Genomic DNA, 144,179 nt, shown 5'->3' with positions numbered 1-144,179 from the left:
CGTTTGAGAGCATTGAGGAATAAACACCAGATAAAATGGAGAATTTTGATTATTTTTTTACGCAAATTTGTAACGTAAAATTTTTATTTTTGCCAATCTTCGGCTAATTGTATTGTTAATAAAGACAATAGGATAACCGTTTCCAAAAAGTATGTCTCTAATAAAATTTAGTTCATCTGTGATGTAAAAATCAGAGCAAATGTTTAGGGCATGATCTACAAGAGATGTAACAACACCTCTTTAAAAAAAAAAAATTTTTTGGGGGGGGGGTATTGGATTTTAAATGTAAATATCTGTTATTTTGTGTGAGTTTTCTGTAAATTGTAAAATCCAGTTTATCAATGCTACGAATAATTAATACATCCAGAAACGGTAATTTATTTGCATTTTCAGTTTCACGTGTAAATTATAGAACTTGGTCATATGCGTTAAGGTGATCTAGAAAACCCCTAAGTTCATTTTCCCCATAATTCCAGAGCGATATTACATCATCCATATAACGCCCCCAATAGACAGGTTTAAACAAATACGAATTTAAGGCCCAATTTTCAAAGTGTTCTACATAAATGTTCGCTAATAACTGGATAGCGGTGCTCCCATAGGGAGACCATATTTTTTTGTTGATAAAAATAATTACGGAACTGAAAATACATTGAATGCTTATTACAAATTTTCACTAGGGACATTAAAACCTCGCTATCTATTCCTGTTGTTGAATCTTCAATTAAATGATAGTTTTCTTCTATTTTATTTTTTAACAACTGCTCAGATATTGCTACATCAATATTTCTGTACATAGAAACTATGTTAAAACTACTTACTGTTGTATTTTCGGAAATGCTTGCATTTTAAGTTTTTCCACCAAATCTACCGAATTACATATGTACGATTTTTGGGAATAAAGAAAAGGTTTGAAGGCTGTACATAACCACTTTCCAATATTGGAAGCATTGGGCTTTTGTACATACTACTATTGGCCATAAGGGAATATCTTCCTTATGTAATTTCGGTAAACCGCAAAACTTTGGGCAAAAGCTACCTCGGGGGAAGAAATTTATTATACAATTGTGGGGTGATTATGCCGTTTTGTTTTAGATTCTTTAATTCGGTTATAATTTTATTCGCAAACTTATCAGTATGGTCGTGGGTCATGGAAATATATGTATTTGTGTCTTTTAAGTGTGAATAAATTTTGTTGTCGTAGTCTAACGTATCCATGACTACAAGTGAAATTCCCTTGGCTGCTTTTGTAATTATAAGTGAAGGGTCTTTGTGAATATTAGACAAATTTTTATGTCGTGCGAAATTTCTGGCGTCAAATTAGTATGAGATGTAACTTTTTTTGGATGTCGTAAAGTGTATTAATAAAACAGGACCTCACTTCATCTGGGTTAAAATGGATGTGTAGTGTTTGTGCAAAGAATATTCTAAGGAGGAAACTACATCTGCCACAGGAACTTGTTTTGGTGGAAATGAGAATTTTGGACCTTTTTCAAGAGTTTCAATTTCCATAGGTTCAAGGGCTCTAAAGAAGAGATTAACGATAGCGGGTCCAGGAGTAAACCTCTTGGATATAAGTACGATAATTCATAGAAGATTCGTACCTCAGACATTCGAATTTCTCATAAAGACGTTCTCTAGACAAACGAAAAACATGACTAAATAAATTCCTTTTCAATCTTACCACCTGAGAATAATCAACCGTGGACAGAATTTCACATAAAAAATGTTCAAGAGATTTTCTTGCTGAGGAAATGATATGTCGTTTTTATTTTTCGTCCTTAATAATGTGAACTAGAGTTTTTATATGCAATGTGTGCGCGAATTGCGCTTCTTTCCGGGTATTTAAATGCAATTTATATCTTAATGACTTAGGAATAAGATTTTCAATTCTGCAAGATTCTAAAAAAAATTTTTGATTGATAATGTTAGTGTTTTTTTTGCCTAAGCTAGTAAAATAAAAGATATCATAGGTCAACTGCTCCCCAAAAGCAAGCGATGAAGTGAATAGCGATGAAGACCACACTGCCTTTCCATCATAAACAATAAGTAGAAACAATGAGGAAATTGTTTACACAAGTTGCATTAATATAGAAGATGGAGCGGGGCTGTGTAAAGGGGGGGGAGTTTAAAAAAAAAACAAAAAAAACTATAATTTAATTTCTTTTTAAGGATAATTTTGAAGAATGCGTCACCCCCCCCTCGCCCCAAAAAGAAGAAGGCCCAAATTGAGGATCACGCACGTCCTTAGTAATTTGCTACGCCGGACCCTCGACGTCATATATACAAGACAAGAATACTATTGCTGTCAATACAAGGGCCAATATGCAAGAAGGTGAATTGACTAAGGACATGATGATCTCGCAAAAAGTGATTAATGTGAGTTTTAAATTTTACGATATTTCTTGTAAATAGACTAGCATTCAACAACGGCAAAATTCTCCCTTTTTGGCACTATTGACAACTGAATAACATCAAATAGAAGATGTTATATTGTCATTTTTTCTTTCTAGTAGATAATTTGCTAAGAAAACTAAGAAGGTATAATGAATATGGCCAATTTATGAGTATTATAATTTAGTATGGACAACAGCAGAACAGTATGCGCTGCTATATTTATTATTTTTCATTCCACTAGATAATTTGCTAAGAAAACTAAGATACTATATTGAATATTACAAATTTAGGACTATTATATATATTAAAAGTGCTCCAATTAAGTATGTTGCATGATTAAGATAAAACTATGGTGCATGATTTTTATTGTTATAGTATGGGCAGCAGCACATTATGCGCTGCTATATTTGTAATTTTTTTCTTTCTAGCAGATAATTTGCTAAGAAAACTAAGAATGTATAATGAATATGGCAAATTTATGAGTATTATAATTTAGTACAGACAGCATCAGCACATTATGCGATGCTGTATTTATTATTTTTTCTTTCTCCTTGATTGTGATTATTAAACAACAATTATTTGGGAGACAGTGAATTAACCAAATGTCACCATACGCACACAGATAGTGTTATTGCTACTGCTTCTGCTACTACTACAATGAGTGTGTTTTTTTTTATTTATTTTAATGCATATGTTTTAAATGATTAGAAAACATAGGTTACTTTTAATCCAATTTTAAAATTTTTTGAAAATTAGGGTTATTTATACACTTTGAAAATAAGTGTCTATTTTCTTTATAGGTTAGAACGGATTCATCCGTACCTTCTCCCCCACCTGAAGAAACAAGTCATGAACTATGTGATCGCATTGACAAAACGGTTTCCATTGAAGCACCAATGCAATTTCGTGATATTCAGGTCCCCGTTGAAACACCACCACATATCAGTGAACGGTACGGTAAATTTTTACGGGAGTGTTATGGTGGTGATAATTTAGATGGTATACCTGCTGGCATTATTGACGACACGGAATGGGCAGATAATTTATTAGTAAAATATTTCAGTGTTGATAATAATTCTTTATATGTAGACAATAGTACAGTTGATCAATGCAATGAAGTTAGCTCAGGACATGATTTACCAGAGAATGATTTACCTTGGCTGAGTCCTAACACCATTCAAATTTTAGATAATTTTAGTCGTGAGTTAAAAGAGATCTCTTCCCCCACATATTTAATGAATATAACCCCATTTCAACCGAAATTAATTGAACAAGAAAATAAATTCGCTTGCATTGATTCGCCTAGTCCTAACGCATTAGAGGCTATGTTAAGCAAACTGGGGGATTTCACTCCACACATCAGCCCTATTGTTGAACAAAGTGGGGGAAGGGGTGCAGGTAGTGAGGATATACAGTTCTCACCGCTACCCGAATTTCAGCAAACAAATTCAATTCTTAATACAATACAGGTCTTTACTGCAACTTTTGATGATCCGTTTAATACACTGATGGCTGGGAATATTATAAGCGACCCTATAAATACCATCCATACACATGCGGATAAGATTCGAGCACTTCTTGAACACCAAATTCAACTGTGGAGAGGGTGAGACAGAATTAAGGCCTCAATTGTTTTTAAAGTATTCTATTTGAATCAAAATCACGCTGAGGCCTATGATCATTATATTCACACTGAAATGTTGGTTCTGTACCCTCATTTGGAGAATTATGAGAATGTTTTCATGCAATGGGTTGACAATGTTGTCACGCATCTCGACAATTATAATGAGAATGGTAGTGGTTCAGTGGTTTTATTTGTTGAAAATTTAAGTGTAAATAAATGTAAATTTAAAAAAGATTTTATTTTAAGGGGGGAGTGGGCCAAGGAGTATTGAATTAAAATATAATCCTGATTTAGAAGGATGCAGGGGTGTCCAGCGAAACTATTTTGAAACAGGCCAAAAGGGTTTCATATACGTATTTCTTATATCGGCTTTCCGACCTCTACAAGATAACGCCACAAAGAGAAATTTGGATCAGTGGGCCCTACTCGGGAAAGAAGGGTCTGATTTCCCCAGAGTAGATTTCACTTGCTTAAAAGATAAATTTCCTGTAACACTCAAAGGAATGGATATTTTTGAACGGGAAAACGCGCATTTAAAGATTGATGTTACAGTGCTACAGTACGAAACGGAATTTGAAGAGGGGACGCATTCTAATAAAAAGGGAGTAATATTTCCAGTAAGGGCCCCATCGATTGAGTCTGTGAAACCTTGGGTTTGGCTGTTGTACATGCCGACTATTGAACCTAATTCAATTTGACATTTCAACCCAATAACTGATATTAGAGTTGTGGGGGGACACATGGGGTATGTTACTATTGCCCAATGTGTTTGTCTAGATTTTGGACTTAATTAAAGCTATAAAATCAAATAAAAAATTGCAAAAGACACGGCTATCAATCTGTGGAGACAGTTGGTGGTGACCAGGCAATTTTACGATTTAGAAATTTCTAGAATACACTTATGCAAAGTGATAAAATAAGTGAGAATTGTGACGCTAGTCTCACAAATGTGAACAACCCCCAATTTCCAAATCACATCAAACAACATCAAGCTATTGCGGTTTCCTTTTCCCATGCCCAAAGAGACAGCAGTAACGCTATGCGTCTCTTAGAAATAGTTGAGACATTGGACGAGGAAGATTTCATGATCAAAGCATTGACTAGATTAATTGTCACCGCGAATGGTGCAATCTCCCGTTTGAGACACACACACTACCCAATCATACTAGCAACAGAAGATCACCTGGCCATTAGAAATAGGAGAATATGTTGGGTATGTAAGGGGGAATTTGAAGAGGGGACTAAGGGAAAAAGGACTAGGAGAAAAAAGACTAAGGGGGAAGGGGAAAGTTAGGGATCATGATCATTTATGGCAGGATATATCATCAGGGGGTAGTAATTTTCGTGGCGTAGCACATCAATCGTACAATTTGAATGTGAGCCAGCAGTATTTTATAGCAGTTTTCATTCACGATTCAAATACGATTTGGAATTTGTTTTACCGGCTTTGGCACGTATGCAGAGGGAGGGGTTGCAGATAGCCCATGGGTAGGTAACTCATTTACCTACAATATTATATCCAAATCAGCTGAGAAGTTGTTGCTTTTATAATTCAAATGACAAACACTGGATAATGAGCATACGTGTTGGAATTAAATCCTTTTTTAGATTCTTATAGTTTTTTCCCCAAGGCTCTCAGCCAAATTATTTAAGTGCAGAAAAGTGACAATTTCGATAGTTTCCCTCTGCTTAAACAGCGCTGTCCCGACAATGAAATATATGACTTACTAACTTGTAAGGACATATATGCATATGCCTATTACAACTGTGGCGCAAAGTTAAGTGAGGAGAAACTCCCTCCCATTGAATCCTTCTATAATTCACTTACCGATAGTAAATGCACTGCCGATGACTACAAATTTGCCAAGAGGGTATGGGCTAAGAGGGGCTGTAAAAAGGGTTGGGACTATTGTAGAATGTACTTGGCAAGCGATGTATTAACTCTTTTAGATATGTCTGCAAGAACAAAGACCAAATTTATTCAAAATTTGGGCTAGACATTGGCTATTATTTTTCAACAACACACCTCGTGATGGACGTAATTCTAAAAATCAGTAGGGAGGAAGTAGGTTTGATGACCGATGTGGATCAACACTTATTTGTAGAAAGATCTATGAGGGGGGATATATTTTTCATGGGGATCGCGTCTTAACAGCTGATCCAACTGGCAGAACTCTGATGATGGTGTGAAGTCCAATGCTGTTTTTCTGGACATGAATTCACTCTAACCCTTGGCAATGTATCACTATAGTTTACCGTGTGGCAATTACAAATGGCTTGTAAATCCTTGTGAATTAGATTTCCCTGACATTCATACTGTCGAGGAAAATGGCCCCCAAGGATGTTTATTTTAAATTGACGCTCACATACCAATGGAGCTCCACGACTCTGTCAAAGATTTTGTTTTTCTCTATCTACATAGACCGGTGACCAAGGACTCCTTAACTCAACACAGTCGGTCTTTGGTCGAGGATATGGATGTGCATTGGACCCCCTCCAAGCAAAAACTAATTGCAGATCTGGACCTGAAGCCTAATATTGTTGTTCACCATGTGCTATTGCGATGGATAGTGACCAATAGTTTCAGGGTTACAAAGATACACAGATCCCTGCAATTTGATCAGAAACCGTACTCGAAATCGTTTTTTGACACGTTTGTCAGTAAATGTTCACAGGCAAAAAGTAAAGTTAAAAAAGAAATGTATAAACTTATTTTAAATTCAGCTTTTGGGAAAATGTGTGAAAGCGTACGAAAAATATCTCGTTGTGACGTCGTAACCTGCCCCCGAGAATGTGCACGAACCGTCGCTGATCCTAACTTCACAATATTCATGGTCATAGACCCGAATATGGTTCTTCTACACAGCAAAAAGGGAAATGTCGTTCTGAATAAGAATATTGCGGGGGAAGCTCAGTAGTGGAAATTTCCAAGAAACTCATGATATCATTCTTTTACAATGTGGTTAAGGTACAATGGCCAAGGGAGGGGGAAGTTCATTTGTACTGTGGAGACACAGATTCTCTATTGTTAAAAGTTGAAGCCAAGAATCTATTGAGAGATTTGGAAAATGGTGCCCATATCAGCTCACGGATAGATTAAACGAATTGGAATGAGAGCATCTACCCCGAGTTGGTAAAACGTCAGGCCCCAATCAATTATTAACATTAAAATTTGAGACGGGGAGCGATTTAATATCCAGAAAAGTATTCCTCGTCCCAAAAGTATACTCAGCGGAAACACATAATGAGGATATAAAACAAGTGTGCAAAAGGGGTGCATACACTCTTTTTAAAGAATAATTTTAACATAAGTGACTAAAGAAACTGTGCAGAGAGTACTTTCGCGCCAAGAACAATAGTATTGGCGATTTCCTTATAAAGGTTTAAAACTTATTCTGTTAGAGTGGAAAAAATGCTTTTTCTTGCAAATCCGACAAGGTGAATGTACTCTAGGATGGTTTGAAAGTGCTCCCCCATGGACACTATCGTATTTCAGATCGAGTTGAATGTATGGACTATCGAAAACAACTCGGTCTGGATAAATTAACTTAAATTCTAAAAAATAGTACTACTTGATGGGTGGTTTTTTTGGAGGACAGCAATTTCCCATATAATCTACATTCTATTTTCGTTGCCAAAATCATCATCATCGTCAACATCATTTAACTTTTACTGCTATTATATACAGATTTTTTTCCCACCGCAACGGGCCGCGCTTTCCGGCCCGGCCCTGGGGGAGGGGGTGCCAGCCCTTGGCCCCTGAGGGGGGATTCTCATCTCTTAAATGTTGTAACTAGTGTCTTTTCTAAGTCTACAAATGTGTTCAACTGTGCTGCTGCTCTTGCTATTGCTGCATGCATTATTTAAAATACATGTTGTTTTTGTAATTGTTCTTGTTGTCATTGTTGTCAATAAATGAAAAATATTAAATTGTTCTTTTGCTATTTTTGTTGTACAAGAAGTGTTGGTAATAAAGGAAAAAAATATGTTTTTTTGTTCTTGTTGCTATTGAATATCGTACTAGGTGGATGCTGGTCTAGGGGAAAATTATTATTATTTATTCATTAGAAAAGTATGGTTTACAGTTAGTTGTAGTCCAACTGCTGTCAACAGCAGTATGTATCAATTTAAAACACCATTCATATCGTTTCTTTGTGGTCCGTCAATGTCGGGGAAAATGACACTTTTAGCTAAAATAATTAAAAATTGTAATAAAAAGTTTTTGGAAAAACCAAAAAAAATTTACTTTTGCTGTTATATTTGTCAAGAGGCTTATGACTAAATAAAAACTATTGCCACTGCCACATCCATGCCAACACAATCCAGACGAGGACTCAATGTTGTCAAAAGTATTGATCCAAACTCATGGATGATTATTGATAATTTCGCTGAATCCATTGAACAGTTCTCACAGGAAATTCTACAACTGTTTACTGTTCACCCTCATCATGAAAACATTTCCATAGCCCTAGTTCTACACTATCTGTTTCATCTGAGCAAGTGTATGAGGATCCTTGCTTTGAACTGCACCGTCTATATTATCTACCGAGTTGTTCGTGATTCAAGTTCTCTATTAACTCTCAATAGACAAATACATCCCGGTGCCCCCAAATTTCTACTTTCAGCGTACAGTCAGGCAACAAATAAGCCCTATGGGTACATTTTTCTCGATCTTAATCAGAATAAACCCCGGTATTTGCGTGTAGTCACAGATATTTTCGACAAAAAAATTACCGCATATCTACCGGTGAACAGTAGAAAGGGCTATTAGTTTCCACTGTGACACAGAAGAAATTACAGAACAAGAGACTTTATTTCCATTCTAATCACTTCAGAACCCTCACTCAGGAAGGTCATACTCAAACATGGTGTTGCCAAAGAATTTATTAATCTAATATCTGAACTTTGTTTAGATTTAACCGAGGGCAATGTACAGTTGCCAGAAGGTGTTAGACTAAAGACAAAGCAACATCATTCCACTGTAGGCCTACCTGCCTTGGCTTGGAAAAACAAAGGAAAAGATTTTAAAAGAAAACGTCTCCTTCAAGTGGGTGGTAGCTTTTATACACTTTTACTGCCAATAATCGAAGGACTTGTAAACAGTTTTCTCTAGATGGCTAAACCCTGCAAATTGACTTCCATAGAACTTGTACTTTCACCAATTGAACTTTTTGAGGGCAATCTAAGCAAATTCATTGATGATAAAAATATTCCGACGATAAAAAGCTAGTTTTACTTCTAGATGCACATCGTCGCGTGGACAAACATAGACCGTATCGTGAGAGACCCACCGTTGATGTCACTGATTCCTAGCCCCCAAAAAAGGAAACATCTCCTCAAGAGCCTATAGCAGCAACGACAGTACAATCAAAGGGAAAGGAATTGAATTCAATAGTAACATCAATTTGAAACCTATTCCCAAAAACCTATTAAGAAAACAGTAAAATAATGTTAACATATCTCGTGTTGGAAGATGATGACGATTATCAAGTTCAAGTTGATAGCACCGGGAAACGAATCATAAATCAGGGAAAAAGTTATAATCTACTCGATCTAATTTGTGATACGGCTACAAATCGTAAAGGACTTTTATCATTTGACAATAATCTATACAGATTTCTAAATACTTCAAACTTCTCCAAAAGTCTTATTTGCAATAATCAAACTTTAAAGAAATTAAGGGAATAATAGTAGAGGTGTCAGCCCTCTAACAACAACACTGCCATTTAAAAAAGTAGAAAAAGAAGATTTTAAATCAGTCTTGGAAAATACTAGCACTCCTATTAGCAGCAGCAGCAATGATTTTATAACACCGACGACGATGATGATGGATAGACAAAAGTGAGGACGTATTGATATCAACTCCGGATCACAATTACCACCTTCCAGTGTGCAAAAGGGTATTGGGCATTACACTACGTGTTTGCGTTCAAAATGTATGAAGTTTTAAAACATGTCTATGAAAATATTGGTGAAGTGGGAACTCTAAGTTCCCCCACAACACTTTCTAAAGTTGCCTCTCACGTCGGTTGGAACAGGAGCAGCAGAACTTTAAAAAATGTAAAAGAGTATCTAGAAAATGAACCGAGCTGCACTCTACATCGAAATAGCAGGCTTCGTGGCAAACAATATCGACAAACTAAAGCGTTTTTCTAGCTGCATATAATGCAAACAGATCTTTTGAGTCTAGATGAGATTCAAAGACGTCACATTACACCCTACAAATATATTCTAGTGGCAATCAGTGTCTTTAGTCGCTATGCATATGCTATTCCATGTGTGTTGAAGTTGCTCAGGCTTTAAAAAGTATTCTTGAGCAAGATAACTATAGAAAAATTCAAAATGTTCGCGGTAGCGAATTTGTTAATCAACATGTGCAAAAGGTTCTATTGAAATATAATACAAAGCTCTATCATGGGCACAGTCCGATAAAGGCTGCATTGGCTGAACGATTGATAAGAACGATTCGCCTATTAATTTCGAGATATTGTACACTGAAAAACACTGCTGCTTTTCTTCGTGATTTAGATAAAATCATGCAAATATATAACCAACGACATCATCGATCTCTGTCCTATGTTATCCCTCAGGAAGTTCATTGTAGTGAAAATACATTTGACACTTTTTTTAAACAATATTCCAGTGAAAAAAATTGCGATGAAAAAATTCGATGTTGGCGATACTGTTCGAATTAGTAGAACAAGCAATATTTTTGAAAAGGAGAATTGTTTATGGCCCACTGAACTTTTTAAAGTATCCAAAATCCTAGACACGGAACCCCCGACATATCGGCTGCGAGACACCAAAGATGATGAGATCCTCGGCGGTTTTTATAAATATGAACTACAAAAAGTTAGAAACAGTAGTGAAATTGAAAAGATATTAAAGAGCCGTACTAGCAGGGGCAAGGGACAGTTGCTTGTTCGTTGGCTAGGATACAACTCTGATTTTGATTCTTGGGTTGCAGTTGAAAACATTAACAATGCCTAATGATTTCTATGTGACATTCATGTCAATTGTCTCTGACCCTCTCTAAAAGGATTTGAATAAAACAAGTGATTTTTGGACGAAACTCTCTTCCACTATCAAATTCGATGGCGCATATCAAGTGGCTCTTGTCGACTGTACAGTTAAAAAAACCTTTGATATCAATAGCAAGAATTGTAAACATGACATAAAAACTAGACCTCTTGAATGGCCGCCAGCCGTTAGCGAACAACCCAAAATTCAAATGATTACTTGGTTGGATTATCCATATGTTGAATTACCTTACGAGGAACTCACTTGTATCAATGATTTATGTCGTTCTATGAATAAAAGAGTTTCCGCTCGTAAGAAAGAAGCATTTCATTTCAACTATTGAAAGGAAGAGGGCAAGATCTACATTAGTTCACCCATTGCCAGTGAAAAGGTTATTCTCAGTGATAATCTAAAAGATGTTCTTGGCTTTAAACTTAATATAATCAATGATAAAAGTGCCGGAAACACTAATGTTATTTTTGCTCACTGCCCGCTAGCCTTCTCCACGGACACTTGTATATTTCTTTATGCTTCATTTGTTGAACCATCCAGAGTTTGCAATATCAATGTTCCCCTCCTACGAGCTCTTGAACGAAAAACCAATCAAGATCATATTCGTCATTACAATATAAAGCATCTTCAGTATATCCCTGCAAACCTTCCTATTTGGGACTCTGCCAGTTAACATTAAGAACTGAACTAGGAGATCCTCTAGCAATATCAAAAGGTTTGGCTGTGATTACATACCATTTTCGACCCATCGTTGTCGGTGTTCAAAAACAAGATGTTTAATAGAAAAGTGGTATTCATTTGTCCTGATATTGACTTCTATGTTAATACACTTGGCCCAAAACAACTGGGCAATGGAATGGACTATTACAAAGGTCGTTCATGAGAGTCTTAGCAGTTGGTTTGCTAAGCTGTTTCGCTTTGCACTACTTCTGGCTAAAAAATATATTCTACCGGCTGCGACAGATTTTGCATCCTCTACACTATACGATTGGGGCTCTGGCAAGGATTTTAAAAAAAGTGCTTCGGACAATCTTAGGTCCTGTGTGCAAACCCTTGGCGAGCAATTGAAATCTAGACAAAATGGAAAAGGTTTTAAAAGGTCGAAAAACAGTGCACCACTCATCAGTTTCTACTCTGGTCATAAACGAACGACATCACTCCTGTCTAAGAAAAGAAGGAAAAAACGACAAGAACAATAAGCACTAGAAGAAAAAGAAGCCCTAGAAAGAAAATTGTTAGATCGAAACTGGATTTTTTTTCATAGACTGAATAATGGCATATCTACCTCATAAGGATTCTCATCCTTCAATCACTTCATCCTTAAATCTATTCAATGCAGAAAATGTCGATACGAGTGTAAAACATGGATACTATGAACAATTTTATCCACAACAACCGCTCTCCGATAATATCCACTTTCAAATTTATTCCAATGAGGACTACTTTATGGACATGTCTTCGACATTTATAGATTTACATATGATAGTCAAGAAATCCGACAATGGAATGCCAATTCGTGCTGATGGAATATACTATGAAAATTGTATATTACATAATTTATTTCGTCAAATCATAAATGAAAATGGTGTATACATAAATGGAACATTGGTGAGCACAAGCAACATTCTCTCAAATTATACAAGCTATATGCAGTTCATGTTGATGACACCCAAGTCATACAAAGAATTGAGAGGCACCTCCAATGGATATGAACATATTACAGATACTGATAGTTCAGATGCACTTAAAAATGCTACAACTAGTGAATTACATCTAGTTGGAAAAATATATGATGAGGTATTTAATATAACCCAATGGCTACCACCAAATATTAAAGTGGATATAAAATTGACGCTTGCTCCATCCATTTTCATTTTACGAAAGGAACTTCCTGCCAATCCTGATATAACTCTCTCCCTTACCTCGGCAATGCTACATGTACGAAAGCAGCAGATTATGAGTTCTGTTGCTTTGGCAGTGGAAAAACTGAGAGCCAGTGGAAATAATATTAAACTTCTTGTTCCTCATACAATTACCAATCAACGTCATATTGAGACAGGCTCGGGCACATTCACCTACTCTTCCTTTATCAAAGGTGCAATTCCCTCAAAATTAGCATTGACATTTGTAAAAAGCGCTAGCGCAATAGGTTCGTGGACTGGCTGCCCACTTAAATTCAAGATGTTTGGGCTTTCATCTCTTGTCTGCAAAGTAAATGGAATCCCACTCTACAATCTATCTTTTGATAAATCCTACAGGACATTGTATGAGTCGACAATGCAAACCCTAGATCATGATTCACAACTATTTGAGAATGGTAGAACCGAAGAAATGTTCGCTAAAACACATGGTATCATTGTAATAGACTTGTCTGGCACTCAAGATATGATTATAGTACGAACAGGGAGTGTGCGTTTAGAGTTTACATTTGCTGACCCTTTATCTGAGAATATCACACTAATCTCGTTAAATCAATTCAAAACCTGTTGGGAAATCACTCCCGAAGGCAGTGTTCTACTAGACCTTGCACCATGAACACTAGTCAAATAATCATTGTATTTAATATGGACTCCTACATGTCCAAACTCAGATCCTACTGTCTACCATCGGATTTCCTTGGAAAAATTCAAAGTGCAAACAATACCCTAATCTTTGTTAATAGCAGTCCATCGACTGTGAATACCGACCATTGACTGTGCATCTTTCAAACAATGAAGACTATTGAATTTTGTGATCCTCTCGGCCTACCCTATACATTCTACACTCCACACATCAACAACTATATTGAAATCAGTGGGAAAACTATTATTCAAAACCAGAAGAGAATGCAGGATCTGACGACTAAAAGTTGCGGTTTTCATGCGCTACTATATTTCGTCATCAGATGTCGCGGTTATACTTACAAGCAGTTTCTCAACATTTGAGTAGACAATCCACGTCTGAACGACTTTATGGTGGAAAATATCCTGTCAGACCTGTATAATATTGATTTTAGTGCCCCACAAGTAAAGTGTTTTAAAAATGTATGTAAATTTGTTTATTATTAAAAAATGTATAGGCTATACACAACAACAATGTCTTTATTCTTCACTTTAGATTTCTTCTTCTTCGGTATATAGGCTACTGTCGAGAACCACTAATGCTGGTAGATCATTTGAATTCGTTGTATATTGATCTTGATTGGCTGCAAAGTCACGGTCACATTTTCTACAGTACAATGTAACTTCACTCTTATCATATCTCTTTGTATAGTCAATGATACTATTTGCATTCATATTGTGAAATTCACGTCTTTCAATTTGTCTATTTGAAGCAATATCGCATACAGTGCTTTCAAGTGGTGAATCACATTCTGTAGCAGCCAAATAAAAATCACTAGGTTTATAGTCATAATGGGCAGTGTCGTCACAACGATGACGTAGAAACCAAATTGTCTTGTTACCCCAACAGTTGAATCGTAGACCTGATTCTTCCCCCCAAAATAACTGAAAACCACGAGGATACCAATCTCGTAGAAATAAACTAAAATCTCGTTTAGGGTTCTTTCCAATCACACCTGGATAAGTGTTCTCCCACTGACCACATTTGTCATAGTGACAATTGGAGCATAGTTGTCCTCTAGGGTGAGAGTCAACAATCTCTTCAAGACATGAATTACAGCCTTTAATTTGTAAAGCTTATCCTCTATGTAATTTACACGGGTTGCATAATTTGCACTTTTCATTATACTCATCAATAATTATACAATTCTCACATGATGACCAACTGCCAAGATTATACATTCATAGTGGACATGTATAAAACATTTTTTGGTTTCGGATGTCAACTCTCTCACAGCTAAATAGAAACTGATCTACGTTCAATAAATTCTGAGGGGGTAGAGAGAAGAGTGACTCTGTGACGTTACATAACCTATTTTGAAGAAAGTGAGTCATCTACATAGAATCTACGGCAATGTTTTCAAAAGTATATCCACGATATTATTCTGCTTTGTTTCAATTAATATGTCAATAAATTGAGTAAAAGCATTTGAGTCACGTCGTAAAAGCTTCATAAAATTGTCCAACGTCCGAGAATCATTCCCCATTATATTGTCAAGTGTTCTTTGAGAAAATATCTTCCGTTGAAGAGATAACTCGAGAAAATCGTCATCTAGAATCAAACATTTTTCCATAATCACAAGATTCGACTTAATTGTCTGTTTCTCAAATTCATTTATTTTTCAATCCTAACACACTCACTGCAGACTCTAGACTAACCATGATTCGCTCTACATCAAGAATATTCGATAACCTACTTTAAAAAATCTAACTAAAAGAAAGGGAACATTTTCGATTTCGAAACAATTTTATTGTGTGTGTGAGCATAATGACAACAATAATATATTACACATATACAATTATCGACATAACTTATTGTCCTCAATATACTTTACTATTGCATTTGAAGCACTTTGAAGTCTATGTATATGTACTATATCGACTTTCGAAGCGAAGCATAATTGGTCCTTCAATTAAAATTTGCTCAAAGATATCACGTATCTTGCATATACTTCTTCCCGCTTGAGACAATGTGGACATCCTCTTGTGATTTCTACCGCAATGTTTGGTGCTCTTGTATCATTGCTGCTACTGCCAACTCAACTATCAACTTCTAATAGTGTAAACATACCACTCATTATTGCAAATATATATATCTTGCCAAATAAATAAATGAGTATTGTCAAACTGCTCTCACTCCTTAAATTTTATTCTCACACTAATATCAGCTATACAAACCCTTTCTTATATTAGTTGCGTCACTACCGTCAGTATTTCTAACTCTCTGATTGGTCTAGAAATGGTCACGTGATCTTGTACTGGTAGTATTCTAGCCCTCTGATTGGCTGTGATCTTGTACTGGTTGGAAGTCGACCCCCCATACTCTACTGTCATACATGATACCCGAAGAACCACAGAGAACTAAGTTTTTCAGTCCCCATGGTCTTGGCTTTGACTTCATGTATTGCTTCATCCTCGTAGGGCCTTTGAAGGGGGTCATCTGCTCGTCTACACATAGGTTTTCCTCCCTTTCAAGGTCCAAACACCGTGCTCTAACAAGGGATAACACAGGTCTGACTTTACATAACGCATCATTTTCGTTCCTGTCCTCTTCGGACGCAAAGTGGAGATGATTCCGTAATTCATGGTATCGATCTGTTGGAAGTGTTCTTGCGACTATGGGAAGAAAGTACTTTTTGTTCCAGTAAAGTCGTATCCCTACCATTTGGCGGATCTCTTGGGCCAGACTTTTGCCTCTGACTGCTATAGTTTTACCGTGTTCCTTCATATGGTACAACTCTGTCTTTTCAGCCATAGTCTCAAAAAGTTCAAGCGGAATGTACTTGTAGAAGTATTCGGCAGGAGTGAGCCCCTCATTCTGAGAGTCCCAGTCTTGTTATTTGACGTACACTGACTTGTGAAAATTCTGACAGCCCACTAGATGGCACTAGTCTCTAAATAGAACTCTTATTGATTAGTTTCGGCTATCTAGTTTTAAATGATATTACAAAAGTAGACAAATAAATGATATACCTACTTTAAATTCCAACTACAAATTAGCCACTTCTAACAGACTTTTCCCCACTTTTTTTCTAATTAAATTTTTGTCAACTGCAATGTTCCGAACAACACAAGTGATACATCAATAGATTTGTAGATGTCTCAAGAATACAAAGAGCGTGGCTTTCGTTACTACGTTTCACACTAGATAGCATCTGGTGAGCAAAAATTAGCCACCCTCCATTTGACGGGCTCCGGGGCGAAAGGGTTAAACAAGATGGCTATCTCAAAATTTTGATTGGATGTGTTTGGGGAAATAGTGGGCGTGAGAGAGGCGGTAGTCGCTCTCCAATCACTTTCAACTATTAAAAATGTCCATGGCCCTTTCAATTTCCAATCAAATGAGCCCTTTTGAAGTTTCTACGACAAAACTTTCAATAAAAATTTTATATACCCCCAGGGCATAACTTACAACCCTTGCCCTGAGGAATGCCGAGGGGGGGTCATTCGCAAAGACCTAATTTCCAGAACTTTCTACTACGTTGAACGAAATGGCTATCTGAAAATTTTGATTGGATATGTTTGGAGGAATGGTGGGCGTGAGAGGGGGGTTATTTACCCTCCAATTACTTTTGACTAGTACAAAGGGCACTAGCCCTCTCAATTTCCAATTGAATGAGCCATTTTTGAAGTTTTACGACAACTCTATCTATAAAAACCTTATATGCCCCCTGGACAGAACTTAAAACATTTGCCCTGGGGGCTCTGGGGGATTTGTCATCCTTGAATACATAATTTCCAGAACTTTCAACTATGTTTAACAAAATGGCTATCTCTAAACTTTGATTGAATGTTTTTGAGGAAATGGTGGGCCTAAGAGGGGAGTTAATTACTCTCCACTCACTTCAGACTATTAAAAGGGTCAATTTCAATTTCCAATCAAATGAGCCCTTTTTGAAATTTCTATAACAACTTTCAATATAAACTTTATATGCCCCCAGGACATAACTTACAACCCTTGCACTGAGAGCTCTGGGGGGCTATCATCCTAAAAGACCTAATTTCAAGAACTTTCAACTACGTTGAAAAAAATGGATATCTCAAAATTTTGATTGGATATGTTTGGGAGAATGGTGGGCGTGAGGCGTTAGTCACTCTCCAATCACTTTCAACTATTAAAAAAGGCACTAGCCCTTTCAATCTCCAATTGAATGAGCCCTTTTGAAGTTTCTACGCTTTCAATAAAAACCTTATATACCCCCAGGGCATAACTTAAAACCCCTGCTCTGAGGGCTGTGGGGGGGGGGGTGTCATTCTTAAAGACCTAATTTCCAAAACTTTCAACTACGTTGAATAAGATGGCTATCTAAAATATTGATTGGATGTGTTTGGGAAAAAGATGGGCGTGAGAGGGGGGTTAGTTGCCCTTAAATAACTTTCGACTAATAAAAAAGGCACTAGCCCTTTGAATTTCCAATCGAATAAGCCCTTTTTCAAGTTTCTGTGACAAAGATTTCAATAAAAAACTTATATACCCTCAGGGCATAACTTATAACCCTTGCCCTGAAGACTGTGGGGGGAGTGCCCTGCTCAAAGGTATAATTTCCTGAACTCTGAACTGCATGGAACAAAATAGCAAATAAAATCTCAAAATCTTTATGTGGTAAAGCTTTCTAATTTAGTTAATTATTAATTTAGTAAAAATATATAAGACGCAAATACGAAGTTTAGAAATACCACTTTTTTATTAAGATAAGGAATATATCCTGCCAAGTTTCTGCTTAACGGGAAATTGAGAAATACCACTTCGTAGCTAATTGCGTCGGTTGGTTAAAGGAAGGTGTGGTTGATAAAAATGTATAAAAGATATATTTTATGGGAAGGGGCGGAATGTTAATAACTAGTTTTAGATCTGATACTAACTTTATGCAGGACTGACCTTTGGTCCGATGTTTTTAGAAATATCTTGGAATCTTGTCTTATCATTGTAAGTGCCTAAGTATCTTATTATATATTATTGTAGTTTCTGAGACTTGTGGTCTACTTGGGAAAGTCAGTTCCAGTAGAATATCTATATCTGGAATTATTATATGTTAATTGAATAAAAGTATTGTATTTACAACCTTTCTACAATCTACCTTTAGCCCCTCGAACATATCCAGTCGGTACGCCTCATTAGTTTGGTCATAGCCTAAGGCACGCTACCAAAGTTTAATTACCTTCGGGCCAGAGTTTATCTCCCCTATAAAGGGAGAATAAAGGCTTCTACGACTACACCACTCAAATACCATAAAATACGCTTCACAACATTTATTGGATGTGTTTGGGGAAATGATGGGCGTGGAAGGGGTGTTAGTTGGTTTCCAATAACTTTCGACTATTAAAAAGGGCACTAGCCATTTCAATTTCCAATCAAATGAGCCCTTTTTAAAGTTTCTACGACCACGCGTTCTATAAAAACCTCATATGCCCCCTGGGCATAATTTACAGCCCTTGCCCTGAGGGCTGTGGGGGTTGTCATCCTCAAAGACCTAATTTCCAGAACTTAAAACTACGTTCCATAAAATGGCATAAAATCTCAAAGTTTTGATTAGATGTGTTTGGGGAAAAGGTGGGCGTGACAGGCGGGTTAGTTGCCCTCAAATCACTTTCGACTATTAAAAAGGGCACTATCCCTTTGACTTTCCAATCGAATGTTTCGATTGTTTGAAGTTTCTTCGACAACACCTTCTATAAAAAAAAACTTATTGGAAGTTTTGCCCCCAGGGCATAACTTACAACCCTTGCCTTGAGGGTTGTGGAGGAATTTTCCCCCTCAAAAATATATTTCCTATCTAGAAATCAACGACGCTGAACAAAATGACTATCTCAAAATTTTGATTGGATGTGTGTGGGGGAATGATGGACGTGGGGGGGGGGGGTAGTTGCCCTCCAATGACTTTCGACTATTAAAAAGGCACTAGCCCTTTGAATTTCCAATCGAATGAGCGTTTTTTGAAGTTTCTACGACAACCCCTTCTATATAAACCTTATATGCCCCCAGGGCACAACTTACAACCCTTGCCCTAAGTGCTGTGGGGGATCGTCCTCCCCAAAAAATAATTTCTGCGGGGAAATTAACTATGCTGAACAAAATAGTTATCTCAAAATTTTTATTTGGTGTTTTTCGGGAGATCTTGACGGTGTACGGCATGTTATTTGCCTTCAGACCACTTTTGACTATTAAAAAGGGCGCTGACCACTCCAATTTCCAATCGAATGAGCACTTTTCGAAGTTTCTACGACAACTTCTTCGATACGAAGTGCCCTGCTCTAAAGAAAAAAAAAAATAATAAATAATACATTGTGCCAACATCGTTCTTATATGCCCTCAGGGCATCACTTAAAACCTTTGCCCCAACGGCTGTGGGGGAGTGTCCTCCTCAAAAATATATTGTCTATCTGGAAATCAACTACGCTGAACAAAATGGCTATCTCAAAATTTTGATTGGATATAATTGGAGGAATGATGGGCTTGGGGGGGGGGGTAGTTGCCCTCCAATAACTTTCGACTATTAAAAAGGGCACTAACCACTCCATTTTCCAATCGAATGAGTCCTTTTCGAAGTTTCTACGACAACTCCTTCGATACGAGGTTCCCGGGTATGGAGAAAAAAAAAATAATACATTGTGCCAACATCGTTCTGTACTTAGGCAGCGCTATTGTGCTGCCTATGATGATTATTATTAAAATTTTTCCCAGAGGCACTTTATATAGAAGGAGTCGTCGTAGAAACCTCAAAGGGGGCTCATTCGAATGGAAATCGAGAGTTCTAGTGCCCTTTTTAAGGTCAAAAGTGATTGGAGGGCAACTCGCCCCCCGCCCACCCATCATGCCCCCAAACAAATCCAATCAAAATTTTGAGATAGCCAATTTGTTCAGCGTAGTTGATTTCCAAATAGAAAATATATTTCTGAGGAGGACACTCCCCCACAACCCTCAGGGAACGGGTTTTAAGTTATGCCCGGGGGTCATATAAGAACGATGTTAACACAATGTATTATTTATTATTTTTTTCCTTTAGAGCAGGGCACTTCGTATCAAAGAAGTTGTCATAGAAACCTCGAAAAGGGCTCATTCAATTGGAAATTTGAGTGGCTTGTGTCCTTTTTAATAGTCGAAAGCGATTGGAAGGCGACTAAAACCCCTTCCACGCCCACTATTTCCCGAAACACGTCCAATCAAAATTTTGAGATAGCCATTTTGTTCAGGGTAATTCATTTCCAAATAGAAATTATGTTTTTGAGGAGGACACTCCCCCACAGCCTTCAGGGCAAGGGTTGTAAGTTATGCCCTGGGGGCATATAAGGTTTTTATAGAAGGCGTTGTCGTTGAAACTTCAAAAAAAAGCTCATTAGATTGGAAACTCAAAGAGCTAGTACCCTTTTTAATAGTCGAAAGTGATTGGAGGGCAACTAACCCCTCTCTCACGCCCACCTTTTCTCCAAACACATCAAATCAAAATTTTGATATAGCCATGTAATACAACGTAGTTTTAAGTTCTGAAAATTAGGTCTTTGAGGATGACAACCCCCACAGCCCTCAGGGCAAGGGTTGTAAGTTATGCCCTGGGGGCATATAAGGTTTTGTATAGACAGCGTTGTATTCAAAACTTCAGAAAGGGCTCATTCGATTGGAAATTTTAATGGCTAGTTCCTTTTTTAATAGTCGAAAGTGATTGTTAGGCAACTTACACCCCTTCCCCGCCCACCATTTCCCCAAACACATCCAATAAAAATTTTGATATGGCCATTTTATTCAACGTAGTTGAAAGTTCTGGAAATTACATGCTTGAGCAGGACACTCGCCCCACAGTCTTCAGGGGCAAGGGTTATAAGTTATGCCCTGGGGGCGTATATGGTTCTTATGGTAGGAACCATATGGTTCTATTAGCCAGTCCCCCCCCCTCGAACCTCTTTTTCCCAAATGCATCCAATAAATGTTTTAAGATTACTATTTTGTTAAAAATAGTTCAAAGATCCTATAAAAAAATTCCAGTGTTGACACAACCCACCAGTGCACTGGGACTGGTGTTATAAGTTATACCCTGGGGGCATATATGGGTGTTATGGGAGGGAAGCTCATATTAACTTCAAAGACAGCTCATTTGATTGGAAATTGAATGTTCTAGTTCACTTTTAAGAGACAAAAGAGGTTGGAGGGCACCTAGCCCCCCCTCCACGCCCTTTTTTCGTCAATCCCATCCGATAAGAGCTTTGAGATAGATTTATCTTAAAAATAGTTCAAAGACCATATAACGAAAACTCTGGGGTCGACACAGCCCCCCAGGGCCCGAGGGCGGGTGTTGCGAGTTATGCCCTGGGGGAATATATGGTTCTTATTGAAGGGATGCTCGTAAAACTTCAGAGGTGGCTCATTTGATAGGAAATTAAAAGTTCTAGTTCAGTTTTTTAGAGTCAAAAGAGATCGGAGGGCAACTAGCCCCCCCCCCTCCACGCCTCTTTTTCCCCAAATGCATCCAATAGAAATTTTGAAATAGCCATTAAGTTAAAAAATTCTAAAAAGTCAGATAACAAAAACTCAGGTGTCGTCACAACCCCCCAGGGCCCGGGGGCAGGCGTTGTAAGCTATGTCCTTGGGCATATATGAATCGTATGAAAGGGATGTTCATATAAACTTCAGAGAGGGCTCATTTGATTGGAAAATAAAAGTTCGAGCTCGCTTTTTAATAGTCAAAAGAGATCTGAGTGCAACTGCCCCCCCCCCATGCCTTCTATTTCCAAACCCATCTGATGAAAATTTTGAGGCAGACATTTTGTTAAAAATAGTTCAAAGGTAGGATAAGAAATAATCCAGTGTCAATACAACCTCCCAGGTCCCAGGGGAAGAGGTTCTAAGTTATGCCCTAAGGGCATGTATGGTTCTTATGAAAGGGATGCTCGTATAAACTTCATAGAGCGCTCATTTGATTGGCAATTGATAGTTCTAGTTCACTTTTTATGAGTCAAGAGGGTTAAGGGCAACTAGCCCCCCACGCTCTTTTTTCCCCAAACCCAAGTAAGAAAGCCCCAATGCATTGAAAATATACATGCACTTTCACAAGCCTGAGGCATGGATATGTGTGTATATTTTCAAGTAATTGGGTTACCAGGGGCATTTGCCTATTACTATGAACGATACATGGGTTGGCAGACAGGTTTTCTACTGTGACACCCATTTTTTGGAGGTCAAACTCATGGATACATTTTTTTTTTATTTTTTTTTTTAACTGGTATTTTTTCAATGAAGCCCATAACACTTTGCAGAAACCCGTGAATGTAGGACTGAAAGTCCATTCGCACTATATCTGAATCTAATTACTAATCAAGTTAGTGTGACCGCCATTTTTTGATCTGGTTAGGTGGGTATAATCTGGTTTGGTTCGTTATTGCGAGATGGTTACTCAATTTACATCTTAGTGTTAACTGAGCGATGACTTAGTCTAATTGCGTAGGTACTAAAGGAACATTTGAAGGTGTAGAAAAAAAGGGGCTAATTAGCGATTGGATCATTTTAACAAGAAATGACCTAAAAGCGTTTTGGAGGAGATGGAATGAATGTGTAGTGTATAATACACAAGTAATGATTTGCACAGTGTTGTCAATTTTAAATAGTTTAGAAATAAAAAAATTAACAAGAAATGGCTGAAAAGTGTTTTGAGGGAGTTGAGTTGCACGAGGGTTGACTTGCACGTGGGTTCAGTTACATGGGGATTCAGTTACACGGGGATTAGTTAAATGGGGTCGAGTTGTACGAGGATTCAGTAGCACGGAGGTTCAGTTGTACGGGGTTTCGGTTATACAGGGGTTCAGTTACACGGGGGGTTCAGTTATTTTTTCTGATTTTGTGTGTTTTCGCAAGAAAATAACTGGTCTTTTAGCAAACTTAGCCATAGCTACTTGAAACTCTGCATAAATATCTTCATTTTAATCTAATTGCATAGGTACTAAAGGAACATTGAACATTTTTTCTGATTTTGTGTGACCACCCGGGGCCCCCAAAGACTCCTGAGCCTCCATTATAATACTTTTTAAGGCTTTATTATATCTTTTCAGAAGAAATTATTATTTTAGGGAATTATTTCGGTGAAACAGTTAGAGACATTTTGAAAGATGATTTTAGAAGAGGATTTGAGGGTGAAACTCTTTGGTCGTTATAATACACAAGTTCCATTTGAACAGTGTTGCGAGTTCCCTTACCACAACCCCAACGGGCTCCCATCCCCCCAACCCAACCCCGAAGGAAATCCCCGGTCCTCAAAGGTTCTCTGGGCTCCTTAAGGGCCCCCGGCGCCCCAAAGACTCCTGAGCCTCCATTATAATACTTTTTAAGACTGTATTATATCATTTCAGAACAAATTATTATTTTAGGGAATTATTTCGGTGAAACAGTTAGAGACATTTTGAATGATGATTTTAGAAGAGGATTTGAGGGTGAAACTCTGTGGTCGTTATAATACACAAGTTCCATTTGAATAGTGTTGTGAGGTCCCTTACCACAACCCCAAAGGGTTGCGATACCCCCCCCCCCAACCCCCAGGCACCCCCCCGGCCTCAAACGGTAGCAGGGGTCCCCAAGGGCCCCCCGCGCCCCAATGGCTCCTGAGTCCACCATTATAATACTTTTTAAGGCTTTATTATATCTTTTCAGAACAAATTATTATTTTAGGGAATTATTTCGGTGAAACAGTTCTGAGGGAGGAGGGGTGAAACTCTGTGATCGTTATAATACACAAGTTATATTTGAACAGTGTTTTGAGGTCCCTTACCACAACCCCAAAGGGCTCCGATCCCCCCAGACCAACCCCGAAGGAAGCCCCCGGTCCTCCAAGGTTCTCTGGGATCCCAAAGGTCCCCCGGTGCCCCAAAGACTCCTGAGCCTCCATTATAATACTTTTTAAGACTTTATTATATCATTTCAGAACAAATTATTATTTTAGGGAATTATTTCGGTGAAACAGTTAAAGACATTTTGAAAGATGATGTTAGAAGAGGACTAGAGGGTAAAACTATTTGATCTTTATAGTAAACATGTTGAAGTTGAACGGTGTTGTAAGGTCCACTACGAAACCTTCAATCGGATCTGTTCCCCCACCCCAACCCCGAATGAAGCCCCTCGTCCTAAAACGGTCTCTGGACTCGCCAAGGGCCCTCGGGGCCCCAATTGGTCCTGAGTCCCCCATTATAATACTTTTTAAGGCTTTATTATATCTTTTCAGAACAAATTATTATTTTAGGGAATTATTTCGGTGAAACAGTTAGAGACATTTTGAAAGATGATTTTAGAAAAGGATTTGAGGGTGAAACTCTGTGGTCGTTATAATACACAAGTTTCATTTGAACAGTGTTGTGAGGTCCCTTACCACAACCCCAAAGGGCTCCGATCCCCCCACCCCAACCCCGAAGGAAACCCCCTCCGTCATCAAAGGTTCTCTGAGCTCCCAAAGGGCCCTCGGCGCCCCAATGGCTCCTGAGTCCACCATTATAATACTTTTTAAGGCTTTATTATATCTTTTCAGAACAAATTATTATTTTAGGGAATTATTTCGGTGAAACAGTTAGGGACATTTTAAAAGATGATTTTAGAAGAGGATTTGAGGGTGAAACTCTGTGGTCGTTATAATAAACAAGTTCCATTTGAACAGTGTTGTGAGGTCCCTTACCACAACCCCAAAGGGCTCCGATCCCCCCACCCCAACCCCGAAGGAAGCCCCCCGTCCTCAAAGGTTCTCTGGGCTCCCAAAGGGCCCTCGGCTCCCCAATGGCTCCTGAATCCACCATTATAATACTTTTTAAGGCTTTATTATATCTTTTCAGAACAAATTATTATTTTAGGGAATTATTTCGGTGAAACAGTTCTGAGGGAGGAGGACGGGGTAACTATTTAGTTTAAGAAATTAGTTTAGGAGTAGAAAAATGCTTCACGTATTTTTACGTTAAAACAATTTCAACCGTGCTCAGCCCCCCCCCCCCCCCGCGATCAGAAATTAAATTATAAAAAAAGTTTCTTCAAGTGAAAGTAAGGAGCAACATCAAAACTTAAAAACGGACAGAAAATAGATTTTTACGTGAAAACAACTTCAACCATGCCCAACCCCCCGCGATCAGAAATTAAACTATAAAAAAGTTTCTTCACCTCTTGAATACACAATACCGAAATTTCATTCAACTTTCATGTAAGGAAATCATGGAAAATACAATTCTCTAGTTCAAATGTGAAACTTAAGTCTAGTTTTGGATACTCATAATGATGAGGACTGATGATTCTAATTCAATATTTTTTTTTTCATAAAAACATACTTTTTTTTTAAACTTCGAAATTATTCAACTTTATTTTTTTTTATTTTATTATTATTTTTTTTGTATGTATCTTAAAATGAAAAAATATGCTTACGGTTCTAACAATTGCACTGCGCATAAATTCTTGATTTTCATTCTAACTTAACTTCTAGGAATAGGACTTCATTCAAACAAGTAAATCAGCTTTATTTAATGTATAATAGCGCACAAAAAAAAGACTATTATTTTTCCTCGTTCTTCCCTCCATGACCAGGTGCTAACGCCTCTATCTCGCTTTCACTTAGTTTCCTTCTTAGTATACGGTAGTAATTATGATTACCCCATCGCCATACTTCATAATACCCATCATGCGTTATGTAATGATCATCATCCAATCTGGGCTCCCGATCTAAAAAAAATAGCACATTACCAATTCTACTTTAGGTACTTTTGGCTATCTTGGAAAGGGGTTAGGTTAGGAAAATGAAACTTTCTGGAATGGGTCTACAGGGCAAACAGTACATGATAAAAATGACCGTCAGTTATTGTTATTTTAAAAGTTACGCTTTTGCTTCAACCGAGTTTTTTTAACAAAAAAAAACAAAGGAATCATGTAATTACAGCCAGTTGTTATTTTTTTTAAAGTACCGATGTCATTTATTCAAATCTTGGTTAACAAAAAAAAACAATGGAAACACTAAATTACATTATGGGGGGTTTTTTTTCGGATTTATACTTTATTTTAAGTCCCTCGTTTATACCTCCCAAAAAATATTTTTCAGGAATTCAACTTCAGACTAACCAGAATTTTTTTTTAACTTAAGTGTAAAATTTTGATATTATTTTTGGAAAATAGAATTGATAAATAATTTATTTCATATTAATTAAGAAAATTCAGAATCGAAGTTGAACTTTTATTCTTCCGGGAAAATATTTGGAACAGAACTTTAAATTTTTTCATCTCTTTGAGAAAAATCTGAATTGAAGTGGAAAATTTTATATTATTAAGTTTTGCTTAACACTAACAAACATTCTCATCAAAGTAACGATATTTTACTTTAATACTAACATACTTTTACTGAACACACACAAATTTTTCTTAGAAATAATATTTTTCGTCAATGATAACACTTTTTCTGTTCGAACTACCAAGTTTTCTAGCAAAGATACAAATTTGTTTCTTAGAAGTAACATTTTTTTATTGTGATAACAACTTTTCTGTCAGAAGTAGCAAGTTTTGCTTAACACTAACAAACCTTCTCATCAAAGTAATGATATTTTACCTTAATACTAACATACTTTTACTGAACAAACAAAAATTTCTCTAACTTGCTTAACACTAACAAACCTTCTCATCAAAGTAACAACATTTTCCCCTAATACTAACATACTTTTACGGAACAAACAAAAACTTTCTCTTATAAATAATATTTTTCATCACTGATTACTATTTTTCTGTTCTAACTAGCAAGTTTTATATCAAATATAACTAATTTTTTCATAGAATAATCATTTTATTTTATTGTAATAAAAACTTTTATGTCAGAATCTGCAACTTTTGCTTAAAACTAACAAACATTCTCACTAAAGTCGCGATATTTTACGTACATACCAATATACTTGTACTAAAAAAACACAAATGTTTCTTATATATAATTTTTTTCGTAAGTAATAACACTTTTTCTATTCGAAATAGTAGGTTTTTTACCAAAAACGCCAAAGTTTTTTTTAGACGTACCATTTTTCGATTGTGATAACAATTTTCTATCATAAGTAGCAAGTTTTGCTTAAATCTAATAATCCTTCTCATCGAGTTAATGATATTTTAACTTAATGCTAACAAACTTTTACTGAACAAACAAAAATTTCTCGTATAAGTAATGTGTTTCGTCAGTGATAACACTTTTTCTATCCGAACTAGCAAGTTTTCTGCATAAGTTACCAAATTTGTTCTTAGAAGTAAAATTTTTTATTGTAATAGCAAATTTTTGTTTCAGAAATAGCAAATTTTTCTTAACACTAACGAACATTCTCATCAAAGTAATGATATTTTACCTTAATACTAACATACTTCTAGTGAACACACACAAATTTATCTTAGAAATTATATTTTTCATCAGTGATAACACTTTTTCTGTTCGAATTACCAAATTGTTTAACAAAGATACAAATTTTTTTTGTAGAAGTAACATTTTTTTATTATGATAACAACTTTTCTGTCAGAAGTAGCAAGTTTTGCTTAACACTAACAAACCTTCTCATCAAAGTAACGACATTTGACCTTAATGCTAACATACTATTACTGAACACGCACACAAAGTTCTCTTATTAACAATATTTGTTACTTCTATGTCTGAATCTTTGTGTTTAAATGTCTGGGTTGGTTTTTGGTTTGGTTAGGTTAGGTTAGCTAATTTAGGTTAGGTTAGATAAGTTAGGTTAGGTTAGCTAGTAAAAATATATTCTAGTTTAAGTTAGGTTAGGTTAGGTTAACTCATCATGTGAACTCATGATAAGTTAACCTAGCCTAACTAAAGCATGGTACAAAGTTGACCTGGGTGGATTTTCCGACGAGTATGGTTAGGTTAGGTTGGATCAAGTTAGGTTAGGTTAGATTAAGTTAACCTACGTACGCGCGCGTACGTAGGCTAACCTAATCTAACCTAACTTAACCTAACCTAACGGGAAGAACGAGGAAAAATAATAGTCTTTTTTGTGCGCTATTATACATTAAATAAAGCTGATTTACTTGTTTGAATGAAGTCCTATTCCTAGAAGTTAAGTTAGAATGAAAATCAAGAATTTATGCGCAGTGCAATTGTTAGAACCGTAAGTATATTTTTTCATTTTAAGATACATACAAAAAAAAAAAAAAAATAAAAAAATAAAGTTGAATAATTTCGAAGTTTAAAAAAAAAGTATGTTATTATGAAAAAAAAAATATTGAATTAGAATCATCAGTCCTCATCATTATGAGTATCCAAAACTGGACTTAAGTTTCACATTTGAACTAGAGAATTGTATTTTCCATGATTTCCTAACATGAAAGTTGAATGAAATTTCGGTATTGTGTATTCAAGAGGTGAAGAAACTTTTTTATAGTTTAATTTCTGATCGCGGGGGGTTGGGCATGGTTGAAGTTGTTTTCACGTAAAAATCTATTTTCTGTCCGTTTTTAAGTTTTGATGTTGCTCCTTACTTTCACTTGAAGAAACTTTTTTTATAATTTAATTTCTGATCGCGGGGGGGGGGGGGCTGGGCACGGTTGAAGTTTTTTTCATGTAAAAATACGTGAAGCATTTTTCTACTCGTAAACTAATTTCTTAAACTAAATAGTTACCTCGTCCTCCTCCCTCAGAACTGTTTCACCGAAATAATTCCCTAAAATAATAATTTGTTCTGAAAAGATATAATAAAGCCTTAAAAAGTATTATAATGATGGACTCAGGAGCCATTGGGGAGCCGAGGGCCCTTTGGGAGCCCAGAGAACCTTTGAGGATGGGGGGTTTCCTTCGGGGTCGGGGTGGAGGGATCGGAGCCCTTTGGGGTTGTGGTAAGGGACCTCACAACACTGTTCAAGTGGAACTTGTGTATTATAACGATCAAAGAGTTTCACCCTCAAATCCTCTTCTAAAATTATCTTTAAAAATATCTCTAACTCTTTCACCGAAATAATTCCCTAAAATAATAATTTGTTCTGAAAAGATATAATAAAGCCTTAAAAAGTATTAGAATGGGGGACTCAGGAGCCATTGGGGCGCCGGGGGCCCTTGGGAGCCCAGAGAACCTTTGATGACGGGGGGGTTTCCTTCGGGGTTGGGGGGGGGGGATCGGAGCCCTTTGGGGTTGTGGTAGGGGACCTCACAACACTGTTCAAATGGAACTTGTGTATTATAACGACCACAGAGTTTCACCCTCAAATCCTCTTCCAAAATCATCTTTCAAAATGTCTCTAACTGTTTCACCGAAATAATTCCCTGAAATAATAATTTGTTCTGAAATGATATAATAAAGCCTTAAAAAGAATTATAATGGAGGACTCAGGAGCCATTGGGGAGCCGAGGGCCCTTTGAAAGCCCAGAGAACCTTGGCGGACGGGGGGGTTCCTGCGGGTTTGGGGTGGGGGGATCGGAGCCCTTTGGGGTTGTGGTAAGGGACCTCACAACACCGTTCAAATGGAACTTGTGTATTATAACGACCACAGAGTTTCACCCTCAAATCCTCTTCTAAAATCATCATTCAAAATGTCTCTAACTGTTTCACCGAAATAATTCCCTAAAATAATAATTTATTCTGAAAAGATATAATAACGCCTTAAAAAGTATTATAATGGAGGCTCAGGAGCCATTGGGGCGCGGGGGGTCCTGTGGGAGCCCAGAGACCCTTTGAGGACGGGGGGCTTCTTTCGGGGTTGGTATGGAGGGATCGGAGCCCCTTGGGGTTGTGGTAATGGACCACACAACACAGTTCAAATAGAACTTGTGTATTATAACGATCACAGAGTTTCACCCCTCCTCCCTCAGAACTGTTTCACCGAAATAATTCCCTAAAATAATAATTTGTTCTGAAATGATATAATAAAGTCTTAAAAAGTATTATAATGGAGGCTCAGGAGTCTTTGGGGCGCTGGGGGCCCTTTGGGAGCCCAGACAACCTTGGCGGCCCGGGGGTTGCCTTCGGGGTTGGTGTGGAGGGATCGGAGCCCTTTGGGGTTGTTGTAGGGGACCTCACAACGCTGTTCAATTAGAACTTGTGTATTATAACGACCAAAGAGTTTCACCCTCAAATGCTCTTCTAAAATCCTCATTTAAAATGTCTCTAACTGTTTCACCGAAATAATTCCCTAAAATAATAATTTATCCTGAAAAGATATAATAAAGCCTTAAAAAGTATTATAATGGAGGCTCAGGAGTCTTTGGGGGCGCCGGGTGGTCACACAAAATCAGGAAAAATGCTCAATGTTCCTTTAGTACCTACGCAATTAGATTAAAAATGAAGATATTTATGCAGAGTTTCAAGTAGCTATGGCTAAGTTTGCTAAAAGACCAGTTATTTTCTTGCGAAAACACACAAAATCAGAAAAAATAACTGAACCCCCCATGTAACTGAACCCCTGTATAACCGAAACCCTGTACAACTGAACCTCCGTGCTACTGAATCCTCGTGCAACTCGACCCCATTTAACTAATCCCCGTGTAACTGAATCCCCATGTAACTGAACCCACGTGCAAGTCAACCCTCGTGCAACTCAACTCCCTCAAAACACTTTTCAGCCATTTCTTGTTAATTTTTTTATTTCTAAACTATTTAAAATTGACAACACTTTGCAAATCATCACTTGTGTATTATACACTACACATTCATTCCATCTCCTCCAAAACACTTTTCAGTCATTTCTTGTTAAAATTATCCAATCACTAATTACCCTTTTTTTTCTCCACCTTCAAATGTTCCTTTATTACCTACGCAATTAGACTAAGTCATCGCACAGTTAACACTAAGATGCAAATTGAGTAACCATCTCGCAATAACGAACCAAACCAGATTATACCCACCTAACCAGATCAAAAAATGGCGGTCACACTAACTTGATTAGTAATTAAATTCAGATATAGTCCGAATGGACTTTCAGTCCTACATTCACGGGTTTCTGCAAAGTGTTATTGGCTTCATTTAAAAAATACCAGTTTAAAAAAAAAAAAAATAAATAAACATGTACCCATGAGTTTGACCACCGAAAAATGGGTGTCACAATAGAAAACCTGTCTGCCAAGCCATGTATCGTTCATAGTAATAGGTAAATGACCCTGGTAACCCAATTACTTGAAAATATACACACATATCCATGCCTCAGGCTTGTGAAAGTGCATGTATATTTTCAATGCATTGGGGCTTTACTACTAACCCATCCGCTACAAATTTTTAGATACCTAGTTGTTTAGAAATGGTCCAAAAATCAGATAACAAAAACTCCCCCCAGGGCCCGGAGGATAGGCATTGTAAGTGTTGTCCTTGGGGCATATATGGTTCTTATGAAAGAGATACTCATATAAACTTCAGGAGAGGGGGGGCTCATTTGATTGGAAATTGAAAGTTCTAGTTCAATTTTCAAGAGTCAAAAGATATCCGTGGGCAACTAGCCCCCCCCCCACACACCCGTTTTTCCCCGAGCCCATCCTATAAAAATTTTATAACAGCCATTTCATTAAAAATAGTTGACAGGTCAGATAAGAAAAATTCCTGTGTCGGCGCAACCCGCCAGGGCCCAGAGGCACGCGTCATTAGTAATGCTCTATGGGGATATATAGTTCTTATGGAATGGAGGCTCGTATAAACTTCGGAGAGGGCTAATTTGATTGGAAATTGAAAGTTCTTGTTCATTTTTTAAGAGTCAAAAGATCAGAGGGCAAATAGCCCCCCCCCTCCCCCACGCCCTAAATACATCAGATGAAAATTTTGAGATAGACATTTTGTTAAAAATAGTTGAAAGTTCTGATAACAAAAACCTCCAGTGTCGACACAGCCCCCTAGGGCCCAGGGGTAGGCATTGTAAGTTATGCCCTGGGGGCATATATGGTTGTTATGGAAGGGAGGCTCGTATAAACCTCCTAGAGGGCTCATTTGATTGAAAATTGAAAGTAGTAATTCACTTTTTAAGAGTCAAGAGTGATTGGAGGGCAGCTAGCCTCCCCCCACACTCCTTTTATTTTTTTCCCAGAGGCCCTTTATTTAGAAGGAGTCGTCGTATAAACTTCAAAGGGGGCTCATTCAATTGGAAATCGAGAGTTCTAGTGCCCTTTTTAGGAGTCAAAAGTGATCGGAGGGCAACTGCCCCCCCAGCCCTTTTTCCCCAAATATATCTGATAAAAAATTTGAGCTAGACATATTGTTAAAAATAGTTCAAAGATCATAAAACAAAAACTCCTTTACGTATGGCCATTTCGTTAAAAATAGTTCAAAGGTCAGATAAGAAAAACTCCTGTGTCAACACAACCTCCCCAGGGCCCAGGGAAGACGTTGTAAGTATTTCTCTGGGGGTATATATGGTTTATATGGAAGGTATGCTGGTATAAACTTCGCAGAGGGCTAATATGATTGGAAATTGAAAGTTCTCGTTCACTTTTTAAGATTCAAAAGAAATCGGGGGGCATCTAGCCCCCCTCTCAACGCCCTATTTTCCTCAAACCCATTCGATAAGAACTTTGAGAGAGCCTTTTTTTCAAAATAGTTCAAAGGTCAGATAACAAAAACTCCGGTGCCAACATATCCCCCCAGGGCCCGGGGGCAGGCATTGTAAGCTATGTCCTGAGGCTGTATGTGGTTCTTATAAAAGGGATGCTCGTATAAACTTCAGAGAGGGTTCATTTGAATGGAAATTAAAAGTTGTAGTTCATTTTCTCAGACTAAAAAAAGAACAGAGGGAAACGAGCCCCTCCCGCCCTCAACGTTGTTCAATTTATCAAGGGAATAAACCCATCCGATAATTATTTGAGGTGGGCATTGTGTTAAAAAATAGGTCGTACTCCATGTTTTACAACATCGGTGTCGGATAGACCCCCAAGGGCTAGGGGCTTGATACTGAAAGATACGGACTGGGTATGTGTATGGTTCTTATAGAAGGGATGCTCGTATAAACTTCAGAGGCTCATTTGAATAAAAATAGAAAGTTCTAATTCACTTTTAAAGAGACCGAAGCATAATTAGTCCCCGCACGCCCTTTTTCCCCAAACCCATCTGATAAAAATTTTGAGATAGCCATTTTGTTAAAAATAGTTCAAATATCAGATAATAAAAATTCTGAGCTTGACACAAACCCGTTTTTTCACTTTGATATTGTTATTTTGATGCCAGTTTTGATACTTCGATGAATATTTGATTTTTTTTTTCGAAGTTTGATTTTGAAATAAGGAATTTTTAAAAACTTGAAATTTTTTGCAATCAAAAACGAACAAAAATTAATTAAGAAAAACTCCTAAAAATACGTTTTTCAAAGAAAATTAAAGGTCATTTTAAACGTAAGCTCAGCAGATAAAAATACCTTTTAAAATTCAAACTCAAAACGACCAGAAATTACTATTAGAGAATAGATGAAACCCAAAACGAACAGAAATTAAATAAACAATCATAGCAAAAACGTACAACAAGTAATAATATAAATGAACAAATAGATCTTAAAGCGAATAATGCTTAGATTGAATTTGACAAACAAGCTCAAAACAAAAAAAATATTTTCCGATTGAAGTATAAATGAAACTTAAAACGAAGAGAAATCAAATAAACAATCAATGCAAACAAACATACAATAGATATTAATGTAGATTAATAAATAAATCTTAAAAAGAGTGAAACTTAAATTGAATATGCAAATCAAGCTTGAAACGAACAAAAATCACTACAAACAAGATTTTGGGTATGACCTCCTTCTCTCGCTGTAAAAGTCTAAAATCTACTGCGTCATTGGCGCTTTGCTGAAAACTATATGCGTCTTGAACAGTCTTAGAAAGTATAAACAAGATCAAATTGAATATTTGATATATAATGATATTAAATGTTGAAATATCCATCATTTCAAGAATTTATTTCACTGTAATTATATTTTTATTTTCAATGCTGTAAGAAATGGAAAAGATTATATTTGTAACATAATTCGTTTTCAGTTAAGCGCCAATGTCGCAGTAGGCTCTTGGTTTTTATTTGCAGTTAGGAAAGGAGGCAGTATCCAAACACTTGTTTGTACTGAAACTATATTCGTCTTTAACAACTTTAAAAAGAGCTAATAAATTAAACTGAATATTTGATGTATAATGATATTAATTGCTGAAAGCTCATCAGTTCAAAATGTTACTATAATTTTAATGTTTATTTTCAATATTAAGTACAAAAGAAAATATTTGTCACAAAATTGGTTTTCAGCAAAGCGGCAATGACGCAGTAGGTTTTAACCTTTTACATTGAGAGAAGGAGGTCATACCCAAAATCTTGTTTGTAGTGATTTTTGTTCGTTTCAAGCTTGATTTGCATATTCAATTTAAGTTTCACTCTTTTTAAGATTTATTTGTTAATTTACATTAATATCTATTGTATGTTTGTTTGCATTGATTGTTTATTTAATTTCTGTTTGTTTCAAATTTAGTTTATACTTCAATAGGAAAATATTTTTGTTTTGTTTTAAGCTTGATTATATTCAATGTAAGCATTACTTGCTTTAAGATCTATTTGTTCATGTATATCATTATTTGTTTTATGTTTTTGATATGATGTTTATTTAATTTCTTTTCGTTTTGGATTTCATTTATTCTTAAATAGTAATTTCTGGTCATTTTTAGTTTGAATTTTAAAAGGTATTTGTATCTGTTGAGCTTAAGTTTAAAATGGCCTTTACTTTTCTTTGAAAAACTTATTTTTCAGAAGGTTTTTTTTTAATTAATAAGCAGGAAAGGACCCATCATTTCTTGGGTCGTTCTTTCAAACTGACCTTGCAGGCTGGTGGTTGATGGCCTGGGAGAAGGACTTGGGTAAATCGATCGTCCAGGAGTAGAAACATCATCGTTGGCTTAAAACTGGCAAATTTTGTCAAGTTCCAAGGCTGCTGAATTTGCCTGATTTGAACTTACTTGACCTTGAATAAGTCAGTCCGTCACTTTGGACGGGAGAAATCCACCCCACTGAACACATTTCTGTAGAAAGGCCAGATTCTAGCCTTTTTAAAAGATGAAGTGATATTGACAGGTGAAAACTTCTCTAGGTAAAGCGTAAGACAAAGCTCAGCCACATGGTGAATAGACACAATTTGTCCGGGGTTTAACTGGAGCCATTCATTTAACTTTTGCTTGAGACCGCTCTTGAAAGGATCAAGAACACCAATATCTAAGTCTTGGAGTCGGTGGGAGCAATGAAGTGGGAAAGTCAGAAAAAAAAAATTTCGTTTTCCTTGCAGAAAAAAATACATCTTAGATCAAGGTGACTTTCGTGATTATCAAGCAAAAGGAGATGAGGATTGCCTTTCTAAGAGCGGCAATGCCACCAAAAGCGTTGTAAAGTCAACGAAAAATCTCGCCATTCACCCACCCGACGAGTGTGCGAGTTCAAAGGAGCCAGGAGGACCTCTTTGTAACATTTCAGGCTTCAATTGTTTTCGTGGGAAAATCAGAAATGGTGGAATCTGTCCGTTATTTGCATTGATGAAGCTTGTTAATGTTCTATTTTCTTCTCGCTCAGTAGAGATGGTCTGTTTTACCTGTGTAACTCCTGTTGGTGCCACAGCTCTTGGCGGTCCGAGAACCATACGGACTCCAGTCTCATCGATATTCCACATGTACTCAGCTGTCAATTGATGCCTGCCATAGACATAAAGTAGATTATCAAAAAACTGAAACAACTAATTTGTTGAAGACACTTGCCCTGGCTTGGCTCAGGTACACGAAGCAAGTTTCTTTTCAATAAATTAGTAAGCCAGTCTTTTGAAGTACTGTTTCATTCACTCCAAGATGGTGGGGTTTCAGTTTCATTCGCAAAAGCATATTGCAAGGCCAGCTTTTTAACATCATTTGAGGTGAGACTGTGATTCCTTCTTGATGCAGTGACAAGTTAGTCGCATATGACCCTTTCTTGTTTGTCAGAAAAGATATGCCGTTACTGCTCTATACCACTCTCTGCTTTTCTGATTGCCACATAAATATTCAATACTGACTTATCTTCATTATACTTTAAACCATCTTTTGCCTTTTTCAGACAATTGTAAAGCTTTTTTCTTATTTTAAAGCGCGCTGCAGCTGCTATGACTGCCATCCTCCTTTCTAAAAGTGCTAGACCGCATCTCTTAGATTTTCCTGATGTGGTCCACAGTCCCTATCCATTTTTCTTGCGTTACCTTCTGCGCATTCTTAAAAAAATACAGTCGTATAGAGAGAACTAAAAAAGAATCAGAGAGATAGAGAGAAAGAGAACATGATGATGAAGAAGAGGAAATAAGAAAAGATTAACCATCCTGCTGAAACTCGCTATATTTTGCCTCTTATTTTATTTGGGTAGACGTTGTTTTGGTAAATTTGGAAGTAGCCAAGTAGGTATTTTTCACAATCAGTCTTTTTACTTACTGAATATGGGAACTAATTCATGAATCGAGATTTAAGATTAAATCACCTAAAATTTAAGATTCATGGTCATAGGCAAAGAAATAAACAATTATCTACTCTTGCCCATGTAGGGTAGAACCGGACACTGTCTGGTTCAATTCGAAAAAATGTATCCGGATTAGCTCGCCCCCCTTCACAATCTGACAGAGAGACCATCTGGACTAAAAGCAATAAAGACAAAGTAGATAGTGCGACTTCTCAAGATTCTAGAATGACAAAAGAATTTAGAGCAAAAAGGGAAGAAATTTCTAGTATTAGACTTAAAGCTTAGCACAACAATTTGCAAGGTGTCAGAAAAAAAGTTGACCTACCTAGAACAGTTTTTGCAGTTTGACTTTTGAAAGGATCAATCAACCAAATTAGGAGCTCTTCCCTGAGACATGAAAGTTAAATGGCACCCTTATAATTTTTGTAGAATATTTCACCAATTGGTGTCTGAGCAATTAAGGGTGTCCGGTTCAACTCCGACCTCCCCTACTACTACTAACAACTCACCACAGTATCATGTCGCCTGATGCATGCCAACGCAACTGCGCACGCTCCTCCTTCATCCCAACTTGTTCAAAGCCTCCCTCTTCACTTTAGCATCCAATATTCCAATCTTGGTTTGCATATTTATCTTCCTGTTCTTCCGAACTTTTTTTCAACTGTGAAAAAACACCTTTGGCCTTGGCTGTTTTACTTGTAACATCTTCACTGCACCCACCGTCTTTACTTATAATAATACCAAGGTTAGTAAAGCTGTCCACTTGATCAATCTTTTCGTTATCCTACGTCATTTTTTCATCTTTTCTTATTCCTAGCCTTAACGACTTAGTCTTCTTAACACTAGTTTTCAAGCCTGTTCTAGCAACCTGAACACGCAAAACCTCTAAAAGTTCATTCAATTTGCTCACACTTCCATCTAGGGTGTTTAAATCATCAGATTAATCTAAGTTCACGAAAGTTTTACCTCCCCATTTGATTCTGTGTTCTCCTATTGCCTTTCGTGTGCTCCTTAAAACAAAGTCCATGAAAATTATTCATATAAATGTGTATAGAACAGATCCAACCTTAACTCCTGATTTAATACAAAACCAGCTACTAACTTCATTTCCTACCTTTACCGCAGCAGTGTTATTGTCGTACATAGCACTAATCACTTTAATGTATTTGTCTGGTATACCACACACGCATTAGACCTTCGCTAAGACTCTTCTATTAGCTGAATCAAACGCTTGCTCATAATTTATAACACTGACTACCAAAGGCACCTGATGATACATGCACTTCTCAATTATTAACCTAAAAGTGACAATGTGGTTGACACACCCTCTGTCCTTCCTAAAACAGCACTGTTCTTCTCTTAAACTGTCTTCAGCATCTGTAAGTCTAAAAAGCATCATTATACTAAGTAATTTGCTACCTACAGAAACCAGGCCAATGCCTCTAAAATTACCACAGTCACTTTTCTTGTACGGGGGTTCTCCCAAAATCACTAGGTACTTCCCCTTTTTTCAAAAAGTGTATTCATACCCGTCTTCCCTGCACTTTGATTGATTGACTTGCTTCCCATTTGGTCTAAAAAATGCTTTGTATCGGCCTTGAGGTTCCAGACCTTTGTGATGTAATAGAAATGCATTAAGAGGCACAGGGAGTTTACCATCGCCTCTGTAGCACACACCATTTTGATGATGCTGATGAAAAATAATATGGGATTCTTAAGTTACGAGCATCAAACTTTCGTCAGACATGCTGTTTTAAACGTCACTATTTTAACTATTTTTAACGTTTATTTTTAGCGTTTGCTATTTTGAAGTCTGAAAATTCTCTAGCAATGCGCAAGAGTCATCTGTGATATTGATCATCTCTTCTTTGGGTCTGCAGATTATGTCATTGATATATGATATTTCCTATCGTCGAACGTCCAATGTTTGGTTTTAATTTACAATTCCGAAGCCAATGCCTGAATAACTGTTTTAGATAACTAGCTTTAGATTACAAGCTATTACTATACTGCTATTATTCGACGTAGTTCTTTCATTTCACTAGAAGCAATACTTTCTCTGGTTATTTTCCTTCCATAAGTCAAAGGTGATTCCTTCTTTGTATTTAGGCCTAGACATATTATGCAATAGCCCAGACACAATCTTCCGTAAATTTTTACCAAATCATATTATTGACTTACGAATAAAGTGAATATACCACTCGATGTCTTTTTTCATGCTCTTTCCAAATATAATAATCATTTTTGTCAGAAATGAATTTTACCCCCACCCCTATATATCAGTTCAGGGTATATAGGCCTATTTGCACATTAGGGGGGTGGGGGTAAAGTTTAACCTTACCTCCCATTTACATCAGAAATCCTGTTTGGTGCCAACTTCTTGCCACTCTTTGTAAGCATAGCAAGTGCAGAAACAACAAAAATGAGCTAATGGATAGATAGGGAAACAGAAAGATCCTGAAATAGAATTTTTTATTGTTCACTTTGGGATATTTAATTAGTTAGAGTCTGGTTAAGCTCTTTTTTTTTATCATTGATCTGGAAATTAAAGAACTCTGAAAACTTTGGCTGCTTTAAGTAAAATAGCCTAAAGGTAAAATAAAGAAGTAGAGTAGGCAAATCTTAAAATTGCCTCTCATAACATTATGTAAAGGCATGATTGATCCAAAATAAGATTGCAATCCAATTTAAAAAAAGGTAATAAAATTACAATGAGCAAATCCAAAAATAGCTATCTCAGTTAATCCCTTAGAGGTCATGGGTGCTAAAGGGTGAACATGTGTCTTTCCACCCTAGAAAAAATTTCCATTCATTTTTCCAACTCAGGACACAATTAATGCATACAATGGAGAAGAAAATTAAGAATAGCAAAGCTCTCAGGTAGAAAAACAAAAATGTGAGGAGAGGCAACAACAAAGGTGTCTATACTAGTAAGTATGCTTTGTTAAGCACAAATACAATCTTTGAAAAATATAAAAAAATAGGTATTAAAGTAAACCTTCATAGCCTGCTTAGTCTGTCCATGTGAAATTTGTAAGTGCCTGAACTCAAACATAGAAACACATGATTTTGGTTTTGCTTCATTACTAATAACACATGTTGTTAGTGAAGGGGGAAGGGACATAAAATTGATTGCAAAATGCCAATAATAATATTGAAAAGTTAATGATAGAGTATTGTAATTTTACTGTATATAATTTTTGTAACTATGTAGAGTGAGTAAGGATGTATATAGTTTGGGAGTCTGAATTGCTACCAGATTAGAGTACTCAAGATAAGAAAAAGAATATTGAAAGATAGACTTTGTAATTATCTAGTTTATGAGTTGTAGAATTTCTCACAAATTGCTGTATTAAATATGAAAAGCTGACATATTCCTAAGAAATGTAACTTCTAGTATTGACTTGAATAGCATAATTTTCACCTCCAACCATTTCAACAAATTATGCTACTGTTTAGTTGAGCAAAGCTTTACAAAGAATTTAACACTAGTGTGAAATATGACAGATGAAAATTGATTCTAAGATTTACCAATGTGAATAGTGTTCAACATTTAATGTTTGAATATTTGAACATAGTTTAATGATATATTGCATACACTTTTGCACTTCAAGTGATGATAAATTGTACCATAAAAAGTAAAGCCCACTAAGTGTGCTTTTGTCAGAAATGAAAAAAAAAAATACTATTGTTGATTAGGATGAAAGATTTTACATACAGAATTTTTGTGTTTCTACTATTTCTTTTACTGCACAATGAAAGGCAAGACCTAAAAAGTTAAGAATGTCTTACTTATTTATAGCCTATAGCATTGAAAGAGATAGACTGGATGAAATGACTCCAGGAGTAGCCAACTGCAAAAAAAGATGATTTTTTTGCAAAAAAAATTTTTGTTATTTTTATTATATATTGACAAGTCTCTCATCAAAAGTCATGATCTTTAATTTGGTCTAAGACTTATGAACAAATAGCACACAATATTTCTTCATAACTTTTGAAGTAATAAATTATCTTTCTTTTTTTTTGTCTTTTTAAAAGCCAACAGATTTTCAGTGATTGATAAGATTAGTAGCCTATTTATTAAGCTCAAATATGTTCATTCACCGTATTTCACTGGTGTCAAAGAAGACAAATTCAAGCTCTGTTTATCTTATTTCCCAATTCTATGCTTGGCAGCATTAACTGATTGTACATGTTTGGTATAGTGAAAGAATTTTGTTTTCTCTTTCATCAATAGTCTTGATTGGGTTTCCCAGGATGTCATACCCTTATTGGGTGTTTAAGTACTTTAGAAGTAGCATTTCTGATAAATTGCAACTTTAAGAAGTTAAACTTCCTGAAAATTAAGGAAAAAACTTCTAATTGTTGTTTTTGGTTTCAGATTTGTCATGGCGCCCCAATTAAAGAATGAAGAATGTACTGTCAGACACACTGGATGGACAGGTTTGTTATATTTTGTTTACTATTTTACATTCCTTTTGCCTTTAATAATCTGCATTTGAAAATATCAACCTTGTCTTTTATTTACTTAGGGCTCTGCTGTAATTTTATGTCCATGTTTACCAGCTGCTCCAAAAAGTTGACAAAGAGATGTTGAGCCAAATAAAGCAAAACTGATATTGCATAGAAGCTAAAATTCATCTAATAATTAAATTAAAGAATGTCTAATATGCTATATTACTGAGTTAGGATTTCTTCTACCAATTGTCATTGGGGATCAGAATTTTTGAGAGATGTCAAACTGTTGCTTCTATGTAATCACTTAATGATTAAGGAATTCCCTGGTGATACTGTACATTCAAATAAAAAAAATAAAAAAAATACTTGTATGTTCCTCTTAGTCAAACACTCTTCTAAAATAAGAATAGAAAACCAGGTTTATTTACGTAGATAATTATAGAGTTGACAATTTCTTTGCCCCCCCCTCCAGCCCCCAATCGATGCCCCTGAATCCAGAGGTGCAATAATACCTACCTTCTCTCCCAATTGACGTCACTACTGGTCCGATTACTTCTGTATAGTCGCCAAAATAAATATTGAAAAAACATTTGAAATGACTGACATTATTTGTTTTTAATCTTTATGGTTTAGAGCTAGGATATAATAGGTTAAATGTTGAAATAATAAAGAGTCTTTGATCAGGTAAAGCTGAGATAATTTAAAACTAATTGGCTACATCCCTATGTTTGGGAAACTTTTAGTTCAGATTATGTTTTTCTTGAAAGGTAAAGCCAAGAACTTGGAGAATGCACTGTCTGAGCGGATTCTTGTGATTGATGGTGCTATGGGCACAATGATTCAGCAATATAGATTAGAAGAGGCTGATTACAGAGGTGAAGAGTTTAAGGACCATAATAAAAACCTACAAGGCAATAATGATCTTCTGTCTATTACTAAGCCAAAAATAATTGCAGAAATTCACGAAGTAAGTTCTTTTTTATTCATTACATCACAGAAAAGCTATTATTTTGTAGGGTTGGATTGTATTGGTCTAGCCTTTTTTTCTATAATTGGAATGAATTGGATAACATTAGATATAAAAACTTCTAACAACTTCTCCTGTTTTCAGTATTTTTATTTTGTTTTAACTATAGATGAAAGAGGAATGGGGTTCTAAGAAATTATAAACTCTTTTCCGGCTTTGTAGTCATCCAGGACCTATTTGAAGATGATCTAAACTTATCTGTGTACTTCATTAAGCTTGAAGACATTCTAAAATTGCACTTGAGCCATTTCTCATCCAATAGGTTATACAGGATTTATAACAAAAGGTCCAGGACTTGGCCCATGGGAATGGAACTCTGGGTCTATCTGGTGTGAATCGTCTTAAATAGTTACAATAGGATGCCAAGACTTCTTGAGATTCTGATTCCAACCTGATTTTGTTGAGATACCCAATTCAGAGTCAGTCCTGATTGGGTATGCTAAATGATCAATTTATCAGAAGGAGGAGGAGGGTACACAGGTAGGAGGAAAAAGATTCGGAAGCAAGTAGAACAGAGTAGGAGATGTAGGAGCAGGAGAAAGTGAAAACTATCCAATTATCACTGACTGGGGTGGAATTTCGTGTAATTGAAATATTATTGTGAAAATTTAGCCAGGACTGACCTTCCCTTATTTATAAAGGTGCTATTAACATTGTATGAAAATTAACATATTTTGAGTATGAGCCACATCCAAAGTTCAAGTGATGGGTACATTCCTATTATGCATAGAAATGTAAGATGCAATTTTATTTTATTAAAATAAAAAAAAAATATTCATGGTGGAATTATTTTAAGAATCAGAAATTTTTATCAATTCTGATGTACATTATTTGAGAATCATGACTCCCCATTCCGATTAATTGTCTCTTCACCAGTTTTAAGTTCAGGGGGCAAGATATTAGAACAAACTTTCTAGGCTATGTCTAGTGTCTCTTACGTTGAATCTTTCTTGGTTTCAGACTGTTTGCCGAAACATATCTTGTTTAAAATCTCTTTACTTTTGGTGCGTAAACCAGGTTGTAGGATTCCTAGAGACCCATTTGAGAAATGCTGCCAAACGTTGTGCGACCTCATTTCATTTTTGTTTTGTTTTGTTTTTGAAAACTCATGCTATAAGACTTGTAAGACTTACTTACATGCTTACTTGTCGCGGGAATTAGGCGTTTCCACCTTGCCCGGTATCAAGGATCTTTGAGACCTGTTTGAACCACGTAGTGTGGTCTTCTGTCAGCTGCTTTGCAAATGGGAGCCATTGAGTTGTCCATCTGTGACCAAACTTTCTGAACCCCCCTCCAATAGGTTCAAGGTCTGATCTAACCAACTTCCATCAGATTTCCGCTGTCCTCCTTGGCGTCTCTTCCATGAGCCAAGTGGCTCAGCTAGAAGGATTGGGCGAGTCGAGTACTCTGTTGGCCTCCGTAAGACATGGCCCAACCATTTCAGTCGACGCTCCTTGATCATGATGGCAACGCATCTCTTGATACCACAGATTCGCCGCATATCCACGTTTGATATGCGATCATTCAGATCGCATTCAGATTTAACCTGAGGATGCTACGCAGACATGTATGCTCAAACACCTTCAGTGCATATTCATGTAGTCGCTTCACTGACCATGTTTTGCATCCATAATGAACGATTGTTCGAACGAAAGCCAGGTAAACTCGAACTTTAGTTCTTATACACTAATTTCACGCCGGTTCCACAATGGTTTTTTGAGGGAAGCAAAAACCGCACGTGCTTTCTGCAATCGCTGTTGAATATCGGCGTCTGAAGATCCATCAGTACAAATCTGGGACCAAGGCATGTGAAGCTCTTGACCTGACCCAACTGTACTTGATTTACAGTTAACGAATTAGGATCAGTGTGATTTATTTTCATAAGTTTTGTCTTCCCTGTACTGACTTAAGCCAATGCGATCTGCCCAAGTAACAACCTCATCGAGCATAGTTTGAGCTTTCTCTGGGTTTGAGAGGATTGCGATATCATCAGCGCATTCAAGGCATCCAAGTAAAAGGTTCTGTCCAATCTGAACTCCTGGATGAGAAGATGGTGTATTTTCAAGCACCCAATCAATACAGTAGTTAAACGGAGTCGGAGACAGGACGCAGCATTTTTTTTTACTCCAAACTCAACCAGAAATTCTTCAGTTTCTTCTCCATAAACTCGAACTCGGCTCACTGACCCCTTGTAGTATGCTTTAAGCAGTTCTACAAATCTCAGTGGCATTCCGTCATTTTCTAGAATTTTCCAAAGTTTTTGGCGAGTGGTCGAGTCGAAAGCGGAAACGAAGTCCAGAAACATCCGAGTCAGGGAAAAATTATACCTTTCAAGCTGCTGGATAATGAGGCGGAGGGCAAAAATATTATCAGTGCAGCCTCTACCAGGATGGAAACTCTACCAGCCTCTACCAGGACGAGTTCTTCTCTCCCTTGCCTCCTTGAAGCGGTTAAGGGGGATAATCCCAAAATTTTGTGCTGCAATGTCAATTAGACTTATTCCCCGGTAATTTTTGCACTCTGTTCTTTAGTCCACTGTCTCACATTCTCTTTTTATTGTTATGATAAGGATAATACAATACGAATACTTTGATTCTACATTTTTGTATATGATTATTTTGTCATCTACAATTACGATTAATATTGCCAATGCTCCCTTGAAAAAAGGAGGATTGGCATAGTGCAAACAGGCCAGAGCGTGTCTAGAATTTTTGTTCGAGGAGGGGGGATACAGAAAAACTTCAAAAAAACATATTGTTTATATACATGCATTTTTGCTGCGTTTTTACGAGTCAGACAAAAATTTCGTGGGAGGTAGGTTCAAGCCCGGTAATCTCCCTCTGGATACGGCTTTGTAAACAGGGATTGTTATTTTCAGGAAACCCGGGGGAAATTCGAACTTCAACATTGTACTCACTTAGAAGCACAAAGCCCAAAATTACTTGCTGAGTTAGGTTCATAAATTTTAATTAAAATTTAACCACCATATCAAAATAATTCATTTTTTTCCATTGTTTGTAAAGGGGAATAAATTCCTGACATTCTGGTGTAAATAGGTCAATGACGTGAAAGATGACTTGTCATTAGCTTGAGTATTTATAGTAACATAAATTATGTATAGATGAACGTTCTGAAATGTTTGGCTTAACTCATTCTGCCAACTGAGATAACCAGCTTAAATTTATTCTAGATAATTACCCTAATAGAAATAGAAAAGGTACAGAGTTTAGTGAATGTATCAGATTTAGGCTTTTTTTTAATGTACCGAGTACAGAAGCAGCCAAAGTGAGCCATATCTGTGCACTCGCAAAGGCTCTGGCAGCACTGAGAGATGCTATTCCGACCTTTTTCCTACCATATATATTCCTACATATATAAGTTAGGTTAGATTATGTTAGTTTAGATTAGGTTAAGTTAAAATTGGCTATAAATATCAGGAATGGGTTAAAAACCTAACCAAACCTGTAATCATCAAACTTTGCATTAAACTGACACAGTTGACTTGCAATGCTTACGAATTCCAAGGAGAAAAAAAAATGTTATTTCGGAGCCCTTTGTAGGGTAGCTAACCCCGGAGTGGGGTTTTAAAGTTAACTTTACGTTTATTCACATTCATATTTGATATTATTATCGAACTTAAATATATGCATTTTTCTTTTATAGAAATACTTGGAGGGTGGTGCAGATATTATCGAAACAAATACATTTTCAGCTACGTGGGTAGCTCAATCTGACTATGGCTTAGAAAGCCTCGCATACCGCTTGAATTATGATTCTGCGAAAATAGCAAAGAAAGTTGCGGACGATTTTGAGAAAAGGACTGGGAAGACAAAATGGGTTGCAGGAGCCTTAGGACCAACCAATAGAACCCTCTCAATCTCGCCATCTGTTGAACGCCCGGATTTTAGGAATATAAGTAAGTACTTTTTAGTCTGAAAAACTGAACCTAAGCTCTAAAGTACAAGTAATCTCTGACAATTATACCTACACATATGGGAACGGTTATTGCTCGCTAAGATTTATTCAGAGAACGGCCTTGCCTTTTGAATAATATTCTGACCCTAGCTTCCCCGCCCATCGTATGACTCAGACCTATTTGTGTCTATTTTTAACGCTATCAAAATCCTATTCATTATGTCAATCTTTGAATCTTAACAAAAATTATGTTCAGGGCTATTATGGTGTAATTGACAATAGATTACATCAAATCTCGCCATAAGCACACACCTGCTATATTTCTTTGACTTCCAAGTAGTTGGCCAGTGTTTATTTCTTACGTTGAGAGTCATTTTAGTTCATGCTAAGCATCGTTAACTAAATCTAGAATCATAATCAGTAGCTAACATTAAGCAGCCTTATGAATTTTGTTGCTAAATGTTATACTCGCTTGATGCATGATTTTGAAAGTTAATAACATTTTTATTTATAAGCCAGTGTGACTAACTTTTGGTATATCTTTCTGCCTAGCTCTGTGCAAGTTATACCATTCCATCAAAACTCTACTGTAGAAAAAAGGGAGGTATCATGCCTTAAAAAAAATCTTCTTCCAGAAAGCTTTAGCCTACTTTTAGCCACATAGGTGTCTATATGTCCAACATGTGGGGAGGGGGGGTATCCAGAGTTTGTTTCTTGGAAAGGTGGCGTGAAAATTGTGAATTTATGCTACAGCTTTTGATTTGTTTTTTTTCCTGGATTTATCCTACCAGCTTTTTTTTGCTTATTACGGGTAAAAAAAATGAGATTAAGGATGCAGCCAATATTTCTACCAATTCAAACTTTCGAAACATTCAATTTTTCAGCATTAAAAAATAACGGCTCCAAATTTTATTATATCGTCATTAAAACTGTTGAGCTAGTGTAAGACTTATTTCGAACGAGTTTCAAGTCCAGATTTGCTAACTCCAGAATTCTGCTGCATCTTCATTTACGCACCATTTTGAGAAATTAATATTTAAAATGTTTTATAACATGTTTTTCTATCATAGATCACACAGTCCAGGCTGTTAATGTCTCAAAGAGGCCAGTTTTAGGTCCACATGTCGTTTTTTTTCAATGGGTTGGAGCTCTTGCGAGGAATATCTCCTTTTCGATACCGCCAACTTACGAAAACATTTAGGGGGGGGGGGGCGGGGTAAAAAACATAAGGTGGCACCTGCCCCCCTTTATGCTAGTGTTCTTACTATCAACATTAATATGGGCCTTTTACAATTTGTTCTTTTTTTCTAGCATTTGATGAGCTGGTTTCTGCCTACAGAGAACAAACGAAGGGGCTTTTAGATGGAGGAGTTGATTTGCTATTGGTAGAAACCATTTTTGATACAGCCAATGCTAAAGCTGCTCTGTTTGCTATACAAAGTCTTTTTGAAGGGGAATACCAACCAGTTCCTTTATTCGTAAGTCTGTAAATATATTTGAACGTCTTGACCCATTGTTTCAAAATTGGTGGCACCCAGTCAGTATTGATTAGTCTAGGCTGATGGTTACTCTGAGATAAGATGAGATATACATTTATTAAAAAAGAAAACACACACTATTCGCCTTTCGCCTGCCAAGAAAGGCAATAAGCTTGAAAGGGCAAGCGAATATATTGTGATGAAGGAATATTTTACTATTTTTCTTCAAATTAAAATAATCCGTGCTGTTAAAGAAAAGGAATTGCAAAGGGGTCCAGAGTGCTGAAAGGCTTTTCTTCCTATTATTTTTTTTTCTTATTATTGTTTTTTTTTATTATGTTTTCCACTTTTTGAATCGAATTAGATTGAATCTATTTTTGGTCTGTTGTAAACGCAATAACAAACGGAGTATAAACGAAGAAAAAGAAATGAAAAAGACGGAAAATGAAAAATAAGAGATTTTTTAAGTTCGGGTCATTTAATCTCTTTCATTTCATGATTCAGTTCGGGTCATTTCATCATTTAATCTCTTTTAGAGATTTTGTAAGTTCGGTGCAAGAATAGGTTTGGAAATTAATGTCAGGAAGACTAAGTCGCTAAGACTAGGAATAAGTGAAGGTGAAGAGGTGATTTTGGAGAAGATCGATCAAGTAGACAGCTTCACTTACCTAATTAGTATTATTAGTAAAGACTGTGGGTGCAGTGAAGATGTTAAAAGTAGAATAACAAAGGTCCAGAGGGTTTTTTTCATTGTGTAAAAAAGTTTGGAAGAATAGGAAGATGAGTCCGCGAATCTAGGATTAACTAAAATGATGACAATGGTCAAGTACAGATATGAAGCGGTGGGTGCTCCGAAAAACAGAGGAGGATTTGTTAGATGTTTTCCATAAAAACCTACCGGTTGTTTTGGGTACCCGACTAACTGACCGTATCTCAAACAGTAGGCTGTACGAAAAATTTGGTTCAATCCTGAGAAAGGATGAGATGGCTTGGACACGTTCTATGGATGATGAATGACAGATTGCCAAAGATTGTTCTTGTTGGCCAACTGCCTAGGGCCAAACGAAAAGTTGGCCGTCCAGAATAGGTCGAGAGGATGTCATAAGGAAAGATTTAGGGGAAACGGGATTTTCTTGAGAGGGTGTAAAGAGGGAGGCTTTGAAGAGATTGGAATGGAGGAAGAACATGCATAGCTGTGTTGGCCTCAGGCAGCTTAGTGTTGCAGTGAGGTAGCAGTAGTTTTAGAATTAATGAATGTCCTTTAAAAAAATATTTGCCGCAATTTTGCCCCAATTTTCCTTACATGATTTATTTTATTTGATATAATGTTTTAGAGGTAATTACTGCAAAAAAAAAAAAGATATGAGAGAGAGAGAGATATATGTTCTCTCTCTCTGTATTAGCGCGTCTGTAGTTGGCATTTTAACTGAAGTACATATCTCATACGGTCGTGTGTTCTACTGTATACTGGTGGTAAGATTATAAATAATTTCTGCAATACTTAAAACCCCCTCTTTTCCAAATCGTTAAATCAGCTCTAGGATTAGTGAGTTTCTGTTTCTGAAGTAAGCTTGATCCAAATCGCATTGTCTAGACCTTTTACGAGATTTTCAACGTAATTTTATAGGAGAAAAAGCTATATGCAAAGGGAGACATAACTAGAATATTAATAAAACACCTTTGTGTTTTAACATTATTCTTAGTTTTTGCTAGTTTTTAGACCTTGCAGTTGTAAAAGCTATGAACGTTAGAAAATTGAACATAATGCATAATTATGGGCTGTATTTAGGAAAAGAAAAACAGGAATAAATCAAAATACCCACGGCAAAAACCAATAAAAAAAACATATCAACAGAATGAATTAATTTTACTGGTAGGAAACGTCGATGGCTTTCTCCTTGGACGTACTAACAAAACCACTAGTTGATTGTCTGATGTTTGGAATAAAATCAGATCAATATCTTTAAAAATCCTCCATAAATTCAGTTGATTGCAACCCCTTTCATGTTCCTATTAATATCTGAATTAAAAAAGACGTTTTTTTTGTTGTAAAACCTTAATTTGTTCTTACTAGGGACTGAAGATAGAAGGTAAATATGGTCCGAAGTATCTATAAACATCTTTCTTTTTTTTTTGTTACTGGTTTATTTTGTTTTAATCTGAACCATAACACAACTTTATTCGAGACTGTGATCCTTTTTTATTATTAACTTTCTAACTTTAAAATATTCAATAACTTCTATTTAAGCTTAAATGAAGTAAAAATTGCCTGAAATTAAATGACACCCATGCCGACGGTTTGGGTTATAATTGTCTCCAACGGCCTATAGCTTTAGCTCCTTCTCTGCACCATTCGATCTCTTTGCTTAATTTTCCTGAAAGTAGACATTTCCTTACTTACGACTTTTCCGCACCACGTCCTAGAACCTTTCCCATAACTTTTGAGGATGGCAGTACTCTTGGCACAGCCGGTAGAACTGAGTCCAATCTCCGTTCAAACATGATTGACCTTTTTGAAAGATTTACTCTGTGTTTTGATGTTAATTATCTTGCCTTAAATTTTGGAAAGTCGGGTTTTCTTATTTCAGTTTAAAGGGCTTGTTCTGGTTTAAATGAAATACATGTATCCAGGGGCTCCCTTAATAGGCCTAAGGATCGTTGCGTTCGATTCCTAGGCATCTTGCTTGATGAAAATCTCTCCTTCAAGCCTCATATTGACCTTATTAAAATGAAAGTCTCCAGAAGCCTGCATCCTTAAAAAATTGAAACACATTTTTACATGGTCAGTTCTTACACTCCTATTCTACAGTCTTTTTCATCCTTATGTTTCACACTGTTCTATTATTTGAAGGTCAACTTCTCCCTCATCACTTAAGTCACTTTCAAAATTATATGATAAAGCAAGGAGTCTTATACAGAATACTAAGATTTCCGTATTTAAACCCTTGCTTGACTTGAGATCTCTCTATTTTCTGTCTTGTGCTTCTTTAAATTTTTTTGAGGTTACATGGCCAGCTTCCTGCTGCCCTATGTAATAATATATTTTTTAATTTCTGGGCAATCGACTTATTATTTCTACAATTTCAATAATATATAGATACCTTATACTCCGTCAATACGGTCTGACTTTAACCCTCCGATAGCTTGCAGTATGATCTGGAACGCTCTTCCGGAGTCTACACGGTGCTGCCACTCATTTGGTATCTTCAAAAAGTATGTCAGAGATTTTCTTGCAAATAATAAATTTTTTTCCCGGTTCTCCGATGAGTTGATGTCTCCGGATTGGTTCTGCACTTTTTTTGCGTGGGTGGAATCATGTATTACTCCCTTACCTAGCTTGGATTTTTTTTTTTTTGGGGTGGGGGGGGGTATTGTTTGGTTTAGTGATGTGAGTTTATTATTTAAAGATGTTTGATGAATGTATGAGTTTAATTTTTTTTAGTTTTGTTTCTCCCCTGTTTTTCCCTGGCCATAGAGCCTTACGGGGGAGACTCTGTTGAAGTTGTTTTTGCGTGTAATTTACGGTTGATCTTGGTATTCAGTGATATGTTTCTTGTTTATTTTCAATAAATTCAAATTCATTTCAAAATTAAATTCAATTAACTTTAAGTTTTTAATTTTTGTAATGGTTTTTACTTTATTTAGACTCAGATGCAAGCAATAGCTGTTAAATTCTAAATTACACCCATGCCAGGAGAGGTGGGCATTTGTATTATGATTGCCTCAAATCCCCTGCGCGTTTTGTTCCTTCCCTGCTATATTCGATCTTTTCATTTTAATTTTCTTGAAAGTAGACATTATCTTGTTTAATTTATTTTTCACACGACCCTGTGAAACCATTCTCAGTAGCATAACTTAAAACTTAACCTTAAGCATAATATTATGGGACAAATTTGTTCAGTAACATAAGACTCGAGCTCTTGCGCTACGTAAATTTATGTTACGTTTCGGGAAAGTCAACATAATAGCAACAGAGTGAGGTGACTCGATGACAAGCTAATATAGTTTCCCTAGAAAGCCTTTTGCGTAGGCGGTGAAGAGTTTGAATCTCCATCTCTGTTCCAGATTTTTAATTTTTCAACAGTTTACTTATTATGATTGTGATGATTTTTGGCGTTAATTATGATGGCTATCAAATTTTACGTTAGCTTAGTGGGAAAGGACTTTTGTAAGTGTAAAAGGTTAAACGTAAAGTAACTTAACTACTTAGCACATAAAATAACGTACGTATCGTGAAAGCCGCTTTATTCTTTTTAAATAGATTTCTGGAACAATTGTTGACAGAAGTGGTCGAACCCTTTCTGGACAAACTGGTGAAGCCTTTGTAGTAAGTGTTAGTCATGCAAATCCGATGTGCATTGGGCTAAATTGTGCTCTTGGGGCTGTTGAAATGAGACCGTTCATTGAAGCCATTGGGAAAGCAACAACTGCGAAAGTAATCTGTTATCCCAATGCTGGTAAGTGCGTTTAAATTATTTTCTTTTTTTTTATCAAACCAAAAAGAAAGTCTCTTTCTAATAAATGAGCATTAGCTTGTTAAATCTGGGAAAAATTTAGTTTGTGCGTGAAAAGCCTATTATAGGAACTGCTTTGAACAGCTCCTAGGCTAGGCTAGGTTTAATGCAGTTTGTCTTGAAAATTGTAAACAGACCAAGTATCAGAATACATTACTAATGTAGTTCATCTACCCAAAAAACTTTTTTAGAATATACAGCCCAGGTATGGGAAACCCATGTTGCCAAAAATATACTGCCTACCCTAGAAGATTCTCATGGCACGATACACTGTAAAATTAGTATTTCAACCAAGTTGCCAGGAAAGCTGCAAGTTTTTGTTTTTTATTTATGTACAATTTATTTTCATTTTTTTCTTTATTTTGGTGATAAATAGCTTTGGCAATATCATTGCGTTTTGTTTTACTAAATTCTATGTAAATGATAAAAATTTCAAGCTCTTCACGGGGTTCAAATATTATGTGTTTCAGGTTTCTAGACACTGACTTTAAGATTTGCTGAAAACTTCTAGTACATTCTTCCTTCTAAACTAGGCCTAGCTTTATCAATGTGTTCAGCATACTGAGGTTCACGCCTGAACTTCATTTTAGTGTCTCTGCTTTGTTTTGACTTTGTGTTTATTTTTTATTGAAGCTTCAGCTACTTTCTAACCGAATAGGTTAAAAAGCTAATAAAATATATACAGAGGATATTTACCATAAGAAACATGATGGTTTGGTTTTAAAATCTGTATATCTCCTACTCATCACAAGCAACAATTATATAATGTACAAAAAAAATTCAAAACAATTAGTCATTGTTAGAGCAAAGAAAAAATATGTTAGATAACGACTTTTATGAATTATATTTCTATCTTGTACCACCCCCTCCATCCCTGTTTCTCCTATTAAATATAGTTGGTAATAGTCTAGTAGAAATCTTCGGCCTTTATGGATTGCCACACATTTTTTTCTTCATATTGTTTTTTTTAAGTTTTATGTATACCGAGTTTATGTAAGTAACGGTATAAAAACCAAACCTGCCATTTTGGAATACTTATAAGAAAGCAGGTAGGTTCAAAACGTTTTTTTTTTCACCTCTGTTGTGTTAGAACCTTTAATTATTTCTTTTGGCTGCCTTAAATTTATTTTGCTACCTGTAAATATGAATATTTTTTAATAACTCTATGACATATGACTAACAAGTTTTTCATTTGAATGTACGTTTTAAGCATTCATAGATTGACTATCATAGGCTCCCACGCAAGGTAGGGGTAGCAGGGCTTTTACGCTTTGTTCTCCCTACTGTATTATTTTTATGTAATTTATCCTTTTTTGGCTATTTTGATGGATTTGCATTCCATGTGAACCCCCTGTGCACTCAAACGAATTTTTAATTTACTGTCTATGATGCTTTTTCTTGCAGGCCTTCCCAATACATTTGGAGGGTACGATGAAACACCAGAGATAACCGGCGAAAATTTACGTGGTTTTGCTGAAGATTGTCTTGTAAATGTTGTCGGTGGGTGTTGTGGGACAACACCAGATCATATTAGACAAATAGCCCATGTCGTAAGTCAGTACAGACCGCGTGTACCCCCCGAAAGCCCTTTTGGAGATGCCACACTTCTGTCAGGATTGGAACCGTTTAGGATAGGTGAGTTAAGTTTGAAAATGACAAACTTAAATCTATTATATTATCGTTGTAACTAAAGTCTATCTATTATATTATAGAAAACTAAATTTTATTTATATTATAGTAGGCATTCCGTAAAAATCTTAAAATTCTATTTCATTTTTATTATGTCGCAAAAAAAGGCAGAAAATATAACCATTTTGTTAATTGATTCAAAATTTGAGTTTATCGGTGAAATATTGCTATTAAATTTATTTACCATTTGGCTTAATCTGAAATAACAAGAGGTATTTTGATTTGGTTTAGCTAGTGTTCAAGTTACTCAAAGTTTAGATTAATTTTTTTGTCTTTAATTGTGTTACTTTCGCTCATTCTTAAAAATTTTCTTATATACTGATATACAATTTTTAAACTTTACATTTGATTTTACTTACGTTCATAGGAAGGTTAAATGCCTTTTTTTAGTCTTATGGATATTTTGGATCTATTTCTGCGGTTATATTAACAGAAAATCGCATTGTTTCCATTAAATTTCTAGTGAAATAAGAAATGGTGAAACTAGTTTTAACTTACTGGCTGCTTAATTTTCGATAATTATGTCAAAGAATATTCAGCAACGGGTGTAATAGTTAGTAATTTATTGGTAGAATGATAATTATATGTTCTTTTTTTTCTGTTGGATACATGCTTTGATTCTTTATCTCCATTTCTAGTCATTCTTTATTTCCGTATTGGTGCTTTTCCTGAAAGGGTTTTTGGGTTTTGGCAAGTTTATTTTTTCACAGTGGCTAGCCTAAGTATTCTAGTCTGTATGTATTTTGTAGCTTCAAAACTAAAAAAAGCTAGCTGTAGATACGATTTTAATATTTAGATAGAAAAAGGTCAAATGTGAAATTGCATTTTGATAGGTTTTATTAAGCCTAATGATTTTTTATAACGACTTGCCTAGTGTTATTTTCACATAAATAGCGACGAAGACCACACTGCCTTTCCATCAAAATTTCCCTGTTGTTCTACTTATTGCTTATTTTTACAGGACAGTAGTATATATATATATATATATATATATATATATATATATATATATATATATATATATATATATATATATATATATATATATATATATATATATATATATTTATATATATATATATATATATATATATATATATATATATATATATATATATATATATATATATATATATATATATATATATATATATATATATATATATATATATATATATATATATATATATATATATATATATATATATATATATATATATATATATATATATATATATATATATATATATATATATATATATATATATATATATATATTTTCGTAGAATAAAAATATCTTTCATTATGAGAGGAAAACTTGGTGCTATTTATCTTATTATGTTACGATATCTCAGTATAGATTTTTTTTCTGACTTTGTTTGTGTCCTATAATAGAACAGCTAAGGCGCCAAAAACTAACCTGTTTCTGTACAAATTAGAGTAGAAATGATGTTCAGTCATTTAAATACGAAAATATTAACAATGAAAATTAACTATGCGAGATTTGCATTTTATAATTTTAAAAACCTTTTTATAATCTCTAATAAACCAAGAAAAAAATGTGAAGTAGTTATTGATAATATAGTAGAAATATACTTTAAATCAATCCATCGTGAACGTTCCCTAGCTTGTTATTGTGAATCGAATATTGCAATATGTATCATCCCTATAATGACATTAGGCAGAAAATTGTGGAAAATGTTGTCAAATCCTTTGTTTCAGCGTTTTCAAATATATCTCTTAATCAACAATTTCTTATATATTTCTCTAAATTCACTTTTAAATTCTCTTTTTTCAGGTTGTGATTTCTCTTTAATTATGTTTTTATACATTTTTTTTAGATAAAACTAGTCGATTTGTCAACATTGGTGAGAGGTGTAATGTTGCTGGCTCCCGACTATTTGCTCGTTTGATAAAAGAAGGCAATTATGAGGTAAATTGATTTAATTTTCTTATTTCATGTTTGACCAAAACTGATTTAAGCGTTACTTATTACAGTATATGTATGTATACTAGCTGTCTCAAAAGTAAATCCTAATGTACCTGGTTCTTTTGTAACTACTTACTCCAATTTTAAGTTTACACGAATAATGCTTAAACAAGATAGAGGATAATCTAGTATAATCCATAGGCCACCGAAGGCTCTAGAGACTCGTGTAAGTAAGACTAGAAATCTGTATCATGGTATACTGTTTGTATGAAAGAATTCACTTAAGATAGTCCCATAGTCTTAATCAAATATTTGATGCTTGGATATGCAAGGGTTAACTATCCTGGCAGCAAAAACTAGAGCACAACAGTCTTGGCCAGTAGGGGACTTTGAGTATAACCTATCACTCCTTTATTTTGGCTTTTCATTATAAAGTTTAATCTTCTGGTAAACACAACTCTTTCCTCTTGACTGTTATCTTGAGCACTTCTAAATTTTTTCTTCTAATTTTTTTTCTTCTAAGAAAAAAAAACTTCTAATTTTTTCAGAAAAAAAAGATCATCTTGCAACACTGCTTATTTTTATCATAAAGGTTAAAATATTAAGAAAAGATCATTTTCTGTGCTTCCATGCTTTCTTTCAGTATTATTGTCAAGTAGTTGTGACGGGGACAGTCATTTAGACGTCAGTTCTGCTTCAAAGTTTTTTCGGTAAGATGTTCCTGGAAACCGAAATTCCTGAATTAAGGGAAGTGCTTTTTAGTATACGTAACTAAACGGAAAGAAAACAGAAATCTCTTCATAAGCACGTTGAGGTCTCAGGTGAATATCAGAATTGTAGCAAAATTCATGTATATATGTCGTGTAATATCGCAGTGGATTGATCTCTGCTTGACAATATGGGCTTCGATCCTAATAGCCGTAGGACTCATCATCAAGCTTACTAAGTATGTCTCCTAAAAAGACCTCGTATAATAGTCAAATTTGCAATGGTTAAGACTAAAAAAACAATAAGATTTTGCCTAAATATGCAGATGGATGTAACATCCTTAATTGTTCTAGAGTTTGATTTCAGACTCAACTAATCAAAAAGAATTGCTAGTCCTTGAAAAATTTAATGAGGCAATATAGTTGGAGAGAGAACGATTGGATATACATAAGCAAAAAAATTGACAGATAAAAATGTTGAAATTATCTAACTGAAATTTTCTAATAAATTATCTGAAATTATCTAAGAGAGAAGCTGCTTTTGCGCCACTCTAGTTTAGCTTGTTTGTGTGGAGTTCTCAACTGTTTTTGATGGTGCATTCTTTCAAAGAATTGGCCTCCCTAGCTTTGCTAAGTGCAATCTTAATGACTTTTACCTATCAAAAAGAATGTTTAAAAAGACTTCATTCATTTTCAACTGACTACAGCGCCATCTAATTTTGATTCTTATAGATGTTGCTGCTAAACTCTAGTTTAGCTTGTTTGTGTGGAGTTCTCAACTGTTTTTGATGGTGCATTCTTTCAAGGAATTGGCCTCCCTATATTTGTAATCATAATGACTTTTACCTATCAAAAAGAATGTTTAAGAAGACTTAATTCATTTCATCTGACTACAACGCCATTTACATTTGTCAGTCTGTGGCTTTTTGGATTACTCAAACGGCCACCAGAGGACTCCCTGCTTAAAAAAAGCGTAGACGGTGTGGAAAGAGAGGCGGGTGGCGAGGCAGACAGACGGCCATACCCGTTCATGTTTCTGAGGAACGTCGTTCTGACCGGAGGACGGCTGTATGTGAACCCAAGGACTCTTGTGAAAATAAGATGTTTGCAAAGGTACGAAATTCCTCCCACTCTTTCTCCATCACAGCTGCAGCCGATCTTACCGTGTTCCTCTGATGAACTTCTCCCGCTGTTACGTCCTGAACAGTTATCAGCTGAGGCAAAGTTTCCGAATTTCATTCTGTGTAATGCCCGATCCTTAACAAATAAAGTTGACGAGATGGAGATACTGCTGAGAGAAGTGAGTGTTCCTATTGCTGCAGTTACCAAATGCTGGGATATCACTGATGAAATGGGTAGAATAAAAGGCTACACTAGCTATTTCAACACTCGCCGTGATAGAGGTTTGAGTAGAAAAGGTGGTGGCGTTGGTATCTATATTCGTAATGACATTTCATCTAAGCTGTTAAATATACCAACCGATTCGTGTCATGAAGTTGTCTGGGTAGAGTGAAAGCCATCCAAACTATCAAAAAAGTTCTCATGTTTGATAATTGCATCTGTGTATTACCCAGAGAGTGCAAAAAATAGGAAAGAGCTGATCAGCTACTTACAGACCTACATCGATAAACTTCGTCGTGCCCATGCCCATCCTGGCTTCATAATAGCTGGCGATTTTAACCAGACGAACAGACTATGGGTATATAGTGTCCTTGATCTGAAGCAGGTAGTTACCATTGCTACGTACCAGAGTGGCAGTACTCTAAACATAATTTTTACAAACATGAGTGACAATTATTACTCCCCTCGGTCGTTAGGTCCTCTCCACAGTTCAGATCATTATGTAATTTTCTGGCAAGCCAAAAATAACCAACCGAAGCCAAAGAGAACCAAAGTGACTATTCGTCCGCTTAACTCTCAATCAATCTGTGATTTCGGTCGGTGGATCGGGACTTACTGCTTCGACGACCTGTGTTCTATAGTAAACCTGAATAGCAAAGTTCAACAGTTTAACTCTCTTCTGTTAGAGATGTTTCACAAGTTTTTTCCCACTAAAGTTGTAGTGTTAAGTGAGTCCGATAAGCCATGGATCACAAGCGGCCTCAAACAAATGATCAAGATGAGGTGCAAGCTGCACAGTTCCGGACAAATAGCCGTGGCGGCAAAACTTAGAAATCGAATCTTGGCAGTCAATCGTTTCAAGCGAAGAAATTATGTTCGGGAAAAGGTAGTACCCCTTGTCCAAAGTAGCAGTCGGAAGTGGCATTCCACAGTGAAACAAATGACTGGCAAGTCAGTTAACAGTGAGCTGAAAATACCCAAGCCTGACGGATCTCAAATGAGCGCTTCAGACGTAAACGAGTTCTTTGCTGGCATTTGTACCACCTACCCCTCAATTACAGAGGCCGAACTAGTTGATCTCTTAGTCGATTGTGAAACTGAAGAAATAAAACAGTTTACTGAATCTGCTTTTTATAAAGAACTTAAAAAACTTAAACCGACTTGCTCTTCCTACCCTGGTGAGTTGCCGGTCAAACTTATTCCCGAATATGCCTTGTTTTTAGCCAAACCATTGGCATCAATCATCAATCAGTGCTTCAGTGAACAAGCCTTTCCCGATGCTTGGAAGCGAGCCTATGTTCGCGCAATACCCAAAGTTAAAGGACCTAACACATTTGATCAGTTAAGACCTATTTCGATCACACCGAACTTTGCTAAAGTTGCAGAATCTTTCATATATCGTGAACTTCTCAAGGACATTTCATTGTCACTTGACCCCTTCCAGTATGGTTGCTTGAAGGGATGCAGCACGTCTGTTTATTTAGTACAGCTTTATCACCTAGTAGTTGAATGGTTGGAGTTTGGAAGCTCGTTTGTAGATTTACTTCTGGTAGACTACCGAAAGGCATTTGATTTGATTAAGCACCCTGTTGCCGCCCAGAATCTCAAGTCAATGGGTGCCCGTAAGCACATCCTCCAATTAGTAATTGATTTCTTACGTCACAGGTATCAAAAAGTGTACGCCCTTTTTCCCGATGATATTGAATCGGAATGGGTGGAAATTACATGTGGCGCCCCACAAGGTACCAAATTAGCAGCTCTTCTTTTCCTGGCTGTTATCAACTATGTGCTTTCTGACTTTGACGATCGTTTTAAATTCGTCGATGACTTGTCTGCGCTTATTAAATACCACGTAAAGGATTCGCAAGCTGTAGCCCAGTTTGACCCAAATTTTTTCGATCAGTTTAAATCACAGTGTACTGCGAACAGTCTTCAAATTAATGAGAATAAATCAAAGGTTTTGAGGTTCAACCCACTTAAACGCGATTTTACCTGCCCTGCGACTTTGTTCCCTTCTGCTTCATGTGCGACTATCTTGGGCGTCACCTTTAGTGTGCACTGTTCTTTCTCTATTCATGTACAAGAGCTGGTTAAGAAGGGACATTATGCTATGCGGACACTGGTGGCGATGCGCCGCCTAGGTTTTCCAGTGTATCAGCTGAAAACAGCGTACCTCACTTTTATTCGACCCATCCTTGAATATGCGTGTCCCTTCTGGGGCCCACAAGCTCATCACATAGATTACTTAAGTGATGATTTGGGGGGGATCCAGAAACGAGCTGTAAAGATCATTCTTTTCGACAAATATGTAGATTATAGCTCCGCTCTGAAGTCACTTGAAATACCAAGCCTTCGCGACCGCCGTTTTCAGCTGATGATTCGTTTTGGCCAGTTTTTATTGTCTAGTCCTGTACATAGGACAATATTACCACCTGAAATGCCTGTCCGCGCAAATACCAGAAGCAAAAGCAAACTTATACCTGTCTCGTGCCGCACAAACAGACTTAGTAACTCCTTTGTTCCTTTTTTTACAAGTGCTTTTAATACAATGTAGAGAAGTGTTTTTATGTAAAAAAGTTTTCATGTAAAAAACAGCGCCTTTTAGTGCATTTTTTTTAATGTGTCTATGACAGCTGTTTTTCATTAAAATGATTCTATGATTCTATGATTCTATAAGATTTTTGGTGCTGAGAGCAGATAACAGAGGAAATATGATGGGAAATTTAGGCTTCTAATTATCTTCAGTCATATTCGAGAAGTGATCACAAATTTCGCTTGCTTAATCAATTTTCTTGTCAATGATGAACTTAAATACAGAACAGGCAAAATAGATGACTTATTAATAATCAAATTGATGTAACTGGAAGACGAGATTAAAGGTGTTGCTAAAGAAATTAAAGGTGTTGCTTGCTTGGGAGCCAATAGCGCTGGGCATAACATAAAGGCCCATCCACGGGTTAGCAATACCAAGATTCAACTAGTTCTAATTTCTGAATTAAGTTGGATCCAAACTCGTTGATAATAAGGGCTCACCTAACTCCCACATCTATATCTAGTCAAAATCAAAATTAAGTTAATTTGAATTTAGTGTACTCTGACCAACCAGGATATTCCTCTAATTTTTATGATTTGCTAGCATCTTCGAAATCAAAATAAGAAATTATGGCACATTCTGTTTTAAGATTTAAATAGAAGCTATCTGGTGAATGCCATCAGGTAGGAACGGATTTTGAATTTGATGAATCTTAGGGTTGGTAAATCTCATTATGAATTGGCCCGAAATTATTGCTCCTGACGGCTTTCAACCTGAATCCAGGGGCACCACCTACAATTTTCATTTGCTTTAAAAATGTTTTCGCTAAAGATCAGTTCAAATTCAAAATTGATTTTGGTTAGTAATTACATTGAAGCAGTGGAATGAACAGAGGGGGAGAAAGGGAAAGAGAAAGCACACAGTTAAGAACAAGTAGAGGAGTTCCTACAACATATTTCTGGTGCAATCATATTTAAGACTGATAATCAAATAGTTGAAATATTCCTTAGAATCAAATATTATTATCAAATCTTATAAGAATAGGGCTAAGAATCAGATGTGAGGCATTGATCTGATTCGAAAGATAATCAATCATAATTTTATTAATACTAAAAAAAAACCTATTACAAACGTAAAGCGGTTACTAAGCCATAAAACACATACAATAAAAAAAAAAAAACACTGGAACAAGACTAGGACATATAGCAGATAGGAGATTTAGAAGGATACTTAGCATTTAACTGAAAATGATTTTACAAGAAGAGAAGAGAGACATGTAAATTAGGATAGAATCAAAAAAAGGGGGAAATTACTAAAGTGGAAAGACCCGACAAGAAACTGCTTTTGCAGAAAGAGATAGAGGGACATCAGGATGGAGTTCAATAGTAGAATTGATTGAAAAACAGGAGACATCTGGGCTGCTGTTGATGAGCGTTTAGGTAAAATAAATCTGCGAGAAGTACTACGTAAAGAAGAAGAGTACCTACCTGAGCCTGTCTGTGAGAAAAACTGCTGCAGAGGCGGTGGAAGTGTACCTAGAAAAGTAGAACGCGTTAAATAAAGATTACTTTTACCCACAATGCGATCCAGTGGAGCTATTCCATTATCATTATAAAGATCAGAGGGAGGGTAAGCAGAGGGCGATGAATAGTAGCCTTCACTGCCCTATTTTGGGTTTTTTGAAGTGAGCACAGAAGAGATTTGTTAGTAATACCCGAGGGAGAGGAAAAATAAGAAAGGCAAGGAAAAATGAAAGCAGAATAAAGAGAAAGCAGAACATCCGGGGAAGAAATGAGTTAACCCGGTGCAACATTGAAAACTGGCAGAGGATGAGGGAACAGGTGTTACTTATATGAGGTTTAAAAGAAAGGAAAACAGTCAAGATACACACCAAGAAATTTCACCATAGTAGCTTGCGGTCTAATATCGTTCTCCTTAAGTCAGGATGATTATCCTGACTTAAGGGGACTGTGTGTCTCTCATACGATAAGGGGCTCTGAAATGTACAATAGTACTCTTCTGGCTGTTAAGAGCCATACCATTTGCCCAAAACCCATCCTTTACTTTATTAAGAAGACCTTGAGCTACGGAAGTGGCAGATGGCAGGTCCACTGCAGAAATGAAAAAGTTACTGTCGTCAGCAAAAACAGCAGGGTGCATATAGGGATGAAGACCATCAACAAGATCATGAATATAAATTAAAAACAAAAGCGGTCCAAGCACAGGGCCCTGTGGGACACCTTTCAATATAGGCAAAGTAGAGAAAGAACAAAGAAGTACCATTAACCAAAACATACTAAGCTCTCCCTGAGAGGTGAGACCTTAACCATTCTATTGGTGCTCCATGTACTCCAAATAAAGTCAAGAAATAGACCCAAAACACACAAGCCCTCCTCCAGATTAGCACGCACAAACTTCTAAGGTAGAGAAAGTTTGACGAAAACTATACTAATGGTTAGTTATGAGAGAATTTTCTGCAGCTGTATTCGTGCTAAATACAAATAAAGAGAGTCTAAGATACACTACCAACAACCTTAGTGATGACGGGAAGAAGAGAAATGGGTCTATAGTTTGAAATTAGATATGAATCACCCTTTTTATGCAAAGGTACAACATTAGCAATTTTAAATAAATGAGGAAAAACACCAGCAGAAAGAGAGAGATTAGCTATATGTGAGATGGGGTTAGAAACAAACTGACCAATTTTTTTTAAGGATATTATTAGTCAAACCAAAACTATCAACTGAACGACTGCTTGGAAGCTGAGAAATAATGTAAGAAATCTCGATATCGCTGTATGGGGAAAGGAAAATAGACTTTCTGCTAAGGGAACACTACTTACTCTACTCTGGGGTGGAATGAGAACTGAAGGAAGTGAGGTGAAATACGAATTGAAGGCACTCGCTGAGCATTTTTTGTCCACAATGGATCCATCAGCTTTCCTGTAAAGACATGGGGAAGACTGTTTGAGCTTCTTGCGGGAAAGAGCTTCATTAAGGGGATATGGCACGCTAAAGACTTGCCCTATCTTCTCCATTATAAATGTTCTTAGTTTGTATGGTCAAACTATTTAGAATTATGTTTGGCAGCCTTGATATAACTTGTAGAAATCAGATAATAGATTTAAATAAATGGGAGAAAACTAAAAGCCGAAACCAAATTTCCCAGATATCTTAGAAAAAGCATTTAATTTCTTTCAATTCGTGCCTGATATAGAGATATTCAGTTTTGATGAGACTTTATCAGGAAGTATGAATTCTGTTTTTTTTATTAATCGGACCAGAATTGTCTAATTTAAGTACAGGTAAGGTCAGTCCCTAAAAATACTCTAGTCAACCTGCTGGAAAAATAATGAAAATCCGTTCAAAGGAATTATCATTTGACTGATCTTGTCGCTTTGGGAGTCACCCGCCTTGATTGACAGACAAGCCGAGAAAAGGTAACTATATTTCAGTATCTTACTGAAGCAATTAGGTCAAAGTTATGTCATAGTTAGGAATTGTATATATGTTTTCTTTTACATTTTTATTTCTTACTTAGTATTAAGTAAACTTCGGCAAAGGAAAGACAAGTTACTGTGACATTGTGCACTTTGTTTAGACCCTGATCACCAAACCAGAGCTATGGAACACGGGCATGTACATGCCCGTGGGGCCTATGGCTATGGCTAATAAATTACATAGTCACTCCTGATGCACTGTCTGTTCATGCGTCAAAAATCTTTCTAGAGTTCAGACCAGATGGTTTTGCTACTTTTCATGGAGGACGAAGAACGATTCTCGAAGTAATTTGTCCCCTTACTACTAAAGAAATTTCAATGGACTGGCTTGAGAGAAATAAATGCGTTTTCCTTGAAAATAAAAATAGCATCTCTTTGAAGAGGAAACCTAATTATTTTTATCATGTTCAGAGACAGCTGAAATTTTGCGACCTTGATCTGGGATTTTTCGTTGTGTACTTCGGCAAAGGAGATATCCACGCTGAAAAGATCAACCGCGACAAAAATTTTTGGCAATGCAAAATGTTTCCAAAGCTCAAAAATTTTATATGGAAGCTTTGTTGTCAGAAATTGTGGACGGAAGAGTGCCACTCAATATAGAGATCTGCGAGCCATTTCTAGGCACGTCGACGGATAAATAAAATACTCACAAATTCAAATTAGGATAGCTAGGTTAGTTTCTAGCTGAGTTTGTATATATATGCATTTAATTACACTATACTGTACCCAAATAAACAATTTTTAGCGGTCCTTGTCATCAAAATTCCGGTTAGGCCAAGACCCCGGCAGGGTTTCTGTCAGGGGCGTAATTTCGTCAAAATACTGGGGGGGGGGAGGGGCAAAGTTGGAGCCAATTTTCCCAAACCAAGTGAAAATGACAGTAAAAACTAAAAATTAAGCCGTTTTGGTATCATAAAGGCACTATTTAGTAATTTAAAAGTATTATAAAGATAATTTATAGTACTGTAAAGATAAATATGTACTAAAAAACTGATCTGTTTCTGTTGATGCTCGAATTATGCAGGTTTATCTTAGTTTTGACAAGAAGAAACTAAATTTCAGCTAGGGGGCGGGGGCAAACAGGTGTCTGGGGGAGGCAGACCAAGCTCTGGGAGGGGCTGTTGTCCCCCCTGCCTCATAGCATACTACGCTCCTGGTTTCCTTCAAACTTACCATCTATTTGACATTTTTATATATATTTATGGTGTCCCAGTTAATCCCCTGCTCTATTTTCCAAATACAATTAAAAATCTTAGAACAACTGTCACCGGTAAACCCAGAGAAAAAACATGGTTTTGAATTTGACTTTTAACGGAAAACTCTAAGTCGTTTATGTATTTATAGTGTCTAAATAATTCCCTGCTCCCCCACCCAAAGAAATAACATTGAATTCAACCTTTAATAGTTATTCATCGTTGCTTGCGTATTAAAACTTTTATGGCTAATGCACTTCCCGGATGAGCCCCCCCCTAGACGGTTGCCCTTCAAAAAGTCAACCCTGCGTCTAAAATTTCGCCCATTTAATAAGAATACCCGTTCAATCAAAATTTCTTGTCTTGTACTTTTTTTTTTCTTCCGCCGAGGTGTGATGCGTCTATAAAAAGAAGCATTCTTCATCTCGTTATTTATAAATTTTAAGATTGTGTCTCTTGTTTGAACCCAAATTATCCAGTGATATTGATAACTAATCCCTTTTTAGAGGTCCTTTGTCCTTTGGCAAATTTACAGACAAGAGACTCTGAAAATCTAGCAACAGACAACCGTATGGCCTTAAATACAGTCCAAACCTTGCGCAAATTTCCCTTATACTAATCAATTCGACGCGAAAAATACAGCTTTTTTTTCTGCCCGTACTGAAGAAGTAAGCACATTTTCAAAATGTTTATACCTCAAAAGATCATCTTGTGTCTTACTTTTACATGCAGCATTGAACAGAGAAGCCTTCATATATGTTGCATTGATCAGACGTCTAGACATCCATGGGCATTTGGATGTTGAATTCCTTGGCCTCTTTCTAAGAGGAAAATGCTTATCCAACAGAGTTCCCATACGACATAAAAACAAACTCATTACACATTCAACATCATTATCTTCAAGAACATTAGAACAGTCATTACTCTGCAGACTATGTATTAAGTTAGAAATTTTTGTATTTGTAAAAGTTCTAAAAGAAGACTCACCTTGCTCATCCACAGCAATCCCAGTTTTAGGCACAAATAAGGAAGTGATCAGAAAGATCAGTGATGACAAGACCAAAGTAAACTTCAAATTAAGACAAGGAGAAATGAAAATATTATCTATTAAAGGAAAAGAATTTCTTGTAGGGTCAACACGAGAAGGAAAAAAAATTGAAGGAAGTAGCCCAGAAGAAGAAAACACATCATAAAGATGGTCACATTCATCACTTGATCCAACATTTAACATATTACAATTAAAATCTCCCAAAATACAAACACGTTCTTTAGAGAAAGTTGATCAAGCAAATGGCAGAACAGTTGTGTTGGAAAAGGAGGGGGCTTATAGAACAAAGAGTATCACATGCAAACTGGCTTTTCAGATTTTGACAAGAGAATGAACTGTCCTACTTTTAGACACTACTGATGTAAACAAGGATTCAAGGTCAGAACGTCTACTAAATTCAATTTCAGATTTTATAAATAAAGAAATACCCCCTGAGCACTTTGTTACCATTCTAGGGAAATGAACAGCAATATAACCATGCATATCATAAGCTGTTAAATTTTCACTATCTGATAACCATGTTTCTATTAAGCCTATTACATAAAAAGGGCAAGAATTATCAGACCACAAATATGATTTCAGACTACCCTACTTATCTCTTATCCCACGCACATTCAGACAAAATACATTAAAACTACTATTTAAAGAGAGTGAGGGCATAATTTTATCACAATAATCAATAGTAGTACGATAATTGCAACTAGAATTAACCGCAGATTCAAGGAGAGGGTCAAATGTGTGTGCCTATTGTTTACCAGTACTACTTGGTTAATCAAAGATAACTGAATTAAGAATAGAAGAATTCAAAAGGAAAAAGAAATCACCCATGTTTAACACATATAACAAATGCTTCTAACAGAAACTCGTTCTGAGTCACGGGAATACCAGGAAATCTAGTACTTCAAAATCCAAGGAATTTGCATGTAGAAGCTTCTGGATATGGATTCTTTGAAACCAAATAGGATAGGATCAGATGATTAGAAATTTTTATTTGGTCAAACCGATCACTCAGATGATCAATGTCGTATTGAATTGGTTTTAGAGAATTTCGTAGCTGGGACAAACCCGAGTCAAGCAAATTAAGAGATGATTCAAGCTTTGACATCCTCAAGTCTTATTGTTTAAGTGATTTTTTAACAAGCACGTCAGAATCCATTTTTAGGCTAGTGCATACCTCTTGTTTAATGATTTCCAAGTTGTCAGCATCAAAAGCGTCAGGTGCATTACCGAAGGTAAGTTTTTAATAGAGGCTTCAACCAACTGAAAACTTCTGCCATAGTAGAATTAAGGGTTTGGTCATTTAGTGATTCTGCAAGTATCTTCTGCTTGTTTTTAGGGTGTTAATATGTGAAATGAGCATAGCAATCTGTTTATCAATAGATTCAGGTCCACTGTACTGGATGGAGCAGCTTGACTTCATCCCTCTGGTACTAGGAGGCTTAAAGCTCTTTTATGAGGTATCACCCATGTTGTAAAGTAATACCAATTAAACTAATCAAGTTACAAGCCAACAAAGCGGCAAAAGACATTGGATCTCCTGGCTGGCACAAGCAATTTTTAGAAGGGTTTTATCACAGCTATGCAGAGATGTAGTCATCAAGCAGAAAGATAAAAAGAAACTGAACCTGAAGGGTCCCCAATTGCGCCCCTGGGGTTGGGGCTGCTAGACTTGCCTGCCTTTTCCACTGGACTGGTAGGCAGGTTAAACTAGTTCTTCAAACAATGCCAATTCAATGAGTAAATTCATGATGCTAGATATTCCACTTAAATAAACAATATAAATTCCAGTTTGTTTCTTTAGTTTTGAATTTTCTGCCAAAAATGGTCGAGGTTTGAGCTAGTTTTTGGTGGTTTAAGCTAGTTAATAAATATACATCAAATCAAGTGTAAGGATTTGTGTCAGCTAAAATATTCAAGCTAGAAACTTGAAAATCTTGCAGGATATTTTATTGAACAAAGTATATTCTATTCTAAATGTGTTTAAGTGGGGACAGTACTCTAGTTTTATTCAAGGTCAAACTCTTTCAAGGTCTTACCTAAGCCACATGCGCCACAATAGTATCTGCCATGCCTACTGTTTATAGAAACTCTATTTCTACTGAGGTTTCGAGACTATCGAGGCAGAAACGATGTTCCTGCCTCAGTGATTGTACTAAGTTATATATTACTAAGTTAAATTACTTCTTTTTATTTAGCGAGCTCTTCAAATTGCCAAGACTCAAGTAGAGAATGGAGCCCAAGTCATAGACGTAAATATGGACGAAGGCATGTTAGACGGCGTTGCCGCAATGACTCGCTTTTTGAATCTCATTTCTAGCGAACCAGATATCTCAAAAGTACCCATATGCATCGATTCGAGCAATTTCTCAGTAAGTTATAGCTTAGCTTTGTTTACTTAATTTATCCATCTTTTTTATAGCCTGTATTGTTTGTGTGTAAATAGGGAGTTTGTCACGCTTTTGTTAAACTCTATATTTTCGAGAATATGATTTTAAAATTTACAGTTGGTTTTGATTCACAAGCATTCTTCATCTCGTATTTATTTTGATTTTCTTCGTTTTGGATATTTAACTAACTTTCACCATGATGTCTAACTATGCTCTCAGGCCCAATTGTATGTATGGCCTGATATCTCTATCTAGGAATTGAAGTCTAGCTCGACATGTTTCTCCACAGGGCTTGACAAAAAAAAACTTGATGATGGGAGTAAACACAGGTACCCGATTGGCTGAATGAGATTATGGCTTTTGAACTGAATTCCTGGCTTTAACTCGTCTCTCTGGATACAAATGGCTGTAACGCTGATATATGGTAGAAAATGCACCTTGGCACGGTCTTGCTAGAAATGCACCTGAACGCCTCCATCGTAATTTGGATAGCAGTTTGTGGTGTTTTGGATATTCTAGAGAATCTCTTGTAGAGTTTGAGCTTCGTTTTCATAAGTACAAGCATTATAAGGCTAGATAATTGAAATCAAAAGGTTTGACTTAAAAAGTCAATTGAATAGAAAAAAGATCCCGTCTTTAACGGGGTGCAAGGCCGTATCCAGGTGGGGTGGGGGGTGGGGTTAGGGGGTTTGCCCCCCCTCGAAATGTTTGTCTGACTCCTAAAAACGTAACAAAAATGTACATAAACAAATTTTGTATGCGTTTTTTGAGTTTTTTGTGTACACCCCCAGGAAGGCAGAGTAACTTGTTTGCTTCATTTTAATACTCTGTCAACAGCAAAGGTATTTACTAATCGAATTTTACTTAATTTAAGGTGCTACAATATACACATGTTTCCTTAATTAGGGATTGTAATAATAGAAGCTGGAAAGCATCTAAAGAACTAGAGATTGAACGTTTATTTTTATTTTTAGAAATGGCGCACCTATAAATGTAATTACTACCTTTTTTTCTTTTTCGCTTGTGTCGCTCTAAGAAAACGCATATGTAAGCACATGCATAGGCTACTTAAAAAAAAAAAAAATTCTAATTTTTCTTTTATTTACCAGTTTTTTCTTGACTTTTTAATGAGGCAGTTAATTTATGACTGTTCAAATGTTTTTCTTTTTTTATATTCATTTTTGCACCTTGCAGTTTCCGCATTATTGTTGTAGCACAATATATGTATTATTATTTCTTTTTTTTTATTAGGACATAGAAGCTGGCTTAAAATGTTGTCAAGGAAAGAGCATTATCAACTCTGTTAGTTTAAAAAAAAAACATATCCACATTGCACATTATTATGCAGTGCGATGATATATTATTATTGCATTTTGTATTTTTATTTTGGTTACAGGTCATAGAAGCTGGTTTAAAATGTTGTCAAGGAAAGAGCATTGTCAACTCTATTAGTTTAAAGGAAGGTGAGCGAGACTTTCTTGAAAAGGCCAGATATGTAAAAAAACATGGAGCTGCAGTCGTAGTTATGGCCTTTGATGAAGTTGGCCAAGTAAGTACACTTATTCTTTCTTAAATGTTTCCAAGCAATGAAGACTTGGAAACATGGATTTCAAGGGGGCTACGTTGTTCAGTGTCTTTAAATAATATGCTATTGAGATAAAAACTACGAGAGGCCTTGCAGTAACTTTTCAGGCTATGAAAATCGGCACGGGGGAATTGAGATCAATTTTCCATTGTCTATACACGATATCTGTGTCAGCGTTTAGCGAAAGGTCTTTCATCCGTGTATGGATTTAAAACCGATAAATTATTATATAAACAAAAGATTATTTGAACACCCTTAAAATTTAAACGTTAACAGTCCGAGGATTTTTAAATTCAACTAAAGCTTAAACAGTAAGCTACACCTTCTTAAATTTTGTTTTGTGCCATTTAAGACTGTATCCGGGGGGTGCCAGTTTGAACCCTCCCAAAAATTTCATTCAACCTACAAAAAATAAACAAAATGCATATAAACAAATTTTTCATGCATTTTGTAACGAGTTTTTCGTAAAACCCCCTCAGAAAAAATGCCCTCTCCCACGAAAAAAAAATCTTGGAGACGAGCTTGGTGCCACATTTTCAGTTTTTTCTATTTTTTTTACTTTTTTTCTAATTTTGTGTCTTAACTAGCGAAAATTGCATAACTGAATTTTGAGGTCTTATTAAAAATTAAATTCCCGTTCTGTCCTAGTTTTTTAAATGTATATGACTGTGTAAGTTTTCACTTACTTAACCGATTCTAACAATCAGATTCCAATTTCATTGTCTTTGGTACTTTTAAGAAAATATTCTGAAGCCAGTAAAATAAACCGAACACGTCTATAGAGTCTGTACAATGCAAGACATGCAAGCCAATGGTAATATACATTATAAGCACAACAATAAATAACAGCAAACCCTGAACAACAATAACTTCCACGAAGCAATTTTGCAAAAAGAAAATAATTTAAGAAAATCAATTGTCAAAACCTTACGTCGGCGGGCCCGAAGGATGTTAGAAATCTCGTTGTCGAGTGTGTAGGCAGGCACTCCAAAAGTTTTTTTGCCTGTTTCAGAGTTGCCAACCTTGTTTTGTGTGCGTGGGTCTATGAAGTAAACGGAGGAAGGATATCTCGGTGTGTTGAGGACTTCAGGATGTCAGTTCCAAACTTCATCAGCATTTCAAGCCTCCATTTCTCCAGGGTTTGGAGCCTGAGTTGGCTCAAGATTTGTTCATAGTTTTTATAATTCGGCTCAAGAATTATTTTGCAGGCTCTTCTGAATTTTTTCCAATTCATTTCTGTGCTTCTCTGTAAGCGATGGGTGCCAGGAAGGACAGCCGTGCATCATTACGGGCATTACATAAGTTTTATAGCACGAAAGAAGGAGTTGCTCTGTCATTCCAAACCTTCTTAGATTTGCAAAGGGTTTTAGAAAACCAGCTGCCTTTGCTGTGATCTGGCTGATGTGATGTCCAAACGAGAGATCATCACTTAATGTGATACCTTTGTTTGGAGAGGTGCAGATTCATTTTTGCTCTTCTTCTTCTTCAGGAAGTTGACATGTATTACCCAGCTTTTCTCGAGGCTTATCTGGAGCTTCACTTGATCAGCTTGATGTTGAAGCTCTGCAACAAGGGGTATGAGCTGATTGGGTGTTTGTGACAGGAAGTGCAGCAGGCTTAGCGAAAGATCCTCTGCAAATTTATACCTCTGTTTGTGTTGCCTCAACAGTCGGGTGATGACTATAAAAAATAAGATAGGACTTAACTTGCTTCCTTGGGTAGCTCCACACGCTATGTCTTGGAAGTTGTATGTTTCCCCGTTTTCGAGTTGTACGCCCTGTTGACGACCAGAAAGAAAACTTACAATGGTACATAAGAGAAACTGCGAGACTTCTAGGGCACGGGCTTCGTGGATCACAGTCTCATGATCAAGCAGATCGAAAGCTTTCACGATATCAGAAATGATTATTTTAGCAAGGGCCTCGGGATTTGCTAGGTTCTCGAATAGATCATGAAGTACTCTTACCAGTGAGAGAGATCTACTGTTTCTTCGACTAAAAACGCACTGTATATGATCGATTTTGTGTTCTATTTCTGCTATTAGACATTGTAAAATCAAATCTTTAAAGACTTTTGAAGGGCCTTTGAAATTGGCCTGAGATCGGATGGTGAGGTTGGTGATCTTTTCTTTTGAATTGGTGTGATAAATGCCTTTTTGAATTTATCTAGGAAAATGCATTCCAGTAGGCACTGGCTATACACCATAGCCAATGGTGTAGCCAGTAGGGGGGGGGGAGCATGCATGCATCAGCTTTATATGAATTTCACCAGGGTACGAGGCTTTCCTAATGTCTAGATTCTCGGGTTTTTCTTGGACCTGGGAAACTGTAATAATAGGGATGGTTTCGAATGGACCATTCTGTGGCATAGTCTTGAGGGGAGGCTGTTGGCTGCAAATATTTGAAAAGTGTGCATTAATTACTTCTGCGGTTACATTCTCTCCTTGCTGGTCCCTCAGGATGGATTTAGATTTTTGCTGTCCCATCAGTTTCCGTACAGTTGTGTGGAGCTTTCTTGGGTTACTGACTGACAACGTAGCAAATATTTGGTGTCCATACAGACGTCTAGCTTGCTTTAGTAGTCTAACTACTATGTTTCTCTTCCGTTTATATTCGTCAGAGTGTGGCTTTGTCTCATAAAGCATGTCTCGCTCTGCCATTGCTGCTTTAATTGTAGGAGTAATTCATGGTTTATTCTGTGCCCTAATTGTAACTCGTTTTTCAGGGAAGAATCGTTTGTACTCTCGAATTCAGTCATGCTGTTTGCGTCTTTGTTTTCGAAAAGGCGGAAGCAGCATACTGAGTTGAGCCATTCTCTGTAGCCAACTATACCTTCTTCTGTAAGTGGACGGTAGGTGAACTGGGTTGGTTTAGTAGGTTTCATTGGTGACTTTGGCCGTAATATAACTGTTGCATGGTCACTGGTTGACAGTGGTGCTTCCGCCGAAGGATCTAAGTAGAAATCACCAAGTGTAGTGAAGATCAAATCAAGGGTGTTTCCTCCCCGTGTTTTCACTTTTACTATTTGATGCAGGGCTGTAGAGTTTTCGATCCAGTTTGCCTTGAGGTCGTTGAAGTCCCCACAAAGAAAGATTCCTGCATATGGATATTTTGTTCTGATGAAGTCGCAACTTTGTTGGAGGTATTCCAATAGTTGTCGCCGATATGATCCTCTTGGTGGGAAATATTCCGTGGCGTATATCAATGATGACACTTGCCGAGGTAGGCCTTTTGGTCGCGCCCATAGCCACGAAACTTCGATGACATGGTCCTTTGGTACTGCAACATCCAGAATCCTATGAGGCACGTTTTCTTTGCAGTAGAAACAGACACCACCACCGTGCGTCTTGGGTTCTCCCAATGCACTGCAGCGTGGGGAAATATAACAGGAATACCCGTCAATCATGGCCGAGGTAGGAGACGGGATCCATGTTTCTATCATGCACATGATGTCAATGTCATGTTTCCTTAGGAAGACTTCCATATCCTCTGCCTTGTTGTTGACAGATCGAACATTTGACAGGGCTATTTTTGGAAAACGGTGAGATTGGATTGGTCTTGTATTAAAAATTGTTTTCTTTTTCCCTCTTTCCAGGCTGCAGGAAGAAGGATCAGGAGTCTCCAGTCCCAGATCGTGAGTACTTGTTGAGGTGGGAAGGATAGTGAGGCATTTTGAATTAGATTTTGCTGTTGTCTCTGCATTTAAACAAGTGTTTCCTGTACTAGACTGCTGGTTGGTTTCAGATAAGGTCTCACCGTCGATTGGTGACTGTTTGCGAAGCTGTGACCAGGGGGATCCCTTTAATGGTAAGTTGAACGAGATGAGATCCAGTAGCTGCGCCCTCGGTTGTGATTTGTTTTCGATTGGGGTTGTGGGGGTTTGTTCTTTTGTTTCTCCAACCCTTTTGTTGTTGGAGAAAACTCTGATAGGGGTTCTTGCTGGTGGTGTCTGAGCCAGTTCTGTAGAAAACTCGAGACCTCCATTTGGTTGATTCTTTTGTTTCCGGTGGGTGGTGGTCTCGAGCACGTCTCCAGTTTTTGATGTTATTGTTTTATGCTGGTCAGTTTTTGGATTTGGGGTAGGTTTGATGTCTGCATGATAGTAATTGCAGCGTAATCTCCTGTTGCAAGCACCTGCCGTGAATTTTTGCACTTTTCAGGATCGATCCCTCCGCAATTTCGCGGAGCAATGAGGCAGCCTCTACTTGTTAGGTGATCTTGGCAGATGGGCGGCAGTATTTCTTCATGACTGAGTCGGCATTTTGATCCCCATTTACAGTGACCTTTTTTGAAATAAAACCAAAATTCTTTTGCCATTAGGGTATTTGACTTTCTATTTTTTGTTAAAGAGGGATCAAAGTGGGAGTTTTGAATCGCATGGGAATTATCTGTGTAGGCTTCTACTTCACGTGACTCGGTCTGAGCTACTGACTGAACAATTCGCGAAACTTTTCTAGTAATTACAAGTTCGAGCGGTTCAGTCATTGTGCCCACACTTGAGAACTTGGGGGATTTCGTGGCCTCTCCTAGCTTGTAGCTAATACTGCATTGTTGTGCATCGTTGTTGCTGTGTAGGATTTTTGTGGTGTCGGTTATGATGGCTTGATATGCTGCGTTGGTTTCGCCAAGTTGAGCAATCAACAATTTTTGCTCATTTATGATTTGATTCTGATCTTGAACGCTTTTTAAAAGAACATCGATCAGGTCTAAGGCTAGTGATTCTGTATTATCATCCCGTTTCACGGGTGTAGATGCTGCTGGGACCTGATCCTGTTTCTGGTAGAGTTCAAAGGGTGTCGTTCCTACTTCTTCCCATGATAAGGAGTGGTTTCCTATACTAGTGGAAGGCTCTAGTACTTTTTTCAGCCAAGAAGAATTTGTGGACGAATCGGCACTGACTGTTGAGATCTTGGAAGACCGGCTCGTGGGAATAGCAGGGAGAGTCGTGTTGATTCTTGTGTTGATTGTCGAACGGCATCTGTAGGAGCTGATTGGCAAGTCAAGTGCATCAATAATGTTGCTAGAAGGCGCTCCGACGAAAAATAGATTTAAGTAGGTGCCACCTACGGAGTTGTGTTTCTCTGAATATATGCCATTAGTTGGCAAGGTTTTTTCATCAGGATTAGGATTTGAGGTATGCTTATAATTTACCTTGGAAAGTCAAGCTGGTTTGATTTGGGGTCAAGCTTTTGGGCTTGACACGGCACGGCTGACAAAACCACTTGGGTCCTTTTTTTATATCAGTCTGTCTGTCTTTTATTGTAATGTCACTACATATTGCGTGAACGTATTTCTCACACTCGCAGCATTGCATAGTGTTCGTTGTCACTTTTTTGTTGCAAACAGGACAGAAGTTAGGAGTCCCAGATGTTTTTACCTCTCTCCTCACCATATTTCTATATTCGAGCCAGATGGCCGACAAGATGGTTTTTTTTTTTTTTTTTTTTTTTTTTTTTTTTTTTTTTTAATGGGTAAATTGGCTATGTGCTAACGATAGTTTACGGATCCAAGAGGGGAGCCGTCTTGGTTTTTCAATCATTCAATGAGCCGTATCAACCTTAAAAGGTGAAGAGTAGCAGAATCTTCAGTCAGCAGGATAAAAAAAAAACTTAGGTAAAAACAAAATTGAAATTTTTAATTTTTGAATATGTGCAATCCGGATCCTTATTGGATATTCATATGTACAATTACATCTGTTATATCACGTTTTGTTTCTAAGTAGTAGTACCTTCCGCTTCTTAATGTAGCATACCAGTCGCTTATTATCTCGCGCTAATTGTTTCAGCAGAGAAATAGGTATTTAGCATATTTTTATAGGTATTTGTATTTAGCATAGGTATTTAGCATATTTTTATCTATTTGGTGGATATAATCTCATGTTTTTTTTATGTTTCTATATTATAGACAGGGGGTTTAATATCTTGTTAAAATTTTGAAATGCTTGCTTTGAAATGTTTTATATGGAATGTCTTTTATTTAACATGTGCGAATTTTTTTTTCGTCATTTTCAGAGGTTTCATCAGTCCTTTTATTGTCAAAAGAGAGATCTTGCGAAGAAGTTAAAGATTATTGTTTTTTACTGCAAGAAAAATTTCTTCTCTTTATTTGCTGTAAACTGTTGGATATTATAAATGTTTCGTAGTTCATGACGGTTAAACGTAATGTACGTATCCGCAAAGGGGATAATTTTATTTAGAGTCTACTTGAATTTGTTGGTGTTTTCTCAGGAAAGTGGATAGGGCTAAAAAACATATCCTTTTGAGCGTGATGGGGCAGGATGCAAAGAATTTGTGAATAGAAAATTATTGACTGTCGAATTTGAGCAGAAATAAAAAAAATAAAAGTGTGATTTGTTGCAATTCTTATGGGGCTTCATTTGTCACTTTTCTTGATTCTTAAAAAGAACATGTAAAAGTCAACATGCTCAATTCTAAACGTAAATTTCATTTTAAAAAAATTGCCACTCTTAGTAAAAAAAAGAAAGGAAAGGAAAGCAATCAAACAAATTAGGATCGCATCCATTTTTTGGAATGTTTAAAACTTGTAGCTTTCGCGTTTAAATGTAACGCGTATGTTTCAGAATGCCAATGAAGTCGAGCAGACGTGTTTCATGTTGCTCCAGTGCTGTCTTCTTCTTTTTACTTTTCCAATATGAGTCTTTTTTTTTTTTTCTTGTTAGTTTTTTTTCTTGTTTTATGCATCACTCCGTGCGATCATCTCTAAGCCAGTTTATAACAGTTATACTCATCGTTAGTGTTATTGCTCAGACACTTAGGGTGAGTTCGTAAAAAACAATAAGTCTCCTGGAGAAGATGGTCTCCCTCCCGAGGTCTATAAGGCGTCACCACACGTTGTAACGGAACAATTAGAAACCCTCTTCAGTCTGATATGGGAGAAGTAGACCTTCCCGTCTGATTGGAAGATGTCAGTAATAATCCCAGTATTTAAAACGGGGGACAAATGCGACAGCCGCAACTACCTAGGGGTATCACTTTTGGATACGGCTACCAAAGTATTTGCGATAATTTTGCTTAAAAGGTTTCAAGTTAGCAAGGGATGAGCGGACACGTGAAAATCAATGTGGATTTCGAAGAGGGAGAGGGTGCACTGACCAGGTTTTCACTCTTCGCCTTATTCTCCAACAGTGCGAACGCTACAAGCTCTCCATAATTAACATGTTCCTTGATTTTGTGGCTGCTTTCGACTCTGTAACTCGCAAAAACCTTTTGCGAATCATGTTGGAAGATGGTATGCCAGTAGAATTCATAGAGCTGTTGAAGGCCTACTACAAGCATTGCAAACCGACAGTAAGAGTGCTGGGCGAAAAAACTGAGTCCTTCACTGTCGAAAGTGGTGTAAAATAGGGGTGCATATCGTCCCCTGTTTTGTTTAACTACTGTATAGACTGGATTCTAGAGAGTGTATTTTTGAGTCTTGATGGTGTTGTTATGGGATTGGGCATTAACGTGTCTGACCTGGACTACAGGGACGACATCGACGCTCTTGCTGATGATCCAGTAACTGCCCAAGCAATGTTAAATGAAATAGCACATTTGTCTCTGCTACTGGGCACGAAAATCAACACCACAAAAACTTAAGTCATTGACCTAAACATGCATTCGCATTATCAGCTTGTGCTTTACGGACAAGAATTAGAAAAAGTTGACAGCTTCACCTATCTTGACTCAGTAATAGACTCTCGTGGAGGCTGTGACCTTGACATACAGAACAGAATCAACAAAGCCCAAGCCATCTTCTCACAACCCCGCCGCCATCTGTGGATCCGGCGGGAGATCAGCATGAAGACAAAACTTTCTGTTTATAAAGCGGCTGTTGGATCTGTTCTCTTCTATGTAGTCGAAACTTGGCCACTGAAGGCGCTTCCTCTCCATGATTTGTAAGTCTTTGACCACCGCTGTCTCAAATGTTGATTTGCGCCACCGCTGCTGTGACATCGAACCCGCCGCCATGATTGTCAAACAGAGAAGACTGCGTTGGCTTGGTCATGTCCTTAGAAGACCCAATGACCGCATCATAAAGCAAGTGCTTCTAGCTGTCTCATTGCCAGATTGGCGCAGGCGACCTGGTGGTCAATTTAAGAATTGATGGACAACTGCCAAAAACGACCTCGACCCCATTGGCTGATTTCGAAAATTTGGCAGAAAGTGGGAGAGCTGCTGGCTCCGGTTTGCTGAAGAGCTGGCACAAGATCGCGACAAATGGGAGTCAATCATACGTAGTCTTCTAGATGCCGGTTGAGACGTCCGCGTCTGGTCCCGCAACAAGTACAAGTACAAGCACAAGTGAGTTCGTGTTAAATGGGAAAACTGCCTTGTAGCTACCAAAACGCCTTTTCTCATTTGTGGTAAATTGGAAAACTTCCTTGTAGCTAGCAAAACGCCATTTCTCCTTGAGTTTGTGGTAAATGGGAAAACTGCCTTGTAACTAGCAAAACGCCTTTTTTCCTTGAGTTTGTGGTAAATGGGAAAACGGCCTTGTAGCTAGCAAAACGTCTTTTCTCCTTTTTTTTAAAGTAGAATTTAAGTCAATTTGGTAAAATGTATATTTTAGAAAGTATGTTAATTATATCTAAGCGGAGACAAAGGAACTTTCTAGAGGCATGGGTCTTCTAATTGATCTTGTATAAAGTAGCGTTTACCCATAGCTTTCAATAGAATGTTGCAAGAGTTACGGTGTAGAATCAGGATTATTAACGCCATTTACGGTGTTGCGTCTGGTGACTTGTAAGAAAATTCCAAGAAAATTGATATTGAAGTCAATTTGGCTTTCCTTGAGTCCTGCTTTTACGTTCATGGAAACTTTTTCATTCGTGAAGAAAACTTTTTAAATTTTCAAATAAAACAAATATGTCGGGGACTTTTATAAAGCCTTTAAGGATATTAAAACTCAATATTATAATAGAGTGTGCAGCTTCCTCGAAGCCAAAGTCCACTGTGGATGTACTGCCCTTACAAAAAATCTTTGTAAAATATTCATGAAACAGCAAACATCATTGACTAAGACCTTTGTATTAAACTTAATTGGCTTCGAATTCCGATGTGGATCTATTGGTTCTACAGATAATAGTAAAATATTCATGGGACACGACTCAGTATTAAAAGCACTACAGAAATCGAGCTGTTTGGCTGTCGGGCCACATCAGAACAGGCTCATCATTTTCTTTGTTCCAGACTTAACGAAGAACTTTAATATTCAATTTCCTATTTTTCTTTTCTCATTTTCCCTGATTTCTTTTTAATTGGCCAATCATTTCTTTGTTTATTTATTCTTAATATCATTTTAATTTACGATTTTATTTTACCCACGCTATTTGACAACAGAATTGTTGACGTAATATATTATAAGCTAATTTAGTAATATATTCAAGGTGAATGATTTTATTCAATGACGTCTTCAAATTTCCTTTCACAGGCAGCAGATACCGAGCGAAAAGTGGAAATATGTAAACGGTCTTATGATATCCTAGTTGAAAAAGTTGGTTTTAATCCGAAGGATATTATATTTGACCCGAATATTTTGACAATTGCCACAGGAATGGAAGAACACAATGAATATGCTATTAATTTTATTGAAGCGACCAAAAGAATAAAGGTAAGCTATGCCGGATTTTAACTTGCCACTTTCCTTTAAAATGAATAATGTGAAATATTATTTCCAAGTCAAGGAATAATTGAAGCCAGGTTTATATATCACATAATTGGCGTTTATGGCGTTTTTGATATTTCTTGAAAATGGACCAGCTTGTGAACAAGTTACGTAAGCGTCGAGAAAATAATTGTCGACTTTTCATTTAACTGTATAACTTAAGTGTGTTGCCTAAGTAGCTCAGATGTTATTTGTGAGTTTTTTCTAGTTTACTGTTTCCATTTTTATTTAATTTTTCTGTATTTTCGTATTCCTCTAAGTTCATTTCATGCTTGTAAAGAGGGTGAAATAAATTGTTAATATTATCATAATGTAATTTAATATACGCTGATTAAGACATATATTCTTTTATACATTGTTGTCTTTTTTAGAGGATTAATGATTTTAAGTTCCCCCCCCCCCCCCGAGAAAAGTATTAGCACCGCTGCAAAGACTGGAGTTTGGGCTTAGGTGGACTCTGCTATAAACTGTGTTAGATTTTGAAATCTGGATATTGAGTTGTATTACTTGGCCACTGTGAATATTTGTTTCCCTGTAAACTTGGGACAAAGTTCTGCTTTTAAAATCTGTATGGTTCTTTGTGTAAGTATATTCACATCGTAAAACATTAGGAATAAAAGTAGACAAGTAAAAACATAAATTATAACCGAAAATAATGGCATCCTAAATACTTATATATGGGTCATTTCCATAGAGGGTTGTTCAGAAAGACACCTTTTGTAAAATTTGTAAAACTTAGTGTCAAAAATCAACCTTTTGACGGTTACAGACACAATGTTAATAATAGTTCTTTATCTTGAAAATTTTCAGTAGTGAAAAGCTATAGATGTTCTCTATTTTGTCTTTGTTATCTTATATCCCTCGTCAGGGTTTTAAATTTGAACTAGTATTCCAACTAAAAGATTCAAGATTATTATTTGCAAGTAGCTATGCAGCTCCATGTTTCATGATTTCCCCAGTGATCAGAAATGAATGCAATTTCAAGTAAATCATTGGAAACAGTTATCTTTTTTTTATTGATTATTAACGAATTTTGACTTTTGTAATAATCTGGACCTCGTCATAGTTTTTTTTTGTGCTTGATTGTGCTAGATTGTGCTAGATTGTTCATATTTGCTGGTTTTCCCAGTCATCAGAAATGAACGCAAATTCAAGTGATCGTTTGAATCACTTCCTGGGATTTCACTGTATAAGGTGGAAAAAGCAGACTGTATTTATTTTTTCCGTTATAGTTAGATTGTGCTTAAAAATAGTAGAGATGAATCACTGATACTTTTATTGCCCAGAATAGCTCAAAATATAGTCCACCTGTAAGTGCCTATTTCACTGAAAACATTCGTGTCTGAAAACAATCGTTTAATGTCATGCAGCGATACCTGAAGCCCAAAGCCAAGCAACCATTTCTCATCTGACTGTCAGTAGGGTTCATTAAAAATGTGATAAATTCTATACGTGGTTTCCACCACAGTCCACCACGGCATGACTAGGAATCGAGCTGAAACTTTCAGGAATTTTCGGGAGGGGGTGTGGTGGTAAGGGGAGATAGCAACAGCAAAAACAATTGATAATTTTTGGCTTGGGATTGACTTGAAACTTTCAAACAAAGTATTTTTTTTGGGGTTGGGGGTTGGGGGTGTAACGAGAATTTAGGTTTGCTATTGGGGGAAGGAGCACACCTTAGAAAAGCATAGGCTACGATTTTTGATTTTTGTATGCCTGTCGTCCACAGGCCTTTGGCCTGGTTAACGATAATTGTCATAAGTAAAAGTTAGCAAAATTCCTTGACGAAATTAAGTTTTTACTGCTATTAATAATCTGATTGTGAATTATATTTTCTGATTTGTTTAATGTTTTATTTTTATTATTCCTTTTCGCTGTTTCATGCTATTTATTTCCAGGAAGTTTGTCCGGGATGTCGCATAAGTGGCGGTGTTTCTAACATATCTTTTAGTTTTCGAGGCATGGAAGCTGTCCGAGAAGCAATGCATTCAGTTTTCCTCTATCATGCTATTAAGGTAGAATATATTAAATTAAAGTATAATTTTCTTTTCTATGCTTTTTTTTTTAAATATATGGAAACTTGCCTTTGATCTGAATTAGTCCGTATCAAATTCATATTATCTTGAATAAATAGTCAAATAACAGCTTCAGGCTTTGAGCTCTTTCAGGAACCCTTCAGTTTTTTACCCGGACTGAACCTATTGATGACTATCTATTAATAAGCTGCTTCATTGGCAAGACCGGAGATAGCGTAGGTATTATTTTACACAAACGTGTTAGGGTCTGTTCTCATTAAAACGTTGTAGTTTCTAAAAATCCAGTAGCTTTTTTTTCCTTTCTTATATTGTAATTATTATATTATTATTATATTGTATAATTATTATAACGATATAATTATTATATTATATTATTATAAAATTTTTATATTATACTATTATATTATAAAAATCCAGTAGCTTTTTTTTCCTTTCTTATATTGTAATTATTATATTATTATTATATTGTATAATTATTATAACGATATAATTATTATATTATTATAAAATTATTATATTATACTATTATATTATAAAAATCCAGTAGCTTTTTTTCCTTTCTTATATTGTAATTATTATATTATTATTATACTCCAAAAGGAGCGCCTTAGCTCCGCCTTCGAGTTCAACTGAGAGATAGACGCGTGCAATCGCCTCGATTGACCAAAGCAACACCAGTTGACGTTAGCTTTTGCTTTGATTCGGACCAAATTAAATAATGAGTGATAGTGAGATAGTGATTGGATTATTGGACAATTTAGTCGATGAAGATTATGATCGTGAGAGGCGTGGAAGGCAATATAAAGCTCATTCGCGTCGCAGAATACTCTCAAGTGAGAGTGATAGCGGTCAAACGAATGGCTCTTGGAGCCCAGAGTTTCAAACTCGTGCTTGGTATGGCTCTCGGAGCCCTGAACTTAGTTCTAGGAACGAAAAATCTTGCTCTCGGAGCCCCACAAAAATCCATGACACAAAGCGGAAGGCTTCTCCGGAATAGCACAAAGGTAGAAGATTAAAAGAAAACACGTCAAATGACGCTCTATTCAAAAAAAAAAAAAAAAAAAAAAAAATTCTGAAGAACGTTCTGGTACCAAAGAGGGTCCCAAGATCCATAAGAAACTTGCCAAAGTTGCAAATAGAGCTTTTTCTGAGCCTTTGGAAATAGTGAAGCTAAAAGAGTTATTTGAGCACCACCCTAGGCCTGCAAATACCGAAAAAATTGTTCCTCCGAAGGTGAATAGAAATACAGGCTATAAGAAAAGAAGTTGATATTTTATTGCATAAAGGTGTTATTGTTAAAGTACCCGACTTCAGAATAAAGGAAATACGTTGTATTTCTCCTGTTTTTACAGTCTCAAAGAATGATGGGTCTACCCGGTTTATTCTTAATTTTAAAAATTTAAATGAAAACATTAAATATTACCATTTTAAAATGGAAAGTGTTCATTCTGCGGTTCTTTTAATAACAAAAAATTGCTATGTGGCCTCTATTGACCTAGTCGATTTTTATTATTAATTCCCTGTTGATTTTGTTGATAAAATGTGGCTTTGTTTTCAAGTTGACCTTTGTTATGCGTTCACTTCAATGCCGAATGGCTTATCACCTGCCCCAAGGGTTCTTACGAAACTTATGAAACCTGTTATCTCTCTGCTTCGAAGAAAAGGGTATTTGTCAGTTACGTGTTTAGACGATTCTCTCCTTCTGGGAAGGTCATATTTAGAATGTCAAAATAATGTCTATGAAAGAGCGAAATTACTGTCAGAGCTGGGGTTTGTGATTCACCCGGGAAAGTCAGTTCTTATTCCAAGCCAACAAATAGAATTTCTGGTCTTTTTGTTAGATTAGCGATCAATGCTTATTATCCTGCCGGAAAGAAGAATTAAAAAAGTTATACATTTGGTTTCAAAAATTCTTAGTCAAAAATTGACTACGATTCAAGAATTGGCCGAAACTCTTGGCGTTTTTGTTTCAAAATTTCCAGCAGTAGAATGAGGGCCTTTATATTACCGGAAAGCGGAATGGTTGAAAACTCAAGCATTAAGGTACGCGAAGGGTGGTTTTCCGGCTAGGATAATTTTAACATCTAATGTAAATTCGGAACTAGAATGCTGGTTTGATATTGCCAATCATGCTTCTAAAGCAATTGAGTCTAGATCAATTGACAAATATTTGTGTAGTGATGCGTTGAAACTAGGTTGGGCACTCATGGATGAACATTCCATGAAAACGGCCACAGGTGAATGGTCCTCAGAAGAGAAGAGATTTGATATCAATGTCTTAGAAACGAAGGCCGTTTATCTGGGATTAAAATGTTTTGCCCATGATATTAAAGGCATGCATGTTCGGCTGCGTTCTGACAATATAACCACAGTAGCTTATATAAATAAAATGGGAGGATCAAAATCTAAATTTTTTAATTATTTCGCAAACAAGGTCTGGCAGGTAGTATTGCAGGGGAAAGGGTGGATATCTGCAGAACATGTGCATGAGTTTGCTAAAATTGCGGATAAGGCATCATCAAATTTTTGTGATGAAGAAGAAGGGAATTTTAATTCTGAAACTTTTATTATTTTGAACTTCTTGGCATATCAATCGATACATATTGATTTGTTTGTGACTAAATAAAATTTTTAGATTAAACCATTTGTTTCTTGGAAACCAGATCCAGAATGTTTTTTCGTAGATGTATTTGCAATGAATTGGAAGCATTATTTCTTTTATGCATTCCCCCAATTCAGTTTATTTCTGAGGACCCTTCAGAAGGTGGAAACAGATCAGGCCACTGGTATTTTGATCTTTCCAAATTGGACCACACAAATATGGTATCCCTTACTATTAAAGCTTTTAATAGGAAGTCCAATATTTCTACCAAATGATATTTTTACTTTGTCTCTCCCACAGAAACCGACCTTGCACCATCCATTGTCCAAGACGTTACACCTAGCGGCTTGTGTCGTCTCCGGCAAGGGCTTCACCACCAAGGATATTCTCCCTCCACGGTCGATATTATCATGGATGGGTGGCGGTATTCAACTAAGCGCCAGTACAAAGTTTACATTGAAAAATGGATCGACTTTTGTGGAAGAAACACAATCCAGGCCTTGGAGGCAACTTTACCGGAGACTTTGACATTTCTTTCGGAACTTTTTCACTCAGGTGTTGGATACAGTGCTATTAATACTGCGAGGAGTGCTTTATCGGCAATTCTACCAAGCCTTCAGTTAGGCAGTAATCACATCACCAAGACGTTTATGAGAGGTGTCTTTAATAGATGGCCTAGTCTACCCAAGATTTCAAGTATTTGGGATGTAAAATGTGTATTCGATCTCTTTAGACTGCCAGCTTGGGATATCAAAAATCTTCAATTAAAGACACTAACACAAAAATTAGCAGTTTTATTGATTTTATAAGCTTGTGAAAAAGCTAAGTTTTTGGCCACTTTATCACTTAGTAATATGGTACATAATGACGATGGAAGTTTTGATTTTCAAACCAATGTGTTGTTAAAAACATCGAAACCGGACAACCACAAATCAGTAATTAAATTTCGGCCTTTTCAAGAGTCGTCCCTGGGGCTGGCGACGCACCTAGCTAGTTATATTAGAATGACATAATATCCAAATAGACACGACGCACTTTTTCTTACATATCGTAAGCCTCATACTGCTGCGTCCAAGTCATCTATTTCTAGATGGATAAAAGAAGTTTTATTTCTTGCAGGTATAGATATCAGTGTTTATGGTGCTCATAGCACAAGGTCTGCCTCAACGTCCCACCTTAAAGCAAGAGGAATTAATGCAGATCAATTCATAAAATATGTAGGCTGAACAAATACCAAAACGTTTGCAAGGTTTTATAATAAACCAATTGAAAGTGGTCAGCAGTTATCTGTCTTTTGAATATATTCACTGTAATTTGTTATATTTGAAATATCTTCCTATAAATGAATTTTGTACAACAGCCTCTTTTAATTATTCATCATTAGTATTGGTATAGCTCATGCTGAACTTTAAAATCTCAGTTGAACTCGAAGGCGGAGCTAAGGCGCTCCTTTTGGAGTAGAATTGATAAATTAAACAAAAACTTACCAAGTTTGAAGTTTTATTGTAATTCTACTCCAAAGAAGGAGCGCCAGCATAGCTGAGAGTTCAACTGCCCTCCCAATTTCCTTTCCCTTTGACCTCTCAGCGTTTCATCATGAGCTTAACCATTGCATATTATAATGACTTTAAAATACTGGTGTTGTTTTGGTCAATCGAGGCGATTGCACGCGTCTATCTCTCAGTTGAACTCTCAGCTACGCTGGCGCTCCTTCTTTGGAGTAGAATTACAATAAAACTTCAAACTTGGTAAGTTTTTGTTTAATTTATCAATTATATTGTATAATTATTATAACGATATAATTATTATATTATATTATTATAAAATTATTATATTATACTATTATATTATATTATTATAAAATTATTATATTATACTATTATATTATAAAAATCCAGTAGCTTTTTTTTCTTTCTTATATTGTAATTATTATATTATTATTATATTGTATAATTATTATAACGATATAATTATTATATTATTTTATTATAAAATTATTATATTATACTATTATATTATAAAAATCCAGTATTTTTTATTCTTTCTTATATTGTAATTATTATATTATATAATTATTATTATTATATAATTATTATATTATATTGTAGTTATTATATTATGTAGGCTCGTTTAATATAAGTTGAAGTCAGTTCTAAATGGGATGCTAGCTGATACATGAAAGGAACTAATAAATGAAAAAGGAATGCTAGATTTTATGCGACTTGCAGAACTTGTTTGAAATTGTAGCTTATTGATTGCACAACTTTGGAAGTTTCGGCAAAAATTTCTCATTTGGAAAAGCTTCAACGGCTGCTTTATTACTTGAATCATTTTTTGATGGAACTGTATAATATTATAGGCTTAAATTGTTAGCTAATGGTTTTGTTAGGACGGTGGATGATGCGAGTTTATATATTGCGAATTTCAAATATTTTCTTTTGGTTGTTTCTTCTTTTCTTTCTTATGATTATTGGTAATCTTTAGGCTTGATAAACTTGTTTATAGCTTCTTCCATGTATTCTCATTTTATTCGGCATTTTTAAATGGAGGTAAGAACACTAAACACGAAATCAAATATTCTTGTTAAGCTCAATAAAACTTATTTGCTTATTCCGGTTTTGTTGAATTGCTCTCTTAGAAGTAATTTTATTGTAATACGAATACTGTATTGTAAAGTAATTTTTCATTGCAAGGATAAGGAATATTAAAGTGACCGTACTTTATATAATTGGTAATTGTCAGTAACTAGCATAACCAATTAGTATAAAACCCGTTTATTTCAGTAGACTAATGTATCAAAAGTTTAAAACCAATTACCGAGCCTCGCTAACTCGGATAGTAGAGCATTAAACCCCCCAATATTTGGGGTCCTTGTTTTGTCCTCGTCATGGAGATTGAGCTGAGAATTTCAGTGACAGTTTCGTTAGGAGAAGGGGTGGTTGGGCTCTTGGTGACTTCGGATTTTGTGTTGTAATGGTGGAAATAAAAAAAAATAATTTCCCGTCTTCATAGAAATGTGTACGCTACAGCCTTTTCTGTGTTTGTCGTTCGACAGACTTTGCCGTTAGCTGAAAAACAATTAAGCCTTATGTAGTTGCACAACAACACAAGTAAGCTATATTACGAGAAAAAATTTGTTGGCTGCTGTTGATTTAAATTTAGGTTATTTTTAATCTTAAATTTGCCCTAAGCTGCAATATACGCCTATAGCTACTTATAATGATCATCTAATCATTTTAATCTGTAATTTAATTATAATCGTTTCTAATTTTACGGCCGGAACTCATTCTCATTAATAATATAATAATTACAATATAATATAATAATTACATTACATAATATAATGTAATATATTATATTATATTACATAATATAATCTCAATAATAATATAATAATTACAATATAAGAAAGGAAAAAAAAGCTACTGGATTTTTATAATATAATAGTATAATATAATAATTTTATAATTATATAATATAATAATTATATCGTTATAATAATTATACAATGTAATAATAATATAATAATTACAATATAAGAAAGGAAAAAAAAGCTAATGCATTCGAAAGGTTAAAATATAGGGTCTGAGTGTTTCATATTTTATATTAGATGAGAGTCAAAACTCTAAATTATAGACAAATGAAGGGGCACGCAGCTCGAGCTGGCTCTGTTTAAAAAAGATTCCATTAAGCTGTATGTTCCCTGTAATGCATGCCACTTTGTGACAAGTCTAGAGCTGGCACCGAAAGGAGAAGATACTTCTATCGTTAGATCCATTTGCTCCACGTATATCTGTGCAACATGCCAGAATTATGATATTATGTTGATTTTGTTTTAGAAAGTGAACTAACCATGTACAATACAATAAAATAAACATGTTTTTTAACTGAAAGTAAGGAGCGACATTGAAACTTAAAACGAAAAGAAATTATTCCGTATATGAAAGGGGCTGTCCCCTCCTCCACGCCTCGTTCTTTATGCTAAAGTTTTTTATTGTTTTAAACAAAAGAGTTGTGAGAAAGAGTCAAACTTTAGCCTAAAGAGCGAGGCATTGGGGAGGGGAAAACCCCTTTCATATACGGAATAATTTCTGTTCGTTTTAAGTTTTAATGTTGCTCCTTACTTGCAGTTAAAAAAAATTGTTTTTTTTATTTAATTTCTGAACGTTTTTAAATTAATGCAGGTTTTGATTTTGGCTACCGTACATGAATAACTAAAACAAAATTTGCGTATTAATTTTCCTTTTTTTGGCTAAATTGCTTTCTCGAAATTTGTTTAATTTTATTTACGAACGTTTTTTATTAGTAATAAATATGCGTAAAAAACAAATTAACTTAAGTAACGAACTTCTATATTCGTATATTTTTATTACGTATATTAGGGGTGTTTCCCCCTAGTCAATACCTCACTCTTTACGCTAAAGTTCGAATTTTTTGTTCAAATTCTTTAAGAAGGACCTTTTAATCACAAAGGCCTTTAATTAGAATAAATTGCTCTTACGAAAGTACTAAAAAAAACTTTAACGTAAAGAGCGAGGTATTGACTAGGGGGCGAACCCAATCATTTACGTAATAGTTTCTGTTCGTTTTAAGTTTTGATGTTGAAAAGTTTCTCAGTTGAAAACTTGTTTTTTTTTTATTTAATTTGTGATCGTTTTTTTTTCAAATAATGCTGGGAAATCCGGCGCCCTCTTCATAGCAATGTCCCTTCCCCCATGAAAACTTCCTCCATAGAAAGATACTCTCACGTAAACCCCGATCCCTCTGCCCCCACTAGTTCATAACTTGCAGCCCTTCCCCCGGGGACTGTTGGGGATTAAGTCATCATCAGAGACATAGTTATTATATTTTTTTACTATGCTGGACAAAATGGCTATCTCAAAATTTTGATCGGGTGACTTTGGGAAAAAATGAGCGTGGGAGGGACCCTACGTGCCCTCCATTTTTTGGGTCACTTGAAAAGGACACTATAACTTTTAATTTCCGTTCGAATGAGCCTTCCCGCGATATTCTAGGACCACTGGGTTGATACGATCACCCCTGAAAAAAAAAAGAAAAGAAAAAACAACAAATAAACACGCATCCATGATCTTTCTTCTGGCAAAAAATACAAAATTCCACATTTTAGCAGATAAGAACTTAAAACCTCTACAGTAGGGTTCTCTGATACGTTGAAGATGATGGTGTAATTAAAGTTCTATGACTTCATTAAGGCTCTATGACCTTTTAGGGGTGTTTCCCTCTTTTTTCGAAAATAAGGCAAATTTTCTCGCGCGTAACTTTTGATGGGTAAGACTAAACTTGATGAAACGTATATATTTGAAATCAGCATAAAAATCTGATTCTTTTGATGTATCTATTGGTATCAAAATTCGTTTATTTAGAGTTTCGGTTACTATTGAGCCGGGTCGCTCCTTGCTTACAGTTCGTTACCACGAACTGTTTGATACCAAAGCTGCAGAACTGCAGAAAGATAATATGCCGAAAACATGCATAGGGAACATAAACCCTTAATACTAAGCTCTTATATTAAGCTGATACACCAAATTTTACAGTGTTTGTGTATGCACAATACAACAAGTGTTCTTTTTTTGTATTTATTAATCTTATTAATCAATTTACGCTCTAAATTAGTTGAGCTAAAATAATTTATTTTAAAGGCTGGAATGGATATGGGTATTGTCAATGCTGGGGCTCTTCCCGTGTATGATGATATTGATCCAAAGCTGTTGAAATTAGCTGAAGATATTATGTGGAATAGAGACCCAAATGCTACTGAAAAACTTTTGGAATATGCTCAGAAACACAGTAAGACCGCATCTGCTGCTGTTGTTACTGATGAATGGCGTACAAGGCCAGTAGAAGAACGCCTTGAACATTCACTCATAAAAGTAAGTTTCACTGAAGCAGATAACTTTTATTTATCCTTATTTATCGTCAAAGACCTGGATAAGGGCACAAAAGCATAAGGACATAGAAACGGTTACTTGTTTCTTTTTTGTAATCTTGATGTGGTTTTATTCATTATCCAGGTGGTTTTTCTTTTGATAATGGTAAATTTTATTGGTATTGGCTTTAGTCATCTTAATTATCAGAACATTTACGATCTAATTAAGAATTCATCTTGTTTTATTATACCTTGTTTTTTATATCTTGTTTTATTAAAAGTAAAAATAATAATGTTTTGGAGGACGTGTATAACGGAAGATAACGTACAGTTGTTTAAATCTACTGGTTTATCAGTTCCATGTTCCAATGACGAATGAAGTTTCCAAAAGTTGGCGAAACTTGTTCAAAACCACTTTTAAAGGGAATTAATATTACTACTTTAGCATTTATTTTCCCCAGATACTTGAATGCTGCTGTATTTTTAAGCTTATCTAATTAGGGAGGTGTATTTAAAAGGGTGTTAGGAGGTGAGGCTGTATCCTTCTATTTGTGTTCAGATATCAGTGTTAATTTGTTTGCTGTTTTTGTTTTCCCTAGGAATGATCGTATCGAACCAATGGTCCTAGGGTATTGGGAGAGGGTTCTATTGCATATTTCTGTAAGGAAATGAGTTATGTGTTATTAACAGAATTACTCTAGTATTTATTTATTATTTGTCAAGAAATGAAAATTACAAAAAATGGGTGAAAAATGTTACGTGACAGTCGAAATAAACTGTTCCAGTGCAGTTGAACCCTGGTTTAACTGTACCCATTATCTGAACCCTCGTGCAGCTCAATCCATTTTACCTCATCTCCATTCAACTCTACCCTCGTTCAATTCAACCCTCATACAAATGAATCCCCGTTTAACCGAACCCCATTTGACTCAACCCCCCCCCCCCCCCCCGATTCAAGTCAACACCATTCAGCCCAACTCTCCTTAAATTAACAATATACCTAGAACATATAATTCAGCCCATTTTATTAGAAGTGATAAAAGTTGAATCGAATTAAATGGTCTTTTTTTCATTGGTTAATTCTTATGTAAATTTTTTTATGCTGCTTTAATCGAAAACTATTCCTCTCCCCTCTAAAAAACAGCAATTTATCCTTCTGTCGTAAATTCGAAATTAGAAAAGCTTTTCATGCCCAGGGCCTGAACACATTTGAATTTAATGGTTGCAGCACTTATGTTTAATGGGGGGTTGATTCAAATACGTTTGAGCCCAACGGGTTCTGAGTTAAATGAAGGTTGAATAAAACGAAGATTGAACTAAATGAAGTTGAGCTGCATGGAGGTTGAGTCAGATGGTGATGAGTTCAGTGATGTTCGAGTTGCACAAGATCGTGTTGAATGGGTGGAGTTAAACCAGGTTTGAGTTGAATGGGGGCTGATTTAATCTAGGGTTAGATTAATTGAGTTGATTTGGACATGGCTCATTCGTAGAAAAACGTAGAATCTAAAAAAAAATAATGTGAAAATCTATCAAAAATAGGCTTTACCTGTTCAGAAGTGAAATCAATTAAGCTTATGTAACAAGGGATTGAAAGGCAAAAAGGAAAGGAAAACCAACAAGGGAATGTTGAAAATTGAGAGGCGTAGTCATTTTAATAGAACAATCCTGTAATAAAAATAAAATTGTTCAGCTTTGTCTGGTTTTTACTTTCGCGCTTGAGTGCAGAAAATATATCCTAGCACTTTCTACTATGAATTCGGTCAAATTAACTTAAAAACGTTTTGGATTCGATAGTTAAAATTTTTCTGTTAGATTTTTATTCTTTTGTTGTACTTCTATTTTTTTAATGAAACCGTACATGAACTGCTTATGAACGTATACAGCTGAGAGTCGGTCAACGTATTTTGATTCTAACCTGAAAAATAAGCATCAAAAGTGTTTTCACCCATTTGGCTCCCGAACGGTTCGCTTATTAGACCTGATAAGGTAGAATTTGTATTCTCAGTTGTGTCATTTTAATCGTCAATTAATCTCCTTTTATTGTTAATATTCTTCTTTTTTTCATGTTTAATGTTTTTAGACAAGTCAGGTACACCAAATGCTAGAGTATATGCGAGTTGCTGGAGTAGCTATCTACCCTGGTGGTATCCACTCAGTTTCTTCTCCACCCAGGTGGTAGAATAGGTGTCATTCTATCAATAGGCCGGGCTGAGTTTTAAAAAAATAAAAGGGTTTGTTGTGAAAATGTAAATATAAAGGAGTCGGAGCTCAGCGATAGTGAATTTAGCGTCTCCACAGGCATTGTCTAAACTAGTAAGGTCTAACCTAGACGTAATTGAAAACTAAATATTATTTTGTTTCGTGTTAAATCCAAGTTGAGGTATGACCTAAGATATATATGAAATTGCACTGCTGGATAGCCAAGCTCTTCATTCATAAATAATTTGATGTTTATTGATGCATCTTTTGTTGCTTGTTTTGAAAACGCTGTGTTCTGGTATTTTCATTTTATTTGTTACAAATACGATTTGTTTTAAATTGTATTAAAAGTATTAGAAAAAGATACTGTCAAATCGAGTTTAAACCAAATTGTAATGTACCCATATTTTGAGACAAATCTCTACTCCATCGCTTCTCAGATCTTTTCTGAATAATCATGAACAACACCAAGTTTTTGAAATAAGTCTTCTTGAGGTATATCAGATATATAGATGAAAAGGGAGGACAAGGATTCTGGAAAAAATTTAAACAGAAAATGTAGGTTGCTCTGATTGCAGGAGTATTATTTTTATAATTATTTGTGACATATGCATAGGGGGGTAGGAGGGTGGCCTAGGTCCAACTAAGATTTCTTAATTTTTACTAGGGCTATATTTGCATTTAATTTTTATCTACATATTATCGCTGTTTTGATAGTAATATAGCGGCTCTTTGCTGTTTCTCATCCTTCCGAAATAGAAGCCCGCGAATGCACCGCTACCTCAAATTTGAAACAAGTTTGGCCTTAATGTGAATCAAAGCTATGTTAGTTTAAGAATTGATAACGCTAATCATACATCAAACTTCCTACCTTTTAAGGGCATTGATAAGTACGCTGTCGAGGACGCAGAGGAAGCCCGGCTTCAGAAAGACAAGTATCCGCGACCGTTAAACATTATTGAAGGTCCTCTGATGAAGGGCATGGGTGTTGTTGGTGATCTTTTTGGAGCTGGAAAAATGTTTTTGCCTCAGGTATGAATAATCTATCCTGTTTTAAGAAAAATAGACGTAATTCAATTACTTTCGTTAGTCGGTCATTGTGAAATTCAAATATTTAACCCATACTAACCAAATTGTTGTTCTGTTTGTCATTATGTATTATTGGTAACCCTTTAGAGTTATGGCTCTTCTGAAGAAAACATCGCAATAAAATAAAATTAGTACCATTAAAACCCTTATTTTATATCCCCTTTCAATATAGTTACCTTGACAGTGTCCCCTCCCCCTTCCTTGACGGACCCATATAAAGCCCTAATAATTGATTTCTTCATCGTTGTTTTCATGTTTTGATGTGTCGTATAACGGGTACCTCCTCTGTAGACTTGAATAACATTCAGCAACAAAATTATTCCTAAGGATTGTCGCATTGTCGAACCTTTTTACTCAAATGTTACGGGCGTATGGTGTTAGTCAAACTCGAAGAGATATAAAATCAGATTGGATTCTTTTTGGAGTAAAATTTGTTTGTATAATGTTCATGTTGGATACTAAATCCAACAAAAAGTAAATCCAACTTATTTTTGAAGCTAACTCGTCAAACGGGAAAAGAAATCAATTTTTTCAGTTTGAGTTCTCGTTGCAGTGAAAGTTGTTGAAAAAATTAATGTCAAATCGTATGTTTTAATTAATGAAAACAATCAACTACCCATTCAAGACGTGTCCAAATATCTCTATAGTCAAGTGTAACAACTCCTTGCTTTGTCAAATGATTAGTTGAATTGTAATATTGTGCATTACCTCACACTGTTTTGTCTGGCTATCTCTTATTGAAGAGGGGGTGGATCGATAAAAAGGCTCAAAATATTAACCCAGCATATGGTCAACCCTAGAGCATTTTTACCTAACTATCATTAATTATCGTGGGACTATGTAATGTATTTAAAATTAATTTATATATCGGTTAATGGTTTCTAAAACGTAAATTCTTTACCTATTTTGTTTTGTCAAAGTAGATTTGCTTTAGCCATAAATCATGAGCAACAAAGTTTCCTTTAAAGTAGATAAAAATCTGTTCTAATAACTTACTTTTGACTAAGTAATTTGACACCAAAAGAGTGCTCTTACTCAGCAATGTAGAGTATGATGATCTTTGATGTTACCAACACCATATGAAGAATTCTATATTAATTTACATCTTTTAAACTTGTCTTTGTCCGAGAGGACGAGGGTTCGAATCCTAGTGTACCCAATTTGGTTTGGGACGGGGGTCAGTGGTGTGACTCTGTAGGCCTAAGCTCAGCCAGAGTCGACCCAGCTCTAAATGGGTACCTGGAGAAATCTGGGGAAGGTAAACAGGAAGGGTGTGCGAAAGCACAGGATGGTTGGCCCCCAATCCCCCATTGCACCTCCTGGCTGAAAGGCCAAGAAACGGAGATCAGCACCGCCGGTAGGGACTGTAAAGTCAAATGCTGTATTATTTTATTTTTTTTATTTTTTAAGTTTGTCATTACTTACTTCAATCTGGGGTTGAGTACAAAATAATTAGTTTGTCGTCATGGAACGCTAAAATCATTTTTGCGGGACTGTCTCCCTTCTTGTTCGTTACAGAACATATTCTAATAAAAAAAAACAAGAGATAATAGTAATCGTCTTGATATGATACTTTTTATCTATTTTTTGTTTAAATTTTTATTTTTTAAATACTTTTATAATAGTGTGGTTATTTTAATTTTTTTTTTCAGGTTATCAAATCCGCTCGTGTAATGAAAAAGGCAGTGGCCCATCTAATTCCATACATGGAGGCTGAAAGGCTGGCTAGTGATGATCCTGAAGGAGTAATATTTTCTATCTTTGATTTTTGTGTTTAGTTTGTAGTTTTTAGGGCTGATTACAGGGGAAAAGTCCTAAAATAGTTCTGAATTATTCCCTCGTAGCAATAATTAGTTTTACAGTATTTTGAATCTGGTTAATAGAAGTATTCGGTTTCCTGTGTTTATTTCTAGAATTTAAAAAGTGAAAACACTGAATTAAAGAACTAATCAATAAAAATCCAAGTAAATCTAAACCATTTTGAGAAACTTAAAAAACTAGATACAATTGCCCCTTTTTGTAGTTGATTAAAATCTGGGTTAATACAGTCATACCAGATTGAGAAACAAGAATATAAAAAAATTAGCGATTGATCCCTTCAATAGGTTATTAGCAGAACGTAAGCTTCAAGAAGTAATTATTGACAGATTGAAATGAAATGCATCAGCACATATTATTTTTGTTGTTGTGGGGACTAGTCTATAATATCTTCGTTTTTCTATTTGTAGTTGTTCTTGTCTTTTGGAGAGAATATGGAGAGCTACATTTCCTAGCAATTTTTTTGTTTTCTTTAATATTGTTAAACAAAAACTTTTTGTGTTATATTGTATATATCTTGCTCTTTTTTTGCAACTAAATAGGGAGAGAGAGAGATAAAGATGCGTTTATTAATAAAATAAACAGTGTATGCACATTTCGGCTGCCAGAAAAGGCAATGAACCTTAAAAGGGCAAGCGGGCTATTCAGTGACTTGCTCAACCTGCTGGTACTGAACTACTCAAATATTAGAAATTCAAATAAGGAAGAAAAAACAACTGGAAAACAATAATTTAAAGACAATCACAACCCAAAGGTTGTTACTAGCCAAAGTTACTCCCAAAGCAAAAGGGAATTTCTTTACCCGTGGCTTGAAAGCAGGATAATTATGAGCATTTGATTGCATGCAAAGTTATATTCGTGCATAGGATAGAGGTAGGATTATCGACTAAACCGATAAAGCACCTCCCCTTCCGAGCTGTAGGTGAGAAAACTTGTTATAATATATTCAAATATATCTTTGTTGATTACAATAGGTTATAAGCATAATATAATTAGGTCAAAACAAAATGGAACACGTCTAGTAAACTATTGTTAAATTATTTTGGTAAACCAAATGCGAATATAAACACTAATGTAATAAATACCCAAAAAAAATAGATGGGCAATGTAAAACATGACAATTAATAAAGAAAAAAAGGCGTTTAAATGTCTAAGTGATTTGCAAAACATAACATAATTGAGCTGATAACCTGTCAGTTTTATAGTTGGATAGGCAGTCAGCTCGGGTTTAAGAGCCTTCCGCCTTTCCCCTCTCTAAAATAGTCAAATTTAATTGAGCTATTTTTCTTCATAAATAGAATAATGGCAAGGACAATTTTAATAGCTCTCTTTGGAATGATGTTAAGGCCACAACATTGGTTTTTCACTAAACAAGGGTGCCACGGGTGGACAAATTTACTTCAAGAGAGGACCAAACATAGCAAGCCTAGGTTACTTTTCAGGTATCAACATTTATGCCAAAACTTAAACTGGACAAACGAAAAACTGGAAAAAAATAATTTAAGTACAATCACAACCCAGAGGTCGTTACTCGCCAAAGTTACTCGCAAAACAAAAGAGAACTTCTTTCTGATTTAAACAAGCTTGGAACGCTGGACTACCACGATAGATTATCATTGAACCATGCAACGAGGATTTTGAAAGCATTCTCGTGACCCGTCCATCATGGCTTAGAATTGCTTAGAATTTTTGCTTAGAAAACAAAAGGATATTAAAGTGTTTTGTTGTTGTGCATAAATAAGGTATAGTAAGCAGTACCAAGGTCATTTTTTAATTTATTGAGGGAAATCTTGTTCCTGATAACTGTCATTTGGAGATTAAGGACAGATAAGTCACCACTGAATTCCAAGCTCATTGTAATTTCTCATAAAGACTAGTAAAGGCGATGATAAAGGCAAAAGGAATTATTAGGAAATAGGAATTATGATTTCATAGCAAAACCTTTCCGTAAAGACTTACACACACTTAATTTCTTATCTTCAGGAACAACTGTTGGGCAGTCAAGATTATCAAATGCTTTTCATATATAAGCAAAAATAGTTTCAATATTTGAGCCCTTTACTTCTAAATGCTTTAGAATAGTGTCAAGTTTAGACACTACATAATGAATAGTGTTTTAGCCTAAACGGAAACATTTTTGACCTGTTTAGTCCTTGGTAATAAAAAAAAAAAAAAAAATTAAAGGTAACGTAAAGTAAATCGTCAGAGAAAAAGTAAACATTCTAAAATCCGCAAAGAATGGATTTATGGAAGTTTGTGTAAAATCACTAAGTTCTTTAGGGATATGTATTTGAGTATTGGTGAATTGAACCAGGAAAATTTAACCATCAAGGCAAGGATAATAAGACTTCAAGTTAATGGTACACTTAGCTGTGAACTGAAATTTAAAAACGGAATTTTGATACCAATAAATACATGAAACAAATCGGTTTTTTATGCTGATTTCAAATATATAAGTTTCATCAAGGTTAGTCCCATCGATGTTACTTACCCAACAAAAGCTATGAGTCTGAGGAAATTTGCCTTATTTTCGATAAAAGGGGAAAACACTCACTAAAAGTTATAGAATCTTAATTTAAAGTTACACCATGAGATTCAGCGTATCAGAGAGCCCTACTGTAGAGGTTTCATGCTCTTTCTGCAAAAATGTGGAATTTTGTATTTTTGCCAGAAGAAAGATCACAGATGCGTGTTTATTCGTTTTTTTTTTAGGGATGATCGTATCGACCCATTAGTCCTAGAATATCGTGAGAGGGCTCATTCGAACAGAAATTCAAAGTCCTCTGGCCCTTTTTAAGTGACCAAAAAATTGGAGGGCAACTAGGCCCCCTCCTACTATCATTTTATCCCAAAGTCGCCTGATCAAAATTTTGAGATAGCCATTTTGCTCAGCAGAGTAAAAAGAAATCTAATAACAATGTTTTTGAGGATGACGTAATCCCCTAGAGTCCCCTGGGGAAAGGCTGCAAGTTATAAACTTTGTCCATTATTTACATATAGTATTGGTTATTGGGAAGTATACAGACATTTTCAGTTTTTTTTCTGGGGGGGGGGGGCTCGGCGGGAGGGGATTATATGGGAGGATATTTCCAGGGAGAAATTTTTCATGGGGGAAGAGACATTGCTATGAAGGGGGCGCCAGATTTCCCAGCATTATTTAAAAACGATCACACATTAAATAAAAAAAAACAAGTTTTTTCAACTGAAAGTAAGGAGCAACATTAAAAATTAAAGCGAACAGACATTATTACGTATATTAGGGGGTTCGCCTCCTATTCAGTACCTCCCTCTTTACGCGAAATTTTTTTTTAATACTCTCAAAAGAGCTATTTATCCTAATTAAACGGCCTTTATATTTCAGGGGTCATTATTAAAATTTGGACAAAATTCGAACTTCAGCGTAAAAAGCGAGGTGTTGACTAAGGGGCGGGGGTAACCCCCTAATATACGTAATAATTTCTGTTGTTTTAAGTTTTAATGTTGCTCCTTACTTTCAGGTCGAAAAATTGTTGTTTTTTTATTTAGTTTCTCCCTGAAAACTGGATTTCCTCTACGCAAGATTTTCTAGGCTCTGCCTCTTGGTGCGTATCATAGGCAGCGCGCTAGCGCTGCCTAAGTAAAGAACGATGTGGGCACAATGTGTTTTTTTTTTCTCTCCATACCCGGGCACTTCGTATCGAAGGAATTGTTGTAGAAACTTCGAAAAGGGCTCATTCGATTGGTAATTGGAGTGGCTAGTGCCCTTTTTAATAGTCGAAAGTGATTGGAGGGCAACTAATCAAAACGAGCTTAAAAAAAATTTGCCTCATCAGAGGCAATGCTGTAGCGTTGCCTATAGTAAAGGCCATACGGCTCCAATGTTTTTTTTTTTGTTTTATTTTTTCCCAGAGGCACTTCATATGGAATGGGTCGTCGTAGAAAATTCAAAGGTGGCTCATTCGATTGGAAATCGAGAGTTATAGTGCCCTTTTTAATGGTTGAAAATGATTGGAGGGCAGCTAGCCCCCCCCCCATCATTCCCCCAAGCACATCCAATCAAAATTTTCAGATAGCCATTTTGTTCAGCGCAGTTGATTTCCAGATAGAAAATATGTTTTTGAGGAGGACACTCCCCCACAATCCTCAGGGCAAGGATTATAAGATAATCCCTGGGGGTATATACGGTTTATATAGAAGGCGTTGTCGTAGAAATTTCAAAACAGGCTCATTCGATTGGAAATTCGAAGGGCTAGTATCCTTTTTAATTGTCGAAAGTGATTGGGGGGCAACAACCCCCCCCCCCCCTACGCCCATGATTCCCCCAAACACATCCAATCAAAATTTTGAGATAGCCATTTTGTTCAGTGTAGTTGATTTCCAATGTTTTTGAGGAGGACACTCCCCCGCAACCCTCTTGGCAAGGGTTTTAAGCTATGCCCTGGGGGCATATAAAGTTTTTATAGAAGGCGTTGTCGTAGAAACTTCAAAAAAGGCTCATTCGATTGGAAATTCAAAGGGCTAGTGCCCTTTTTGATAGTCGAAAGCGATTGGAGGGCAACTAGCCCCCCCCACGCCCATCATTTCCACAAACACATCCAATTAAAATTTTGAGATAGCAATTTTGTTCAGCGTAGTGGATTTTCTGATAGAAGATATGTTTTTGAGGAGGAAAATCCCCCACAGCCTTTAGGGCAAGGGTTTTAAATTCTGCTCTGGGGGCATATATGGTTTTTAAATAAGATTTTGTAGTAAAAACTTCAAAAAAGGCTCATTCGATTGGAAGTTCAACGGGCTAGTGCCCTTTTTAAAAGTCGAAAGTGATTGGAGGGTCTCTCGCCCCCCCCCCCCCACGCCCATCATTCCCCCAAACACATCCAATAAAAATTTTGAGATAGCCATTTTGTTCAGCGTAATTGATTTCCAGATAGAGAATATATTTTTGAAGAGAAAACTCCCCCTCAACCCTCAGGGCAAGGATTATAAGTTATACCCTGGGGGCATATAAGGTTTTTATTGATATCTTTGTCATAGAAACTTGAAAAAGGACTCATTCGATTTGAAATTCAAAGGGACAGTACCCTTTTTAATAGTCGAAAGTTATTTGAGGGCAACTAACCCCCCTGCACGCCCTCCTTGTACCAGCACCCATCCAATAAACATTGTTAGATAACCATTTCGTTCAGCGTAGTTGAAAGTTTTGGAAACTAGGTCCTTAATCATGAAAGCTTCTCCCCCCACAATCCCCTAGGCACGGGTTTTAAGTTATGGTCTGGGGCATCTAAAATTTTTATTGAAAGCGTTGTCGTTGAGACTTCAAAAGGGCTCATTCAATTGGAAATTGAAAGGGCTAGTGCCTTTTTTAATATCGAAAGTGGTAGGATAGCGACTAACGCCCCTCTCACGCCCACCATTTTCCAAAACACATCCAATCAAAATTTTGAGATAGCCATTTTATTCAGCGTAGTTGAAAGTTTTGGAAATTAGGTCTTTAAGGATGACAACCCCTCCCCCCACAGCCCTCTGGGCAAGGTTTTTAAGTTATGCCCTGGGGCATATAAAGTTTTTATGGAAAGCGTTGTTGTTGAAACTTCAAAAGGGCTCATTCAATTGGAAATTGAAAGGGCTAGTGCCTTTTTTAATAATCGAAAGTGATAGGATAGCGACTAACGCCCCTGTCACGCCCACCATTTTCCAAAACACATCCAATCAAAATTTTGAGATATCCATTTTGTTCAACGTAGTTGAACGTTTCTGGGAATTAGGTCTTTTGGGATGATAACCCCCTCAGAGCCCTCAGTGCAAGGGTTATAAGTTCTGTCCTGGGGTCATATAAGGTTTATATAGAAAGTTGTTGCATAAATCATGGGCAGCACGATTGCGCTGCCTAAGTAAAGAACGGGGACACTCGAGAACAAGACAAGAAACGGGGACTAAGTAAAGAGGAGGAAATTCCCCTACAACCCTCAGGGCAAGGGTTTTAAGTTTAGCCCTGGGGGCATATAAGAACGATGTTGGCACAATGTATTATTTATTAATTTTTTCCTTTAGAGCAGGGCCCTTCGTATCGAAGAAGTGTCGTAGAAACTTCGAAAAGCGCTCATTCAATTGGAAATTGGAGTGGCATGTGCCCTTTTTAATAGTCGAAAGTGATTGGAAGGCGACTAACACCCCTCTCACGCCCACCATTTCCCCAGACACATCCAATCAAAATTTTGAGATAGCCATGTTGTTTAACGTAGTTGAAAGTTCTGGAAATTCGGTCTTAGAGAATGACAACCACCCTAACAGATGTTAGGGTAAGGGTTGTAATTTATGCCCTGGGGGTATATAACGTATTTTTAGAAAGCGTTATCGTTTCCAAAAGGGCTCTTTCGATTGGGCATCACAGGCCTAGTGCGCTTTTTAATAGTCAACAGTAACTGTAAGGCTTGACATTTTTTATAGTAAAGATCGAAGCGGGTATAATTTATTATTTGTTGTTGTTGTTGTTGTTTAGACCAGGGAACTTCGTATCGAAGCAGTTGTCGTTGTAACTTCGAAAAGGGGACATTCGATTGAAAATAGAAAGAGCTGATGCCCTTTTTAATAGTCGAAAGTGATTTGAGGGCAACTAATCCCCCTTTCACTCCCACCCTCCCAAGCCCAACCTCCCACGCCAACCCCTCCCCCCTTTTTCTGCTCTTAAAATTTAACCAAATCAAAATAGCGTATGTGTATCCAAACTATCAAAGAAAGTAAACAGATTTTTTTGGCGAATGGTATCAGGTTTTCCATTTCAGGTCAACTAGAGGAAGTATGAAACTAAATTAAACAGTACTATTTGTGTCCAGATTTTTAAAAGGGTGTATGTTGTTAAAAATTGCTGAGAATTTTTCTCCAGCATACAAATAGCAGGCCAAACTATAAAGTCTTAAAAAGCGAAAAGATTTAAAGTATTATTTTCCTTTTCCCTGAAAAGACTATGCCAATATAAAAAGAACAGAAATTAATTTAAAAAACTTTTTCCACAAAATAAGTTTTTCAAAGAAAAGTAAAGAACTCCATTAAACAAAAAATGAGCAAAAATAAAATCAAATAGTTTACCAAGCGTGGAACTACACAAATCAGCATCGGTAAATAAATGAAACCCAAAACGAACAAAAATTACAATAATTAACCGAGTCAAACTAAAAACGAGCAGAAATTAACATAAGTTGGGTGCAAAACCCCTATGCTTTCCCAAGGCCAGAACAAAATTTGCACTTTACTGAAAAATACAAATGAATGTGCATTGTCAGTTTAATATACATATACTGATATTTAGTAATCAAAATGTTAATATTATTTGATTTATTAAAGTTATAAAATAAAAATACTTTTTACTATTATTAATTTTTACTTTTTATTATTAGTAAAAATAAAAGTACTTTGACTCTAGAATCTAAAAAATATAACAAGTAAACTGAAGTCAGTAAAGCCGTTTCGACTTGTGCATACCTCTCTGAAATTTGCTGAAAATTTTCCAAACGGAACAGTTTGTCCCATTGTTTCTTATATTTTCCATATAGTTTGCTTCTATTTTTAGCTTTTTTACCAATTTCAACCTCCCCTCCATCTACTCGAAGAAAACGATGCGTACGTTTCTCTACCCTACTGGTCAAAGCACCAAGGACAGTGAAAATGTAATCTTATTGCTTGGATTGGTAAAGTTGGGTTTTAGGGTTTTAAGATCGGTGTCACCAATTGTACTTTTCTTCGTCAAATTAAGCGAATTACAATCCAAACAGAAGTACGCAATAATATTGAAAAGTAAATCGTCAGAGAAAACTTCTTCTATTATAGGATATGTACAATGAGCTTATTCTTCTTGCTACAGTTAAAGGAGATGTGCATGATATTGGAAGGAATGCCACCTTTCCTTTTGGTTGGACAATATTTCTTTTTGGCTGGACAATATTTAGTTTAAATGGACTGTAGATTGAAGTTTTAAAACTCCCTAATAAACAAAATACAAGCATGTACTGCTTCCCATGTCTTGTTCAAGACAATTATTTTATTTAACAAATATGAAGTTCCCCTTTTTCTTATGAGTGATATACAATTGTTTATTATATCATAACTTTTTGACAAAATTTTCTGATTATCATGCTCAGAAAATTCAAATAAGACCAACTTTTTCTGGCAAGACTTCGCGCAAATCGTAACGAAACACCTTCTCGTCAGACTCTCTCTAATAAAAAAGTGAAAAGGAAAAGTGCCATTAGCTTCTGAACTTCCCATTTGGTATCGTCCCGTTCAAACCTGTATAGAAGTCAGCTTAACTTCTTTTGTTCTAGGATATGTACAATGGCACTGTTCTTCTTGCTACAGTTAAAGGAGATGTTCATGACATTGGAAAGAATATAGTTGCCGTAGTTCTAGGATGTAATAACTACAGAGTCATCGATATCGGCGTTATGGTTCCATGTGATAAAATATTAGAAAAAGCCGTAGCTATAAAAGCAGGTACTTACTCTTCTGCTATTCGTTGTCTCTTATCTAGTTAGTTACAGGTTCCTGAGGATAGCTTACAGCTTGAATTTTTATTTTATCTTATAGAAAAAGTTTGAAAAAAACGCCTGAACGATTAACATTTTTAAAAGAAAACAAAGATCCTGTGCTAATTTGAGTGTTTATAGTTTAGAGCTATCCCCCCTGTTGGTTTTATTATATTTTTAATATTATTCCGTACTGTTGCTTGGATTGCAATTCATTTAATTTAATAAGGAAAAGCACAATTGGTGACACCAATCTTAAAGCCGCAAGTACGATGAGTGTCGCCAGTTGCTATGACTGCTTCATATCCCTTAAAGAAAACAAATTGAAAACAAAAAAGAAAAAAATTTCTAATAGAAAAAAAATAGCTGAATAAAAATAAAAATCTGGACACGGTGCATATTTAAAAGAGAAATCTTGGAGATCATTTTTTGTTTGAAGCTGAATTAGTAGATACTTACTTTGCAATTTTAAATTGAATAGTTTAGTCCCTTAAGTAAATTCCCTTAAAGAAACAAATTGAAGTCTACTTCTTTTTTTACGATAATAATTCATCTTTTCCTTTGTTCGTAGCGCTACTAAAAGAAGAAAAAACTTTCTTTCCAGCTTTTTGACCCTTAATTTAAGGACGTCATTTTAATACCTGACGTGTATCTACAAATTTACCGTTCGTATTTAGGTAATTTGAAAAAAAATATATTTGGAATATTTTGAAGGCTTTTATTGTACTTTTTATTCTTTTGACTAAGAAAGTTGATGGTGTCAAGCTCTTCCCTCAAGCAAAATGTTTAAAGGAGAAGACGGGAATATTAATGCTCCGGGTGGACCACTTCGATTTAAGATTGCTTTAATTAAGCTGCTTTTATCTCTTCATGGCAATCCTAACGAAACCGAATAGTGTAACATAAAATGAGTTGAATTCGTTGCTTAAGTTGTTAATTCGTGTAGTTGAGTTATGTTTGCCCTGCTGATAAAACAGTAAATTAAGAGCTATGGTTAAGAAATTTTTGGTAAGTTCGAGTCCATGCTTATACATAGAGATAATTTGTGTTATGGGAAAATGACAACTAAATTATATTTTCCTAAAAACTTAGAATTTAAAAGACACAGCCAATTGGTTAGGAGAAAGGTTTTTTTTACCTATTGCCTTGAAAGACATTCATCCTCTCGTACATCGAAAACCCATGAAAGTATAAATTCGCCGCGAAAACTCATGAAAGTATAAGTAATGACATGAAACTTAAACTTTGTCGTAAAGAGTGGGGCATTGTGAGAGTGGTTTCTCCCTCATACATAGGAAATTTACGTTCGTTTTCCCTTTGTAATGTCTCCCTGCGTTCAAGCGAAAAAACTTGTTTAAAGAAATGAAATTTCATAGTAGAGTTTAACTGATTTTTATTTTTCAATATCTGTATTATCTAAAAGTTCGATTTTTTCTTCTTATGAGCAATTTCAAGTTTAACTCTCTTTCCTTACAAACCTAAAAAGTAGTTACGTAGAATACAAATTCTAGAATAAGTCCAATTAGTCATTTGACAAATTTTGCAGGACTATCCTTAAAAATCAAGGGAAAGAAAATCAGGGGAGAAAAATAAATAAATCTAGTCGGATTTAGACCGCAAATTTTATCCGAATCAGCTCATTTTTTGTGTATCACAAGCTAAAATAGGGTCTATGTTCCACTCACAACATTGCCTTCGCTTATATTCAGTTCTTGTTTTTATTAAGATGTGCTTATAAATTTCCAGATGTTATCGGCCTGTCTGGACTGATAACACCATCTTTGGACGAGATGGTGCACGTGGCAAAAGAGATGGAACGTCTTGGATTGAAAGTGCCCCTTCTTATTGGTGGAGCAACTACATCTCGAGCTCACACTGCTGTAAAAATTGCTCCTTGTTATAGTGCTCCCGTTGTTCATGTCCTAGATGCTTCCAAGAGCGTTGTTGTTGTAAGTGAACTTTTTGTTTCAAAAAGGTTATTTCATTAAAATGGCCAGGGAGGAAAATAAAACTGGGTCTGAAGTCACTTATGGTAGGACTATTCTTTCGTTAAAGTACCAAGGACACCAAAATGAAAACACATTTAGCCCTCTTAATCTATTTTAGGTCTATTCATACCTGAAAATCCGGGTTTCTTACGAGTTTTTGTTTGGCTGCTATTAGCATTTTTAGTTTGAATAAATTCGCAATACAGTGTTGTCAATAATAAAACAACGATAAACTTCGGAGCTGAATAATATTAGCGAAAACTATTTCCTACGAATCCGACACTGTTTTTCATTTGTGAAAATTCAAATTTACAAAATCTGTTGACTGTTATATATATATATAACATTGTTATATATATATATGTATTCTTTGGATCTTATTGAATGCCACGGCAAATCTATGACTCAGTTTTCCAATAATTTGAGGTATATCTGAGTAATTTTGACATTTTTGTTGTTGTCTTTGTACCCCCATACTCATACCCTCAATTTTTTTCAAGGAACACTAAGCTTTTTAAAGTTACTTTACGTGTTTGTTTGAACCATATAGTGACCTAGTTAATTATTAAGTAACTTATTTTTCTAATGAAAGCTGAGACAGTATCCTATCAATGTGGCATCCAGAGGGGGGGGAGGGAAGTATTACATTTAAATGATAATATCTCGAAATTTTTTAATTGAAAGTAGGGATCCCCAATTTTTTTTTTTCTAATTTAAAGCAGAGACGGTATTTTATCAAGGTGGTATCCAGAGGGGGGGGAGTAGTGAGCTATAATATTTAAATCATAATACCTCGATTTTTTTTAAAGAAGGGGTGCCAATAAGTTAAATTTTTTTGTTATTTAAAGCACAGACGGTATCCTATCAAGATAGTATCCAGAGGGGGGGGGGGCATAGGGAGCTATTATATTTAAGTGATAGTACCTTGATATCTTTTTAAGAATCCAAAAGAGCAAAAAAAAAACAATCAATATCAAAGTCACCCATTTCAACTGTTTTAAATGTGGTAGGCAAAGGGCATTATAAAAAAATTAAGCTTCTAAGTTCAAAGCTATATACAAAGTTTTCTTATTAGCTTAATTTAATATTAAGATGGTCTGACCTAAAAAATAAGACCCACATATAGTCAGACCTCCATTGCAAATCCATCTATTGCTCAATTTATAAAGACTACCCCCCCTCTCCCTCCCTCCATAATGATGAAAAATATACCCTGAATTATAAATAAACACCATATTTTTGGTAAATAGCCTAGACTGCAGTTTTCAAAAAAAATTGAGCGTTTCAATACAATTCAAAATAATGAGTATTTTTCATGCTCTTTTATAATTAAATAATCACTTTACAGGGACTATTAATTTTGAGCCCTGAAGGGGCTAGAAGGCTCAGAACAGCCCATAGAAACCTAGTAACCCTATGCTCAAAAATTGCTTCTTTAAATAACTGGCTAAGGAGAAAAATAGGTCATATGTAGCTGACTAATGATTGAAGCTGACTTAGGCTATATATTTCCATATTAGGGGGGAGAGTAAAGCATAGGCTCGTGGTATCAACTTCAAAGTCTAATAACCATAATAATTTATTTATTATGAAGTAACTAAGTAAGAGTCTTTTATTCAGGCTCATCACTAAACAAAATATAACCCAGTTGTGCTGATGATTTGTATCTGGTAATTATGTCAGTGATTCCAATCCTCAAAATGTAAATGGGGCAAAAATGACCAGTTAGCCATGATAAAATAAAAAGTAGCAAAATAGAAATAAGAAGGTATTTTTCAAAGTCTAACTGAGGCAACTGCTCCCCCCTCACATCAGGCTAATTACCAATTATTACGTCTAAGGCGTACTTTTTCTAAGTTTGATCTTCATTCACTGATTTCACTTTATGTATCCACTGTACGTCCAGTACTTGAGTATTGCTCATCAGTATGGTATCCCCTTAATAAGAGAGATAGAGAGGGTTGAGAGAGTGCAACGTTGGGCCACCAAACTCATACCATACCTGAGTCATCTACCTTACCACCAGAGAATGGAAAGACTACAGTTGCCTTCTCTCCAGTTCAGACGTGATAGAGCCGACGTAATAAATACATTTCGCATTGTTAGGAATATTGATAATATCACCCCAACTCACTTTTACAGAATACAGTAGTACCCGTCAACACCAACACAAAATTTACCCACCATGTTCACAGAAAAGATTAGGCCAAAACTCTTTGTCTAGCCGAGTGTGGAAGACTTGGAATTCACTTCCATCAGAAATAGTTGCAAGTACCTCGGTCCAGTCTTTCAAAAGTAGTTTAGCCTCTACAGGTTTCTATACTAGGTCCTATCACAATCCATTTTGAGATTATTTTTACTTTTGTATTACCTGATTTGTGACAGTGTGACAGTTATTTTGTAGGTTTACTTTTTTGTAGGTTTCAATTATTAACAGATATGTTTCAGTTAAGTTGGTATGTTCTTGTATGTTTCAGTAATATTGTTTTTCCAATGTTTTCAGTTACTGTATGTTTTTGTTATGTCATTGACATTGTTATAGACTTTTTTATAATTGTTTTGTGCGACAAGCTTGTTAAAGCTTACCGTATCTTGGTATTAATAAATTAATAAATAATTGGCACTCCAAAATTATGTGGCCCAATGCTGAATTAGAATAAACAGTGTACAATGGCAAGTACAAACAATACAATAATATATTGTATATGATTCATAATACAATAATATATATTACATAATAACAATGACAGATAATGATCTAATAGTATTGCTTTATATAATCAACATTTGTCATTCAGAGAAGTGCTGATTCTCTAATTTTATTCTTAATATAATTCCTGTTTTGTTCCACTAAATTTTTTTTGGTACTGTTCTAATATATGGGCAACATGCAAGAATGCAACTTGAGAAAAGCCAAGAACAGATAACATTACCCAGTAATTTCCTATCTTATGCTCTATAAACAAGGGGTTCGTTACTCCAGGAACTATATTCAAGCTTTAGTTTTTTGGGGTTTAGGAGGAAAAAAGGTACCTAGGTTAGTTTAGGTTATGTATGTATTATATGCTATGCTTTACCCCCACCCTCCTAATGTGCAAATATACAGCCAAAATTTGTTTCTAAACTATTATATTTTTATCCTATTTTGTTTTATTTCACTAGCATTAACCAAACTTCACTTCTTGCATGTTCCCCAGATATTAGAACAGTACCTTTTTTTCCTGCATTGCTTTAGTATAACAGTGTGACATCCTTTTCACTAATAAATATCCATAATTTTTTGAAGGCCTATTGGATATATGTTCTGAAAATTCAATCAATTATTATTATTGTTGCTGGTTTGCCTGTGAGTCCAGGCAATTTGATGTTCATATGTTAGTCCTAAAACTCAGCTGCCCTTGCCTGAGACTATAGGCAGTCAGACCGTATGTCACTTGTTCACCTGCAAATCCAGGCAACGTGTTGGGTTTACCAATTTTGAATGAATTTTGTGTTAGTGTAACTGTCTGGGCTTATAAACTGGGTTGCCTGTCTAAGACTTTAGGCAGGTAGACCCTATGCCACTTGTTTGCCCACAAGGCCAGGCAACTTTTCAGTCAACCAATTTCCAATTAATTCTGCTTTAGTGTAACTGTTTTGGCTTATAGATTGGGTTTTCTGACTGAGGACTGCAAGTCCAGGTGACTTAGTGGTCATGTTAATCCTAGAACTTGGTCAAAATGCCTTAGACTCTAGGCGGACAGGCCTACTTGTAAACTCTTCTTGAATTACAATAAAGATGACTAAGATTTTTGGGCTGACTCACAACAGACAATGTCTATGGAAATTTCTGATGAAGAAGCATCCTAAGCCTAATTTTCCTGGCCACATAAATTCTCAGGTAGGTTGACTAAGTCTTAGGATTGATATGTGACCACCAAGTTGCCTGAACTGCAATTGAAACCATGAAAAGCCATCTGTATGACTTTGTTGTTTTCTCTATGTATCAGTGGGGCAATGTAATTTCTTTTGTATGACATTTTAGTGGATCATATATTAAATAAGAAAACCATAAAGTATTCTGTATAACTTTATTCATGTTTCTCTATAATAATTTGATGTTTAAAAAGTCATACAGAAGACATTATATCATTCTCCATGTTTAAAGGAAACAATATTGCCTATTGTTTTTATTTTATAGTGTCTTGCATATAAGAGTAAAGAAAATATTTGGTGCTTAAAGCATACATAACCTAAGACTTTAATAGGTCAAGTTAAACTGTTCTCGCCCGAGTAGGCTAATTTGTATTTGTAATATAAAAAAAGCATGAATGGTATGTGCTAATACTGTATAGTAAATATGAAGTAGATTTATATCACAACATTCAAGAAAATCATAGAGCCTACTAGGTGTCTTACCCTAGCCTATATAAGGTAGGCTATCAATGGAAGTCATTAGGTCTGCAAAACTACCAATAGGGTAGCCTATATATTGATACTTTCTTTTATAATCATTAATGTTTACCTTTACACTGCTTCATGGTTAAAAGATCCTGGAGTGCCAAAAATCCTAGTAACATCAAGACTAGGCCTAGTCTAGCCAAGCTCTTTTCAAGAAGCATTCCTTGAAAGTATTTTTCAAAGAAAAGAGCTTTGCTGAACTAGGTTCCGATTTCTGTTTTACCAGAACATACAAGAAAACAACACTTTCTAAGGCTATATGCTGATTTATTTATTTTTTGGTCATTTTCTGCTGTTTAACGGCACACGTTTTTTATTTTTGAAATTGGCCACGAACTTTCGCATTGGAATACATTATGTAAACAGGCGATCTTTCTCCATAAACAATAAATTATCGGTTTTTCACACTAATTTAAGACGTATATGGCAGTGTAAGTTTGCACTTGACCAATTTAATGAATTAGTTTTCATTTTAGGTGTCCTTGGTACTTTAAGGTTTTTTTCTGCAACTAATATTCCAAATTTTGTAATGCTTAATTTTAAAGATGTATACTGTATTTCAAATTCAAATTAGAAACTTATAATAAATATAGTAAGTTCGAAGGTTTTTTTGTAAACGAGGTATTTTTAGAAGGAGTTCTAGAATTTTAAAGTTGGTGAATCTGCTATCTTCCTTTTTCGCAGCTGATAATTTTGTATTATTTCTCTTTTTCGTTTTACCATAAGTGTGTTCCACCGAATTTATTTCTTCCTGAGTGTTTGTTTGAGTGTAAAACTCAAGTGACTTCCGTACTGGGTTAGTAATTTCGTGTTAAACTTATTGGCAGGCTTCTCACTAGTAGCACATTTGATTTCTAGTGTACATAAGTGTTTTGATTAAAGCTGAATCGGTGAATGATTTATTTCAAAACGGCTACTCACAAGCTCAATTAAACGAATTTACAGTATCGTCAAATAAATATACGATTAAAAATAACTCAGTCTACGGCTTCATAAAACTCAGTCATTTTCCACGCTAATCATTGTAATATCCAGGAAAAATAATTGAACTACTAATAACTATAAAATTTGATTGCCTCTTACACTAAGGGGGGAATAATAAAGAAAGATAAATTACCTGCTTGTATTATACCACTCGACAAATAAGGACATAAAAGAGGGTGTGAAGACCCATTCATTACTTAAAAAGCTACGACTTTTGAAGGATGTCCCATAATTTGTAGTCATCAGCTTCAATTCCTTTGATTACCCATGTTATTGAGGAAGATCTCTATAAGAGGGAATGATGCAATTCGTCCTGGCATAAGCAAATCCTGGCATAAAGTTACCGGTTTTTTGTTGAAGAAAAATATCTCCACATTCCAATCGTTCAGTGAATTCATCGTATGCTTCGTCTGCCTTTTTCGAGACATTAAGCTATGTGTATATCAGTGTCTCAATGATTTACAGTTGAATGATCTAGCTAAGCTGGCAGAAAAAAGAGGCTTCCGGCTCAGGTACTCCCCGCATAAAATTTAAGGCTTTTACAATTTTTGTAGAATTTCCTAAATTTTGTACATAAATCTACATCATAGATTTGATAATATGATTTCAAATCAATCATAAATCTCTTTTATTTTGCCCTCTCTTGATATTAGCTCCTGTCAACGAATCTGGGTCTTCTGGGTCTTCACCGTTTCATCTAAGTATGTTCTTAGCTACTGTTTATCTTTGCTGCTACTGGACAGACTGGGCTTCCTAGTAATGTAATCAGCCTGCAAGTATCTGTCAGGATTTGCTGTCTACGATATAAACATATTTACTATAAGCTTATTCGGTGTATCATTAAAATGCGATAATGAACACGGGTAAAATGTTTAATAAGACAGTGAACTTTGAAAGATTTTTTTTTTATCCAGTTAATAATAAACAGTCTGACCATCTCTGCTTCCCGTCCAGAGGTCTTTAGCCTTTGTCAACTTAAAAGGGGGAGTGGAGGGGAGTGGAGGGGAGTGAAAAGAAAAAACTCACTAAGAAAAATTAACACAGACATAAAGAGATGAGAAAAAACATGAGCTCTATGCAAAAGAAAACAAAAATAATAACGAAACAAACTCACATTTGATATACTATAGTTGCGTTTAAAAAAAGTTCAACATGACAATTCAAGCATTAAACATACGTCAAGGTGGCTGGTTGTAAGTAATTGTGTATGTCCCAGTTATCTTCTAATATGAAATTCTAATCAAAACAAATATTTTATTATTTAAAAATCGTAAATATAATCGAGGCCGAATTTATTTAAATGTGAGACAGGTTAGAGGTTTCTAATGCTCTTATGTCTGATAAATTAAATAATTTTTTTAGAGCTGCTGTAAATCTTTGCTGCTGGACAAACTGGGCTTCCTTGTAATGTAATCAGCTTGCAATCATCGGTCAAGATTTGCCATGGATCTGTCTATGATATAAATATATTTACTATAGGCTAAAGAAGCCCTTACAAACAGTATTCTATGATGCACAAAACACGTCTTAAGATCTACAATACATCGATAGTGCGATATATCATAAGATAAATAATGTAAATAAATAATTAAATGTATTTTCATGACCCAAACAAGGCCATACAACACAATATTCGATAGGATACAGCCAATATAACAACACCCTCCTCCAGAAGCGGAGATAGTATTCATCCTCCTCCCCAGACAAAAAATATGAGCTTCATGAAGAAATCCTAAAAATCCGTATGGTAAGTGTCAATTGACAGAAACTGGATTGTGATTGATTTGAAATTTCTGAAAACTGCTTTTTATTTTTGACTGCCTGGAACAGGCTGTCGGAAATTCATGAAGCCAGATTAACTTGGCTACTTTTCTTCTTTTTTCATTTTTTGGAATGTGACAAAGCTTTTACTTCAAGCATTGTGTCGTGCCTTAACTTACTGCTGCAGTATTTTTAGGCCGTCGCAGTATTGTTTCAGCCGTCCTGGCTAAGTGGTTAGCGTGCTGGTTTGAGGAATCTATGTCCAAGGGGCATGGGTTTGATCCCTTGCGTAGCCAGTTGTTTGTTGCGGGACGGGGGTCAGTGGCGTGACTCTGTAAGCTCAGCCAGAGTCAACCCAGCTCTAAATAGGTACCTGGAGAAATCTGGAGAAGGTAAGCAGCAAGGGTGTTCGAAAGCACAGGATGGCTGGCCCCAACCCCCATTGTACTTCCTAGCTGAAGGGCTATGAATCGGAGATCAGCATCGCAGGTTTGGACCTTAAGGGTCTGGTGCCGTCATACTTACTTACTAGTATTTTTAGGCGACTACAGTATTTTTGCAAGTCGCAAAAGCAGATGAAGAATAAAATCCACAAGAGCATTGAAACTAGAAGAAAATATATACATCATAGCTGTAGCTACCCTATTCGATCCAGCTTTTGGGAAAAACTCACTGAAACAAGAAGAATGGCAGTGGGTGGTATCAATGAACCTTTTGCGCTTCCTATCATTGTCGAATGGATGGACATATATTGTGGGCGTGATCAAATCCGGTAGGGTCTAACGCAAAGCTGACGCAAAATTTAATTTTGCATGTGTCTTGAATGTGGAACTCCAATGTTGAAAATCTAGAGTGGCCTCTTTAGCAGTAAAAAAGCCAGGGGATTGTGGGGGGGGGTGGGGAGGGCTTGACTCTGAAAATTTTTACCTAAATCTATGCGAATCTGTTAGGCAAAAAAATAAATTCATCCGCATTAAAACCTGGGTTCCAATAGGTCATCGAGATTCCTTCCTGTGAATCTGTCGAACAAAAAAAAAAAAAAGAGAGAGAGAGAGGGAGAGAGAGAGAGAGAGAGAGAGAGAGAGAGAGAGAGAGAGAGAGAGAGAGAGAGAGAGAGAGAGAGAGAGAGAGGGAAAAAAGGTCATCAACATTCTAGAAAACCAGCCGAAAATTCTAGCATAGTTTTTTTGAATGGAAAAGCCCTGTCTCACCTTATAACAATCAGAAGTTACCAATTATCATACCTTGATTAGAAGTAATAGATGGAAAGAAGAGATGGAAGTGTAAGAAAATTTTTGAAGGCGGCTCTTAAAATTTACTTTTTCTTTATCTGTACGAATCTTCTGCCACTGTCAAAGCTTGTAGTCTTAGCTGTAACACTTTGCTTCCTATGGTACATCTTTAGTTTCTGCTTTAATGTTTTATTTATACTTTTTTGTTTTTATAGACATCAAACCTATTAGATTCTACTGGTCGTGACGATTTCTTCGATGATCTTCTAGAAGACTATGCAAATATTCGTCAAGATCACTATGCAAGTCTCAAAGACAGACGCTATCTTTCATTGGATCAGGCAAGGAAAAGGGCTCTTCAGTGCACATTTGTCAACGATTTTACGCCTAAAAGACCTGAGTTTTTGGGTATCAAAGTAATAAGTGAAAATTTGGAGGATTTAATACCTTACATTGATTGGAAGCCATTTTTCGATACTTGGCAATTAAGAGGAAAATATCCGAATAGGAATTACCCGAAGATTTTTAATGATAAAGCTGTTGGTATGAATTGTCCTTTTTTTCTATCTACTACCACTACTACTTACAACTCACCGCAGCAGTAAGCCGCCTGAGGCCAACATAGCTACGCACGCTCCTCCTCCATCCCAATCTTTTCAAACCCCCATCTTTACACCCTCCCAGGAAGTTCCCATTTCCTTTAAATCTTTCTTTATAATATCCTCTCACTCAAACCGTGGACGACCTGCTTTCCGTTTAGCCCTAGATGGTTGGCCGAAAAGGACAACCTTTGGCAATCTGTCAGCCTCCATCTGCAGAAAGTGCTCTAGCCATCTCAACCTTTCTCTCATTATAGCCCTAGAAAGTCGGATTGAACCACACTTTTCGTACCACCTACTGTTTGAAATAGGGTCAGTAAGCCGGGTACGCCGAACAATCCATTGGCAGTTTCTCTGGAAAACGTCTAGAAAATCTTCATCCGCTTTTCGGAGCTATCCCTGGATTGTCAGTGTGTGTAGTACTATCTAAATAATCTAGAATATTAGATTTACCTAAAATTATATTTATTTAGATGAATATTAGGTTTGTACGCTCTTTGAATGAGCTACAGTTAATTATGATTTCTAATAATTTAAAAATAAAACAAGCAGAAACAAATTAATCTGCAGTGCGTTTTTTTTTATAATTAGCGTCAATTTAAATATAAGGTTGATTTTTGAATTGTAAAAAAAGGAAAGAGAACGAAAAATTAGTAATTACATTCGATTCCAAGTAAAAGATGAATAACTTTTTTCTCTCTTTTCTTTTTAAGCTAAGCGAATATGTTCAAAAATTTTTATGTTCCAGAAATAATGATGTACTGCTACAGCAAATTACCCTGTGGTCACTTTTGGGTCTATTTAAGATGTTTGTTGGCTTTTAACTATATTTTTCTATATAGAAGTTGAAAAAATCGTGTTCGTTTTTTCCAAGGTTTCCAAATCGATTAGAATGACAAACCAAAGAAAAGATAAACAAAAATTAGATAGCAACGCTGGTTTATGTTACAATAAGACCAATAAACTAGTTACTTGTTAAAATAAAACCTTTTTTGTTATGAAGACCCGGTAGATATCAAAATTATGCACGTTTGACTTTGATAGGTTAATAAGATCTATCAGGTTTCCCAATCATAGAAGCAAGATGTATTATTGTATATGTTTTCGGGTCCAAAATGAAAGTTTTAACTAAAGTTTTATGGTTCTGCTAATGAGGTTTTTGAGCTTTTTCGGGTATCAGCTTTTTTTTTAGTAACAGATCTGTGAAAATTATAGCGTGCTGCTAAAAGAGGGGTGGGATGTCTGATTGTTTAACGGAGTATCTTTTTTTTTTGAACTACTTGTTCCATATTTGTAGCTTCGATTACTTATTTTTGTGTGCAAAATAAATTTTAAAAAGATTAAAAATTGTGTTGGTAAACTAGTCTGTCTCATTTTTGTAAAAAAAAAGTTTAAAATAGCGCAATATAGATGAAAGATATGAGAGTTCTAGGAAAATCTCAAGTAACAAGAAGTAAAAAAAATTGGAATACAAAAGTAAAAATCTGTATTAAGATCTATATTAAATCTAGAATTTACATAATTTAAATATTAGATTATATTAATATAAGAATATTAATATAATATAACTATATTAGAATTTACAAAGTAAGTAGACTAATTCTTTTGTTTGGTCTTAAATGTTTGTTCCGTAGACTACTACTTTAAGTATGTTTTTGTTGTTAGGCGAGGAAGCAAAGAAACTTTTCGACGATGCTCAAGAAATGTTGACGAAAATCATTGCGGATAGATCGCTAAAACCAAAAGGCGTTCTTGCATTTTATCCTTGTAGTCGAAGCGGCGATGACATCTTGGTAATTTTTCTTATTTTTTCCATACTACTGTTTTTTTTTACTGTTCATTTTCTTCATCGTTTTTTTTTTTTTTTTTTTTTTTTTTTTTTTTTTTTTTTATATATATTGAATGGATGATATAACTTCCCTTATTTTTAGTTTATGAAAAGATATTGCCTACTACATATATCCCTTTTAAAGTTGAAGGGTTTATTTCGTCTAGCTCAAATTCGGATAAAACCAAAAAGAGAACCTTTGGAGGTTTATCTAATGTGGCTCTTTTTATTTGTTTACCTTTTTTTGTATATCGGTCTAAGTCCATTTGTGTATATTCTATAAGCTTCTGGTTGAAATGTTGTTATTTAAAAGAGGAATAAAAAAAACGATAAAGAAAGAAGTATTAAAAGTAGGATAAAGATAAAGTTTTAAAGAGAATTGAGAAGTATTGAAAGTAGGATAATGATGATGTTTTAATCAGGATTGAGCAGCCAAAGGGGAAATGAAAGATGAGTAATAAGGGTAAAGGAAATGAAGTAGGAAGATAATGAAAGATTCTACCTATTGGTATTTATTTGTAAAGGTGGAGCATTTCATTTCTTTCTTACTTTTTTTTATTTATTTATTTATTTATTTATTTTTTTTTTTTTTTTTATTCTTATTTTGTGGGACGGGGGTAAATGTGAATTATATATTAGGGGAAATAGAGGCTGATGAAAAAAGATATTAAAAGTGTAATTTAAGGTCACGATGGAAGGGGTGCCCTAAGGGGGAAGGGCAGCCTGAGATATCGGATGAACCTAAAAGGTATAAGAAAATTGAAATGTAGTATACCTCTATTTTTATACCCTGGTATATTTTGGAATGCTCAATTTTTATAAAATTTTAATAAATTGAATTTTTTTGAAGAAGCTATTTTTATTAAGAAAAGAGTAGGTGACATTAGATAAATTATGAGATAAATTTAAAGAAAATTAAGGTCACCGAGAGGAGAGGAGGTGGGATTAAAAAAAAAAAAAAATGGTAGAAACAAATGGTAGAAACAAATTATTGCCAGTATATAGTAATGTTTGTCTTTTGCTGAATTTCTGTAATATGTATGTTCAAACTTGGAGTTCACCATATTAGAGCTGAACCAAAGACAGAGAGAAAAGCTGAACCATATTACAGCGAAGAATGGTGGTGACGCTTTTTATTCAAGTATAATTTTCTTCTTGTTTCACGTTCTTGGTTTTGGAGCAACTGGTTTAAGTCTTGAAGGATAGACAAACTAAGGTCTGCCAGAGCATATTATGGGGTCCGAAAACAAATATCGGTTGCGTGTTGCGATCTTACGTCAGGCCTAGATTTTCGATTGTATTATATTTCTCAGTATATTATTGTCAATTTTTTGGAGCGTTTCCTTTGTGACTCCATTTCCGCTTAACGAGAAGTTCCAAATTATGAAGTAGAACCAACTTTGATCACTACTTGGGTCCGCATACAATTGTGAGCAAGTCTTTTCGTGTTTGAAAATAAACAAGCCTAAAAGAGGTCACTGTTGTTTGATAGTAATTTAAATACAGTAATGAAAATCACAACCAATAATCTGGTTCCACCAATTCAAAAACTTCGTTCAAAAGTGTGAATATTATATACTTCTCATTAAGTAGAACTGTGCTCTGTGGCCACACTGTAAATCAGATAAGCCCCTTTTCGACATAGTCGAAACTAATTATGCATTGTAAGCTGTTACTATTAGCTTAGAAACTGTTCTATCTTAAACTATAAAACATATTGTACTTTCGTAATGCCATGTGAAGGGGAAATAAATAAATTATGGTTATAATATAACATAAATAATATATGGTTGTAATATAACATCAATAATATATGGTTGTATAATGTATTATATTATCATCGATTTTTATTTACTGTAAATTGTAATTAATGAGTCCCCTATTAGTAATCCAGTTTGAAGTGTGGTCCTACGAAGAACATGTTGGCCCGCTGGTTAATACATGGTTTAAGAAGTTTTATGAGCCGCTAGTAATTTTTACTATGTTGGTGATTTTCCTCCCTTCATTTTTCGGATCACCCCCACCCTCCCCAAAAAATCCGGTATATCTAGTATTGAAAAAAAAAAGTTAATGGCCTTCTGACATGGGAATTGATTTGTATTAACGTTTTTCATTTACTTTTGCAAGATTGGGAAAGTGCAAAAATGTAGTAAGCAAGGAAACAGCATAAAACTACAAGTATTTTTGTTTGTTTGTATTTAAAAACGTTCATTCAGTTCTACAAGGATTTACTTACTTTTGTAAGTATTTACAAGTATCGTTTGTTTCCTTATCAATATTTAATATAAGCTTTGAGATTTGTAATGTTTTAGCATATTAAATTAATCATACCTAATGCACAAGGCCGTACCCAGAGGGGGGGGGGGGTGTAGGGGGGTTTGAACCCCTCCCGAAATGTTGTCTTGACTGGTAAAAACGTAAAAAAAATGGATATAAACAAATTTTGTATGCGCTTTTTGAGTTTTTTTGTGTACCCCCCCCCCGACAAAAAATCTTTGAGTAAAACCCCCTCCCTCCGAAAAAAACCTGGGTATGGCCTTGCTAATGCATAAGAAACGTTCAAAGTGTTTGCAAATTTCAGGTTTATGATCCTGACGAGGATTATTTCCCTCGCGGTGAGTCAATTGCTACATTCCACGGACTGAGACAGCAGGCCGAGAAGGATGTTGCACCAGATGATCCTTATCTCTGTATATCTGACTTTATAGCTCCTGTAGAGTCCGATGTTAACGACTATATTGGAATTTTTGGGGTATCCTGTGGATTTGGAGCCATGGAACTTTCTACTAAGTATGTTGTTTATGATATTGTCTTAATTATTATTGTATGACTAATATTTCAACCAGTCGTTGCTGGGCTCAGGAGAAAATAGGGACTGTCTCAACCAACGCTGTCTGGCATTACCCAGTAGAATTGTAAATATATTTGTTTAAATTTGTTTTCAGATCTTCTGCGTATGCTTTACTATTAGTGGTGCTAGTAGTTTTAATTTGGGAATTTTTTAATAAAAATTTAGATCTAGAGGCGGGAGGGGGTACTTATATTTCTTTTTTGTCTGCTAGGTACATCTTAATGGTTCCTGATGATCCCTATTTCTGTATATTAGACTGCATAGCTCATATAGAATGATATTAAATACTCTATTGGTTCTTCAGAGGTATCCTGAGGTTTGGGAGACTTGGAGCTTTCTACTAAGTATGTTGCCTTTATTATTCGTTCATTCTCACCTATTGTATTCTCAGCAAAATTTTCGGAAGGGAATGGTGTATTGGAGGATTTTCAGGGGGGGGGGGGTAGAAAACGGAAGAGGTTATTTGAGGTGTTCTCACTTCTTTGTCGTTGTCTGCTGCATTTTCAGATAAATCTTTTGGGGAAAAATTGGTACAAGTACATTTTACAGGGGAGGGGTCAAAATAGGCAAAGATGCATTTGAGGCTTAAGCTCACCAATTTTCCTAGAATAAGATTCGACTGATTGTTGTAGATAATTCTTATTCAGAAGTTTCGGATTCATGAAACTGAGTAAGTGCAAAAGTAATGCCTTGCCTTATTTACGTTTGCCTTGGGGCTCACGGGACCGTAATATCAATAATAGAAAGGGTTATTTATTATGATAAAGAAATGAAAAACGCAATAAAGTCGGTCAAGACAAATTATGACGGGCTGTTTTACACATACAAAAATATGCAGTGAATGATTAATATAATCAACGATTATTACTTCAGTTTTTAGTTGCATCCTTTTTCTTTCAACTTTATACCTAAAAAATTGTAAAATGAGAAACAATTATTAGAAAGTTGCTGTATATGCTCTGCTTTCAGCTCAGTGAGGGCTTGGGAACCCATCAACTTTTTAAATAAGAAAAGTTTCTAATCTTCATGTTTAATCTCTGTCGATGTTTCTTTATCTTGCTATTATCCATTAAGTTGTAATTTTGACGAAAATATATACTTACAGAAAGCAGGCTGTTTTTAAACTGTATACCTCTAGTATTACATTTACTGGATTTTATTAGTGACATTATTACAAAGTTTCTTCGAAAAATATGAATCCGTGTAGTTTGTCCATAAGTCTTCGAAGTCTTTTGCCATTTCCTCATAGGTCCTTGTTTCAGGTATGAAAAAGAATCTGATGATTACAACTCAATTTTGGTAAAAGCTTTGGCTGACCGATTGGCAGAAGCTTTTGCCGAGAAACTCCATCGGGATGTTCGATTGAAACATTGGGGCTACAGTAAAAATGAAGATTTAAATCCTGCCGACTTACTGAAAATCAAATATCAAGTAAGTGCTATGTTTTATTAGGTCGGATAGACGACAACAAATAGTAACTTGTATTTTAATTATTTTTTAGGTTCTAAATAACTAAAACTTATTTTATAAAAAGTTTTTTAATCCATCCATCATTTTGCAGAAGGCATGTTAAATGTTTCCAGTGGACTTGTCTAGGGATAGTTTTAAGTTCTTGTTCAACTGACCGTATATTGAACAACTAAATATGCGAAAAATGTGGCTGGGTCCCCACTTTTTAGGTCTATAGAGAAAGGAAGGTTAAGATGGCTAGGCCACGTCATACGGATGAAGGATGATAGATATGCCAAATTTTGTGCTTTTTGGCCCTCCAACTGGGGTCACACGAAAAGAAAATCTTCCCCGAATGAAGTGTCAAAAGGTCACAAGAAGGGATTTAAAAGAAATCGGAGCTTCATATGAGGGGCATAAAACGAAGCTTTGAATAGGCTGGGATGGATGAGGAGCGTGTTCTACCGTTTTGTCCTATGCGTCTTGGTGCTGCAATGAGTTAATAGTAGTAGTAGTGGTAGTATTTTGCAGAAGTGGGATAAAGGGGGATGTAGAAGTGAGAAATGACTGGCTTGAACTGCCCCCTCCCCTCAATTTTTAGTTACATTTTCTGTTGCAAACAAATAACTTCACATAATGCTTGTGATAGACTGAATAGCTTTATCTAATTCAGTGATTTAATAGGATTGAATCAAAAGTCTATCCTTTGTTAAGTGTAATTGTAAAACATGCAAGTCATAAAGAAAATACATCCCTCCTCCCAGCTGTGGTTGAAAGTTTTGAAAAGATCAGGTACCCCCCCCCCCCTGCCTTTGAAAATGTTACATTTCTGCAGTAAACTTCGTATTGTTTACCGCTATGAATGTCAGACAACCCCTTCGTATAAGCTATTATACTGATTTAGTAGAAACGCAACAGATATAATAAAACTGAATAATCAGTCAGGTTAGAGTACTCTAACTGACAATAAAAAAAAAGTAAGTATGACGGCACTAGACCCTTAAGATCCAAACCGGCGGTGCTGATCTCCGTTTCATGGCCCTTCAGCCAGGAAGTGCAGTGGGGGGTTGGGACCGACAATAGTCTAGAAAAAAATGAAGTCTTTTCATTATCATAGTCTTTTATACGTTTTTATGTTTTATTTGGATGTCAGCGCTTAATTTTTTTATTAATTTTTGAATATCTTGTTTTCTTAATATAGAGTTTTTATGTCGTGATTTTCTGTTTTCTTTTTTATATTTTGTTTTCCGTTGAAAAAAAAAATTGGAATTATCTGAATTATAATGGTGTTTGTTGTTTTATTCGTCTTTAATAAACGTTTTACCCTTTTTTGCTTTGCCTTAATGTCTTTCCTGAAAGGTATTGTCATCTAAGAATAATCATTTTTATCTAAATCATATGTCATCTAAAATCATTTTTTTAGCATTATTATTATTACTAAATTTGTGTTGCAAAATTATAGTTGCTTCTTATTTACTTGGTGACATTGTTTTTGTACTTTAATTCAATGTTTTTATCAGTTGTCTCCTAGACTAATTGAGAAAGTGGTATTTTCTGTAGTTGTGATTGAGCTTGAGCTTTATTTTAAAAAAATTGTAAGTTTTTATGAGGACACTTTAGTTTATGCCTATTATTGGCGGCTAGTTGCATTGTGGTCCTTTTTTGTGTTTTAGAATGATTGTTTTTTTGTTTTTTTTGGGGGTGGGGGGGGTCCGCAGAGGATTATCCTTCAAATTCAAAATTTAATAAAATTGAAAAACGTATTTTTCATTTTCCAACATGGAAAATGTTGAAAAAGAAATCAGCATTTTCCCCCGGTTCCTCTAAAAATAGAATGGAAATTATAAATCGAAAATACAAGCACATTTAAGTATATTTAAGAATTAGAAAGATCATCACTAAGTTAAACAAAGCGGGCAGTACAAAATTATTCTACTATATTTTTTATTGAATTCTTAGTTGTAAATCACTGTTTTCTTCTTTTGCTAGTTTTTTTTAGACTACTTAAGACACTTACATAGTTTAGTTTCTTGCTTCACAAACAGTTCTTATTGTCTTCTATAATCAAGGAGGCATACTTGTGCCTCTATAAAGAGGCGACCCACCACAATGTTAAGCGATTTCCGGTCCTAGCGGTCGCAGAGAGACAGCGGTAATCGCATTTTGTAGCCCAAGCTCAAACTAAGAAACGTGCAAAATTTCACCCCCCTCCGACTTTATCTTCATGGGTAAAAGTGGGCCGGAAGTTTCAACCCTCCGACCACAGCCCCCCCCTTTAACGTTGTCTGATTGGGCTGAAATTTAGAGGTGAAGCTTTCCTAGGGCCCGGAAGCCTATCCTCAAAATTTCAGCTCAATCGGATTACTCCTTCCCTGTTTTCCAAAAAACAAATATGGCCACTTAAAGTTCATTTTTTTTTCTTGTTAGCCACGCCTACAGGCCACAGTTGGCAACTGATCCGGGTGAATGAGGACTCATTCCAAGAAGAATTTGACCTTTTAGGGCCTTTTGATATTTTCAGATCGAAAAAATTATCCCCCGAATTTACATTTACGAAAAACCTCGTTTTCCTACAAGAGCCCATGTTAATTTTTCCCACCACAGTCCCCTTTAACGTTGTCTGATCGGGATGAAATTTAGAGGATAAGCTTTCCTGGGGCCTGGGAGCTTATCCTTGAAATTTCAGCTCAATCTGATCACTCCTTCCAAAAACCAAATTGTTTTCCAAAAACCAAATATCAAGTTTTGTGGGGATTTGCTTGCGTCAAAAATAGATTCCACATACTAAAAATACAATTAGAAATGTGTCTCTTTAGTACAGCGGTCGATACTCCTGACTGTCAGGCGGAAGACCCGGGTTCGATTCCCCGTCAGAGGAAATTTTTTTATGCTGAATTTAAAGTTTAAAAAAGAAAATCAGTTTCTTTTTTAAACTATTTGAAAAAAATTGCGTTTTCTAAAGAGTTAAAGAGGCTGAGTTACAAGGTCGACCCTTAAAACACCCTGTCGAGAAAGAAAAGAATAATACACAATCATCTAACAGTTAGTCAAGCAATAATAAGTAATAAACTGTACAAAAATGTGCAGAAATTATTTGAAAAAAACTACGTTTTCTAAAGAGTTAAAGAGGCTGAGTCACAAGTTCGAACCTTAAAACGTACAGGGATTAGTAGGTACAGTTGGGGGGCTGCCGCCCCCAAACCCCCGCTTTCGCAGCCTTTAGATAAAAAAAATATTTTAAACTGAAAGTAAGGAGCGACATTAAAACTTAAAACGAACAGAAATTATTCCGTATATGAAAGGGGCTGTGCCCTCCTCAACGCCTCGCTCTTTACGCTAAAGTTTGACTTTCTCACAACTCTTTTTTTTAAACAATAAAAATTTTAGCGTCAAGAGCGAGGCGTTGAGGAGGGCACAGCCCCTTTCATATACGGAATAATTTCTGTTCGTTTTAAGTTTTAATGTCGCTCCTTACTTTCAGTTAAAAAAAAAATTTTTTATTTAAAGGCTGTAAAAGAAGGGGGTTTGGGGGGCGGCAGCCCCCCAACTGTACCTTCTAATCCCTGTACGTTTTAAGGTTCGAACTTGTGACTCAGCCTCTTTAACTCTTTAGAAAACGTCGTTTTTTTCAAATAATTAGCTTATATATGTCTTTAAAAATTAGGCAATACTGGGAACTCAATTTTTATGAAAAAGAACTTTTTACGCGGTTGTACAATTTTTCGTATTAGTGGGTGCCAATAAAGAAAAAGTGGATAAAAAATCATCAAAATAAGCTGAAAACATATGGCATCAATAAGCCTAAGAAAGTTTCTTTATAAATGTAGTTGTCTTTGGGAGCCAAAAGATTGTGATGTTTGAATTTTACGGATGAAAAGTGATATTAAATCATACTTATTAGTTTTGCTTATTGATTTCACGGATCAATTTGGGAATACTGACGAGAAAGAGATACTGCCTGAAAACTTCACAATTTTGAAACAACCCCCAAAAAAATCTACGGGTTTTTTTATGCCTGTGCTGCTCTAAATAATGTAAATTTGACTAGCATACCAGTTCCATGATTGTCGGGGATTGTGGTTAATTTTGAAAGCTTTTTCATATTTCTGTTGAGATCTATTGTGGTTCGTTTTAGCTCTTATTACTATTATTGTACGAAAATTTATGTCTGCCTTTTAGTGGTGTATATATTCTGTTTTGTAATTTTAGCCGACTTTGTTCTGATCTGATTCTAATTCCAAAGCTGATAAATGAATACAACTATAGGTTCAAAATCTGCTGGGATTTATATTAATTTTTTTGTTTTTATTAAATTATATTTTACTAAATAACGACAAAGACCATACTGTTTTTTCATCATACAAAGAGTAAAGATGATGATGCAACGAGGAAATTTGTAAAGACAGTTAGTCCCAGAAGAAGGCTAACTGAAATGTTTCGGCTATGTATCTGATAGCCTCAGCGAAACAAAAAGTAGAAAAAGGATAAAATTCAACTTACAATAAAAAATGAAGGAAATAAAAATAAAATCAACAATGAAAGAATCCTAGCGTCATTACTCTGTACAAGTTCAGCATTCAGACCTAATCATATCAGAAACAAGTTTCTAGTACAATTCTTGCTTTTTTTGCTGTTAGCCTTTTGTCCTCCTAGATACAAGTTCACTGTGATCGGCCATTCGTTTTTTCTCGTAATATGTTAAATCATTTTAATTCAGTTTTCGTATTTTAGTTGTATCATATTTTTTATTATTTTTTTTTTGTAAAAATTCATCTAGCAGTAGAGACTGTCGGATCCTTGCCCCCCCCCCTCTATAGGCAATAATGTCCAGTCTATTGATAATAAAAGACTAATGTGGTGTATCTCAAAAGGGCGCATTTATTTTATGTCTTTCTACGTAGCAAATAGGGAAGTCAGAATATTTTCTGATTGGATTACATACTACGTTTGCCGTTTAACCCTGTATAGAGAGTCCCAAAAATGAACTGCAAATCGTCCATTTGGGATATTATCATCGCATGGACTTCTCCAATCTGTAAGAAAAGGTCTCAGATGGAAGATACAAACTTTTCTCTTGGAGAGGATCAAAACCCTGTTTAACTTAGAAAAAAAAAGTATATGTCACAAAACATAAAACTAGATATCCATCAAACGCCGAGAGAAAAAAACGACGCGTGCAATATCTTGCCGTAACATGACAGCCACCAAGAAAGCTCCTGACAAATAAGAGCTAAATGAACATATTACAAGACTTTGGTTGAATAGTTCTGAAACATTACTTAAAGAGAAACGAAAGGGAAAAAGAAGATATGGATTGGTGTATCAGCATTTATGAATCTTCTTTTGTTTATATTTTTATTTTCGCTATAGGGAATAAGGCCAGCCCCAGGTTATCCCAGTCAACCGGATCACACTGAGAAGCTCACAATGTGGAGACTTATGCAAGCAGAGCCAAGGACGGGTATTCGTCTTAGTGAGTCTTTAGCTATGGAGCCGGCAGCTTCCGTTTCAGGGCTGTATTTTTCTCATCCTAAATCAAGTTACTTTGCTGTTGGTAAAATTAAAAAGGATCAGGTGAGCTTTTATATCTTTAATCTATTCGTTCTTCATACTTTCAAGTTAAAATAAAGTAAATGCTATTTGGTTATAAACAGCATAAGCAATTTTTCGTAATATTCTATGATAGATTACAATAATTTCAAGTTTAAATGGTCTCTGATAACTTAGTCTCTTTTCTTTGACAATAGATCCTGAACCAGTAAGAGAGAAAATTTAATATATATTTGGCGAATTCGTATTTATTTGATCTAAGGGTATCTACTGCTATGCTAAATAATGCCTCCCTTCCCCTCTTACGAGTTAGATAAACGAGTTTATCTACGGTACGTTACCCGTGAACTTTTTCTTAGGAAAACGTGAGAAACTGGATTCAAAACATTACCAGTTTTTTCCTTAACCTCATTGTAGTTTCTTGAATGAGTTTTGTAAACCGCTTTGTCAACAACTCCACAAAGAAAAAGGATAAGTTGTCAAATTTAGGTTTTTAAGAGGCCTCTGTGACTCATGACAGCCCACCTATCGTACTGGAAACTCACATGTTCAGCAAATAGAAAAAAAAGACCGTGAGGTACAATGGCATCTTGAAATCTTCACCTTTTCATTTCCTAAGAAAAACTACGAATATGTTTGAGAAAGTTTTTGAAGATCCATTGGCAATGCTGTTACTTTTGCAAAGCTGTAAAGGAGAGCCTTTATATTATCCAAGTGTACTAAGCGTCCATGGCGAAACACATAATAAGGTAATACCCAGGATATATTCTAAGGTAAGTATTGACTGGCCTGATAGCCTGTATATAATATTCAACTTACTAGAAAAGAAGCAAATATCTGCAACCCCCCAATTTCCAATTAACGTCGTCAGTACTTTTGCAAATAAAGGTTGTCAGAAACCGGTACAAACGACTAAGAGGTGCTACGACTATGATCATGCCCAACACCTGTTTTTTTCTAATTACCGTTTTTCAATATGTTTATTTGTAAAGTTTTAAAGTTCTTAGTTTCATGATTTTTACACTACTAAAAAAGGGTGAAGCTAGGGTTTTTAGTTTGGAGGGGGGGGGTATAAACAATATGCCGGCCAAATCGTCCAGTGCACCGACAAATGCGAACACACAGGTTAAATTCATGCGCCAAAAACGTCCTAAGTTCCAAGGCGTCGGCACGCAATGCCGACGCCTTGGAATTTGGGGGTGGGGGTCTCCCCCCCCCCCGCTTAGCTGTGCCCCTGCTACTAAACCACACAATAAGATGGTTTATTGTTAGTGTTGCTAACCTTCACCTAACCTAAAAAATAATTCAGGATAATTTTGCAGTAATCAGGTTCAAAACATGGCTGTCCAGTTCATGGGGTGTACAGAGCCATGAAATACCTGTTGGGTACAAAATTGCCACATTAACGCTAAATTCATTTAGAAAAATAGTATTGATAAGGGTGATCATGGGGCTGGGTATCCTTTTTTCTGCTGTAAAAGGTAAAATAAAGTTTGGAAAGTTTGCCAAATCTTTCGTAGGGAGTTTGTTTCACACGCAAATTTTGCGCCAACTTACGCTCGTTATTTATTTTTCATATTTTTATTTAGTGTTGTATAAACTGTTTTGTACGATTGCTGTCTAAAAAAAAACTAATGGTTTACGACACCGTATACCATAGGCATGTTACCAATGCATGGCAAAAGTTTGGATTCGGTTTTGGTTGCATTAGCTTCTTTATTAAAAGTTTATTCACTTCTAAAGATATTCGTTTAACTTATATTCAACAATATATTAAAATTTATATTTAACATATTAACGTAATGTGGAAGAGATAAAACTTCTAACATTTTATTTTTTATCATGTTGTAAATCACACAACTTCATTTCTTCAGAGAGTAGGCTTTAACATATTTACCATTTCAAATTAAGTGTTAGAAATGGTCCAACAATAAATAGAACAAATAGATTCTCAAACATATTTCCTATTATTTGGTACGACAGCATATTCCAAATGCCCCAATGCCGTCTTTTTATTGTCCCCCATCATTTCTTTGGGGGTGGGGTGAGAGGAGATGCAATTGAATATTTGAACTTAATCAATAAGAAATAGAGCAAATATACGGTTAAAAATTTTGTCCGTCATTGTTATGCATAGGCATATTGAACACACCCAATTCTGTCAGTTTGTTGTCTCACATTTTTCTTTCTTTCTTAAATGAATATTTGAACTAATTCAGCACTAAAAATATAATATATGTGTAACTGAATAGCAGGTTATGCTGCTTAATTTAATTTGGTCTGCATTAACTTGGCACGAAGACCTTCAACTGAAAAATTGTCATTGTTACTTATGTCGCGAGGGGGAAACAAAGAAGTTGAATAGTGTTTTCTTTTATTTCTGTAGCCCGTATTCCCTTTACTGGATTTAGGTTCGAATCCTAGTGTATCCAATTATTTGGTTTGGGACGGGGATCTGTGGCGTGACTCTGTAAGCTCAGCCAGAGTCGACCCAGTTCTAAATGGGTATCTGGAGAAATCTAGGGAAGGTAAACAGGTAGGGTGTGCGAAAGCACAGGATGGTTGACCCCCAACCCCCCATTGCACTTCCTGGCTGAAGGGCCAAGAAACGGAGATCAGCACCGCCGGTAGGGACTGTAAAGTCCAATGCCGTATTCTTTACCTGTTTTACTTTTGATAATTTTTTTTACATATAAATTACGTAAAATAAGGTTCGTTAAGCCAACTCCAACTTCCAACACATGTATGTATATAAATAAACAACAACAAAACAATAATCATCTTTTTTATGGTTTTCACTTTTCAGTATCGACATTTATACCATTAAACATTCAAGTGTATGACTTAGATGGGATGTCGTAGTGAAGTCATGGGTTCCTCGGACAAGGGTAAGCTTCTAGAGCTCATGCCATGCTATTTTCTTGCTCTTTCATGTCTGTTCAAATAAGGAAATCAATTCATGTGGCCAAAGAGCTGGAGTTTCTTATTAGTAAGATGAATTTAGTGTAATATAATAATGGATCTCCATAAGTAGTTGAAAACGTCACTGAACTCATTGTCTGTTTTTCCTTCAGGTTATGGATTATGCCACCCGTAAAAAGATGTCCGTTGAAGACGTTGAGAAGTGGCTTAGTGTGTGCCTTGCCTACTAGGCAAATCTATTTGTTGGGCATCATAATACTCAATCGCTGGTCATTTGACTTCAATTCAACTAAAAATAAGGATATATACGTCTGTAAAATGAAAAATGTGCCAAATTGCATACTTTGGAGAGCCTGTAAAATTGAATCTAGGAATATTCCGCCAAGTGTGTTCTCTTATTAAGGTTATGTTGTTGCCCAATACTATTATTTAATGATCCCAACCCCCTACTTATGCTATTTTTTTTTTAACCAGTGCCATTTATGCCTTGTTTTATTATTTTATTTACATTACTTTGATAAAAAGGCATGAAGTTGGCTTTGTTTTAATTTTGCAATTGAAGCCTAATCTGTGTTTTGTTACATTTAACACAAGTGCCATAAGAGATCCCCTCGTAGTTGTAAAAAAAACAACACAAATTATTAGCAAATGTTAATCTGAAGGCTCTGCCATTTTCAATTTCAGTTTGTAATCACAAGATTCGTTCAAAGGACCCCACCCCTGGAAAAATAAATAATTTTTAACCTGAAAATGTTTTTCTTTTTTTTTTCTTTTTTTTCCTCCTGCTTGCCCCGCCTTAAAGGTCAAACCTGTGTCAATTTATGGTTTTTATTGATTGCAAATGCTTCTTTGAGAAACTTATATAAAAAAGACTAGTGAAGTTAAAATTAATTGATGATTCTTTAAGATCCACTAAATTGAAGTTTTGAGATACCTGTTCATGTTACAATTTGTCTACTAAACATCAAATTTCTAAATAAACCACTTTCCAGATGCAAGTTCAAACTTGACAAAACATGGCTCGTATTCTGAATCAACGCATAGTTTTCCATTGTATTTTCCTAAAAAAAAATTCTAAAAAGTAGGGCTATTGTTAGACGAGTTTCATTGCTTTACTTGTAGGCCAATATAATGAGAGCACGAACTATCTACCGTCGCTCCTGAATTGCGCGTTGGACTTCGGTGATTCAGCTCTGAGTTCAGAAAGAATTTTGGAAAAATGCAGATTGTTGTTTTTTTTATCCTAAATCTTTGGTGTCAGGTCATCTACCATTCAAAGTTGCATCTACTATTTTTACTCATCTAAGATAATTGCCAAAAAATCATTTGCTAAACTGTTCTCATTGAGAGGATCAGCAGGGTGTTGAAAATGTCAGATACGACCTATAGGTATGGCAGTCACTAAATCTTCATTATCACGGTCAGGACAAAATTAGACATGAAAGTCACCGTAATTCTTTCTTTTTCAATTTTGAGGCTACATATGTAAAATAATTTATAGGCGAATCTGAAATTAAGTTGGGAAGCGAGAATATTCAAATAGGTATGCTTATATTATTATGGAGAATCAAATAAACGTTCATATAAACTTATAGCATGCCCATTTAAGTTTAAATTTACGTCCAATGGGACAGGTAAATTTTATGGAGAGTTAAAAAAATGTTTTTTTTTTTGAAAAATAAACTCCACAATCCTTATAAATTGTAATTTGACTCGCTCAAAACGTTTTATGCTCAATCAAAATGGGAAACTAACCAAGTTACTCTAATATTGAAGGATAGCCACATTCGCTTTACTGACTGATAATAAATTTTATATCATTTGTTGTCTATGCGACAGCACATCCTCTTAATCATAATATGACTGCATGTACCGTTCGTTGGATTCTTTGGTTATTATGTATGTCTTCTTCTCATCGAAGGGATCGCTTTTTTCCTCCATTTGCAACTAATTGTGCGTAATTACGTTTTCAAAGCTGGCCCAATATATAATACCCTGTTTAATTTGTTGTCTATTTGCTCTTATTATTTTAATGTGGATACGCTTTTATCATTTTGATGAGTGAAGATTTTTGCTGGTTAATCTTTTCTAAATTGGATGTAAAACTATGAGTGGGAATGGCAAAATGAAGGTTAAGGTTTCAGTTACAACGCATTGATCAACTATGCAACAACTCTCCTAACAAATCATCCTAACTATAGACTCCCTTTTCAAAACAGAAAAAAAAAATCCCTTTATACCAACTAAAAATGAATTAAGGCAATCAAATACAACAGGTTACTCTCCGGGGCATACTACAACACAAATAAAAACAAAACAAAATACAACGCACGTCTCGCTTGTAGGATGCTCCCCCTCCATAGGAGAATCCTTTGGCGTTGGCTTCAACTACATTCCAAATTCTATATTACCGCTTCAAGCTTCCAACAAAAAAAAAAATAATAATAATAATAGGCTAATAATAATAAAAACAAAATAAATACAACATGAACCATTCTTCCCTACGAAAACCTCAACAAACAATAAAACATATTCTGAAACAACACAATACTTATTTAGGAAGAAGGGTTCAAAATTCCTAATGAATTACCCATAAACTTTAAATTTCCAAATAAAATTCATACTTTACTTTAGTTGATGCAATATACTATTGCATCAACACTATACAACAACTATTGAACTTACTCCTCTCTTTATTTTAATTTGAAAACAAAAAGCGATTTTTTTTTATCTGAAGTAGAAAAAAGGAAGATGATTTTTTTGGAAATTTTCTTTTGATTTTTGATATCCTTAACAGGAGCAAGATTTGATTTTTAAATAAAGTTAAAGAATATCTACTTTTGTCAAGTACTCTACTATGTTGAATAGCTCCTTTAGTTTATAGCAATGTGAAGTTTTTGTTTTCTATGATATTGAAGTTGGTCTATCATGGTGCTATATACGTCCCTATTTGTTTGTAAATTCCGTTCAAAGATTTATTTTAGTTTTGCTTAAGGAAGAAATTTGTAAACTATCCATGTAAAATCACTAAATTAGCGTTTAAAGTGGCTTTCGTACTGTGCACGTAATTATATTATGTTACGTTACGTTTAGTGCAAACCTTTACACTTAAGTCCTTTCACACTAGGCTAACAAAAAATCCCTGTACCCATTAAAATTATCGTCTAAAATCGTCACAATCATCATTAACGAACTATTCAAAATTAAAAAGGTGAATTGGAGATGAAGATTCAAGCTTTGATCAGGCGTGACAGGCTTTCTAAGAAAAAGCGTATTTTAAAAACTCATCAATTGCTCATCCTGAAATTAAACAATGTTGCTGCTATATTGACTTTCCATTTTGTAACATAAACTTTGCGTACCAAAAAAAAAAAAAAAAATGAGAGCGTTTACTTAGCACTGCCTACGTTACTTGCAAAATTCTCTCACAGCGTAATATAATGTCTTATTCTAACGGGAAAGGTTTTTAAGCATAGTGTGAAAGGGCCCTAACGACTGTGAACACTCAAGTAAGGATAATCTTCATTTGGACATAAATAAAGGATTGTTTTGCTTTGTTCGAGTTTAAATTTTGGAAAATTTTCCAAAACAAAGGGCAAAATTTTCCAAGAAAATACAAAAGTTTTCTAACCGATGGGTAATAAAAAGTGAGAAGAAAGTTATCTCGGGTCAAGCTCTACTTCCACACTTGTGGATTTGGGCTCTGGATGGTGATTAGTTTCTGATATTTTTTCTTCTTTTTTTATGCTTCTTTTGTGCCTTATGAGGAGTGACTGTATCAATTGTCAAAAGGCCAGTGATGTGAAGTTCTTATTGTTGAATTTGATTGTTGATTTTTGAGTTTACTTGGGTTAGTTTTCTTATAGCTTTAACGATACGGGTGCTAGGTTTCTAATTTTTGCTACATTTTTATTGTGATTGTTTAATAAAGATTTGGCATTGCGATATTTACAACTCCTTTATTAGGTTCAAAATGACGATAATAATTAAATTATCGTACGTATGCTAAAAATAATGGAGAATCTATTTATTAAACAAAAATGAATGAATAGACGACGCGTTATTAGTGGAACACGGTCACGGCTCAAGTTAAGTGTCTCTCTCTTAAATAAATTGCTTCGAGTCTCTTCTTTGTCAACTGACTGCCATAATATCCTTTGTCTGCTTGTCTTGATATTGGAGTAATTTTTGTGTTTATATCTGTTTTGATGGAGTCTTGGCTGAGTCGAAAGAAATTAGTTAATTGGACAGCAGGAATTTACTTTAAGGGTATGTGTGGAGTGGTCAGCGATAAAAGCTTATTTACTAGCTGGGTGGTTAGTGCACTGGACTTGAAATACTGTGAACAGGAGTTCCAGTCCTGTGTCGCTGGTTGTTTGGTCGGGAACGGGGGCATTGATTTGACTTTGTCAGAGTCGACCCAGCTCTAAATGGGTACCCGAAGAAATCTGGGGGGGGGGGGAATATGGGAAGCGTTGTATGATTTGCCCCATCCACGTTTTGTACCCCCAGCCGAAGGCAGTGAATCAGAAGACCGAGGCCTGCTTAACGCAGACCATTGGTCAGCATGCGAAGTTTTTTTTCATGGGGTGGGGCGCGCCTCCACCAAAATGGATGACACTGATGAACTATAAGATAGAAATTGTTCAGAATTGTTGAACTATCAGAATAGATAGAAATTGTTCAAGAAAAATCAATATATCCCAAAATTTAGAAAATAGCAATATCAAAAACAGTAATAAACTAACAACGGTCAGAGGGGTGCTATTAACACTAGTCTTGGTTTCACTACAAGAGTAAACAGGGGGATTCTCTACTCTTTGATTAAAGAGTTTCTCTTCATCATAAGTTCTAACTTAGCCCTTTTTCGCGATAGTTTCATTCTATCAAGATAACAGCAATTTTATATGCTTGTGTATGAATCCTTTTTTTCTACTTTTTCGTTATGCATTAATGATTTTATTGATAGTTCAAGGATTAAATTTCTTCTGTTTCTATCCCTGTTTTACCTGGTAAAAACAATATTTCGTAAAAAAAATCTATTTATTATTTCTTATACCTTTCCCTTGTTCCGTATTTCTAAAATGCCTTCAGAAACATTGATAAGGGAAAAGTTCCGTGCATGCAACTCCTTAAGAAGAACATTATTTTTACCTCTAGTTTGTCAAGGGCTGTCACGCCATTCTCTATCCTTTTTTTCTCTTAACTAAAATATCTAGTGATCCCAAGCTTTTACATGAAAATATTATTATCCAAAATATGTAACATACTTATATAGTATTTTTATTGTTGGTAGAATTCTCATATTTGATAAATTACATTTTGTTGGAATGTGTTTGCATCTTGCCATTTGCACATAGGGGGGGGGGGTTGCACGGGGGTTTCAACAAAACTTGATTGGAAGTAAGTCATTAAATTCTTATCCTTCCGAAATTTAACAGAAAAGGCTGTTGGATATCAGTCAAACCTGTTGAAGGTAGGACGAAGTGTCCTAGTTGTGCTTTTTAGGGTCCTGATCTCAGACACCTGATCCTATCTTTTCGGGTGAAGGGTTTCCAGAGAAGGTTTATTAGATCACAAATATTTTAGGAGGTGAGAGCAAGTGCCCTAGGTTGGTTTTTCAGGTTTCTGGATATAGTCCATCATCTGCAGGGAAAGGGTCTCTAAATTTCTGTCATCAGGTTATCTGCTACAATGGATTGCTGAGTCTCAACAAAACTTTGCTGAAGTAAGTGTTCTAATACTGTCTTTTGGGAGTTTACACCTAGTTAAATGTGGGTAGGGGCTCCCTAAATACTCGTTATCGGCACGTTTATCAGTCTGAAATGAACAAGACTTGGTTGGAAGCAAGAGATAATGCCCTAGTTATACTCCTTGCGAATAAGAACCTAATCCAAATTGTGGAATTTACCAACTAAACTTAATAAGAAAAAAATTGATGCCATAAATCTGCCTTTTGAAAGTCAGGGACCGATGCAACCTCTTTGAGAAGAAAAAGAGGCGACACTACTTTCTTTTTGAGCAATGCATCTTCCAAAATGGATCGTATATCTTAAAAATTCCAATGGGGAGTAAGAGCTGGTATTCCTAATTGCGACTTTTGGGAGCATGTGTCTGTTCTGACCTTTTTGGGTGCAGAAAAATGAGTGCTCAAATTCTCGTCGTTAGCACTTCGACCAAAAAAGGACATTGAACCCCAGTCAAATTTGGTGGGAAGTAATAGCTATCGTCCCTATTGCGCTTATTGGTGTCTAGATGCAATCTAACATTTGTAGTAGTGAGGGCCCAAATTCTTGTCATCATGACATCTAAAAGAAACGGCTGCCGGATCTGAAACTAACTTGGTTGAAATCGAGAGTATGGTAGTCTTGTCTTTTGAGGTCCATAACTGATCCAATTCTTGCACAAGAAGGGGGTTCTTGCATTTTTTTTAATTATGAAAATTAGCAGAACAAGTTATTAGATGTAAATACACCTTGCTTTAGAGTAAGAGCCGGTGTCCTATTTGTGGTTCTTAGAATCCAAGGCCGGTCCTGATTTTGTTGTAAACAGGAAGGAGAGAGGGGGGCTAAATCCTAATGAGTCGTACATCTGCCAAAATGAGCCGTTGGATCTCAATTGGAGGTCAATAAACTCTTATTCATCTCAGCAGTGGCAGATCTGGGGGGGGGGGGGAGGGGCCTCCCAAGATTTTTTCTGGTCCCCTCTTATCCTGTTTTTTCCTCTTTTTTTACTCTTTTTTTTAGAATAAATTTGTCAATTTGGTCAATTATTGGCGACCTTGTCACATTGGACCTCCCCAAAGATTTTGCTCTAAATCCGCCTCTGCATCTCAGTATCTACCAAAAGCGACCCTACAATCTCAACCCATCTTGAGGGGTAGCAGCGAACACCGTAGTTCGAGGATTTAGGATCAATTTGTCCTATGTAAGGGGGGTGGGGGTCAAAGGTCAATTGTACTCATCAGAATATATGTCAAATTTGGCAGTTGTATCAACAAAACTTCGTTAGAAATAACAGCTAATTTCTTAGATATACTCTTCAGGGCCAAGCATCGATTGAATCGATTTGAACTCTTTAGGGGGGGGGGGGGGCTCGTAAATTTTTGTCATGAGCACTTCGATCAAAAGGAGATTTTGGATTCCAGCTAGACTCGGAGGAAATTAAGAACTGGAATCTGCTTGTGAACGCTGGCAGGAGAGGCAGAGAATACCCCTCTCCCAGGAAACAAGAAGACTAAAAAAGTGTGTAACTCTAGATAAAAATGAGAACTATTCTTAATCTTCATCTGGATCCGTAAGAGGGATCTAATCGATCTAAATTAGATTAAGCCCCCGGAAAATACCCCCCTCGCGGAAAATACCCCCCCCCCCCGGTAAATACCCCCGTGGAAAATACGGCTTTCCAAATTTGAGAATTTTATTTGAGTTTTTTTTTATTTCTGTAGGGGGAAGGAATTTTGGTACTTGCGTATTATGCGCCATTCACTCAAATTTACGCTACGTAAAACTCAAGAACTAACTGGTTTCTTCGCTAGTGTTTGTTTCAGCTCAGCGCGAGACAAGACAAAGACAAGTGATAGGATATATGGGAAATACATAATTTGGGCTCTATATTTGCACCTAAAGAGGGGGGGGGGGGTAAATTATTTGGACAGTTTGAAGTCAGTAAACAATTCTTTCTAGGTATGTGGCCACTAAAAAATTACAGAAGAATAGTGAGGTATCTGGAAATTTTGTTAACTAAAAAAAAAAAAAAAAAAAATCCAGTATTAAGTAATGTAATGTTTCATTTAAGTGTTTTTCCTAGTGTTAAGTTTTTTTTTTTTTCAATGACCGTTTTTCCAAGTATTAAGTACTATTATTAGGTTAATGTAGTGTTTCATTTAAGTGTTTTATGATGATCGTTGATCAAAGTTTGTTATTTTTGCCTTTCATTTATGTTATTTTACCGTGTTCATGGCCGTATATTTGGCTTTAAAATACACTTATCTATCTAATTTAATATGCAGAATAATTGTACCAAACGCATTTTGAATGTAGACCCACTATACATACCCCCTCCCCCCTAATGTGCAAATCTATAGCCCAAATTTATTTCTAAAGTAACGAAGAAACTAACGAAAAAACCGGTGTGTTCTTAAATTTTACACAGCGTAAACTTGAGTGAATGGCACATAATACACAAGTGCCAAAATTCCTTCCCCCTACGGAAATCAAAAATAAAACTCAACTAAAATTCTCAAATTTGGAGAGCCTTATTTTCCACGGAGGGGGGGGTATTTTCCGTGGGAGATATTTACCAGGGGGAGTATTTTCCGCGGGGGGGGGATTTTCCACGGGAAGGTATTTTCCGGGGGCGTATTTTCTGCGGGGGGGGGGGTATTTTCCGGAGGGTAAACGCCGGCCATCGATGTGACCCAAGGGTTATAGTGTTGCAGCAACACTTCACGGGGATTGGCACCGGAGGTCTAGTTTACATTAGGTGCATGGATAGAATATTATTCTCGTGATCGGACAACAAAAATTATGTACTAGAAACTAAAAACGTGAAACATCGTTGAAGAGATAATGTCAGTCGTTGAAGAAAATTCCAAAAAGGAAAGAACTGCTTCTTTTATTTAACAGAAAAGTACTGAATGACGGTCTGTTCTTACACAATTCATCTATTTCAGCGAAAAGTATATTATTTTTTAGCATGTTCATTGTTTCATCTTTTACTTGACTTTTATTCTTTTATTGTAAATCTAAACAAAGGCTACCAACCATGAGGTCGAGGAGCCCCTCCCCTCTTTAATGCAAAAAGCATTTAGGTCACAAAATAAATTCACTGATTCTAAATACATTACTCTTTTCTGACCAAAAATATTGTTTTGTAACCTTCGCCTTTACTCCTGCAGTTTTTAGCTCATCCTCAAAGGTATTATTAGTCCGGGTGCCAGACCACTATAATGTGACAACTAGGTGGTCAGAAAGACACAGTCAGTTTGACAATAGTTTTCGACTATATCGACCACGCTGAATCCGAATATGGATGGGGTAAAGTTGGAGATCACAGCTTGACCTTGTAAAAGCAAAAAAAACACCCTTTTTAGGCCTATAAAACGTGTACAGACTGTTTATTTTTTTTCTAAGGTTGTACCACTCCGATTTAGCGGTGCAACATCTCAATTTGGTCCTAATATGGTCTTCTCGTACAATATGTTAATTTTTTTCCGATATCTTGCATAGCCCAGGAACTATAGGCTAATATTTATTAATTTTCCCCAAAAATCTCAAAATTCAAAGGTTCATTTTTAACTAAACCGCGTATCTCGGACCTTCCTACAATTTTTGTGTTTTTCATTCTTTTCCAGAATTTAACTTTTGCATTTAGCTTCTAATTACCATAAAGTTGAAAGCTTAAACTGCTCGGTATAGCCATCTAGAACTTTTTGAAAAAGTGTAGGCCTAAAAATATATGCTAAAATACATTTGTCCAAATGATGATGTGACACATCTTTTATGCTAGAATTTAACGCCAAATCCGAATATGAACTTTACTTCGTACCCCAATCTTAACTTCGTTTGTTATAGGCTAATTACTTATTTTTAGGCCTAAAAATTTTTTTTTTATTAATGGTATTGCAGGACATGTTTTTATACCAAATTTTGACGCCGAGTCCAACGGTAGTGTTAACTTGGTCATCGTTTTTCAATTTTAGTTGCTGTATGCTATTTAATTTGCTATAAACTCCGATTTTCTTAAAAGTATAGTTGTAAATCCAGAATATAATCAACCTACGAAGCTTTATAAAGTAGTAAACCGACACGGAAGAACCAGGCTCAACCGAAACTGAAAGCTTAAACTTTTAATATGATTAAAGAGTGTTTATCATTTTAAGTACTGTAAGTAAAGCTACAGGTAAGGCCTGTCAAAATAAAATTCCCGTACATCCCAATGAGTTTCCTCAGACATACAAAAAAAATCCTGTTAATCCTCGTCCGAATCGTCATTGCCGGCACCACATCGCAAACCACATGCGCAAAGAATGTCGCATGGCTTTATCCCCAAACAAGGGCACTTTTTACCACACACAGTTTTACAGTAACAAAAGGTTGAAGCCTTGTTGACAGATGGAGGCAGGAGGCTAGCGCTGAAGTCACTGGACTGACCCCTAAAATGTCGTGATGGGTCCAGTCAAACTCAAGTGGGTTGAAGATATAGGGCTTAGGAATCACAGCCTGAAGAATAATGCTCCACTGAAGTATAGCTCTCTTGACGTGATATACGAAAGAATCACCTGTTGGGGGTAAGCTGTTCAAGTTCTCTTTTCTGGGAAATAAATGAATTCGAAGGTCATTGAGAGAATTAAATTCTGACTGTTTTTTGCTATATACCGATACAGTCAATTTCGTTTATATACGCTAAGATTTCGGGCTCGTACATAATGATGTTTTTGATATCACTCCTCACTTTCTGTGTAAGATCAGCAATTTCTTGTATGAGCTGTGATTTAACAGCAAATGTAGCAAATGTTTTTTGCCCTTCGAGAAGAAAAAATTGACCGTATCACATCCACAAATGAAATTTAGCAGCCGTATTGACTCTACAACAGCCTACGATGTTTTGTTCGCAATTTCATGGATCGTAAAGACTTTGTCATGGAACTGAAAGCAAAGCACGGGGTCATAGCCTGGGTCACACCTGCAAAGGAATGTTTTGCGATTGTTCTGTAATAAAATGACAACAATGTTTGTTTCATTTGCTTCAGCAATTACTTGGGAACATCCATATCTGTAGCATTCGGCAACATGAAAAGCAGCACGCGTGTCTGCTTCTTCATGTATGCTGCACAAGTTCGCTTCGTAGTCTGGGTTTGGATCTATAGTCATTTTGGATGGGACCAGTTTTAGCACCTTTATTATATCACTGAATCCACCAGAGAGGTAAATAGTAAATCTTAATTCAGAAAGACAGACATGGCTCCACAATTCAAAAATACATTCGATAAGTCTTGCCTTACTCTCTGACTGCATAATCAAAATAACCCAGTTTTCTAGCACCATGCTCTTCCTAACGATAAAACTCTTCGTCACTGTATTTCCTCTCCGCTTATGACATCCACTACTGTCTTTTAGAACAATAGGATTCCCGGAAATGTTTACAAGGCCGAACACTCCGTCATACCGATCAGCTACAATATGCAGCTCGGTTGTAGATTTTGGGAGTCAATTTAAGAGCCTTGCAACGATTCGTATCGAAAATGCCTCAACAGTTTTGGTTTTGCCTGGCACTTGCAACCGGATTAACGGCATGAAATCTACCACCACACCAGTTCCCGTGACCGTGTTAATCGGTACTTCGCTAGGCCAACTTTCTAAACTTGCAGAGGTGTGAATGAACTCGAGAAAACTTGACTTCATACCTGATCGAAGTTTTATACGTTCACTAGCAACTGCTTCAAATATTGCTGGGGCGTAGGGCAAAATTTTGTGTGGCATTATCTTACTCAGCATCTCAAGCGTAGATCCTTGACTAGTGCCAGCAGTAACCAAAATCATTTTAGCAGCTTCCAACTCAGCATAAACGCTGCTACCGGTCTTGGTCGTTGAACGTTTGGGCTATTTTGTATCAAAATCCATAGTCTTTACTTTAACTTTGGAAAAGGGGTTGGGTTTTCAGTCGAAGTATGCTTCCAATGCTTTTAAACCACTAGCACGTGCGCTCAGGAGGCTCTTTGCCACTGCTTCATCAGTGATTTGATTTGAAATGATATTCACCAATGATTCCTCATCACATGTAAAGGGATCAATATGGTCTTCGACAACAGGGACCACATTACTGACAAGGTTTTCTCGGCGCTTCTCAAAGGTTCCATTTTTGCTTCCTTCACCATCAAATTCACTCATGCTCTCAATTCCAGCAAGTCGATAAAGGGCAGAGGAAACCTCAGCACAGAATGGTATGGTGGTAGTCCACTTGGCAACTGCCATTGAGTTCAGTGTGATTCTCTTTATCCCTCCCTTTTGTATTGATTCAAGGTTGAGTGTGGATTCCAGTGAATGGTCTGGGGAAACACAATTCATCTTGCAATTTTTCCGCTTCACGTTGAATAGTCCTTTGACAAAAATATCATGCAAGCTAGGTGGCACGGTTTTCATGTCATTCAAATACTGGAGTAGGCATATAGTGTACTTATAATGCCCCGCAGCTGTCAAATATGGCAACATGAGGGTTACACCAATAATATGACCTTCCCAGTCTCCCCCACGCTCTGCAATCAGGAGCTGGAGAAGACTCAGCACATTCATATACTCCATCCACAACTTCGTTGTAAGGTTTTTGTCACGCGACTTGTTGAACTGGTTCATCAAAGGCTTCATAGATTCCAGGTGTTTGTCTAGGTTGTCAAAGGAGCCTCCGCAATTCATGGACGCAGACATTAAATCTGACAGCTCATCAAAAGTACTTTTTTCTTTGTCTGATTCAATGTAATACTGTTCAAGAGCATTCCAAACAGATCCCATGGTGTACTACTGCAGGGGTGAAGTAGTACATTATGTTGATGGTAGTACATAAGACAAGTAATATCCCTGACTGTAGGCTAGGGTAGGCTATGCCAAATGATAGATAAACACAGCATTTGGTATAGGGTATCCAAAATAACGGATTTGTAGTAGATTGGCTTACGGTGGTCTAAGAAACATCAAGACTAACATACCCTAAAAAATCCTTCATCTAACTTAGCCTAATGACAGTATAGACGAAGTATAAATAGAAATGTCACAACATGTTCATCAAACAGTTTGAGATAAAACTCATTCTTAATTCCAACCTGGTCTTGAGTTTTCATCTTCAAGCCTATTACTCATTTCCAGCAATCTGAAAGTTATTTAGCCTGCCTGTCCATGACATTATATAGTTACATAAGGCAGGCATTAGGTGTCGTTCAGTTCCTATTCTTAGCTCTAACCGCTAACAGTACAGATTCTCAATCACACTACCAACCTCAAGTTTAATCAGCAACAGAGTTCAAAAAATTTTTGTATTTGTTGATAGTACTTCGGGGTTGTTACCCACTGTACACTTGACATAAACAATGTTTTCAAACACTCACAATCACTTAATCTTTCACGGCTATATTGAAAGGCTGGCTTAATAGAGGGCAATCTTTGAAGATGACCAGGGCAGGTTCTTGGCTTAGAATTTATAGGGAGACAGTCACTGTCTCATTATTCAGCAGATAAACTGAAGATCAGCCACCATTTTAAACTCATTTTGAATAAAGACAAAAAAAAGAGTTGATATTTGGTTGAAAAGTAAGTTTCATATTCGGATTGGGTATTAAATTCTAGCATAAAAGATGTGTCACATCATCATTTTGGAAAAAGGAATTTTTGCATATATTTTTTGGCCTATACTTTTTCAAAACATTCTACACGGCTTCACCGAACAGTTTAAGCTTTGAACTTTGCGGCAATGTGAACCTAAATACGAAAAGTAAATTCTGGAAAAGAATGAAAAACACAAAAATTATAGAAAGGTCCGAGATACGTGGTTTAGTTGAAAATGAACCTTTGAATTTTGAGATTTTCGGGGAAAATTAATAAATATTAGCCTATAGCTCACGGCTTCACCCATAGCACACATTCTACACGGCTTCACCGAACAGTTTAAGCTTTGAACTTTGCGGCAATGTGAACCTAAATACGAAAAGTAAATTCTGGAAAAGAATGAAAAACACAAAAATTATAGAAAGGTCCGAGATACGTGGTTTCGTTGAAAAGGAGCTTTAGAATTTTAATATTTTCGTGTAAAACTATTAAATATTAGCATAGATCTCCTGGGCTGCACAAGATATCGGAAAAAATTTAACATATTCTATGAGAAGACCATATTAGGACCAAATTGAGATGTCGCACCACAAAATCGGAGTGGTACAACCTTAGAAAAAAATGAACACGTTTTATAGGCCGAAAAAGGGTGTTTATTTGCTTTTACAAGGTCAAGCCGTTATCCAACTTTGCCCCCACCCATATTTGGATTCAGCGTGGTCGATATAGTCGGAAACTATTGTCAAACTGACTGTGTCTTTCTGACCACCTCAACTCAGAAAAATACGAGATACACTTTAGTGGCTCCCGGACTATATAGCCGACGAATAATATAGACGCAAATCTTTGTCTAAGGGTCTGTATTTAGCAAAGATGCACTAAATATTCAGGTCAAATCGAGTATTTTAGTTTCTTATTTCCTTCCTCACTCACACATGGAATGTAGGAAGAATCTAAACATGGGATCATGCTAATAGTCCAAACGAAGTTCTTATTAAGTCAACTTCCTTTGATATTGCGTGCAGTGGGCTAATTGCTACCTAGAAACTGCTTACCAGCTTTCGATTAAAGCTTATCAGTACCTTTTCTGACCTGGTTTGATTAAAATGAACTCTGATGGAAACACTATCGT

At 35.9% G+C, this 144,179-nt stretch overlaps 1 protein-coding gene across 1 annotated transcript; it reads left to right on the top strand.

Annotated features, from left to right (window-relative positions):
• Positions 1-38,951: 38,951 nt before the first annotated feature.
• LOC148950177 (methionine synthase-like) lies at positions 38,952-133,676 on the top strand. Its single transcript, XM_089092196.1, has 23 exons — positions 38,952-39,119; positions 41,414-41,475; positions 42,258-42,457; positions 46,181-46,433; positions 47,744-47,910; positions 52,172-52,367; positions 53,829-54,059; positions 55,955-56,046; positions 68,560-68,733; positions 70,148-70,300; positions 79,768-79,947; positions 81,900-82,016; positions 90,300-90,530; positions 93,605-93,757; positions 95,467-95,559; positions 103,927-104,095; positions 105,874-106,076; positions 114,748-115,075; positions 116,797-116,924; positions 119,541-119,749; positions 121,073-121,241; positions 126,630-126,833; positions 129,884-133,676. Exons 2-23 carry the CDS (start codon positions 41,421-41,423, stop codon positions 129,959-129,961), a joined length of 3,783 nt encoding a protein of 1,260 aa, XP_088948322.1. The 5' UTR covers positions 38,952-39,119; positions 41,414-41,420; the 3' UTR covers positions 129,962-133,676.
• The last annotated feature ends 10,503 nt before the right edge of the window (positions 133,677-144,179 follow it).

This window comes from Artemia sp. Qi Xiang Cuo, chromosome 7, assembly GCF_049724085.1.
Source record: "Artemia sp. Qi Xiang Cuo chromosome 7, ASM4972408v1, whole genome shotgun sequence".
In the NCBI taxonomy this organism is placed as follows: Eukaryota; Metazoa; Arthropoda; class Branchiopoda; order Anostraca; family Artemiidae; genus Artemia; species Artemia sp. Qi Xiang Cuo.
This window is presented reverse-complemented; position numbering and strand designations above follow the sequence as displayed.

Coding starts and splice junctions, on each gene's coding strand:
- LOC148950177 (XM_089092196.1), top strand. CDS start 41,421: ATGGCGCCCCAATTAAAGAATGAAGAATGTACTGTCAGACACACTGGA. Junction 70,301..79,767: donor CCTTTGATGAAGTTGGCCAA/GTAAGTACACTT, acceptor TTCCTTTCACAG/GCAGCAGATACCGAGCGAAA. Junction 121,242..126,629: donor TACTGAAAATCAAATATCAA/GTAAGTGCTATG, acceptor TTTTCGCTATAG/GGAATAAGGCCAGCCCCAGG.